Here is a 112,218-nt window from a genome sequence, read left to right on the forward strand (position 1 = left end):
CCCTGGCCGCGCTGCCCCGCCCCGCCCCGCTCGCAGGCATGCATTATTGCTGCGCTGGCTGGCTGCCCGGGCTGCCGGCTGCCCGTGGAGGGTGTCCGTGGAGGGGTGTCCATGAAGGGTGTCCGTGGAAGGTTCCCCGCTGTACCCGGGGACGGGGCGGTCCGGGCCGAGGCCACGATGAGGGACGGGGACGTGGCGGCTAAAAATGAGGCACCCGAGATATGAATAACAGACGGCGTGGCGTGGCGCCGGCGCCGCGCTGGAGGATTTGTAGGGCGCTCCGCTCGCCGCTCCTCAGCAGCCGGCAGAGGCGACAATGTGGACAGGGCGACACGGCCAGACACGGCCACCTGGGGGACCCGGAAAAAGGAAGCGAGTGTGGTGACGGCCACCACGCCGCCGTCACAATGGCACTATGCATCCGCCCGGCGGGTCGCTGTGGCGCGTGTTTGTGGGAGAGAGAGAGACAGAGAGAGCCACTCGGCATGTCTGCTAACAATGGTCCACGAAGCACGAGGCTGCACGAGGCGCCATGAAGGACTGGCTGGGCTGCGCGCTGCGCGCCGCATAGTTGCATATCAAAGGTTGAAGGCGGGCGGCGCGTTGCACGCCGCGCCATCCCGTTGTTGACGTGCATGCTGATGATGTTGTTGTTGTTGCAGGACGGCCTCAGCGCGGCGCGCCGACATGAAGCGGCTGCTGCTTGGCGTGCTGCTGTTCCACCTCGCCGTGCACGGTGAGTGTGAGTACCCCGACAGCACACCTTGCACTCGCACTACGCCGTCGCGCACCGCTCCCGACTGGGGCACCTGGGGCACCTGTTCCTTGGCCTCGTTCCAGTGGCGGAGGTGGGGTAGGTGGAGGGGGAATGCAAATAGGTCCCTCCCTGCGGTCATTACTCGGCCTGGCCACGATGCTCAGGCTGAGGCTGCCGTGCTGCGCCGTGCTGCGCCGTGCTGGCGGTCGCCCCGGGAGACAGAAACCAGGGCCAGAGGTCCGTCATTGTCGAGATTACAAGCGCCGCGCCTCAGGCCGGATTTACGCCGTTTTAGTGGCGACGCGCAAAGAACACACGGACGGACGGCCTGCAAAATGGCCCGTCGTGTACACTGCAGGCTGCGTCGCCGCGTCGCCACGCCCAAGGCGCGCTCCGTCCAATCGAGTGCCGAGTTCCTTGGATGCCGTACCGAGTGGGAGGGCTGGCGGGGTTGTGCGCCTCGCTGCCGCTCTTGTGTGCGTTTCGTCGAGCGCAGGCCAACGCCGCCCCGAGCCCCGCGCCCCGCGCCCCGCACCCCGCCCGCAACAGGTTTTTAAAGGCCGCCCCGCGCCGTGTACTATGAACTGCCGGACCAGCACCGCCGCCGCCCCCGCACCGAGGCACAGCCGCCCACCCACCCACTTCACCTCACAGCCGCCGACTCGAATCCACCGCGGTGATCCAATTCGTTGTGCTTGGCCGTCCCCCGCACGGGGTTGTGCAACCCTCCCCCTCCCCCCTGGAAGCCGGGACGCGCGGGTCGGCGGTCCAGGCGTCCCAAGTCCCAACTACAAGCACGGCGAGGCACGGCGAGGCTCGGCGAGGCAGAGCGCCGCTGGAGCGTGAAGCCGGCCCAAGCCCAGCCTACCTCGGACCCACAATATCGGCCGCAGCCGATAGAGGCAAAATCCCCGCCTCGAGTTTCTCGGGCACGTGAGCGCCTCTGCCTGCCTGCCTGCCCCTGGCAGTGGGCTTGGCAGTGGGGGCAGCAGCTGCCGCTGACGGGGCGAGCGCGGTCGGGCTTGACAGACGGGTGGGCTAAGGCGTCCGAACCCGTGCCCGGGGACCGCGGTTCGAATCCCCGGCGCTAATTGCCCCTCCGCCTTTTTGCCGGGCGTTTTGACGCGCGCTTCCATAAATTAGCGAGCCTGTGATTCGGCTTTAATTAGCGCCGCAGGGGCCCAGGGGGGCAGCTGCCTGCACCTACACCGTAAGGCAGGTGGCGCGGACGGGCAGCGAAACAAAGGGCCGGGAGGGGTGCACGGCCACCTCGACCCCCACCCTCAAACCTCGAACCTCAAACCTCGAGTCTCGAATCTCGAACCTCGAGTCTCGAATATCGAACCTTGAACCTTGAACCTCGAACCTTTAGTGTGAACGAAAGGGCGACGGGATACGCGTCGTCTGCTAGGTGCGGCCGCTCGCGGAACCAAACGCACACGTAGACGGGGAGGGAGCTTTTATCGAAGAGACACCTCAGTTTGTATTTGCCATTATTTCCCATTCCGCCTCCATGTTTTGCGCGTGCAAAGGAAAGAGAGAGGGGGAGGGAGGAGCGGCACTGATCCGGACCTTACCTACGGCCGCATCTTTTATGGATGCGGCTTTCTCGTGCAACATGTATGTACGCCATGGCCACGCCATGGCTGCAGCACTGCGTGGCACTGCGTGGCACTGCGTGCGACCGCGCGACCGCGTGTCAACGTGACACTCCGCGACGCGCGCACCTGGCCTCATCTTCACAGCCCGCGCACGCCCGACAGAGCAGTGTCCACTCCGGGATGCATCGAGTTTCGTTTCGTGCGTCCGGGAAAACGCGACATCCAGGGTCCCGTTATTCGGTTCCACCAGATTTTGTAAACACGCGCAGGGACTGTGGGAGCAGGGACACGGGGCCAGGGCACGTCCCCCGGGGTGGAAACAGTTTCGGCACTCGCACACTCACTCGCACCGAACGCCGCAGGCGTTGTGTCGCCGCACTAAACGAGTGAACGGGTCGGACAGAGTGGCATTCAATAATTGGAAGGCGGGGACGGCGGAGCGGACGGCAAAGCGGACAGCGTGGCGGCGAGCGAGGCGGAGCGTCAAAGCAGCGCGACAACACACACCGCGGCGCGGTGTCACCACCGGGAAGTAGCACGACAGCGTGACCCGGGAAATGGAAAAGGGACACGTGTGTGTGTGTGTGTGTGTGTGTGTGTGTGTGGTGTGGTGGTGGAAGGAAATGAGGCGCGATCAGCAGCGTGAGGGGGTTGTTGTTGTGTGCGCCCAGCAGAGCCCGGCCCTCCCGACCCTAGGCCGCCCTACGCGCGCGATAAGTGGAAAGGTGAGCGAGTCGCATGACCTAAGCCCCCCCCCCCCACCTTATGCACGCACACTCCAAACAGAAATTCTTTGGGACTGACTTGTGTGAGTTCATAAAGGCGTGCACACCCGAGAGACGAAAAACGGGGAAACTCTTCAATGTTTCTCTTCTCATTTTCTTTTTCAATTTTCCTCGTGTGCAATAAAAGTGTCGTGAGTGTTCCACTTTCGAACCACCACATCGTGCTGCTCGCGGTGTGCAGGCTAGTGGACCTGGAGAAGTTGCCCCTCCTACTTGCCCGCCCCGCCGCCTGCATCACAAACAGATTACGTCGGGCTGCGCACAGGCTGCGCAGGCTGCGTAATACAAGGGAGGCACTGCCTGTTGAGCCGCCAGCCACCCCGTGCCACCCCGCCCCCGGGACTCGGAACCCCGTGGGCGACGTGGGGCGACGCGGGGCGACGGCCAGCCCGCGGGGACGGACGGGCCAGGTCACCCAGGTCGTCCAGCTCGTCCAGGTCGTCCTCGTAATGATAATTCGGGCCGACCGGGCCGACGCTGCGCGATGCCCTCCATTCTTCCTCATGCCTTTGACGGGCTGCTTGCGCATGCTTGCGTTGGCGGAGGAGAAGCCGCCCTCAATGCACACGAAATGCTCGCCGAGGCGGACGCGGGACGGAGCGGCACAGCCATGGCACAGCCGAGTGCGTGAACCTGGTGAACCGCGGTCAACCCGTGTTCCAAAGGTTCCAGGTACACCAACCAATGCGGAGGCGAAGGAGGCAACCTTATTTTATTTCCTGCTTTTCATTTCCCTTACCTTCCGTTTCGAGTGGGGCTGCTACAGAGAAAGCCAATCCAATTACTTGCCGTTCACGGCGCCGCTCAGCGTGGGCTTGTTCCGTCGGCAGCACGAAGCCTGGCGAGGACGACGACAATGACGAGGACGACGACGAGGACGACGACGAGGACGACGACGAGGACGACGACGAGGACGACGACGAGGACGACTGCGACCACAACCACGACGACGAGGCCGGACTTTGTGTCCACGGCACTATAAAACTCGGCGGTGCTGTGCGCGGTCTCGACTCGCGCCTGATTGCTCCCCGGAGCCTGCAGCAGCAGACGCCAGGACGGCCTCGCCAACAAACAGCAAAAAGAAGCTTCCGGTCGCAGACTTGGTCGCAGACTTGGTCGCAGACTTGGTCGCAGACTTGGTCGCAGACTTGGTCGCAGACTTGGTCGCAGACTTGGTCGCAGACTTGGTCGCAGACTTGGTCGCAGACTTGGTCGCAGACTTGGTCGTAGACTTGGTCGCAGACTTGGTCGCAGACTTGGTCGCAGACGGGCACCACGGCGACGGCGCCCCTTTTATTGTTCATTCCCCACGCGAGAGGATTTTTTTTGGTTGCTGCGTTTCGATTGGTACGCGCACCAGCCCGTAAAATAATTTATACGCAGAAAAGCTGCCGCGCGCCGCGCCCCAGCCAGCCACTGCGCAGTGCACACAACGCGGGGAGCAGGGTAGGCGGGAAAATGAAATTCAGTCGGGCAAGTCATGGTGGGGTGGGGGCGCCGGGGAGCTAAGCGGATAAGAGACGCGGGAAGCGGCGCCAAAAGCCAAAAGCCACATATGGATGTCATTTCACGGCCCGTGGTGGGCTGGCTGCGCTGGCTGGTGCGGCCCGGCTGCAGCCAGAAAGAGACGGTGACAGTCGGTGGCGCATAGTGGGACAGGCGACCGGTGGAGGCGGTCAATGTTTTAAATCCGGAGTCGCTTAACAGAACTCAAACCGAACGGGTAACCCCACCAATGGATTGCTCTCCGAACGACGAATCCATTGGTGGGGTCACATGTTCGGATCGAGTCCTGTTTAGTGACTCTGAACGCGCCTGGAGTTTCGGCCGCCTGCGCCAGTCTACTGGCCCACTGTACGGGGCGGCGCGTGGCGTAGCTGGCCGCCAAGAAGGTCGGCAAGCAGCCCGACCCACCCGGACCTACCCCACCCCCCGGCTGCCCCGCATTGCGCCCCGCTGCGCCCCGCGCCCCGATCTAGAGACTCTCCCTGCCTGGCAGGCCTGGCCTCCCTCCGCCACTCCGCCCAGGAAGCGGAACCGGGCGATCCTTATGGCTGCGAGCAAAGCGTAGCAAGGAGTAGCAAGGCGGGCCAAAGCCCGGGCAGGTGCCTCCGAGGCACAAGGCAGCCAGCCCAGCCCAGCCCCAGCCCCAGCAGCAGGTAGCGGTACCCAATATGGCACGTTCGCACGCTATCCTGGTCTCACCCTTGCTTGCCTTGGTTGCCTTGCTTCTTGCCTCGCCCCCGGAGCCCCACCCGGAGGGCAAAGAGAAAAGAACGGGCGCTATTCGACTCCCCCGCCGGCCCTGATGCCGGTCCCGTTGGTCCTGCCGGTGTTGTCCGGGCGCTACACCGTCAGGGTTGGCGCGCCGGCCAAACTGCCTCGTTTGAGGCTGGCGCGCTTCGCTTCGCGCGCAGGTCGGCCAACGTGATTCACGGGGCGCCATCCATCTCTGCAGAGTCATTATGACGATGCCGGTTTTATCCCCGAGATGTTGGCCACGCCGACAGCGGGCAACGCAACAACGGGCGCGCCGTTTATTGCGCAGAGCAGCGATGCAGCCCCGGGGCTGTGTGCTGCATCGAAAGCGGGACAGGCAGAGCAGCGCAGAGCAGCGCAGAGCAGCGCAAAGCAGCCGAACTTGGATTTGTTTGGATTTATGGCCGGCCTGGTCGCTCCACGGCCGCCACCGCACCGCCGCCCCACCACCGCGATCTGCACCACCAGCAATTTGATTCGCGATAATCTCTTCCTGGAATCTGGCGGAGCGGCGTTTTCCCCCGCAAACACGGCAGGGGGGAGGGAGGGAGAGCCAAACGCCAAAAATGACGTCATTTATTGAAACGCAGCGCTGGTAATCAGCAAGCAGGTCTCTTCCAAAACAGTGAAGAGCAAACGGTAGCGAGCGGCGAAGCCGCCCACTGCAGCCTGCAGGCTGGAGGCAAGCCTCTCCATTCCGTTCCTTATTCTTCCACGCCGACGCATCCAACATCCACAATCCACATTGTGTTGCCCGCGGGCCGCCGCCTCTCTTCGCGTTGCTTCGCCTCCGCCGCCAAACTTCGCGACCCCGAGCCGTCTCTCTCTCTCTCTCTCTCTCTCTCTCTCTCTCTCTCTCTCTCTCTCTCTCTCTCTCTCTCTCTCTCCTCTCTCTCTCTCTCTCTTTCTTTCTTGCTCGTGGGGCGCGTCCCGCAGCCCGCACGGGCGCGAGAGAGACAGACGAAGGGCGAGGCGGCGAGGCCAACCCCATCACACCCTCTGACCGGCGGCGAGGCGAGGCGAGAAGAGGCAAAGCTACCACGCTCCGAATCGAATAAAGAAAGCCAAGCGGTTTTTCGTTTTAATCCGCCGACTTGGAGGCGCTCCCTGCGAGGCGCTCCTTGCCGTCCGTGCGCTCGCGAACCTCTGGGGAGGCGAAAGAGGGAGGGGAGGGGAGGGAGGGCGTGATGCGACTGAAGGGCGCTAGGGGAACCTCCGTCGGGATGCCTGCGTGTCATGAACTGCTGGCGTTAACGCGGGCCCGCCGCAGGAGCACACACCCCTCCCCTCACACGCGCAGTCTCTCTCGCACCCGGACGAGGGGCCGCTTCGCTGCGCTTCGCCCTCGAGTGCGAGAAGGACAGAGCGATAACGCGGCTGCTCGGCTGCTCTCCAGAGGCCGCTGTGGAGGGGCTGCGGTGGCAGCCGAGGCTCCCGCCAAATTTGAATGATCCGAGCAGACGACGGCATAGTGCGCAAAAACGGCGGGACGAGAGAACGCGTCCGCGCGTGATGCCGCCACTCACACGGGTCGACTAACTTTGCGACAATGCTCCCCACTCGGGTGATTAACGAGGTGCTAACAGGGGGAGGGGCACAGCACGCCTCGAGGAATCGCAGAAACCTGAAATCAGCCCTCGCTCCACGTGCACAAATTTGTCGACGTGTTGGCCTACAGCGCTGCCAAAACTGAGTTGATTAATGAGGTTGGCAGCGGGGCCGGGCCGGCTTGCGAGGAGAGGTAGGTGCACGCACCGCCTCCGCCCTTAGCCCTCGCGCGTTGGCCGCGGTGGTGCGTGCGCTGTGAGCGTAGCAGCGTAGCAGGGCGTGGCGGCCGAGGAGGGGCGGGCCCGGCCCAGGCGCAGCGCGTCAAAGGATCCAGATGAGATTCCGATATGAATCCCGCGGGGATCGGCAGCGCGTGCATCATGAATGGGGATTGTCGCCGGCCTCGCCATGGCCAAGCAGACCCTCGCGCCGCCGCCCTGAGCCCCGCGCCCCGAGCTCAGCCCTCAGACCGTCCAGCCGGGGGACGACAGAAGCCTGGCTTTTATTTCGCTGAATATTTGAGGCTCGGGCGCGCGGCGTAGCGCTGCCAGCTCGGGCTGGCCGGCTGGCAGTAGTGGCCGTTGGCAGCGGATGACGCAGGCGCCGCAATCAAGTGGCACGGCGTGGCTTTGTGGCCGCAGTCGTCACAGTGTGCCGGCCGCTGCTCTACTGCCCGGGGGGACGACGACAATGCAAGTTTATTTATTAAACCGGTGTGGCTCGCCTTGCTTGCCTTGCTTGCCTTGTCGTGGTGAAGGGCAACACGGCGTGCCGCGGCCCTGCAGCCTGCACTGCGAACACGGGGGCCTGGGGACGGTGCTTGGGACGGCGCCGGAACACGCGGCGGTGGTGTGTTGGCGCTGGTTCGCGTTCGCGGCGACAAGCGCCCCTACCCTAACTGCAGCGGCCTCCCTAAGTCTCGCTCTGTCTCGGTCGCACTCATGCGGCGCCCCGTAGGGATGTGTGAGTGAGAGAGAGAGAGACAAAGCGACGATTCTTGTGAGTCGCCCGGCAGGTAGGCAGCCCGCCAGTCGGAGTCGGCGCGTCTGCGCGCCGCGACATGCGGGTTCATTCACAGACCCAGAGCGACTCCACGCGAAGTCTCGTCGCTCTGCCTCTCTCGCACCCCTCGGGACTGCGGGGCGCCCTCTCAGAGCGAGAGAGACAGAGCGGCGGAAGCGCCTGTTCAGCATCAGCCCGCTGCGCGCAAGTTAAGTTGGCCTCGGCTTGTCGGCGGCGTCGCGCGGCATGGCACTCATCGCGTGGGTGAGAACAACAGCGAACCGATACGCCGTGGCGCGCCTCGCCCAGACTCTACCCGACAGTCTCGACAGTGTCGACTTGGCTCGCCTTCGACACGGCGCCGCCCTGCGCCGCCCTGCACCGCCCCAACTCGGCCGGCGGGTCGCGCGAGTTGGGCCACTCCCACGCAGTCCCCCGACGGGAGGGGGAGGGGATGGAGAAAAGTTGCTCCCCTAATTCCCCCGTGGCTGTGGCGGCTCCGCCAGACTGTGGTGGTGATCCACTGCGATCCACCCCATGCAGTCGGCGGAGCGCACAGCGCACGGCGCACCTCGATAGGAACCGCGACAGAGCCCGTCCCGCGCCACGCCACCAGCACCAGGCTCGGCGCGCCGGCAGAGTGACGCAGAGGTTCCGACTATAAATCGGCCCGGAGAAGGAGAAGGATGGCGCGCTATGCTATCACGCCTCGAGGAAGACATCACGTCCTCGATGGCGTCGCGGAGCGCGGAGCGAGAGGCGGAGCCCCGGCGGCGCAGTGCTTGGCAGCCGGAAGGCCCCAAGGCCGCCGAAGTGCCGGGCAGGCCGGGCAGGCAGACACGCGGACGTACGGGACAGATTGACAGACACCTAGACGGACGGACAAGGACGCGAAGGACTGACCGGCAATCCATTATGCACCGTTACAGCTCGGGGGGCATTTAGAAGCCAGCACGGCCCATGGAACGATTCGAGAAGCCTGCAGTCTGCCCCTCACGCCCCCCCCCCCCCCACGCCCGCAGGACTCGATCGCAGGGCGTGTGATCCTCGATCCCCGCGCACAAGAAGCGAGCCACCACGCTCAAGAGATATGGGGGTGCGGCGGCAAAAAGCAGGCAGCAGGCGCACGTCTCGGACATTCCCTTATCGGCACGAGCCTTCCTTCATGCACGCCGGGAACCGAGTCAATCGTCCGGGGGGGGGGAGGGGCGCGTTTGCCTGCGACCTCTCCGGTGTCTCAATCGAGTCCACGGGCTCGGCACGCTCGCCGCGCTAGGGAGGTGGACGTGCATCACAGTCAACAGACCCTCTCCACCAAACTACTCCAGACCACGAGGGCTGCGGCGGCGCGGCCCGTCCAGTACGGTCCCCACAGCGTGGTCCTCACAGCGTGGTCCTCACAGCGAGGTCCTCACAGCGTGGTCCTCACAGCGTGGCCCACATGCCGTGGCTCCCAACGGGTCCCCACAGCGTGGTCCTCACAGCGGGTCCTACAGCGGGTCTACAGGTGGTCCACAGGTGTCGTCACAGGCGCTGGTGCGCGGCCGCGGGCCGTGCCAGCGGCATCCACAGGCAGTCCAGCAGTGTCCACGCGGGCCAGCTGCCAGAGGCGACACGCGGCGCGCCCCCGAGCGTCGTTGGCGGGAATTACAAGTTCGGAACGGTGCGTAAGTGGAAGTGGAAGGACGGGCAGACGGACAGACAGACAGACAAACGGACAGATAGACGGACAGACGGAAAGGCGAGTCCACAAGTGGACAGCGGGGTGGAGGAAGTGTTGAGAATGTTCGGGCCGCGTGCTTACCTTTTTATAGCACCACGTCGCGTTCGAACGGCATCGCCACCGCGCCCTAGCCGCGCCCGACCCGCTCCTCGGAGGGCAGGGCGTAGTACTACAACGATCGAAAGGGAATGCCTAGAGAAGACCCGCCCGCTCTGGAACGAGAGTTCGGAAGCTTCGGGCTTCGGGCGCCCGGAGCGCCCGGAGCCAGGCCAAAACACAATTTTGAGGCCCACAAATATTTTTTTTTAAATTTTGATAATGTGGATTGCACTGATCACCAACTGGACGTACTTAGACTGATCACCTCGAGTTTGCTTCCCCAGGGTTTCCCCCAGCCTTGCCCACGCTCCCCAGGCACTGTTCGGCAGAGAATGAAGTGCCCTCTCTTTCTCTCTCCCCTGTTCCTCTGCAGCGGGAAGTCGGGGTGGTCTCGCCCTCTCGCCCTCTCTCCTGGCCGTCCCTGTCGGTTAGTGCTGCAGCCCTCTATAAATCAGAAGCACGGCCGCCACCTGCCCGGGCACTCCGCGACACTAGACTAGGCCCCGCTCCGCCTTACCCCGCCTGCCCTGCCTGTCGCCACAGGGCCCTCGCTGCCCTGCAGACCGATTCCGGGAGTCGCCTTGTCGCTCTGTCTCTCTCGCACCTGCACGAGGCGCCTCATGAGTGCGAGAGAGACAGACGACACTCAGATGAATCAGTCAGCTGCCCGACGACTCCTGGATGGCCCGATCAGGCAGCGCCGCAGTGCTGCGCGGTGCTGCGCGGTGCCCTCAGCTCGCACATGGGGCGGAAGGAGGAGAAAAATGCCTCCATTCGGGAACAAATTACCCGCTGCGGCAGAACTAGAGCGGCATTCGAGCGTTTGCAGAGCCGCGCGCCAAACTCACGTCGTTTTTTCTGGGCGCCGGTTTTTTGTTCGGCTTGATCCGGATGATGGGCGATCGGCATGCCGGGGCCGTGCAACCGCCGCCATTGGCTGCAGACTTGGCGCGCACGCTGGCCAGCGCCAAGGAGGCCGTGCTGCTGGCCACCACCAGGACCAGGATGGACGCCGCGACGGACGCCGTGGCCACCCTCGCCTCAGAGAGGTCCGCCCAGTGTGCCCACGGTATTTGGGCATAGTGCCGGACAAAGCCCGCGCCTGTCGGAATGCGCGGCCTTTACCTGCAGGCTGATTCCGAACCGTGCTTTCGTCGCTGTCTCCCTTCGGTCTCCCTTGCAGCCCGACGGGGCCCGTCGAGTGCGAGGGAGAGGTCGGCGCAAGCGCGCAAGCACGGCTCGCAATGAGAATCAGGCTGCCGGCAGCGTATCGGACGTCGCGCCGCATTCTTGCGGCGGGGTTCGGCCGGCTCGAGTCGAGTCCGCCACCCCGCCCTCCGCGCGCGCGTCACGTACTTCGTGGACTTGGCGGACGTCCGGCTGGTCTGGCACGCCGGGCCGTCACCAGCTAATCACGCGCAGGCCCTCGACGTGCTCCTCCAGACCATCCAGGCCATCCAGGCGCCCGGGCCTTTTGCCGCAAAAGCATTCCCCCCGCCCCCCTCCCGCCCTCTCTGACCCAACTCCTTCTGGGCATCAACGAATTTGCTTACGGTTTGGCGGCCAGGGCGGCCAGGGCGTGCGGGGCAGGCAGCGCGGAGATCCGTTGGAACAGACGGCGGCGTCCCGCCTCCGCCCTCTGCCTCCTCTACTTATTCCATTTCCCGTCTCGCCCGCGCGCTTTCCACCGCGTCGGCCAGACCTCACTTTTTCCTTTTTTCTTGCTCCAGCGCCGCTTGAAGCTTCAAGGAGGAGGTGGGGGGGATGGCGCGGTGCGGCGCGAGTGATGATGTGTCCAATCTTTGTGTGCGGCCGCGAGGTCCATTGCCACGACCCATCCAGCCTCACCTGTCGTTGCCCTGCCCCGCGTAGGGCGGCGCAGGGCTATTGATCGCGTGACACGCTGTCCGCGGCGTGCGGCGTGCGGGCCGTGCAGCAGGAGGGCTGGCCCGGCGGAGGGCTCACGAGGGCCCATCTTGACGCATTAGGGCCCGGGCCCGGCCCCGCCGCCGCCATGCAGGGCCCCGGAGAGCCCTTCCAGGCCAGGTGGAGGTCCGTGGCGGAGGCGGTGAAGGGCCGGCGAAAGCCCTTTCGAGAGCGCTTAGGGGGCAGGAAAAACGCGAGGGCTGGTCAGGGGTCGGAGCCCTTTCCGCGCCCTGCGCGGCGCCCCTCGGCACGGCGACTGGAGGGCCGCCGCGTTGTCAAAGCACTCGAGGACCGAGGACTGGGCTGCGATGGGGCCGTGCGGGGGCTGTGCTGGGGCCCGGACGATCCGGCGAGACAGTCGGCCACTTTGTTGGCTGCATTATTGCCCCGTCGGGAGGCTGCCTGCCCGGGCGGGGCGCGGGCCGCGGGCCGCGGAGCAGATATGAGTCTCAGCCCCGCCGGCCCCGCCAGGGCTGGCAGCCTCCTTCCGGGGCACAACGTAGCACAGCGGGGCTGCCGGCGAGGACGCGGCGGTGCGAGCGGCGCTGTCAAAATAAAGAGGGAACGACAAGAGCCACGCGCGCGTCCCCGCCCTGGCAGCCCCCCGCCAGGCCAGCGCAATTCTTATCATTTTGTTCGTTTTGGTGTTTTGGTGTGGGCCCGGTGCTTTGCCCCACGGCCAGAGAGGGCAAAGAGCGCAAAGAGCGTAGCCGAGGGGTGGGGTGGGGAGGGGAGCCGACGCCGCGGGGAAGTCCCTTTGATCTCTGGCTCCGCTGTTTGACTCTGCTCTCTCTCGCGGATCCGCGCGCCACGTGACCCGCAGCAGAGCGCGCAGTGAATGCACCCCGCCCACGCCGCGCAGCGCGGACCTGGACGCGTACACCAGCGCAGCGCAGCGAGCACGTTGGCCACGGGGCAACCGCGCGCACGCTCCACTAACATGCGCAAACACCTCTGCTGCATCCGCCCACTGTGTGCACATTCGCGCTCGCACACAGGGCCCCCACCGGGGCGCAGGCATGGGCTCACACCAAACAGGGGCATCGCCAGGCATCGCCGTCGTCGCGAAAGTGATAATTATTACCACGGCCGCCAGGATGAGGATGCGAGGAGAGCCTTCTGGTGAATGCATGATTACGGGGCCGAGGCGAGGGCGTCATTAATTTCTCAGCGTGGCGGGGCGGAGTGAGCCGGCGGGGCGGCAGAGCCAGCGGCAGAGGCTGTGACTGGGAACGCCTCCCAAACGAGCACTGGGACTTGGAAAGACAAAACGAAAACAAAACACTGAACTGGATCGCCTGGATTAGTGACCGTAGGCGACCAAACGGTTGCGCAGGCCCGACCGAGTTTGCAATGAAGGAATTTCTTTAGTTTAGGAAAGCTCAGTAAACTTTTTAAATTGTGCTCCGGCACGCCGCGTTGACGTCGACGTCGTCCTGGTGTGTTGCAGGGCTGGGCAGTCCGCAGGGCCAGCCTCAGGCCGGGTCGCCGTCCACGCCGGGCCCGGCCAGCAACGGCACCAACACCATCACCACCTCGGGCAAGCACCGCAACCGTGGCTGGAGAGACTGGCGCAAGGAGGACCCCACCCGGAGCAACTCGCTGTGGAAGAGCGTCACGCCGCTGGGTAAGCACGCCGTCAAGGGGTCGGGCCGTCAAGGAGCGGGCCGTGCGTATTGACGCCACCGCGCCAATGACTTTCCTCCCCTGCCGCAGGCAACGCCGAGCTGTACATCGTGTTCGCCCTGCTCATCGGCCTGGTGACGGTGGTGATCGGCTGCTGGCTGTCGGACAACTGCTGGTCGCCGGAGCCCGAGATCATTCTCCCCGCGTAGCAGAAGTCGCGGGCCGTGGCGCCCCTGCCCCTGTCCCTGCCCTGGACCACCCCGTGGACCACCCCGTGGACCACACCGTGGGCCGCCCCGTGGGCCCAGGCCTGGGGCCCGCACCACACCGCCGCGCACGGGGCCCTCGGCCCCCACGGCCCCCACGGCCCCGCACCACACGGCGCCGGCCTCAGCAATGGCACCCTGCCGCAGGGAGGCCCCCACGGCCCGCCCTGCAGCACCAGCAGCCCCGCGGCCAGGGCGGCCCGGGCGGCCAGGGCGGCCTGCTCGCGCGCCAGGACGGCCAGGACGCGGCCGAGGCCGCCGTGGCCGTGGCACAGGAGGAGGCGCGGACCGTCCTTGCTGGCCGCGCTGCTCAGGTAAGAGGGTCTGCGACGAGTCGGAGCGGGATGAAAACGAATCTTGATTGAGTTTTAAATTAGTCTGCTGGGCACTTTGTTTACGCGGGACTTGGTTAAGCAGGCCGAGCGCGCCTCAGTCACTGAAGCGGGCTAACGGCGTGGCGGGGCGGCCAACAAAATCCTAATGAGCTTGTTATGGTCCCGGCCCCGGCGTCGCGTCGCGTCCACTTGGTCGCGACTTCCCAAAGTTTGGTGCAGCGAGGAGGCGGGGGTCGCGGGCGGGCGCGGCCTGCATCGTGGTGATGGAGTGCGGGCGTGCCGAGTCCCGAGCGGCGTGGAGGCCATGGAGGCCACCATCCATCAGGCCGTTGAGTCCTTTCCGTTCGACGACTGTGACGGTGCTGTTTGCTTGCGTTGCTTGCAGGGGCCACCTGCACCCCAAGGGCGGCCCGCTGGGCCCGCGCCCCGGGACTTCCCCCTCGGCCGGCCACTTCCGCTCCCGCTGGCCGCGGTGGTCCCGCGCGCCCCGCGTCCTGTCGCAGCTCCTGTCGGTGGGCGCTGCCGCGGGCGCGGGCGCCGCGCTGGCGGACCTGCTGGCCGACCTCAAGGACGCCGTCAGGCTTGCCGTCAGGGGCATCGTCGCACACCTCTTCCTGAAGCCGCGGCCCGCCGCCCTGCCGCCACAGCCCGCCGCCGTCGGCGTGCCCGCGTGCAGCGTGGTGGCCGTCCCCGTCATGTCGCTGGCCGGCGTGCCGCCCAGCGTGCCGCGCGCCCTCAGCCGCCCCCGCGGCAAGGTGTGTCGCGCCGACCGGTCGTCCTGGGTGGTGCCGCGCCGCTGGAAGGCCAACCACGCCGTCGTCGCGTCCCTCCGCCCGCTGCACGTGCAATAGGGCCTCCAGTGCAGGCCCTCGAGGCACACCGCAAGGACATCGACACAGGCAGGCCCACCCCAGTCGGCCCCCACGGATGCGGCCGCCCAGCCTTTTGCATGCCAACCCCGCGCACGGTCCGCCACGACCCTTATGAGAAATTCCTCGGCGTCACCGCGTCACTGCGTCTACGTCCCGGACCATCACTCCTTCGCCCCTCGGCCCCTCGCTCCGGCACCACCTCTCAGCTGCGGGGCTCTGGTCCAAATAAGCCCAGCAGCGCTCCCTCACTTTAGTTCCAGTTCCCATCACACGGGCAATTTTCAATTCATTGATTCCTCACGGCTGGTAAACCACATTAAGCAGCTGGATCTTACAGTGGGGAAGCGTTCATAGTAGCTTATTGACTTAAGCCAGTTGCGTTTTATGTCCGTAGAGAGTACCATAAACTGTCGATGTAAGTACTAATTAACTTTTATGCCGCACACAAGTTGAAGAAAATAGGCCTAACATGATGTTCGCTTGTTGTTTAATTATTTAGGGGGTCATCCAGTTAGAGAGAAATCATAAATTTGACCGGGGCTTTTTATCTTCCAGATTCAACTCTCTATCGTCTACCTTTATTTTTTGATAACACTTCTCTCTTAAAACGCGTGTTAAATCTGATTTAGTTGAGCGTAAATAATTTATAAGATACATAGTTGTCTCTTCTTCTAGGACGTATCTATACCAAAACATAGGCCTTACCAAACTAAAATTTAAATGGACTGAAATCAAAATAGGACTACACGTCGAAAGCATGGCGAGCACTCTAAATTAGGAAAGTAGCGTACTTTAAGCACATCGATTGTCGACTTACTACTCTTAAAATTAGGCCCTTCTCAGATCTAACGAAGCCCTGCTCAAGTTTTTACTGTCTATGTGCGTGTGTTTGTCTTTGTAACTGTATCTTTTCCTGGTGGGGCCCTATTTGCCGCGTAGAAGTCAAGCCCCTGCGACTCCGAGCAAGGCGAGCGAATCGGGGGAGTGTGGCTGGAATGGGCCTGCCCCTTCCCCCTCCCCCCTCCCCCCGCGCTCGGCAGGTGCGTCGCGCGGAGTATCGCCGGGGCGCGTAACAGGTGTGCAGCGCGGGGTATATCCGCGGGCTGCGGCCGGAGTCGATTCTGAGGCAGCAGCTTGCCACGGTCCGCCTGGGTTCTATTTCCATTTCGTCAATTAAAGTAAATGTTAAGCCCCCGTCCGGGGATTTCAGTTCTGTTCAGTTTCCTGCTTCGCGTCGGGCGGCGTCGTCTGCTTGTCTATCTAGTTTCGGGGCCTTATTACTTCCTAGTCGTATTTCTAGTGTCGCTGCAATTCAAGTTTCTTGGCAGCTTTCTTTGTTTGCCTCTCGGAGCGTCGCTCTATGCAGTTTTGTGTTGAACAGTTTCTGAATGAATTCCACCGAAGGAAGGTAGAGATATAGGGGTCACGCTATCCTATTATAGTATAATCGTAGACAAGGAAGATTGAAATGTGTAAAACTGTTATTAGCATTGTGTCGCATGTACTACTAGGCACATCCTTGCCTCGCTAACAAAACAAACAAAACATTGCTGCCTTAAAGAATTTAAAAAATAAATATTATCTATAAATAACCTAACGAAACAACTAAGTAACATGTTTAACTCACAAACCTTTTAAAGGCCTACGTGTTATTCTCAAGGGATGGGAAAAGTCTGTTTGGTGTTATATCTTTATTTGGGATCAATAGAAATAAAAGTGCCCAACGACCTAAATGAGCTATTCCTCAAAATGCAACCAGAAACACTGTATATGTATATTTTCTTCTCGGTGTGGTGGGACCAGCAGGACAGGTCTGGACTTACGTGTTATGTTTTGTACATTTACAGATCAAAAACTAAAACATTATTATTTGGTTGACATAATTTTGTAAATAAATGACCCCACCATACTTCTTAAACGTCGTCTGTCGTCTATTCTTTGATAGTTTTCAGAATTAAATCGTCAAGTGAAGGAAGTGGTCTTCGAAACTGTGTCTCTTCTTCTATGTAAATCGGGAGGTGATGGCAAATGATACACTTTTCTTTAAAATTTCTTTAAAACAAAATGCAGCTATTGCAAATGACTGTAAAGTAAAAAATGTAGAAAACCGTGAGAAAAAGAAACCAAACCAATTTAATAAAGGATAAAACTGTACTTAAAGTGACGGTCTTTTGATTTTGCCCCGCCACCCCTGCCCACCCCCGCGACGAGATGGCGTTTCAGGTTGTTTGGTCAGCAGGCCAAAGTGCGGCGAGGCTCGCCAAGGCGTGGCGGCCGGACGGCCGGACACTCACCTGTGATCGCTGCTGAGTGAGTAATCTCGGCACTGATAACGAACAGTGGATGCATCGCGCACCTGTGGCACGGTGGCGCACAGCATTGCCAGTTGAGTCGCCAGCCTACCGAAGTCACGGCCATCATGGCCTCCGCCGGCGTCGTCTGCGTCGCGCTGCTCGCCCTGGCCGTCGCGGCGGCCGTCGCGCACATCGACGGCGGCGTCCGGTAAGCCTGAATTAAAAACAGCCTGCCTTCAAAGCCATGTTGAATGTTCTTGCGCCCCAACAACATGGTTTTGCTGTCAAGTACATTTGAGAAGCGGCGCGTTGACTTGCTGCCGGTGGACGTCGAGCCCCATGTGCCGCTGGACGCCAAGCCGCACGTGCCGCTGGTGCGCCTCTTCCAACTGAGTAAGGACGCCGTCGATGGGGCGGCCTCGGCCTGGCCTCGAACAGCGAGCCGCCTCCCGCAGCACCTCACGCCTCATGCTTCCAGTGAACCTCCGCGATGACGACGACGAGCACACCAAGCTGGAGAGGATGCTTATCAACAAGATCTTGTCCTTCCGGGACAAGCTGTCGAAGCCGCAGCCCGACCTGGGCCTGCCCGCCCTGGACCCCTTCGACTACACGCCGGACAAGCCCCTCGTGGTGAACAACCCGATGGCCAAGTAGGTCGTCTCTGTCTTGCGCCTCTAAAGGCACCGTGCCCCTCAACCTCGTGTGCACACTCTCTCTCTCTCCCTCCCGCAGCATCAACGCCAACCTGCACAGCGTGTCCTCGCAGGGCGTGTCCAAGTTCAAGGTGGACAACCTGAGCGTATACCTGGTGGAGCGGCTGGGCGTGCTGGACATCAAGCTGCCCAATTTCTCCATCGGGTTCAACCTGGCCGTGGCGGCAGGCAGCTGGCTCAGCCCGCTCAAGGTGCCGTTCAACGACGATATCACCGTCAAGTAAGCTCCAAACTCTAACTCAAATTCAAAATGCGGGCCGCTCGGGGCGGCTGCAGTCACATACAGCACGTGAATCTCCGTGTGTCCGTGCTTCAGGTTCAGCTCGCCCGAAATCACTCTCGGGCTGCGCGGCAAGGTCGCGGTGCAGGACAGCAGGCTCTCGATGGAGTCGACCAAGATCGCGCTGGACCTCGGAAAGTGGAGCGTGAGTACTTCGCGTTGCCCTCGCGCCGCGCCTTGAGCCTTGGGCTGCAGGCAGGCGCACCCACCAGGAGCCAGAAGTGCATCGCGCGATGGCTGTACCCCTAGGTGCCCTAGCCCTAGGTACACCGGCGGCCGGCGCGGTGGCTCTGCGCTGCACTGCGCCTACCAACCGGGGCGTAGGCAGCCCAACGGGCAACGCCGGCGACGGAGTGGTCCCTGACTGCCGCAGCGTATCGCAGCGCAGAGCGCCGTCCGGACGGCGGGTAGGCAGCCCGTCGCACTGCGGTGCGGCGCAGTGGCGGCCACTGCCTACCTCGCAGGCGCCAGGCGCTCCCGGCCAGTCCGCTGGTTCCTGACCGGAGGACGCCCCGTTTCCGTTGCAGCTGGAGATCCTGCCGGGGCGGTCGACGGGCACGTTCAATCAGAACACCGGCCTGGCGCTGGTGCTCGCCGACGTGGTCAAGTCCCTGGCGCCTCGCCTCATCGAGGACTGGACCCCCGTGCTGGAGAAGTACGTCAACGACAGCCTGGACGAGAAGCTGCAGGACCTTCAGATCAGCGACATCATCAACCAGCTGGACAGCTAGCTGGACCGCCAGTGTCGCGTCGTGGAATCAATAAAGCGCACGTGTTGACAGTGTCGAGGTCGAAATTTCATTTGATAACCCCATCCGTGTTGGTCCGATACGGTGGATCAGCCAGGCCGCTGCAGCCGCCGTGCCTCGGCCGTGCAGTGCCTACATTTCCGCTTCTGCAGCCGCCTTCCCACATTCGCGGAGCATGCGAGCCAGCTTGCAAAAGCAACCGAAAAAACAACAAGACGCGCAGCTTTGATAAAGGCTTGATCGCCGGCGTCTCTGGGCCGGGCGGGACCTCAGTGAGACAAACACGCAGTTTGTGGACGCGCAGCGCGCAGGCCGCAATCAAGTGCGGCGGTGTCCTGTCCCAGAGAGCGTGCCCCAGGATGCCGTTTTCACGCCCCGGCGCCACGGTGACCCTCCTCGCCGTGGCGGCCACCGCCGTCGCGCTGGCCACCGTCTCCGAAGCAGCGCCAGCGGCTGTCGGCTCGTTTGAAGGTCGGTGTAGGGTTAACCGCGAACCGCGAGTTACCAAACTTGCGGAATGATCGATGTCGTTTGCCAGGTCCTCGAGGGTGACTGATGACTTTTCCGTCCTCCATTGCGCAGGCCTGATCCGAAACCGCCCACCCCTGTGTAAGGACGCCGCTTTTCTGAGAGCATTCAAAAGGAACAATGTGCGGGCTCCCTGCTTTCTGAGCGAGTCCGACGAACTCCCTTTCGTTATGGTGCCCCTTGAACCTCTGGGAGGTAGGTCCAAAATTTAGAGTAAGCAATTTCCTGCGGCCCCTGAGCGACAAGTAAAGTAACGCCTTGCTCTCGTTAGCCGACCTGGACCGCCTGGACCTGATGACTTCGGTGGACGACGCGGAGTCCGAGGACGTCCTGACGCCCAGCACGCCCTGGGGTGCGGCGGAGCGCAGCGTGCCCGTGTACCGCGGCAGCAGCGTGGGCTCCAAGGCGTGGTATCGCGGCGTCGCCGCCCGGGACGAGGATGCCGACGACAACCCGTTGTCCTTCTCACTCTTCCACGAAGAGCAGGAGCCCGTCGTCGTCCCCGCCGAGGAGTACTTCCCGCGAAGCGTCGACCTGGGCGTCGCCAAGGACCGCGCCGAGGACTTCATCAAGGTGTCGTTCCTTGATGACCTCGCTGCCGAGGAGCCAGTCGAGGACGTCGCCAAGGACCTTTCCAGGGACGTGGCCAACGAGCTCCCCGCTGAAGAAACCACCGAGAACCTCGTCGAGAAGTCATCCGAGCTCGTCCGCGGCGTCCCCGACAAAACCTTTCCTTTTGCCGCGGAACAGATCGAAAATTTCGCCCCGCCCGCTGCGTACCTCAGCTTCAGAGAGATCGTCAAAGTACTAGGAGACGTGAAATCGCCCCTTCGCGGTGTTGCCCGTCTGGACCACCGCGAGGAGGAGGTCCCCGACGGCAGCCCCACCAGGATGTCCTGGCGCGTCCCCGCAGGACATGACCTTTTCCCCAGGGACGGCGCGAGTGAGGACCCTGCCCAGCGCGCCGCCGGGGACTTCGACGAGGACGCCGTCAAGGACCTCGACGAGGACGCCGCCAAGGACCTCACTGCGGAGAACCTCATCTGAGCGCAAGCAGCGCGTCATAGCAAAGTGGCATCGATTGCACTGATCCGACCACAACCTTAGTTTTGCTCTGTTATCCCTTCGAAAAATTAAAAATTCCAGTGCACGCTGTCTTTGTCCTTGACCTTTAAACAGGAGACACACAGGCGTGGAAATATCGGAAGAGGCACACACACACACACAAGGCGACGACGCGCCCACAACGGCCTTCGCGGGTCTAGCCTATCTCAGCAGCACCAGATGCCACGGTTTGTGTTGGTGTGTTAGTGCCCGCACGTGTGAGTGTGAGGGAGTGAGAGAGAATGTATCTGTGTGTGTTGGCAGGCATCCTCTCGATCAACGTGCGACGCGTCCAGTAGTGCCCTGGCGCCCACCCGCCCCGCCTGCAGTGCACTGGCTGGAGTGGCTGAGGGGCGCCCCCAGTCCCAGTGCGCCCAGTGCAGTGCAGTTCGCGGTAATGGTCCGCTCCGCCACGCTCCGCGCCACATGTCGTCTGCCCGCGAGCGACCCCCCCCCCCCCCCTTTCCTATCCGCCACGCTGCGAATGGCCATCCACGTCCGAGGGGCACACCTCATGGCTGCTCCTCCCGCGCTCTGGCATGGCATGGGCTCGGCTCTGCTCGGCACGGCTCGGCCCCGGCTCGCTTGCAGTGGCGCATGCATTTGGCTTTGCACGCTGATGACCTCAACGGGACCCACAGCGGCTTTGTGCAGTGCTGCGCCTTAGTGGCGGGCGGTGGCTAGGCGAGGCTGAGCCAGGCTGCGCTGGGCCGCGGACGGACACACCTGTTGGCCGCGTGGCCGAGTCGCGGAGTGGCAGGCACAGTCAGTGGGTCGGCGGCGGTCCCAAGGATCCAGGACCTTCCACGACCCAGGCTGCCGCCGTTGTGCGAATAAGCATGAACGCACGTACAGTCACAAGAAAACAGACCAGCTTAACGATCTTTATTTTTTTTCGCTTACCATTAACATAAATAATTTATATACAATACTCTATCTTACAACAAGCCCCGTGTGCGGCCTCTGCGGGTCTCACTGTCTCTGTCAGGTCTCGCAGCGCGCAGCGAGGGGCATTTCCGGACGGACTGCTCCGACTCGACCGGAGCCGGAGAGGGCCCGGTCGAAAGGGCGCGCGTTGAGGCGCGTGGGCCGAGGGCGTGGGGCGCACTGCAGGGAGTGCTTCGGCGGGGCGACGTCGCGACGACGCGGTCCTGGTGCACGCGGTCCTGGTGCACGCGGTCCTGGTGGACGCGGTCCTGGTGGACGCGGTCCTTGTGGACGCCGCCCCGACGTCGTTCCGGCGTTGGGCGCGCCTTTAGCCACGCCGTCACGCGCCCAACAACACCACCCTCCTCTTCCTCCTGCTGCCCGCGGCACTGCTCGTACTGCTGCCACTGCCCCCCACGACGGCACCTCCAGCCGGCGCCGCGGCGGGCTCCGCGATGGGGACCGCGGCGGTGACAGCCGCTGAGGACGGCGTCGAGCTGGGGACCGTGGCTTGGACCGCCCCGGCGGCGGGGGCGGGGGCGGCGGCCGGGGCGACCCCGGAGGCAGGGGCCCCGGCCGCAGGGACGGCGGCGGCAGGGGCGGCAGCACCAGGAACAGCGATCGCAGGGGCGGCTCCGGGACCGCCAGGACCCCCGGCGATGGTCGCAGCATGGGAGCCGGGAGCGCCCAGCGTCAGTGGCGGCGGCGGCTCGCAGGAGTTGGTGGTGCACGCCGCCCTGCCGTTGTCCAGGCACCAGCACGAGTTGCAGTCCTCCTCCCACGTCGACCCCGAGCGGCACGACCTGTCCTTCACCACTGCAAACAAGCAAACACACACGAACAATCCGTGAATTTGACTTCCGCGGACTCCCTGGAAGCTGATTATCAAGATGGTCTCAGCGCACTGCGACCGTACCTGTGTTCTGCGCCGTGGTGGTGGCGGGGGGCGCGACGGTGGACCGCGTCGCGTTGGCTGCCTCGGCCGCGGGCGTCACCGCGGCCTGCTCCGCGCCCTCCGCGCCCGCAGGTGCAACAGTCGACTCCGCGACCTCGGCGACCCCGGCCGCCGCGGTGGTGGCCGCAGCCGGCTCCGTGGCGACCCAGGCCGTGGACGTGGTGGACTCCGCCAGCGCGGCGGTGGGTTCGACGGCGGGCTCAGCGACGGGCGCGGCGGGTGGTGCCGGAGTGGCCGCCGCGGCCGAGGCGTCTTCTCGGCGTCGGCGGACGTACTCGGTCTGGGGCGGCATCAACTCGTTCGACACGGGCTGCGGAAAGGACATGAAATCAGTGAGGTGCGTCGCCGGTCACTTATCGCTTCCTTCCCGACAGCAAATGGGAATGAAACGGAAGCACCCACCTCGCCGTTGAGGCACATGCCCGAGTCCCGGCACTTGATCATCTTGTTGGCGCAGATGCAGCGCACACAGCCGCCCTCCTCCAGCCAGGAGGAGCCCATCTGGCAAGGCCACCCTGGAAGCAAAACAAGCAAAGGCAGTGGCAGTGTCATTCACTGATTGGCTCACAAGACCCGACGCGCCAGTGCCGCCAGGCGGCGGCCGCGACAAGCACCACCAAATTGGTGGCACGAGTCGGTCCGCTTTGTCAGCGTTTTGGCCAACTTCGCGGCAATACCGCTCCCAAACTTAGACGGGAAATCGCGCTCCGGATGTATGGCGTGGCCAGAGACCACCTAAAGGCCATACAGGTCTTTAAGACCACCCAACCGTTGGGGGAGTACCATTTCCCGCCTTGGATTGGACACAGTGGCTGCTTAAAGTCAGCCTTTACACATTTGTGATTCCGAACAGTGCTTCTGCCAGTGCGTGTCGCAGAGGTACCGGTACTCACCGCTAGGGTCCACCACCCTGCCGCGGCCAGGCTGGTAGGCGAACAGGCCTTCGCGCTGCGGCGGCCCGATGGTGGCGCGATGGGGGTCGATGCGGTAGGCGTCCTCCGGCAGGCTGAGGCAGGCCATGTTGGTGCAGCCCACCACGTAGTGGTCCCGGCAGTAGCACCAGTTGCAGCCGTCCCAGAAGCGGCCCTCGTGCCGGCACTTGGTCGCGCTGCACCCTGCGCAAGGACAAGAAGGCGCTGCACATCGTGACGTCATCGGCCCCCGCTGCCCCCGCTGCCTCTAGCGGCGGCGTGCCCGGCGTGCCGGCACTAGATACGTGGAGCACGTGCCGCCGAATTCCTCCACTGTGGAGCCGGGCGGGGCGGGGCGGGGCGGGGCGGCCCCGTCTGGCGGCGGTCCTGCGTCGTTTGTCGTTTCGCCTCGAGAGGATTTCCGTTGTTGGCGTCCTTCGCGCGGGGCGCGGGCCTTGCCGTTGGAGGCCGCGTGGATGCAGGGCCACCCACCGCTGTGCCTGTCGCGACGTCAGCGCCCGATTCCGCGGGAAGGCTGCTGCGCGCCACGCGCCGCGCGCCCGCTGCGGGACCCACGCCGGCCGCCTGCACGACAAGATGGGCACGGGGCAAAGGGAACGGGGTAAGGTCCGAGTCCCCGCGGGGAGGATGCACCGGCGTGCCGGTCGTGGCGCGTCGCCGTCGCCGTTGACGTTGACGCTGCGCTACGCTGCGCGGCAGCTCAAGATAAAGTCCGTTTCCGGCGCGCGGCGCGGGCGGGCCGGCGGGGCGAGGGTGTTTCCGGCCGGCTCGCCTGCATGGCGACGACGGCGACCTCAGCCCAGCAAAGGCCAAGGAATTTCAAGGCGCACCCGGCGCGGCGGGCCCACGCGGGCGACCCCCGGGAAGGAATCCCAGCCGACTAGAAGAAAGGGGCCGGAGGGGTCCGCCCCGCCCCACCCCGCCGATAGGGCCCAGGTGGACTGATACGGTGCAGACACGGAGGGCGACTGGGCGACCCGGGCCGGGCCCGGCCGGCGCGAAGGCTAGAGGTGCGCGACGGTGGCGTCTCCCGGCAAGAGCCACCGGCCTGCCGCCCTGCCGCTTCCTGCTCGAACTGTTTATTTTGGGGGCGAAAGCATTTCCTGCGCCGCGGCGCGCCGGGCAACGACATTTGCCGCGCGCCTTCCGTCGATGCGAGGAGGCCGCGCTGCTCCTCGCCGCGCTGCGCCACGCCGCGCCGTGCCTCATCACGCCACAATTAGGCTGCCGGCTGCAACCGCGGCATGGCAGCGCAGTGGCGTGGCAGTGCGCAGCATCGCAGCATCGCAGCGCCGGCCGCGCTTTAACAAGGCGGGACGATGGCAACCTTCAGCCTTCAACCCAGCGCCCCAGCGCCATCGGGCCATCTGATTCGGGCCGTCGCTTTGTCTCCATGAAGGAAAGAGGTGCCTGACTGCCTGGCCAGTCTAAATTTAGCATATCGGCATGATGGCGGCGACAGGCCGACAGACTGACAGACCGGCAGTACCCACTACTGCATGAGCGGCGGCGCGGCGGCGCGGCAGCGGCCCGGAGACCCGGCGAGGGTGCGGCTATTTCTATCCTGGATGCAGATGCAGCGACAGCAGTGACAGTGAACCGGCGCCGCGTCACTTGGTGGTGACCCCAACCCTGCCCCCTCCCACAAGGACGCCGTCGGGGAGGCAGCGCGGCACCGAGGCGAGGCGCGAAGACGCGCGAAGGCGAGGGGCCGCCCTCTCTGTTTACGACGTGTTGTGACGTCACTCACATTTACTGGTGCAGGGGCATTGGCGGCTGGCAAAATGTTTGCAGACGGAAGAAAGAGGCAAGGCGCGGATGGCAGCGGCCCGGCGGCCCGGCCGTTTCGGGGGAATCGCCCGGTTTTATCTTGGGGGCCGTGCCGGCGTGCCGCCGTGCCGCCGTGCCGCCCTGCCCGAGAGAGGCGATTGGAGGCGATGCGGCGAGGCCGGCCCCGACCCTTCGTTGGGCTGTCACTGCCGTGCCCACCCAGCTGTCACGGAGGAATAAACCCATCGATGAACCCACACATGTACTCGTTTGCACCGTTTCCTTGATCCCCATTAGCTACTTTGTTTAGCACAGACCAGAAGTGTAGTACCAGCAAATGTCTTTGTGAGTCTTGTGTGGCACAAAATAGAGAACTCTTGAGTGACAGTATCAAGCTCAAGATATGAATCAAGCTTGGATTTCCCTCCTCTTGCACGAGGAAGTAAAGGGAAAACAGAAACAAAAATGCTCGGCCACAGTGGAAGCACTTACCTGCAAGAGCGAGAACGAGGAGGGACAGTGCCCACGCCGTGTTCATCTTCGCTGTCATCGCCACGGCCGAGTCCTAGAGTCTCTTCGTCTTCCCCGCGTCTGCCCTTCACTGCCCACACACACCACAGTCCATAAAACTAGTTCATTTGCCTCCCTTGGAAGGCGCCGCGGCGTGTCACAGACGTCACGTCACAGACGTCACGGACGTCACGGCACAGCGGCACAGCACGGCACAGACGGCTACAAGACACGCTTGTCTCGTCTCGTCGTATCGCACGGTGCGGTGCGGCGTGCGGCTTGGCCGGGCCGAGCTGGCCCCTCCCAGGGCCCCTCCCGCCTTGGCCACGGCACGGCGGCACGGCGGACACGGCGGGCACGGCGACGTCGGGGAGGCACGAGGTCCGCGATGACGGAGCGAGGGGCGGCGGGGCGGGTAGCGGGGTACCCCTGCGATTGCCTCGGGTCGTGGTTTGGGCCGGCGGAGACGCGGAGACGTCGTCGTCGGCGAGGTCTTGGAGGCGCGCAGCACACCGGGACGGGCTGGGAGCGAATGGTCAGGATCGCGGCGGACACTGACTGGCGTGTACCGCCCCGCCGGACCCCGCCACCCCCCGCCCGCCCGCCCCGCCCCGGCCGCCCCCTCGCCCGCCCCGCTCGCCCTGCTCCATGACGATACAGTCCACATGACTCACAGCATGCTGCGCGGGCACGGGCCGGGCCGGCCGGGCCGCGATAGCGCGGCTTCTCGGAGAATTGAGAAAAATGAGAGAGACAGAGAGAGAGGAACGGCGGAGGAAAGGAAAGGGGGCACGAGAGAGGCTGCGACGCTGCGACGCTGCGACGCCTGGAGGAGCGGGAGGGGGAGGGGGAAGTCCCCGCGTTGGAACCTCGGAACGGCTGGCGCGGGTTGGCGGGGTCCTCCACGTTTTGACGTCCTCGACGGCCACCCCCGAGTGACACACCGGCAGACACGGCGACTATTTTCGGGCTTTCGCGCCTCTCCTCAGTGGGCGCCTCGAAGGCGCGACACCTCGGGGCTCCACCGCACTGGGCTGCACCGTCTTCTGGAGCGAGAAGGGGGACGCTCAGAGAAAGAGAAGGAAGATAAGCAGTGTTGACTCTGGCAGCCGAGCCGTGCCGCTGCCGCTGTGCTACGCTGTGCGCGCCAGGCCTGGCCAGACCGCGTTCTAACTAAACAGCGCACTACGGCATTCGCAGTACGTATGTCTGCGTCAAGCCCAAAGTCGGGCCCCTTCGGCCCCGCGCCCCACGGGATCAAGCAGGCCAGGCCAGCCTGCCAGCAGGCTGACCCACACCGCCAGGCCTTGGAGGGCCAGGCCTTGGAGGGCCAGGCCTTGGAGGGCCAGGCCTTGGAGGGCCAGGCCTTGGAGGGCCAGGCCTTGGAGGGCCAGGCCTTGGAGGGCCAGGCCTTGGAGGGCCAGGCCTTGGAGGGCCAGGCCTTGGAGGGCCAGGCCTTGGAGGGCCAGGCCTTGGAGGGCCAGGCCTTGGAGGGCCAGGCCTTGGAGGCAGGCCAGGGCAGGCCTGGAGGGCCAGGCCTTGGAGGGCCAGGCCTTGGAGGGCCAGGCCTTGGAGGGCCAGGCCTTGGAGGGCCAGGCCTTGGAGGGCCAGGCCGCCGGACCCCGCGCCCCATCCACACCACCGCACTATCGTCTCGGATGCGATTCCCATCCGATTCAATGGATAAGGCCTCTGCGTCCCCCCCCCCCTTTCCCCGCGTCACGTCTGCCTCGAGGAATGTCGGCAGCACGTCATCACGTCATCAAGTTCACTTGGTGTCGGTGTCGCCGAGGCGGGGCGGGGCGAGGCGGGGCACGGGTCAATCGGCTGACCGACTGCTCCGTGCCCCCGCCGCGGACGCCGCGGTGTCCAGGCCCTGGATTGGAGGTGGGGGCAAGAAGAGTCCCCCCCCCTTGTTTGTAGTTGCTGCTCTGGCGTACGGCGAAGTAGAAGAGATGATCCCTCCTCAGCAGCAGCCAAAACCCACTTCTTGTTTGGATTTTCTGTTGTTGTTATCGTATGACGCGGGATGCGATTCCCTCGCCCACGCCCATCCTCGCACTGTTTTGGCTCTCGCCAACCGGTACTGTATTATGTACCTCATCTTTCGACTCGTCCGGCGCGATCGAGAGAGACAGCCAGGGCGATACACCGCGCCCGAGTACCTCGAATACCACCAGACTCATGGGCTGCGAGATGTATTGATAGATGTTACTCTGGGCAACAAAAGAAATCCGTGCTCTGCCGCGGCAGTCGCCTGTGCAAGGAGTATCATCAAATTCGCAGGCGAATAAGAGGGAGGTGACGGTGTGGAGTGTCGGGCACGGCGGGGCGGGCACGGCGGGGCCTCCTCCAAGTCCCTCCTCATCCCATTATCGCCCGGCTGCAGCGGAATGCGATATCGATCGGTCACGGCGACTGCATTCGTTCGGATTCGCCTCGTTGGTGCGGCGCGGCAAGCGGCGCCGGGCAAAATAAAAAAAAGAAAAAGTGAAAAATGGAAAAAGGAAATAAAAGGCCGAGGCTTCCCTTCCCCGTCCGCATGACGAGGCGCCTTTCCTAATTGCATCCAGGTGAGGCGCGGCGAGCTCTCGAAAATCGGAAAGGGCGTGCCGCGCCGCGCGCCGCCGCGAAAATGAAAATGCTGACGGAATGGGACGGCCAATGCGAGTGGCGAGTGGCAAATGCCACGGTGTGCCACGGCCGGAATGGCAGGGGCTTGGGCTAGGTTGGCTTGGCTTGGGTTGGGCTTGCCGCTTCCGTTTAGGAGCTTCCCTCGCTTTGTGAGCGCGGCTGGCGCGGCGCAGCGCGGAGCGCGGCTAGGCTTCCTGCTTTCGGCCTCGCCTCGCCTCGCCTCGCCTCGCCTCGGTCCGCGAGGCTCCTCTCCTCTCTTCGGCGCCGCAGCTCAGCGCTCCGCTCCGCGTTGTTTGATCTCCTGGTTTGATTTGCATACACAAGGTAAGAGTTTGCCTAACTTCTCTTCGGCACATTTGGCGCCGACCTTGAACAGCCCACTCCTCTACTCCCCCACCCACCGCTCCTTTCGGCTGCCCCCTCCCCCTCCCCTCCCCCTCCCCCTTTCCGAGTTAGTCACAGAGGCGTCACAGGTGTGAGGGAGAGTGGGAGGGGAGCGGGGGACGGTGCAGTGCAGTGCAGAAAGGAAGCAGGCAGCAGCAGGACGTTTTCGCGTCGGAATGAGAGAAGGAAACATGTAAACATGTGTTGATTTTCCCTACGTCTCTCCAGTCGGAGGGAGTTTGGCGTATTTTCACCATGAGGTGGGTTGACATTGATGGTGCACATGGTTTTACAGCGACGCGTTGTGGGAACGGGGTTGGGGTTGCTGTCATTGGGCGTCTGCTGCGGCTGCATCTGCAGCCAATTTTGTCTCGTCTCGCGTTTTGACTTGCTCTAGACCGGAGCGACGGCCGCGGTCCTCGTTCCAAACGCACAAGTGTGCCTGTGACGTTTGCAGTCTTCGTGGACACCAGGATATGTTGACATTTTCCTGGTGGCTCTTATTCCCTTTATTTGTGAGTTGGGGCAGGTGATTTCTGGGTTCAGCAGGGTTGCAGACGTGTTGATTGTCTCACTGAAACCAAGAATCGAACTGTCATTTACAAAGCATCAAGGGTCCTTGCTTTCCTAGGCCTTTGATTCAATGGGATAGGTTAGGCTGTCCTGTTCTTTGGAAGCCTCTAAGTTGCGATGAAAAATAATTTACCTACAGCAGCCTTTCTCGGATCAAGTTCAAATTAGTTCAATTCTTTCCTAATAGTGATTGAAATTTTTAAAGAAAACTCTGCTTTTTATCTGCATCTGTTGTGACACCACTTTAAATCTTACACTTGTCCCAAAACGGTGTATGACTCATGTTTCACAACTCAGCATTGTTATTTTATGCTGCATAGCTAATAAATATTCCTCAAAATTAAGAAATTGGTGCATAACTGGGTATATTATAAGACTGACAATAGTTGCCTCACCTCATCTCTTAACATTTTCAGTGGTAATGAAGAACTGCAGCGCCTCAACATTGTTGAGGCACTGCCTCGCATTCTCTCAAATGGAGATGCGACCTGCATCGAGAAAATGGTCCCTAGATTACAGCAGGTATGCTACCATGAATTCAGAGTCTGTTTTTGTCATTGTTGAAGTTTAGGAGATAATATGGTACACTTTGTTGCTGTTTGTTGCAGGCTATTCCTGGCGATGCAGCAGAATTTCATATGATTGCATCAAATACGTTTCGAACAATTTTGGAACAGAAGCTGGTGCCTCCATCTACATTCACTGTAACATTTCTGAACAGCATTGTCGCCTGTGTTGACAGCCGAGACCCTTGTCAGTTTAAAAAAAATTTCATTCTATAGTGCACTGATTGTCTTCCTTACATATGCTAATTTCAGTTTGTCTGTTTCAGATACTTCAAAAGCATGGCTTGAAACACTTCTGGACATCATAGATTTGCTGCCTCAAAATGTTGTGAAAAGTGATGTGAGTACTTCAAGGAAAATATTTGCAACTTCTGTATCTTTTATCAAAGTTTTCAATTTTTTCCCCAATTTCGTCTCAATTGGTCTTCCTTTTTCAGATTCTCCCTGTGGCCATTTCTAGAGGACAGCTTTCACAGTCCATTCATTCCCGTGTCACTAGCTGTGAGCTGCTTGGCAGAATAGCAACAAAATTTGATTGTACTCAGTAAGTGTTCCATTTTATAGCCAATTCAAGGCATTCCCTGATTTACTAACCAGCTCTAACATTTTATTACTTGTTTGAAATTTCACAGGTTACAAAAAGAAATAGTGCCATTGGTGCACTCACTTTGTCAAGATGTCAGTGGAGAGGTCCGCGGAAGTATGTGCTATCAGCTTCCATTCATTGCCAGGGGCCTGTCTTCTGATGCAATCAAACCTACACTATTGCCCCTCCTTGTTGAGTTGGCTGTAGATGAGGAACAGCACGTTCGACTTGCCTCTATCCATACTATCAGTGACTTGGTTAATGTGCTGCCTGGAGGTAAGTGGGAATAGTGCTTTTTCGCTCTTTTTTTCTTTGAGTGGTCTTGCATAGCTCTAAATGACTTCAACAAAATTGCTTGTCTTGCCCGTCAGATGTCCTAAAAAACACAATAGTGCCTCTTCTAAAAAAGCTTTGTGACCAAGCAATAGTAGAAGAAGACAAAGTGCTATGTGCCTTAAGTGAAAAGTATGGTCAACTTTGCATCGGCCTCAAAGGTAAGTTTTGTATGTAGCCTTCGTATTCCTGAGTTTATTTTAAGCACCACTGTGTTTACAAGTTTTGCCTCTCTAATTAGGTGTTCTGTCAGAAAATGAAATGTCATGGTTTATATCTTTCTTCCGAGAAGTTGCAAATCTGGGCATTGGGAAACAGCCCTCATTCCATGAAATTAAAGTGTGTATTAATTATTTGCATCTATTATCAATCTTAAATAATGAAATTTTATATTTACTCGCACTTTTTCACCAATATGCTTGCATTCTAGAATGTGTCAGACTTGGTTCGAGAGAAAGAACATGCTGATCTTTTATTGCAATGCCGCCTAAACTGTGCTTATAATTTTCCTGGCATAGCTCATTTTGCTGGCCAGTCAATATTTGAAGAAATGCTGCACTCTACATATGCAAATCTGGCATGTGATCATTCATTTTATGTACGCAGAATGATAGCCGGAGGAATTCATGAGGTTTGAAAAAATATGCATTCACAATACATCAATTTCCTTTTATAATAATTTGTTTTAATCTTGAAAATTCTGATAACTCTTAATAATATCTCCACTTTTTATTCAGGTGTTTCGAGTTTTAGGAATGAGATGCTTGTTATTGAAGTCAGAGCTTTTTATGCTGTTGTCAGATGAATCTCGGGATGTCCTTTCATCCCTTGTTCCTAACTTATCTTCTATATTAGAACATTTAAATAAACATGGAATTATTAGTTCATCTCCCATGGTATGTTATATTTCTTACTTCCTTTTAACATTTCCACTCTGTTTAAATTATTTTTTTGACATTTTTTCTTTTTTCTCCACCCCCCGGGCATTTAGGATCCCTTTAATGTTGAGCTGTTACGAAATTTACTGAAATGTGAAGTTTCTTTAAGCCTTACAAATGATTGGAGACTCCATTCTTCAATGTTGAGTCAGTTGGAGAGTTGTGTCAAGACTCTACCTTCAGATCTCATCTTCAGTAATATGCCTGTTGTACTGTTTCATCGCATTCAGGACTCTGTAAGTCACAAGCCAGCCTTATCAAATTTTGAACTCAAATGACAGTCTTACACTATGTTGTTCTTTTTTCCCCCTTTGAATTATTTAGAGAGCATTACCATGCCGTCTGGCTGCGGCTCGACTTTTGTTGGTAGTTCTGCGGCATACATCAAAAATAGAGAATCAGAATGAGATTAGAAATAGAATCTTCACTGGTTAGTATCTCCTTTAAATTGTGATGCTAGATGGTTTTCATTTGCTTATATTTTAAACAAATTGAAATTATATTTTTCAGAGCTGTGCATTCATCATAGCTGCCACACACGTTTACTGTTTGTGAAAATGTGTGGTATGGCTCTTGACATTTTCTCAAGTTCTTACTTCAAGGACCATTTTTTCTTGCGCCTTTTATCTCTAGCTGGTAAGAAGTGGGGTGTCTTAAATGGTCATGAAAATATTTTAACTTTTGCCTTTTGTGTGTATATTAAATCATATTTCTCTTGTCAGGTGATCCTATTCCCAATGTGAGATTAGTTCTTTGTGGGCTACTCCCCAGACTTAAAGTATTATTGAAACTCCCTCATGATTCAAACTTACTCTCTGCTCTCCAAGAGGCAATTGAGAGGCTTCAAAGTTACCCTCGTCGTGACAAGGATGTTCTAGATAAACTGCATGCTGCTTGTAATGAGATGGAAACTGTGCTTAATGGTGGTGCCCATGAGTCAAATGATGCAGATGATCTTGCTCTGTATCAAGAGGAGCAACAAATTGAAATGAGGAATTTATCCCCAGAGCCAAGGCGATTAGTAACAGGTATGTAATGAATATTTTTGTAGCAAGGAACCAGTTTGTTAATTGCTCACTTTATCAAGTGTGTATGCAGTCACTGATGATAATGGCATATTTACAGTTAACATGAAAACTTTGGGGGAAGGAAAACGTGCCACACTTGTTTCTTTACGAGGCCCTGATCCCCTAAGGATTGAAATGAGGTTTGTCTGAAAAATATTGTATTGAAGTAAATTTTTATTATACTTTATCCTGTTCCCAGTGTGATGTCAAGGCTTCGACTGAAATATTTTTCTTTTCTTTTTAATTCTAGACAAGCAAACCACCTTCCCTCTGGCAACAATTCAAATATGTCAAGCAGTGTTGCTGTAAGCTCTGTAGGTCTGTTAGGTGGGCATATTGGAAACGAATCAAGAATAACTGCTAGTATTACCTCAACTACATCTGGTAACTATTTTGGAGGCTTATAGAGTTCTTGGACCATGTCAATATTATATTCAAGTGCCCTTATATTATTTAACTACAATTTCAGAATCTGCCCCAAGTTTTAATGGCTTCTCTCCATTAAAAAAAGAACCAGATTCTACTTTTAGTAGCATAACGACTCTTGTTGGGAATGATTCCCCTCCTAATTACCGGGCACTTACTCAAATTAAGAAGGACCCATGTTCCAATTTTAGTTCTTTCTCGTCAATGAACAAAAAGGTAGCCTCCACATCTTCTAGTAAAAGGTGCGTATTCATCTTTGAATGTAATTAAAAAGCTTCTTTCATCCCTCCCACCAATTGCTTTGGGTTATCCTTGCTTCATAAAACACACAATTTGTTGTAAAAAAAAATTAACTCTTTATCCTCTTTGTTTAATGTTCTAGCTGGGCTCAACCTCTAACCTATGGAAGCCGCTTGCCCCTTCCTGTGTCATCCAAAACTAACAAATCCCAACCTAAGACTTCTTTCAAGCAGCCTCTTCCTTCCTCTGATATTTCTGACTTGGATTTAACAGCAGTGTACATTCTTATCTCTCGCATTAATTCTGATTCCACAATGTTCTCCATCAGTCGGGCCAATAATGGTGGCACATCACCATCACAACAACCACCTGCTTCATCATCAGCCTCCTCACCAGCTCTTCTATCCAGCTCGTATCCTGCTTTGTTGGAGGAAGAATTCTACATTGATGCTGGAGTTCCATTGCCAGAAAAATTAACAGTATCAAAAATGAGTACTGAAAGTCTTGTCAGCTCTGACTCGGCATCCAAGATCCCTAGTTTAAGAGAGCTGCTCTTCCAGAATTCTACGTTGTTAGCTCAGGTTGCCAATAGAACTGCGGTGACAGAGAATGCTGCAAAGTCCTTGTCGTATGCAAAATCATTTAATGCAAGCAAAATAGAACAGACTGCTGGCAGTTCAACAAGCTCAGGAGTGAACAAACGTTTCTCAAGGATTTTTGAAGAAAATGCCTCTGATTTCCGATATTCAAGTTTGATCAGCAGACCGTCTACAGTCCCAAGAAAAGATGCTCCGGGAAGCTCTCTTTTGCCAAAACCCACAGCTGTAAGAGCGCCCACTGTTGACAGCGATAACCCATCTAATTCAAGCAAGGAGGGGACACAGTATACCTCCAAAGCACTTTCCTCTGTTTCCCCAAGAACCAACTCCAATAGAAAAGATTCCAAAATTGGGATGATGAACCGCCGCAGTATGATTTATTATCCGAATCAAACTAATGAAACAGATGGAAGCTCAGAAAAAGATCGAAATACTCTTGGACCCTTGAAAAATGGAAAGACTGATACTTCTATGCAAGTCAATCATCATCAATATCCATCTCATGACACTATACGATCACTGCTGATAAGATGGCCAGTAGTTCAAATGCCAAATTCTCAAGCAGACCTTCTGGAGTTTCAGTTGGACAAAGTGTCAGAGGCGGCAGTACTCGTAGTTCATTGCCCTCAACCAAACTGCTGATGTCTTCGAAGACACCGTCTATTGACGCGTCAAACCGTCAATATAGTTCTCTTGATGCGGGATACGGACTAAATAAGGAGAGAGAACATTTTAAAACAAATATTGGTCAACCTGCTACTAAACGGTACAGCCTTGGAGATAAAAGCCAGACCTCCAACGGACCACATGACAAAAAGGTGTCTCTTTCATCAATCGGGGTGAAAGGTGCACGCAGGTCTTACAACCCCGGCGGACAAAGGCCTCACTCCTGCCTTATTTTGCCCCAGCAAAATGAAAAGCCAAATGGCTCTAGTTCGCGTTCTATGTCTCAAGAATCTCTTGGCATGGAACAAAATCCGAATCGAAGTGGACCCAGGTTAGTGAAGAGGCCTTCTGCAGGATATGGTAGATCTGAAAATAGGCAAAGCCGAATACCTCGTGGTGGAACAAGTTGTCACTCAAGTCCAGGCAATAGCCGTCCTTCTAGTCCCGTTCACGGACCATCAGCATACGTTACTGTGTCTCACACTGCGCCAAGTAGTGCAAGAGTGTCGAGGTCATCAAGCCCCACGGATGGACTGCCGTCCAGAGTGTCATTAGCCTCCATCAAACTTCATGAGCCCAGTAGACTTCCCATCAGGTAAGGTCACAACTTTTTTCCTTATGCTACTTGTCAGCATATTGTACCACTCAGAATAATTTTTTTTCTTTTCAGAAAATATAATCATCACTTATGAGAGAGAAAGCAATGGAGCTTGGATCTCATTTCATAGATGTACTGTCCACAATGTGTTAACCACAAGCTTTTTCTAAAATGCTTTAATTTGTCTTAAACTTTATGTGATCACTTGTGCCTACTACCAATGATACAAACAAAGGATGTGCAGTTGCAGCCATGTACTACCATGGACGCACTCAATGTATTGCACAATTTTGTTCTGTATTCTTTATGATTCTACTTTATTGTTGTGCTTGTAAAGTTTTGAAACTAATTGTATTTTGTTACTATTTTTGTAACATATATTGTTTGTTATTAGTAAAGATTTTTATTAACCGGTACAGCTAATAAACAGAATATTTTCTAGATTATTTCTTGATTTTGTAGTTTCATGTTTCACTGTAAAATGTGCTTCTTCTTAATCAGATTGACTGTTAAAATATTCCGGCAAGATTGTAAATGATGTTCATTGTCTGTAAATGTATACGCTACTTAAAGTCTTGCCCTTATTAATGTGTCTGCCACTGTTAGATCTTGCCTACCATGTTTAGGCATTTTTTATATTCTAACAATTGTTAACTACATTCAAAGGTGTTTATATTTTGTAGAAAGTTTTCTCTGTAAATTTCTTGTTTAACTTTCTATTTTTAGCAAAGATTGACTATAAGGATATGTTGTGTGCTGTATTTTACTATGAATCCTTGTTTGTCACCGATTTACACAAACATAATATTTTTTGAATGCTTGTTGTTATGTGATAGTACTGAAGTATGTGTTGTCTGCTTCAAATGAAGCTGTCTCTGGTTTTTGGCATTGCCATTGAATACTGTATATTCTATACCTGTAAATCAGACGTGTTTTCACCTCCTAACAGCGTAGCCAAATTAGATTTTCTTTCAAAAATTACTTAATAATGTGCCAAAGATCCTTCTACCTTTGAAATGTGAAGGTGGAAGTGGCAGAATTTTATTCTCTGTTATCTGTAGATAAAGTAAAATTCAAAGGGCTGGATATTATTTTAAAGCATAAGTAAACATAATTTGGAAGGCAAAGTTGAGTAAGAGGTCCTCAGTATTATTGGCACATGGTGCCCCTCTTGGTATTTTTTAATACCATTTCTTTCATTCTCTGCATTTTATCTTGATTTGACCTCTTTCAAGTTTCCCTCTGAAAGATAGACCTTGAGTCTTACGGTCCATTTTTTTCCGGTTTTCCTTTCAAATAATTATGTTATTGTTGAGCAACTGTGATATTTCCAATAGGCTTTTAGTGACTAGCTTTAACATGTTTTTATAGAAGCATGCTGGATGTATGTTTGTGTAAACCAGAAACTTGACATGAGACCTACACTCCCAATTCCTTTTGTAGTTGTAAATAATGATCTGCAGGTTTCCTTTGGTGGCAGGAGTTTTCAGATGTCAGACTTCCTGCCAACCAGTCTGTGATAAGTGATTGTGTAACTGACAAGTTTTTAAATTTGTTTCCATTTTAAATTTTTCCATTACAAGTCAACCAACCAGCCTCAGGCACTTCATCTTTAATCCATGCTTGTTTTAAGCTTAATATGGAGAATCTCAGCACATTCTATGAATTCTAATCACCTGCATGCACTTGGACCAAAGCAATTCATTTGCATCATAGTAAAACTGTGTCATGCTGTTTCCTGATAATAAAGCCCTACTTCTCTTAATTAAAACTTTTACGTATCCTACTTAACTTTCAGCATGAATCACAACAATGCTTTTTAACAAAAGCACATTCCAATTTGTGTTAAGTTTGACAGCTGGTGCTTATTCAGTATCCGAATTGAGTTGTGGTCCCTGTCCTTCCATCTTCCCTTTGAAACCCTTGTAAATTAGGATCTTCAACGCATTGACTGTAAGACATCTTTCAAGATGTGATGAATTGAATAGCAAATGCTGATTCTTGGATTGGATGGTTGTACCTGTCAGTGTGCATCACAGTCAACCAGTTTAACATATTTGGGGGAAATTGGGTAGAGTGAAATGGGACTATGTAATGCTGTACCAAGTAGTTATTTTGTTACAAACTGTATGAATGAGGTAAGAATGTTATGACAATTATTTATCACATGTATGGTTTGTACAATGCAGCTTCATGTTGAATAAATCATGTTTGGTTTTCATTCTTAAAATTCTATGGCTTCAGCTTTGAGAAAAATGTTGTAAATAGCATAACAAGTGTTAAAGGACTTTGAAGTCATACCAGTAATAGAATGTCAAAAATAAAGAAAGTGTGTTTCAGACTAGAAACAGGAGTACAGAAAAATAAGAGACGCTTTTCACTATCACATTTATTTGGAAAGTGTTGAATAAGCCAGTACATAACACACCTATCACAAAACTACACTCTACAAAAAAATGTGTATAATCATGTATAGAGGTACTTCTCGCATTGAGGATCAACAGAAATATGAATAACCATATCCTTATAGGTGACCCTGATCAACTAGTTGGCCTAGTCCTAGTCAGTCCTTTAAAAATCCTCCTGCATAAAAAAGCAGTGCTGTACACTGCAGGAGGTGAGAAACTCAATCGACATAGATGTGATTTTTTTTAAAAAGACACTACACATCTTGGATTGGACACTCAAGAATAATTGCATACAGAATATATAATTATTTGATAATTATTAGCAAAACTGTGCAAATTCACATAAAAATAGGGCATATTCTGATTCAAATTGCATCTAGCAACACAAGAGGAGAATAGGACAGAAGGCAATCCTTGTGTATTATTGTTACCTAAAAATCAATTATATCTGCATCTATTACAAGCAAGGACAGACTGGATTAGGATTCACAGTTAACGCCTACCAAGTGGACCCTGGATTGATCTTGAAAGTTAAGCTTCACAATATGTACAAGAATTCTACATTTAATTTAGGAACTGAACAAAAATGACTTTGTCCATAAAAGAACCACAATACAGTATATGTTCCTTTCAAGAGATGGATTACAAATGAAACTACAATACATGGGCACACAATAAACGCAAGATACAAAGTTCGAAATAGATAAAATGAAGCATGGAAAACAAATTTCACAATAATTATGTACAGAAAACACACACAGTGTGCAAATTGCGGAAAATCCCCAAAGTACGTCAGTGGACTATTTCTCATGATATTGATCACAAAAGAAAAAACTTGCAGAGATAATTTGTAACTGAAGTAAGAGACAGCTGGAGTCAAAATGCCAGATTCTTTGAAAATTTTGCTTAACTGACACTTTAATGGATGATTTCCTTCCAGAGCATCTGCTTCAGATAATACCTCATAAAGGTACGCAGAATGCATGCACCCTGGGTTATACGTCATTCCTGAAATATTACAAGGAGAGCAATATGGCTCTTTTGAGTTGACATGAGACAAGAATGTTTAAAGCAAAGTACAACAATAATAAATGGAAAAGGTACTACCTGCCACCTCACTATTTAATACCGATTGATCAAATCAATCACATTTTAAACTAACACCCTCAAACACAAAACAAAAGTGAGATCTAAGAAAATATTAACAAAAGCATAAATTCTGCATAATTTGGCATCAAACGACTTAAGTACCATGACAATTGAGAACAAAGATGGGAAGACGACATGGTTCATTAATTTAGGATCAAAGAATCCCTTTTCACATACTATTAACCTTCTAGTTCATGACACAAGGTCTGATTCATACATAGGATAGCAGTGGCAATATTAGGAGAAAAATAGGGAAGGGAAAAGGGGAAAGGGGGGGGGGGTTAACACTTGAACAACTCCAAAACGCCTACTAGTGGGCAAACCCCGACGCTTGCCCCAAAAGCAGCGGAATCAGCCTCCCAGCCCTGAATCCTTGGGACCACCCTATTGTGAAAGGAATGGAGACATAGATTAACTCCAATAAAGAAGGGAAGGAAGAAGAGCCAGTTATGCATTTCTTCATATCAGCACCAAAGAGAAAACAATCTTGATAAAGTGCTGAGACTAGTGACACAAATTAAAACAACAATGTTTCAAACAATAATAACTAACAAAAGGGGGTATAGGGTATACTATTATATCCAAATCACTGACCTTCATTGGTAACAGAGTAAAATCCGCCATTTGTATCAAATGAAATTATACATGTTACAGATGCAGTCAAAAGAGCGGAAGTGATCACAGAAACTTAACACAGAACACAATTTCTCAGAAGTTAACATTCTGGGTCATTTTTTAAAAAATGGGACTTTTTGAGATTAGTAAACTAAAAACTAAAGAAGAAAAAGGAATGTCAAAAACTTCAAAGAAAAGATTTTCAACTAGACAGAATTTCCAACTGATCTCATCAAAAATTCTAAAACATTCATAATACACTTGAAAACTGGGCTATGATGTCTTACAAAGCGGGACAAAAATAAAAACAAACACAGCTACTGTAATCTAAATTAAAATGAAAGTAAACTCAGTAATAACGTCTGCATGAAAAAAAAAAAAAAAAAAAAACAATCAATAACAATTTTTGTTGTTGCAAAGATTCAAGTGGTAACAGGACAGTATAATTCGTTTTAACTCATCATCAAAACCAATTAAACGTTCATTGTAAATAAAGCTAAAATTAAAACAAGATGCTCAGAACTCTAAGAAAAAAAATTAGATAGGCTGCAGTAGCAGGTGAGTCAACAGCGCAGATCAGCGCAATGCCGGACTTGCCGGCCTTTCTAGAGTTTTCTGAGGCTCTGGCGTTTCTATATTCAGCACCATACATGAACTAACATGTATATAATGGAAACTACGAAAGTTGAAAGCTAATAACCACCATCTGAGGAAATTAATAGCAAATAAAGTACACAGAAAAAAGAAACAAAAAAAAGGGGGGCAAGACTTAGGTTGGTTATCATACAAGTACAAATTTGATTTGAACTGATTTGAACCACAAAGCTTCAGTGAGTGGCTGCGCTTCTGCAGCAACAAGAGAGGCAAAACAAATCATCCCTAGGATTAGAGATTGGCAAGTACAATAGAAAATAAAATATTCTCTCAAGGGTTTCTTCACTAATAAAACAACAGAATATGAACCAGATATTCCTAAAATTATAATAAATACTATCATGAACATAGGGCACATTTCATGAGTAGAGAATAAAAATACTGAAACCGAGTTTCACTATTATTTGAATATGTATGATGTTTAGATGAAGTATTCTAAAACTACATCACCACAGAAATGTCAGGTCACATTCAACTATACTATCATGCTTATGCAATCAAAACAGTCATGATACAAGAAAAACTTATAGCTCTATGGAGTGTTTTGTTCTTCATCATAGAAAGCTGCACCAGAGTTTCCAACATATTGAATAAACAAACTGGTACACAATTAATTTTAACAATCAACGCCCAATTTTATGAGATGAGTGAATTGATGAAAGTTCTTTATGAGATGCTTGAGCACCTGTGAGCTGAGCAATCTGTTGCTCAAGTTCTTGAATACGCCGATCACGAGCTAGTACTTGTTTACGTAGTAACTTCAAGTCTTCACACTGTTGACTGTAGGCCCTTTGGAGCTATGTAAACAGAGGGGATTTTTTGAAATTATAATAATGTTAGAATTAGAATATAAAGAAAATTTCAACAAATGATAACACAATACAGACCTGATATAAGTTTTTAGGACTATGATCAACTTCTCCATTAGCCTCTTTTTCCTTTTCTTTTTCTTTCTCTCTGTTTTCCCCATAAGGAGAATTTTTCTTGTAGTTCAAAGAATTTTCATTGGTGTGATTCACATTGTTTACCTTTTGAAAAGACAATTACATTCATTATGGTTCTATTAGCATCGAGTATAGTAACAAAACTTCAAGTTCCTGGCTTGCTAGGAAAAAACCCCTATACCTGTCCAGAAAACATCTGCTGAATTTGTTGAAATTTGGTAGTTTGGTTGTTTGTTGTTTTCTGACTCTTTTCGTCAACTGGAGAAAGCTGAAATTATGGCCAAGAAACTGCATTAACATCAAAAAATGCAAAAAGAGAACATAAAGGGAAATATTTTTAAAAGTTTCATTGTTTTCAAAGTTCAACAAAACAACACAAACAAGTCACCAATACAGTAAATAAATGACAACATACTAGTCCACCAAAATTTACTCTAACTAAATTGCACAACTCTTTTCAAGGACATGTTGAATTGACATTGTTTGTAGAGCATGCATGCAGTATTGCCTAATATCAACCAAACTTCAAGGTAAACTACAAACCATTTGAAGAAAATTGCGGCTTGATCCAGTCCCATTTTCCAACAGGTCAGGTACAGGAGGAACAGTAGCTTGATGAATATGGGATGGCGCATCCAAGCAATCCATACTACCAGCCTTTTGCTATGAAGCGACACAAGCACCAATTTCAATACAAAAGACAAACCATCTACTTTTCAGATAAAACATTCACTCAAGCAATAAACTCATTCCATAAATATTTACTTTGTCAAACTCATAAGATTTATGTTACAGCTACTGTAACCCAATTTCAGCATCTACTCGAAACTATTAAAGAAGAAAAGAAAAAACTTCGAATGAACTTACATCAACAGTTCTGTAATCCGGAACAGTTTCCCTTGATAAGAAAGCAAATTTCTTACGAATGTTGTTCTCTGCCATAATAGGGAGAACATTATCACCAGGTTTGTACACTTTAGGTTTATGAGTGCGAATGGTGACACCTGAAAATTTGATTATTTTTTTGTTTATCAACATCAGTGAACAAAGCTCACAAAAGTAAAATCTCACATCCCAAATTTCATATTTTAACTGAAATGCTCACCTGTCTTCATGGACATTAATACAGGCATAGAATTTTTGCCTGTCAACCATTCCTGTGCAGTCATTGCAGGAACAGGAGCAGCAGTGTCAGGAAATAGATCATCTTGGAATTGGTCACTCTAAAACATAACATTGACAGAAAAAGGTAAGGTATGCATTAATTAACAAAAGGTTAGTCTTCAGAATTCAACTCTTACCTTTCTAGGAACAATCATTGACACAGGCTCACACATGCCCTTAGTTGTGTGTAGTTTGAAAAACCTAAATATTTCACACAGTGAAACTTCACAGCCACGTTTAGGCATGAAACCAAGACCACGCTGGAATTAAGACATAAACTATACTTTCTTGAACACGTCATACGGCAGAAAGCAAAATGAGACAACTTTTAAAATATTTACCTGAGGAGATCCTGACAAAAATTGATTTAAGTAATGAAGCCAAGGAGCTTCATCTACTACCTCATAGTATCGAATGTTACCATCTCCCTGCAATTAAAGACAGGGATTGTTAGTTTTTTCAAAACCTAATTCACACACAAATTCATTATTAAACATAAGGTCGTAGTGACTATACATACCTTCCCCGCAAGAAAAACTATTCTTGTGTCATGGTCATAATATGGAAAGAGAACACCTGATGAAGAATCAACATTTTCAACAGTAAGAGGTTCAGACAAGTCTTCCTGAGACCAGACAGCCAGTTGACGGTCAGAATGACGAGAAAACCCTGTCGTTAGTAAACGGCCAGTGCTGCCAAGATATGTAACTTTGCTTGCTTTCATACCCGCATGACACATTCCTTCCTGTATTGTATAAAAGAAATGCATTAATGAGGATTCAAAAATCTTCCAAACGGATTACTTGATGAGGGAAGAGTAAACAACTTACCGCTTTAACAGCACCTGTGCGTGGATCAATAACTCTGACCTTTTTGTCTTTGCATGTTGTTGCAATCAAACTACCATCTCGGTTAAATGACATACTATAAATTACGTCTGGATGGCAGTCAATTACAGTCATGGCTTCTCCCCGCCCAATGTCCCACACAATCATCTAATAATAATAATTAAAAAAATGTTTGTAATTAGTTTATGAATTTTGATGGGCAGGAAACACCGGAATCACAAAACAATTGGTTTACAACGTTTCTCACCAGGTGATCAAATCCTGCACTGACAAGAACATTTTCTGCTGTGGGATGCCACTCAATGTACCCAACACGACGTTTATGGCCATGCAAATCGATAAGCCAGTCAGTTAAATGCATGGACAGACCAGTATCAGGAATATACCACAACTTGATCTGAAAAATAATATTATATGATCTTTCGGTTGTTCTAGAAAACACATTAAACATAAATTGATGCACTGGCAATAGATGAACTTACAGTACAGTCATCAGAACATGACGCAATTATATTATCATTAAAGGGATTCCATTTTATATCTAACACAGGACCTCTATGGCCTGTTACTCTGCTTGTATTAAAGTCAAGGCGACCAGTCTGTACAAAGATTAGAAAATGAAGATAAAATACATGAAAAGACATTGAATTGGAAAAGAATTCTTTGTCACTTACATGATCAATTGGTAAAACCAAAAATGCTCCACCCCCTGCTACTTCTGTTACAACCGCAACAAATTTAGGATTTACAGCACAAAACTGGGAGTCATGGGCATTTTTTGTAATCTTAATGTTTTCATAGCATCGATCTCTTTTGGCAGGAGCCCCGTACACATGTCTGAATTTGGAGCTGCGAATCCCTCGAAACCACAACTGCAGAAAAGAAGAAAAGCAAAGTAAAGAAAAAGTAGGGACATACAGTACAAAACACCACTAAGACATCATTCAATAAAATAGAAAGAAACAAAAGACATTGATAGATGATACTTCATAGCATCTACGGCATGGCAAGTCAAACTAAATTAACTACAGAATCTGCTGTACATACCGAAAACAATTTCTGTACCAATTTATTTATTAACTAAAATACTGATACTTTGACATACCTGGGAATTTGTCATGATGAATACTTGCAGTTCTAGTCATTCATACACCGATGAAAATCACAAATTCAAAACTGGAAATCAAATCAAATACCAAACAAAACAAAAGTTACAATCTCAAAAAGATAAATAATACTGAGCAGAAGAAGAAGCTAAATTACTAGCACAATCATGCTGCTAAATGGGTGCAGAGCACCAGCGTCTATCTAGGCCACAGCAACGTGTTGATGCAGCTTGACATTTCCTGATAAATTATGTACCACCCAGCATTCTACCCAGTATGAAACTAGAAATCCCATCCCTGGCATCAACTAATAAATCGGGGAGAAAGAACAGAGGTCCCAGATGAACAGAACTCCGTATGGGAAACAAAGCTCACTGGCAAACCACTCCAGTCATGGGGCAGTCACACACTGCACAATGGAAACAATGCTTGATACACACACTCACAGCACAGACACTACGAACCTAAAAAAAAAGATCCATCCAGGCTAGGTATAACTCTATGAAATGTTGCACCCAACAAGTGATAAAGGAGCTGACAGTAAGCCAGGTAAACTGGCTGCCTGGAGCAGGCTGGGCATCGCACCTGTTCCGGGCTACTGCTCAAGCAAGACTTCCCTCCTTCCCCTGCTCTGCCAGCTCTGCCTCTGCAACTCATCCTCACCTCAGCAGCAAGCTGTGTTATATAAGGAGGGGATGTGAGCAGAACAAGGAGAATGCCCCAGAAAAAGGAATTTTACAACACTTGTGATTGCCTAATAAAGGTCTCTTTTCTGTCTCTTTAAGTTAAAATTATGAAATAAATTCTAATTGTAGTGTGAATGTTCTGGAGTATTTTTTTTCCAAGGGTCTGATCAAAGTGATAACACTCGGGGTGCCCTACATGAGAACACGCACCTCCCCCTCTCGACACAGGATGACATTTAAAGGTTAATCCTGTCGCCTTCCTGTTCATCCTTCCCCTCCCCTCCCTCTCCCCTCCCCCCGCTTGTCAAGAGAGTAATTCCCCTCACCACTCCACCCACTTCCCAAACATCCTGACCCCACCCATCTCCCCCTCCCCTCAGTATACTGCGTTAAGTCACTTCCTATGAGCAAATTGCCAAAATAAATTCAACTCTTTTTTTATGGACTCAAACTGATATGAGAGATTAGTGTTCCAAAATTAAATTAATACATACAGGACAGGGAGAACCTCTTTCCTCAGAGAGTTATTGAGAAGAAAAAAAAACATGATAAGGGTACTAGTGAGCAGAGTGCCCAGTCAAGTGTGACTGTTTGCTCCGCTGCCCATTGGCTGATAAAGTAATCACACAGATACTCGGCTGCCACCACCTCCACCAGGTAGTGAAAAAAAAAAAAAGAGTCAGACAGCCACTGAAAGCGAAAGCCCCTGCACTGTTTTATCAGTCACTCGTTCAGTGACATGACACCACCAGGACCACCGTGTACATGAGCAGTCTCAGCACTCAGTTTGCCTGTACTGCTCCTCTTTCAAGAGGAATAGCAGCAGTCATGATTGTAGGGCAGGCCTTTAAAGGCTTCACGGCATGTGGCATGCAGTCATGAATAGGAGAGGCCAGCCAGTGCCAGGCTGGCCAGGCTGGGGCAAACTGCACAAGCCCACCACTGGGCTACTCATTAGTCACGCACTGTAGGCCCCAGGATGAGGATCAACGTGATGAATAAGATAATAACTGGCACATCCTCTGTGTGTAACATCATAACTTCTAGAGGCAGAGAGGTCTGGCCTCAGCAAGTGAGCCAGTTTTGGCAAAGGGAAGGGGGGCGGGACAGAACAGAAGGAAACTGTGGCACAGTTTAGAAAACTAGAAGCTGCAGAATATTTTGGAATTTCATAGCACGCCTACTTTCAAGATATGTGAAATTAGGTACCCACCCCTTAAACAAGAAAAACCATAAAGGTTTAAAAAAAATTGATAACACAAAAATTTTGAAAACTGGAAAACTATGTTTGCTATAAAATACTTGCATAATTTAAGTCAAAACATGCTACATGCATAGCTTCATGAAACAGCATTACAACACTACAGAGCTAAAGTGATGGTAAGATCTAAGTAATGAGTGAAATATGTACATTTCAAGGTACTAAAAGTAAGAATAATCAAGGACTAACAGTACTGAAACAATGACAGCAGAACAATCAGCCTCAACGACTCTCGTCTAATTTCAACAGAGAGAACGCACAAAGAAGTCACGCCTCTCCTTAGAGACGTCTCACAGGCTGCTACACTGATAACGATACGCAGTCATGAGCAAATACACTGCGGAATGCCATTATCGGAATCGCGAGTTGTTGTTTATCGGCCGGAACGTCAAGGAGTAGCCTAGGATCCTGAGTCATTAGTATACAAACTCACCCGCCCCTGCGGCTTGGCGCAAGCTCGGACATCGACCATGCTCAATGAATAAGATCAATATTCATTCAACGAAACACAATCAGTGATACAGTTTACGAATTACTTCGTAGATTCGGCGATCATAATAATCCGGCTGTGACAGACACAACCCAAGCTTCTCTCTCAAAACAACGCTCTAGTCCGATTTAGTAGAGATGGAACCGGATAACCCTCAGTAGGAGCGCAGCGCGCTCTGACGGCCACATCGCGGACTACCGCGCAACGTCCGGTCTAATCTCCACCTCACCTACCTGCCACCAGCCATTTCTCATACCTTCTTTCCATGTGTATGAAAAATATACCTGGAGTTTTCAGTCCATAACAACAAAAACATTGTAGTTGTTGCACAATTTCGTAGCTTTTCTAGCTCGTTTTTCAATAATGTCTTCCGATACTTTTGGCTTGGAATTAAGTTTTCAATTGGTCTCAGACGCAATCAAACGCAAAGATGATGTATTAGTAGTTCTCGTGCATTGGTTTCTCACAAAATTTGGGTTCCGGTGCATCGGTGTGGGTGACGATGTAAGTTCGTCCAACGACTTCTCTCTTGCTTTCAATAATAAATCTTTGTCATTTCTTCGTTTTGAGATGCTTTTTGTTCTTGCATCTTGGTTCTTTTTTAGTGTTGGCACTTTTGGGTTCAGTCCCCATTTCTAGTGTTACTTTGTTCATTGAGTCTTTACCGATCCTGTCTCTGTTGCAGAAATCGTTGTCAGGAAACGAAAATGGAAGTGAATTACTTCCATCTGGTTGGAGTAATTCAGAGACTTATTCTCTCCGCTATGTGTATGGCGGAGACCTTTACATTTTAAGAGGAGTTCGTGCTGATGACACCCTGATTTTTAATTTGTTGGTAAGATATATCTTGTAATTGTTATATGAGCCTGCTTTTTCACTGAGTTAGTATGAATGTCTGATCTCTTCTCTCAAACATTGTAGCGTACTTCAGATTTAAATGTTTCCAACCTTGCTGTTAATGTGGGCGAGGTGGTTTCTGCAACCACAGGCAATGTGGGAACAATGGTGCCATCTCATGTTAGCCTAGTTGAGCGCATTCGTAAAGAGCTCGTTGAGCCAGTCACCAAGAAAGTGTCATCTGAGGCTATGACACAAACACCCACTGAAAACCCTAGTCAGGGACATCCCTCAGCACTGGAGCATGACCGCTATGACCCACTGAGAGTACCAGGTTCAGGAGGTTCAGGAATTCGTGGACCTAGTGGTTTTCCTCATTCTGTTGAGTGAGTCATTACCACTTGATGCATTTTATGGTCTAAATATTTTTTTTCAACAATCTTATACTTTGGGTCTTTTGTTGTTTCAGCCCGTTCAACTATGGCCGTTCTGATCTGGATCCTCTTGGAATTGGTGGACCTGGCCGGGGAGGAGCGGGTGGAATGCTCTTTGATCCATTCCATGGTCCAAGAGGAATGCTACCACCGGGAGGATTACCCAGGTTTGTTGTACCAAACATAGTAATTTATTCTACTAGAGGTGATAAGTAATCTACTTTTGTCATTTATGTATATTTTTCTGCACAATCTACAGGGGTCGGGTACCTGGTGCACGATTTGATCCTGTTTTCCCACCCGGAGCTGGACGTGGTGGAAGAGGAGGCTTCAATCCTGATCCGGACCATCTGCCCCCTCCTGGTTATGATGATATGTTTATGTGAAAGGACAGGTGTTTTTCCTCACATATTTTTTTGTCCCTCAAGATTTGTTTCTTTCAGTATTCAAGTTTCTTGCTATACTTTGATGTTGTATCTCATAAATTTGATATATTTGAACAAAGGTCTTGAACTGAATTGTATTATCGACCAATTGTGATACGACCATACTATTCCACTTTGTACTTCTTGTATTAAATTGGTAATAAAAATAATTTTGTGGAGACTTGTTTTTTTTTATTTCGGTGTTCCCAAACAATCTAATGCATTGTTGAAGGGAAGGGGAAGTACCACTCTGATCAGGCTCCCACGACTAATACCTGGAACTGTCAGTCCATTTCTTTGCTTCTTTGTTCCCGCCCTTTCACCCTGGGGTTTAAGTCTCGAGTCTCGCCGACCGCCTCTCTTCTATGAGAAATGAGACGAACGAATTGAAAGAGGGAAGGATTACTGGAAGGGGGAGGGAGCCCTGGGACTCCTCTCTCTCGTTCGATGCAACTGTGTCGCGGCTGCGCGTTGGGGCCGCAGGCGCAGGGCCAGGGTTCAGCTCCGGCTCCGTTGCTCCGTCCTTGTCGCCGGGCTGCTGCTGGTCCCGGCTCGCCCTGCGCGTGGGAGCGAGAGAGAGAGAGAGAGCGAGGCAAGCAGGCGGCTGTCTCTGGAGCGCGAGGCGAAGAGCGAGGTGCCGTGCCGTGTATTGACCGTCGCTGGCAGAGCAGTGGCAGGCTCCGGCTCTAGACTCGGGGGTGGCGGGGTGGCTCGCGCACCGAGTACGCCCCTGCCCCGACAGAGGGCGGCGCGCTGCGCGTCCGAGGCGGTCCGAAGGCGCCGCGACGCCGCGGCCGCCGCCATGGTGGCGCTGCAGCGCTGCGTGGTTGGTGGGGTTGGTGGCGTCGCCGGTGGCGCTTCTGGCTGGCCGTCCGTCTCGCTCGCACCCGCTGCGCGCGCGGAGGAGCGAGGGAGACGGTGCGCGCTGCGTGGCGCCGCGGAACGCACCCCGCGCTTTAGTCACACCCATCCAGGGCGGAGGCCTCCGAAGCGCGCGGCCGGCCAACCTCTCCGGGGCGCGGCGAAGCTGGGCGAAGCAGGCTAAGGCCTTCATGCAGCACAGGGAAGGCCCGGCCGGCAGCGACGGCGCCCAGAAACCCGAGTCCCGGTGCACCCCGGTGGGGCTGTAGGACGGGGAGCTTGCACGAAGCCGAGGCTGGGGTACTTTTGGGGGCGATCGCGGACGCAGCCCCTGGAGAGGGTGAGTGCCGCAGCGGGGCGGGGCGCGGCGGGGCTGGAGGCACGAGGGGGTGGTTGCGCCGCCATCGCCTCCGCCACTGCCGCTGCCTCGACAGTCAGTTGTTTCGGAGTTACGACGCTGGCAGGTCGACGGGAGAACATCGCCTGCGCTGTTCCGTCTCGCATCGGGCTTTGTGGGCTTTGGCCAGGGCGAAAAGGATTGTGTGCGGACCCTGCCTCTGCGCGCTGCCGTGGACGCTGCCGTGGACGCGGGCAGACCGACGGACAGCCCCTGCGGACTCTGCACGGTGAGGCACTAGCGCCCCGACAAGGCCGAACGGGCGAACACGGTGTGGGCCGTGGGCCGTGTTGTGTAGCCACCATTTTGTATCCCCGTCGGCCCTTCCGTCCTTGTCCTTCTCGCGCGGCGTGCGGCCCGCGCGCGCGGCACGGCCGAGTGGCCAGGACAAGCTGCTGCTGGCGACGTGCTCGTCGTGTGACGTCACGCCGTGTCCGAGTCCCAGTGTCGCGGTATGCCGCGGTCCATATCCCACCTGACTGGCCTGACCCGACCTCCGCGCCAGCATGGTGACCCGTGCGCGGCACGGTGGCACGGCGGCACGGCCACCTCGGGCGTGCGAGTGCGGAGCGCGCAGCGCAGGCAGGCCGTCGCCGTCACCGAAGCCGTCACCGAGGCCGTCGGCCAGGTGCAGCGGACCGAGGGACACACGTGTGTGTGTGTGTGTGTTCCGGAATCGGGTCGCCGTGCCGTGGGTCAGTCGGCCGAACCGCAGATTGGGGCACATCGGGGCCGGCTGGAGAGCCGGAGGGGAGGGCGTTCTAACGGCCAGCAAGGCCAGCATGGCCAGTGACATCAACGAGGCCCTGCTACTCGCAAGCACGCTACCCGCGAATATTAAATATTTTCTGGTTATTCGCTGGTACAAACAAAATAGGGCCAGGCTACGGGTGCAGTAGTGCGCCAGCACATCGTCCCATTGGAGCTGAGTGTGACGTTAAAATTCCTATTGTCGCGTCGCAATAAGCACTTTTTTGGGGTTGCCGTCACAGTGACATTTTCAAATTTAACGCGGTCGTGCGGCGCCCGAGATGAGGTTCGGATTAGCCACGTGGGCATGCCAAGCCGCGACTCCGCGACGCAGCGCGCATCAGCAGTCGACTAAATTAGTTGAACCATGTTCAGCGGCAGAGCCGCGCGCGCGTGTGCGTGCGTGTGTGTGCGTGTGTGTGTGAGCAAAGAAGCCCCTTTTGCTTACTTACAAGGGTAAAGTGTTGGTATTTTTTCTATGTAGTACCTTTCAGGTGGCTATCTAGGAGTCCGGGGAAAAGGGGGGGGGGGCAATTGTCATTCCCTTTGGATCCGCGCTCGTTTGCCAGGCAAAGTTCGCTGCACCGGTTTTGGGTTTGAATCGCAGACGGCTTCTTGAATATCTCTCTCGTTTTCCAGGATACCTGAACCGGACGCCCTCTTGGATACCTTGGATACCCCCGCCCCTCAAGCCTCGCGCCTCGCGCCCTCACTGGTCACCAGGACCTCGCCGCGTGATAGTGCACGCGTTCGTGTGTGTTGGTGCGCGTGCGTGTGCGTGCGCGCGTGCGTTCGCCAGTCCGTCGTGTGTCGTGCTTCCTGTCATCTTCGAGGCTGCAGCGCCTCCGACTAGCTGGTGAGTCTTGCATTTGTTTCATTTATTTTGGCCTTTGTGTTTCGGTGTTCCGTGTGCGACGCGGCGGAACGGGACTGCCGGGCCTGCCGGTTCCCGCGCTATCATTAGGCTAGGGGGGCCTTGCTGCGCCGCGCCGCTCCGTCCGACTGAACGCTCGCAGCGGTTGGCTAAAATGGCCATGCCAGCAATGCCTTAATTTGGCCACAAAGAGCGTGCTCCACCCCATTTACAATTAGTACAGCCAGCGGGCGGGGCGGGGCGGGGCGGGTTGACGGCCGCGCACTTTGTCAAGCGCTGTCCTCTACCGACTGTCGTGTGTCGTCTGTGTCGTTGGCTCGGGGGTCGAAGGGGTGGGGGAGGTTGGGGGAGTTGCGGTTAAGGCGTCTGTTGAGAGGTCGCACGCGCGCTCGTTCGCTTGTGTGTATGTTAGTGTGTGCGCACACGCGTGCGCCTGACTGCGTATACGCTTTCAATCATAGTATCGAACTCACCACCTCGAGGTAGGCAACCCTCCGGACGGCTCTCCCTTCCACTCGATGGGTTGCCTGGGTTGCCTACCCCCGCCCCCTCGGGCGGCGCTACTGAGGCACTTCCCGGTGTCCGCGGCAGGGCTGGGCACGGCCAGGCACGGCCAGGCACGGGCCGGTCGCTGTATCTCCTGGGGGGAAGTCGTCAAGTGCAGGCGGTGGGTGGTGGCGGGCGGAGGGCGGGGCCCCCTTCCCTGGAGCCGCTGCCGGGATTGGGCGCCGTAGGGCGCTGCAGGGCTGCGCAGGGCTGCCCGAAGGCCGAAGGGAAGGGCCCCGAGAGCGAAGGGCTGGCCAGGGCAGCCAGAGCGCGCACCTACACAGGGCAGATCATCGGCGTGGTGTGGTGTGGTGGTGGTGCAGTCTCACTTGTAGCGGCGGTGCGTGGCCGCGCGGTGGCGTGCCGTGCGGTCATTTGTTGCTGGCAGTGGCGGGGCGGGGCGGGGAGTGGCTCGGCCATGTCCGCCCCACTTCGTCAAATATCCATTTGGTCTGCGCGATGTGCGATGCGCGATTCCGGGCCGGGGTTGGGGAGGCCCCGCGGGTCTCCGCGGCCTAGATATGCCGTTTCCAGCAATTTTTGCAGCCCGGCGAGACTCCGTGGCCAGCGCCTCCCACGCCTTTGCGAGCCTCCGCGGCAGCAGTGGCCGTGTAGACACGACGTGATGTCGTCGAGCTCGGGTAGTACAAGCTGCAACGTGCCTTGTTGTTGCTTTTTGCGTTTCGTCCTTTTTCGGGCGGGCCGCGAGCCTTGCCGCGAGCCTTGCCGCGAGAGCGTCGCAAGCGCAAGGCGAGGCGCGGAGCGAGGCGGGCCGCACTCATAAAGTAAATTGTTTTACTTTCCATACATTTAGCGGCCGCGCGGCACGACTCGGCCCGGCACGGCACGGCACGGCACGGCACGGCGTGGAGGTCCATTCTCATAACATGCCCTTCACGCAGGCCCTGCCCCGCCCTGCCGCCGAGAGTCGCGACGTGGCGGGGCGTGGCGTGGCGGGGCGGGGTGGAGCGAGCTGGGGGTTTCCCCCTGCCCCACCTGTCGCGATGACACGCGGTAAAAGCCCCCCGTCCATTCGGCCCCTTCAAGTCCCTTGTGCCTTGTGCCCCCCGCGGGGCTGCTCTGCCGCTCTGCCAATCAGGCACTGCCTGGCCGTGCTGGATCGGCTCAAACCCGTGCCTCTCGTCGCAAGAACGCCACACGCGCACACACAGTCCTCTCTCTCTCACACACACACTCACACGCACGCACGTACACACTCACACTTCCGAGCCGCCTGACGTCGCCGTCCTCTCTCCCGCTGCTGCAATGTGTGCAATATTCACACTCGATACAGAGCGGCGACGCCACTACCTCTCATGAAAAATTCATCTTGTTGATCCTGTAGCCCCCCATCCCTCCGAGCCCCGGCCGGGGCGTGTCCCGGTGAGAGGGAGAAAGCGAAACGGCGTGGGACAGGGATGACGCGCCCGTTTTACTCCCGCGGATGGCTTTCCTGTTGGGAGAGGCGCGGCGACGCGGAGAGGCCGCGGAGAGGCCGCGGCGCGGGGAGCGCGTCACTGGAGTCACTTTCGCCGCCGAAACAATTTGCGCCCCGCGGCCGCGGAGAAGGAGAGTGAGAGAGAGAGGGCCGCACATCATGATGGCCAAAAATAGCGATCGAGTGCCGATTTCATTCCGCACAACGACGGGCTCTGCGGAGAAACACACATCGTCAGGAGGCAGCGGCAGCTGACTGATTTAGAACGCAGTGCCTTTCGTCGCTCCGTCCCTCTCGCGCTCACGGGGCGTCCCGTAAGGGTGCGAGAGAGGGAGAGAGAGCGCGACGAAGCGTGTCGTTCGGAATGCCGGCCGTGACGAGCACGCGTGATGCGTGTCGCGCAACCGGTTGGTCGGTTGGTTGGTTTGATTCCGCCGCCAGGCCCCGCAGCCCCGCAGCCCCCAAACACGTACAGGCAAACCAAGGGCGCGGGGCGGGGCGACCGGCCGGCCTACCCTGTGCAGTTTAGGTAAAGGCGTGCAAGGCGGTATTTGAACCCGAGAGCGGGAATTGAGTTTTTGTAGCCCCGCCCTCCCCTCCTCCCCTCACTCGCACGCACACCGCACCGTAAACCCTCGGCCATCCCCCGACCCCTTGCCGCCTTGCCACTCCCCTGCGTTTCATCGTACACGGCACGGCGATAAAACAGCGGGACAAAGCAGGCGGGGGAAAGGGGGGGGGGGGGCTCGAAAATGGTGCTTTTGGCCCGACGTGGCGCCGGCGCCGCGTAGCCGCGGCGCGCGCGAGAGAGAAGCAAGCGGCAACTTTTCTATTCCACCTCCCGAGTCTTGTTCGCGGCTTCGCGGTTGGTAGTATTACGGCGATCCTCGCGCCGGCGAGTTAACCCGCGACAAGTACTGCCACTACACTACATACAGCGCCCCCCGCGCGCCCCGCTCGCGGCTCGTTGGCGATGGCGCGCCGGGCTGCTATCTCGAGTACGAGCAGGAGGGAAGCACACCGTCAAAGAAAGGCGGCAGCCAGGCAGCCAGGCAGAGGGAAAAACGACAACATCGGGAGGGAAAATAACCCTGAAAAACGGACGGGACACATTCCAGGCGAGTTGGCACTTTGTCTTTGAGCGTCCTCCCCTGCCGCCCCGCCGCCCTGCCGCGGTGCACGGGCCGGCAAGGCACGGGCCGGCATAGTGTAGTAGCGCCGTGGCCGCTCCTCGGTATTTCAATATTTGCCCTGCCGTCCGGGGGACTGGAATTCTGTACACACTAGCGACATCTCTCGGTATCGGTAAGTTATCGAGGCACATCGGTTGCGTTACCGACCACTATCGAATCTGCCATAGAGATCCTCCATTGGTCACGTGACACTCACGCCGCCTTCCTCGGCCAAAAACCAATCCCACTTTAATTTTCGCTATTTCGTTGGAAATTCATTTAAAGAGCGTTGTTTGATGTTCAAAATTCCTTAAGAGGAATTCTACGAACAGTGGTAGAAGAGTTGTCGTCGGATTTAAAACATAGAGGCGATACCGGGCCATCCTCACTTTCCTCACTGAGTGGCAGGGAGCGCGCGAGTTTGAATCTGGAGTCGGCGCCGGGGCCGGTGTTTGACAATGTCTTAAGAAATGGACGCATAAATCGCAGACTTTGGTTACAGAAAATATATTTTGAGTCGTGATAATGAGTCTTGAAACTCAGTCAGCCACCTACGTGTTCGCATACCCGAATAAATCCTGACCCACCGCCGTCTTCGCATTCGAATTCTCGCGCGGTTTTGCCACTCAGTGAGCTTCGTGACGTCAGCATTGGAGGACCTCTATTCTGTACTCGTGCTTTACCGAGGATCGATACTGCAACCGAGAGATCCGTGACGTCAGCTCGTCGGTAGCGACTGCGTGCCTCCCCGCGTGAGGCTATGACGGCTGGGCCAATCAGCAAACGAGACATGCGGGAGTGATCAGGAATGGTGATGACGAATGCGGTTGGGCAGGTTTGAACTTGTTGAGGCGTCTGCTCTGTTTGTGTTGGAGAGAAGTCGTTGTTCGTGAGAAGTGCCCGTAGAGAAGTGTGTTAGGTTTATTGTCTTTATTTTTCTTTGGTGTATTTTGAAGTGAAAAATGTCTGCTGAATCATCTAAAAAGTAAGTAGCTCCTATATTTTGTCAGCAGCTACACACTAAATGCCCACAATTTTGTAGGTTGTGTGCACATGTGAATTCAAAGACAATTTGGCTCCTGTCTCTGTAAATACTATTTTTCTCTGTTAAGATACAATTTTGTCTTTGGATTTTGATGTGCACAAAACTGCATCTAGCAGGTACAAAAATTGTCCGCTTAGTGAGTAGAAATATTGTTTTTGAACAGAGTGCAAAGTGCACCAATTGTATCAGTTTGGATTATGATATTAACTATCTCTCCATTAAAAAATGATGCTGTAAAGTAGGAATCTATTAAAAATATGAGAAAAAGGGAAAGTGCGTCATTGTTTCTTAGAATCTAATGAATATCTCTGTAAATCAACAGGACTCGCTGCAGCAGAATCAATGCTGTTCAAACCAAGGAAATGGTGCGATACATGTGTGAGCACCCAAAGTTTGCCCGGGGAGCCCAAATGGGCTATGATGGGACCCGGACAAGGGAGGAGATGTGGGAGGAGCTTGCTGGGATCCTAAATAAGTTGGGCGGGAGGAAAGAGGTAGAGCAGTGGCAAGTGGTAAGTGTTTTTATATTAGTGTACCTTACAATATATGACCCTTAGTCGGTTTGTATTAAGAATTCATAAGTGTTTGTAACTGCACAGAGCTGGCGAGATATCAAGTCGAAGGCTACAGCAAAAGCTGCTGGGAACCGGAAGGATCGGGCAGCAACAGGGAATAAGGAGATCACCACCACACCTCTCACCGAGCTGGAGCAAAAGGTGGTGGCAATCTATGGAAAAGAGTATTCAGAGGGCAGTGCGGTGCTCGACACCCTAGTGGAAGAAAATGTAGGTTCATGAAGTATTGAAAAAATAACATTCCACAACCACAATTTCTCTTCCGTCCTAATTCTTTCTTTTAACGTTGCCAGGAGCTGCAGCAGAGACTAGTCAATGGAGAGGTCATACTTGTAGAGTTGGATAGTGAACAATTGGAAAATATGGATGACCAATCCACAATTTGTAAGTATGAAAATATTACAGCTTTGATCTGAAGATTAGGATTCACCAAGTACAACCAAAATTGGCTCAAACTTTTTGTTTTTTCAGGTACCTTGGACAATCAGATTGAGGGTGCTGACTGGGTTGATCAGGATCAGGATCAGGAGGAGCCTAAGCCAACCACAAGTGGGACTTCAACATTTTTGAGAAGACAACAGCAACAGACTGCATCCCAAACCAGTATGTGAATTAACAGCAGCTGCAAGTGGAGTAAAGTCTTTATTCTTCCTTTCGTTTTATTACAACTACTTTACTTTTCTTACAGAAACTCAAAGAAAGCCAAAGAACCCCAAAAATCCAAGCAAGGAGCGGATCGGGGTGCAACTAGAGGTTGCGAGGAAGAATTTTCAAGAGCTGTGTGGTAACCAGACCGCAGCGATGCAGGTAAATTTACTTTTCATGAGTGACATGGAATTTACCATCAAAGTTCGACCAAAAGTTTCTTAATTTGTGTCTTATATTTTTGCAGCTTCTTGCAGAGGCAGCAATGAAACAAGCTGAGGCTGCACAAATGCAGGCGGAGGCAGCACAAAAGCAAGGGGACGCAGCACTTTTGCAGGCTGCCAATGAGCAGCGGCGGATTGAGCTGCAAGCTCAAAACGATGAGAGATTAATGACTGCGTATGGGAAAATGACGGATGTTATGACTCTGTTATTAGATAAATTAAATCAACTCTAGTAGAAAATAGAATAAATAAATAAATAAAATACAAAAAATATTGTCACTTTCTTTCTTTATTCAATCATACATTATATATGAACACCAAAATAATTCGGAAAGTGGAGTACAGGGCCAGTATAAAAAAAGACACTCTAGAAGTCTTACAATGGCAGGTCTCCATATTATGATGGTGCAGCTTACTTCATAATGTTCCTCTCAAAATTCATTGTACCTGATAGATATTTTGTCGAATTTTGTTTGTATTGTGGAGAAAATCTCCACCATAATATGTTGGTGCAGCCTTTCACCATAAGACATTTAGAGTGCGCTCACATGGTGCTCCAAGAGGGCACTAAAAACATATCACAAAACTTGGGCTCCTTCCATTTTCATTTCATGAATATTGAAAGGGGTCAGACATAGATGATCACAGTCAGCCTTGAGTCAATACGAGGCTAGTTAGGGAGCAGCAACTCCTAAAACACGTATCAACCCCTTTTGTTGTAAATACAGTAAAAAACAGAAAGACGGGCATATTTTGTTCTCCTTCCCAAAAGCTGCAGACACATTCCACAAGGAGCGCCATACACTTTTAAGAGTAGTGCCTGGCTATTAGACGCTCTTGAACCCTTATCCCTTGAGCCCTCATAGTCAGAGGCTGATCATTGTCATCTCTCTCATCTCTTGGGTTGGGTCGATGAGCTCGACGATGAAGTTCTACTTCTTCTGGATCAACTTCCACATCATGCAAATTATTTTCCAATCTCATGTTGTGTAATACAGCACATGCATTAACTATTTTGCCCGCCATTTCTGGATCATACATCAATTTCCTCTGAGCAGATAAACACCTGAACTGTGCTTTGAAGACACCAAAGCACCGCTCAATAACACATCTGGCTTTGCACAAGGCTTCATTATAACGAAACCTTGGAGTGCCAACCCTTTCATGCTTCAAAGGTGTCATTAACCAAGGTTCTACAAAATAGCCATCATCTCCTATAAGCCAGGTTTCTCGTTCACCATTTTGATACAGGCGCCTCATGGCTCGCTGAGCTGCTGAGTTGCTCCAAATGAAATAATCATTTCTGGCACCAGGATAGCGAGCATTCACATTCAACAGCTTAAAGTCAGGGTCACAAATCTGAAAAACCAAACAATTATCACAGGGGAGGTGTCGTGGTGCTGAGGTTTATCTGACCGACAAAGAAATTGACTCACAGCTTGGACGTTGAGGGTGTGATCACCATGGTGGTTTACAAAGGCTTCTTCATTTTGACTCGGACCCAAAATATGAATGTAAGTGCAATCCATGGCACCAATTGCTCCCGGAAAAGGCTGAGGTGCATTCTGGAATTTCAACTTGGCTGCATAACGATCATTAGGAGTCATAGGAAACTTCACCCATCTTCGGAGAAGTCGCTGATTAATGGCGTTTGTTACATCCCTCACACAACGGCTAATAGAGGGCTGGCTGAGTGCAAGATCATATGACTCTCCAACAGCTTCTTGATATGATCCTGTGGCATAGAACCTTAACGCAGCCAACACCTGCAATACAAGGCACGCACACATCTGAGGATGCTGACAAAAATGCAAGCAAAGTTAACAGAGTAGAGTTTCCAAAAATTTTACCTGATGCTCTACAGAAATTCCATAGGGCCGCTGACGTTCCAGTGCAGGACGCAGTTCTTCCACCAGTTCTGTAGCCAAGTCTGGGCTCAGACGAAACAATTTAATGAACCGATCATCATGAAGTTCAAAAGGATCATGAGTGTCCCTCCACGCTCTTGTCTCGACTTTACGTTCCAATCGTTGAACACGATGTTCTAGGTACATCAAGTCGAACGCGGCGTATCCCAAAGCCATTCCTAAGAGATGGAAATACACAAATTAGTAAACAACAAACGACCATAACCTCGCAAAACGAAAACAAAACAAGCAGCGGCGTAAGACGTAGTTCAAATTCAAACAGGAATGCATAACAGAAGCTTGCCTAGCAACCACTCGTACCTGGTGACTTTCTTGGTTCAAAAACTCTTCAATTCACTCAACTAAGAACGAATGTTTGAGAATGGTTTGACAGCCTAGCTGTCACAACGACCCGTCGGTAACACTTATCGGGCGGTCTTGGGAGCCCGATAATTATCGAGTCGACTAGCGACAGACGACCGACTCGATAGTCGGTAACGCAGTGTACAGAATGGCGGTTTCGATAACTTTTGGCGGGAGTCGGTAAATGCCGACTTACCGATACCGAGAGATGTCGCTAGTGTGTACAGAATTCCAGTCCAGGCCCTCCGATCCCTGCAGCCCCGGACTGCTATCCGGGATGCGCCGGAACCGGCCGGGAGGGGGGGGGGGGCAGCGCATGCAGCGCCAATCAATGCGGACCGCTCCGGATAGTCGTCCCGCACAAAAGAGAGATGAATTTTGCATGGATTTTGTGAGAGGGCTCGGTACGGCTGGCCAGGGCAGGGCACGCCACGGCGTGGCAGGTGCGGCCCGCGCCAATGGGATGGCGGCACGGCCTCGGGCACGGCGGCACTGCCAAGTCGCACACGACTCCACTTTGCAAATGAATAGCCATTGCCGGACCCGGTCGCTGCCGCCGTACCCGAGCGCAGCGCTTTACAGTGCAGCAGCGAGGCAGCGGGGCCGGCCATCGGTTATGCCGTGACCCCTTTCCAGTCTTCCGTGTCGTCCTCCAGTCCGGCCCCTCTGGCGGGGCAGATATGGACCTGTCCGGCGTCCGCCCCCTGCCCTGCCCCGCGCCTGGAGTGGACGTGCACGGGGCAGGGCCGGGCAGGGCCGGGCAGGGCGGCCTGTTGCCGGGCACGTCAAGGTTGCTGCCGTCGTCGTCTTGCCCCCAATTATCTTTTTTCCCAGGCGGAAGTATATAGGGGAAGTCGTAGAGGGGGCCGCGGCGAGGAATGTTGTCATCGCCGATCAATGCGATCGATGTCTCGTTGGCGGGGCGGGGCGTTCGAGCTGAGCATATTCAAAGAGGAGCGCGGCGTGGAAACAGATCGACCTTTGCCGTCAGGTGCCGTCCTTTACCCAGTGGCCCGCCCCGCCCCGCCGCGCCCCGCCAAGCTGTACACGGCGGTGCGACGCGGTGCGTGGAGTGGAGGGGGCGCTGAATAATTCGCCGGCTCCACAGCCAGCCGCCATGAGGCCGCCCCCGGGCCGCCCGCCCCCGTACCCCCGTCCGACGGCGAGGCCGGCGGGGCCGGCGGGGCGGCTGACGTGACGCAGGCCTCGTTACATCGTTAGCGCGAGAGCGGGACAGCGCGACAGTGCCTCGCTTTGCGTCGTTCTGACTCTGTCGCACCCCTGCAGGCTGCCGTTGGGCCACCCCGTGAGTGCGAGGGAGACAGGCTGCAAATAATGCCGTGCCATCAGACCGACCGGGCGCGGCCCGCGGCCTCATCGGCCTCATTGGGCTCCGCGGTGTTTATTCTGGAATGACGGCCAAAGTCCGGGAAGCGCGGAACTCCGCGTCGCCGGCACGCACCCCCTCCCCCACCCCCACCCCCTCGTTGCCCGCGGGGATGGCGCACGGGACGCGGGGGGCGCGGGGGCCTCGGACCCATTCCGCGGCCTCTTTCAAAGCCACTTTCGCTTTTTCCCTCGCCACCGCCATGGCGCCGCATGGCGCGCCATCCCGGGGATCGTCCCTCATTATCAATTCATTGGTAATTTGTTCTCCCCGCGAGGCTAGGCCGCCATAGGCCGCCATAGGCCCGGGCAAACAGGCGAGTGGCAGCGGCGGGTCGGTGCGCCCTTCCGAACGGCCGAAGCGAACAGCCGAAGTGCCGAACGGCCGAACGGCACAGAGGCCCGAGTGTTCAATGAACCGCCCTCTCATTGTGCGGTGCCGCACACGCGACGCACGCACAGACACACAGACGGGCACTTTCGATTTTAAAACGTTTTCGTTGGGGACATGTCTGCAGAGAGACGCGCGCACATTCACAGTGTAGCAGACGCGCGCACACTCACAGTGTAGCAGACAGACGCGCGCACATTCACAGTGTAGCAGACAGAGACGCGCGCACACTCACAGTGTAGCAGGCAGACGCGCGCACATTCACAGTGTAGCAGACAGACGCGCGCACACTCACAGTGTAGCAGACAGACGCGCGCACATTCACAGTGTAGCAGATAGACGCGCGCACACTCACAGTTTAGCAGGCAGACGCGCGCACACTCACAGTGTAGCAGATAGACGCGCGCACATTCACAGTGTAGCAGACAGACGCGCGCACACTCACAGTTTAGCAGGCAGACGCGCGCACACTCACAGTGTAGCAGACAGACGCGCGCACATTCACAGTGTAGCAGACAGACGCGCGCACATTCACAGTGTAGCAGACAGACGCGCGCACACGCACAGTGTAGTGTAGCGGATTTGCCGCCCTGTGTCAGCAGCAGCGCCTTTTGGGAGCATGGCCTGTGCGGATAGCCAAACCCTCACAACACTAGCCTGTGGCGTCTTGTGACTGACACAGCCGACCCGGTTTAGACACACACACACACACACACACACACACACACACACACACACATCTTGTCTCCAGCCGGGCTGTGCTGTGCAGCGTGCCCACGGCTCTCTGGCTCTGCCGGCCTTCCTCACTAGACGAGGCACGAAGCGAGGGGTGGGGGTAGGGCCCTCCCCGGCCCTCCCTGGCAGGCAGGCAGCCAGCTGAGCGGCCCGCAATCGATCCGAAGGGATGCGGGGCAGGGGGGGGTGGCGGGGAGGGGAAGCGGGAGGGGGAGTCGAGGCGGGTCGGCAACAGCCATGCTCGCTCAGCCAGCGGCAGCGCATGCAGCCCCACAGTGGCCATACAGTGGCGTGCCGTGGTGCCACAGAGAGGCGGACGGCGACGGACGGACGGACGGACCGTGTGTGTTTTCAATTATTTTCCAAACGAGGCGCGCGAGCAAATAGGCATTGATAGGCAGGAGGGACTACACTGCCGAATGATTCCGAGAGTGGTTTCGTAACCGGTCGTGCCATAGTCTGTCTCTCTATCGCGCACGCTGGTGAGATGTTTCGTAGAGGCAGGAGAGACAGGCGACGAAACATTCTGTGCGGGATCGGCCTGCGAGGCGCCACGGCAGGGGAGGGGAGGGGCTAGTCAGTCCCATGGCGACGCCCGCCCGGTCCATGCCCGGAGTGGAAAGCCTTGGTTCGCCGCTTCGCCGTCCTTGAGAGAGAATTCTTCCAGTCAAGGACCTTGCCCCCTGGCTGGCTCGCGCGCCCTCGCCCCGCCTCGGGGTTGTGGTGCAGCGGACAGCCCAGGGGGCCGTACCAGGCAGCTAGGGCCGCCAGGGCCGCCAGGGCCAGGCGCCACGCCACGACGGCGTCCGTGGGCGGGAGCAGGCGGGAGCACCTGGGCCGCCGGCAGCCGCAGCCTGCCATCCTCCTGTCTCTTCCCTCGGGAACTCTTTTCTCGACAGAGCACTCCTCTCCCGGCAAAAACACCGCCTGAGAACTTGTCGCCGAAATAATTCAAGTGGAGCAGCCGGTGCCGACCGAGCGATTCCGGCGAGCCGTGTCGCCGCTCTGTCTCTCTCGCACGCCGACGACACGCGGCATGCTCTCGGGCTGAGCGCGACAGAGACAGCGCGACGAAAGGCGAGCAGTGTAGCAGACACGCGCCTCAGTTTTCCTGCTCTCCAATATTACTCACAGCTCCTTGCGTGAGGCCCGCTCCCTTTCTGTGCTTTGGGGTGCGTGGTGAGGGGGGTCGCGGCGGCGGTGGCGGTGGTGGCCGGGGGCAACTGCGTCGAGCTCGGTGGGGCCCCACCGCGCGGACCCCAAGGGCCCAAGGGACATGGACGTCGTGCGGTTTAGTGTGTGACCCCAGGTCTTCCTGTGGCGGGGTGAGGCGGGGCGTGGTGGCCGGGCGGGGCGGGGCGGGGCGTGCGGGGCGTGGTGGCCGGGCGGGCTGCTCCACCTGGCCTCTCTTCCAGGACCCTTTCCGTAGAGGAAAAGCGGTCTGCGTGGCGCGGCGCGGCGCCCGGGAGATGACAAACAATGTCACTCCTTGTGACATTCCCTTTTTTCCCGGATGATCGATGCGAGACGTGGGAGAGGGCGGCGGATTCCCCCTTCCCCCTCCCCCTCCCTCCCCTCGCGAGGACGGCCGGGGAAAGGGGCTCTACGCGCTGCGGCAGGTGCGGCGTGCGGCCGCAATATTTTAACGCCAGGGCCGCCGGGTGGCGGGGCGCCGGCGGGGCGGGGCGGGGTCGTTGTATCGGTGCGGTGCGGTGGACTGCCTCCGGAGTGATCGGCCATCAGCATCGCCCTTCGGTTGCCTTCGGCCGTGCGGCCGTTCAGTGGCGCGCGGCGGCAGAACAAAGCACAGCGCAGCACAGGGGCAGCCAGGCAGCCATGCAACCCGCGGGGATAGCGCGGCAGAGCGCGGAGCGGCGGAGCGGCGGAGCGGCGGAGCGGCGGAGCGGCGGAGCGCGCGGAGCGGCGGAGCGGCGGAGCGGCGGAGCGGCGGAGCGGCGGAGCGGCGGAGCGGCGGAGCGGCGGAGCGGCGGAGCGGCGGAGCGGCGGAGCGGCGGAGCGGCGGAGCGGCGGAGCGGCGGCGAGCGGCGGAGCGGCGGGCGGCGGAGCGGCGGAGCGGCGGAGCGGCGGACGCGGGCCGGAGCGGCGGAGCGGCGGAGCGGCGGAGCGGCGGAGCGGCGGAGCGGCGGAGCGGCGGAGCGGCGGAGCGGCGGAGCGGCGGAGCGGCGGAGCGGCGGAGCGGCGGAGCGGCGGAGCGGCGGAGCGGCGGAGCGGCGGAGCGGCGGAGCGGCGGAGCGGCGGAGCGGCGGAGCGCGCGGAGCGGCGGAGCGGCGCGAGCGGCGGAGCGGCGGAGCGGCGGAGCGGCGGAGCGGCGGAGCGGCGGAGCGGCGGACGGCGGGCGGAGCGGCGGAGCGGCGGAGCGGCGGAGCGGCGGGAGCGGCGGAGCGGCGGAGCGGCGGAGCGGCGGAGCGGCGGAGCGGCGGAGCGGCGGAGCGGCGGAGCGGCGGAGCGGCGGAGCGGCGGAGCGGCGGAGCGGCGGAGCGGCGGAGCGGCGGAGCGGCGGAGCGGCGGAGCGGCGGAGCGGCGGAGCGGCGGAGCGGCGGAGCGGCGGAGCGGCGGAGCGGCGGAGCGGCGGAGCGGCGGAGCGGCGGAGCGGCGGAGCGGCGGAGCGGCGGAGCGGCGGAGCGGCGGAGCGGCGGAGCGGCGGAGCGGCGGAGCGGCGGAGCGGCGGAGCGGCGGAGCGGCGGAGCGGCGGAGCGGCGGAGCGGCGGAGCGGCGGAGCGGCGGAGCGGCGGAGCGGCGGAGCGGCGGAGCGGCGGAGCGGCGGAGCGGCGGAGCGGCGGAGCGGCGGAGCGGCGGAGCGGCGGAGCGGCGGAGCGGCGGAGCGGCGGAGCGGCGGAGCGGCGGAGCGGCGGAGCGGCGGAGCGGCGGAGCGGCGGAGCGGCGGAGCGGCGGAGCGGCGGAGCGGCGGACGGCGGAGCGGCGGAGCGGCGGAGCGGCGGAGCGGCGGAGCGGCGGAGCGGCGGAGCGGCGGAGCGGCGGAGCGGCGGAGCGGCGGAGCGGCGGAGCGGCGGAGCGGCGGAGCGGCGGAGCGGCGGAGCGGCGGAGCGGCGGAGCGGCGGAGCGGCGGAGCGCGGAGCGGCGGAGCGGCGGAGCGGCGGAGCGGCGGAGCGGCGGAGCGGCGGAGCGGCGGAGCGGCGGAGCGGCGGAGCGGCGGAGCGGCGGAGCGGCGGAGCGGCGGAGCGGCGGAGCGGCGGAGCGGCGCGTGTTCTCTGTCCGGCCGGGCCGCTACAGCGAGGCAGCGAAGCGGCGAAGCCGAGGGGGTATGCACTCGCGTAATAGTCGGTTCACTCTATCTGTAATAGCACGCGTAATAATACGCGTAATAGTCGCGTATTAGTCGCGTAATAGCCGAAATTGTCAAAATTTTATCAATTTTGGTGTGTTTTAGGCCGTTTTTAGCTAAATTCCGATTAATTTGTGGCGTAATAGAGCGTAATATCGTAATAGTCGGTACACAGGTTCAGAGAGCGCATACCCCCTCGGGCGAAGCAGTGAGGCGTCCCCGCCCGCCCTTCCCGCGCTCTTTCAGCCACGCCAAGCCACGCCGTAAAGCGTGCGCCGGACGGACTGGCTGGCTGGGCCTTGCCGGCCTTGCCCTCGTCGTCCACTGCACTGTGCGGCCGGGCCCGAGCACGCGCCACGCCACGCCACCGTGGGTCGCCCTCAAAGTCCGGTGTGCTATGCCGGATGCGCGCACACAGCCCCTCCGGCCCCCTCTAGTGGCCTCTGTGTGGATTGAGGAGCCGTGGAGCGCTCCGAGGAGTCTTTGCGTCGCTCTCCTCTGTTGCGTTCATGGAGTATCCCGTCGCTAAGGGGTGCGCGTAGCGGTGCGCCCGGCAGTGCGTCGCCCTTTGGTCGCCGTCGGTTGGCGGTGCGGGTTGTTTGACTTGAGGCAGCCATGCATTTGTCAGTTCGCGGCGCTCATCTCCCCCCCCCCTTTTTCCCCCGCGCGGCGTTCGACCAGCGTGAGATAAGAACCGTGTCGCCGTGGGGAAGATACCCGCACCGCCACCGACCGCCCCCTGGCGCGAGGCTACCCCTTTTTATCGCCCAGTCCGTTCCACCCGTTCGTCTCTCTCCCTCACTTCCCCTCTTTTTTCCCCGTCTCCGCCGCGCGACCTGCTTCTCTCTTTCTCTCTCCGTCCGCCAATCTCACTCCACAAAAGGGGCCGCTTGAAACCAATTTGAGTCGGCGCAGTGGCGCGTGCTTGACCGGCGCGGCCTCTGCCTGCTCTGCCTGCTCTGCGCGCCCCGGCCTCGGCGCCCCGGCCACGGCCCTCTTCCTGCCTGCCGCTACACTTTGAAGCGGCCCTGCCGAGCCCCGCCGGGTAATTGCAGGTGCTGCGCCGCGCTGCGTCGCGCTGCAGGCCGTGTAGTGTGTGTTGGGGATTACAAGGCAGCGCGCCCTCTGCAGCAGAAACAGCAGCAGGGCGGTCCGGCCGAGGCCGTGCCTTGGAAATGTGCAGTCAGGGCGAGTCAGGGCGAGTCAGGGCGAGTCAGGGCGAGTCAGGGCGAGTCAGGGCGAGTCAGGGCGAGTCAGGGCGAGTCAGGGCGAGTCAGGGCGAGTCAGGGCGAGTCAGGGCGAGTCAGGGCGAGTCAGGGCGAGTCAGGGCCGGCCCGCAAAGGAATTCGTTACCATGACAACGGCCTGGACAAGCAATTACCATGGCCCGTCAAGGGCCAGGGCTGGGAGGGCTGCGAGGCTGCGAGGCTGGCAGGGCGTCGCTGGACAAAGGGCCGAGGGCCGCCGAGGGCCGCCGAGGGCCGCCGAGGGCTCCAGCCGCAGAGGGCTCTCGTCCACGTCGAGCTCGAAAGGGAAACGCGCTGAATTTTTGTTGAATGGAAAAAGACTTTGAAGTAGCAAGAGTGTCTAATCTCCACTGTGTTCTGTTCCAGGGCCGCGACTGCCATGCTGACTGCGTCGACTGCGTGCCGACCCGCCGCCGAGGCCCGCCCCCTACGCCCCCTGCGCCCCCTACGCCCCCTAGGCCGCTGCCGCCGCTGCCGTCGCTGTCCGGGGCACCGCGCTGGCCTGGCTGGCCTGGCTCGCGCTGGCATGGCGTAGGGCCCGCAGGGCGTCGGCAGGGGGGCTGGGGGCCGCGCGGGGGCGGGGCCGGCGGGGCGCGCCTCGTAGGGGGCGCTGCAGGGGCTGGAGCACGCCCCCACCACGCCCGGCCACAGCATCAGATACAGGTAAGCGCAGCATGCGTAGCCGAGGGTACCGCACCCCTACCAGACACGTGGCTGCTTGGCACCGAAGGCCGCCGGGCCGCCAAGGGACACCCCGTACAGTGTCGCCACACAAGTAGGCAAAAGGGTTGCCAACCTCCGCCTGCCAGTCTATGCGCAATATCGGCTTTGCTCTCGAGAAGTTGCCCAGTGAGCACGCCGAGGACGACAACCCTTTGGAAGCGGGAATGTTCGCCTGTTTGCCTACTTACTTGCGACACTGCCCTCGGACTGGTCCGGGTGGTCCGGGTGGTCCGACGGGGCGGGAGGCGACGGAGGACGCCGCGGCGCGCGGCCCGCCCCGCGGAAACTTTTTCAATTTCCTTATGAGCGTTACGATGGGACCGCAAACACAGCAGGCAGTCGGGACGCTCGCCGGGACTGTGCCGGGACCCGACCGACCAGGGGACGGGACTGGGGCCGCGGGGCGGTACACTGGTACAGGCGGTACACTGGCACAGGCCGCACAGGCTGCAGAGGAATGAGTCGCCAGATTGTTGTTGATTTGAATCCCAGAGCGTGTCCCTGTCCCTCCGAGTTGTCAAACCCTAAGTGCGCGTCGCGTTAGCGAGTCATTATTCAAAGAGGGAGCTCCCGCGCACCGCCTTCGCTCTCTCTCCTCCTCTCTCTCTCTCTATCTCGCGCTCTCTCTTCTCATCATTCCGTCCCCCATCCAATCCGCCACCGCGCCTACGTGTTAATTGAAAACAAAGTGTACTGGCGCGCTTTTGTTTTCTGTTTCCGTCCTTTATAGCTATTGCTTCTGTTCCGTCTTTGTCCCTCCACGTTTTGTTTTTGTTTCTGTTTTTGTTTTCTTCCCGCCTGGAAAATGGAACGGCATTAGGCACGCGCGCAGGGCGGCGGGGCGGCAGGGCGCAGGTGGCGCCGCCGTGTTGTCTTTCCGAAGCTCGGCGCGTGGCGCGCGCAGGGCGCAGCGCGCTGCCGCTCCGGCGAATCGTTTTTAAAAACAAAAACAAATCTGGGCGCCGCCGCTGCGCTGCTTCGCTGCTTGCTCGCCGGGAGGAGGGAGTGGCGGCGGACTAAATGGAGTCGGCGGTGGTGGAGTTACTCCACTGGAGTTGGCTGCATGAACAAAGTCCAAAGTAAATGGGGAGTGCTGCGCGGCGAGGCGCTGCTGCTCGCTGCTGCTTGCTGCTGCTGGGAGCGACAGGGAGGGGCCGCGTATATTGGAGTGCTGGTGGTGCTGGTGCTGGTGGTGCTCGCGGTGGTCGGGGCCGCCAGCCCGCCAGCCCGTCTGGGCGCGGCAGTGCATTGCCGGTCAGCGCCAAAAAACCACCGCCGCCGCCTTCATCGGCCTGGTGCAGCAGAGGCCTCGGACACCGCCCGCTGATGCTGTCCCAGGGTACCAGGCTCTCGTTTGTGGGCGGGCCGCCTGGCTGCGTGTTGCCTACCTGCGGGTGGTGGCGACGGTGCAGCAGCGCCCCAACTTGGCCCACTTGTCGCCCCAAACGACTGCGTGCGCGCTGCGCGCTGCGCGTCTCAGGGCTCCGGACCGCTGCGGCTTTCTCCCAACTTGGGAATTAATCGATTCCAACACCGGTTCGACGGGCCGCCACTTTGGGCCGGCAGGTGGGGCGTGGTGGGGCGGCGGGGCGCTAAGGGCAGTTTGGGCGGCGGGGGCGGCGGGCGAGAAAGGAGGCCTCCTCGAAGTTGGTGCGGGCGGCGGGGCGGCGGGGCGGCGCAAGGGGCGGCGCAGGCGGAAGGCGCGAGTGAGATGTTTACCAGTCATTAGACGGGGCGTGCGCGGCAGGCCGCCGCCGAACTGCGCCCCGCCGCCCCGTCTCTCTCGCACCCCCACGGGGCGCGTCGTGAGTGCGAGGGAGACAGAGCGGCGAGGGCCCCGTTGGGAAGCAGCCTGCGGAGCGGCGCGGCGAGGAGCGGAGCGAGCGGAGCCCCCTTATTACGCCCGCCAGTAATTTGTTTGACATGATCCGCGGCACGCCGGCACGCCCCCGCCACCAACACCTCCCCTCCCCCTCCCCTACACTCTTTCTGATTTTTCTCCGCGTCGCGCCCTCGACGGCGCCCCCTTCGGCGTGGTAACTGGCACCCCGGTCCAGCCATATCTCTCTCTCACACTCCCTGAGGTCGCGTGTCCTGCTCGCGGCACTACTTGCTGTGCCGGGGGATGCAGGACGCGCGCGCGCCAACGTTTTCGCGGCGCCCATTCGGCGTCGTCGAACCACACGGCGAGGGTTTTAGAGAGGGAGGGAGAGATAGAGAGAAGGAGGGACAGCCCCCGCCCAGGGTAGTGGTGGCGGCGCGGGTTCTATCCTCTTCTGTATTTCCCTGCGAGCCTTCCTTTGAAGCCGGCCGCGGGCCGCGGGCCGCACGGCAGCGTTCCTTTTAAGCATTTTCCCATCGGTGTGTGTGTATGTGTGTGAGAGTGAGGGGGTGGGGGGCTGTCTGCAGGGATGTTTATTCATTGGTGTTCGTGGCGGTCTAGCAATCAGGCCCCAAGTGCAGCAGGCCGAGCAGGCCCAGGGGGTGCCGCTCGCCGCCCGCTGCGTGCTCGCCGTAAGGGCGGCATGGCTCTGACATTTGAAAAAATAAAATAAAATGAGAGTTTTCCCCGCCACCGCTGCCGCCGCCGCTACCGCCCTCTGGGGGCCGCACGCCGTGCCCGGCGTTGGATCGTTTCCCAATGGGGCTCGCGGCTCGCGCCAAAATCCGCCCGAAGCCGCGCCGGCTCTGCAAGGCTCTGCCTCTGCTGGGAGCGGCCACAGCGGTCGGCTGCCTGGCTGCCTGCTGCAGGTGCCACCGCCTTGTCTCCGCCTTCTGCTGCTCCTCCTCTGGTGCTGGCCTCGGCTCGCCTCGAGGCGCGGGGCTGCGGGGGCGCGGCGCGTCGGAGATTACACCGCCACACCGCGGGGCTGGCGGCTCTGGTCTCTGTTATTGTTGCGCGAGGTGACGAGACGAGGCCGCCGGTAAAGTAAACGCTTAGCGAGTTTTTTGGCGCGATAGTGGACTCCCCCCCCCTCCCCTGCGCCCTGGCGGACTTTTGCCTGCCGCTGCTGCCGATGGCTTCGGCCTATGGCTGCGTTTGGCGCGTCATGGCCGCGCTGATGTAGGAGGCCTCTGGACTGGGCGCGGCCTCGGCGGGCGCCCTGCCAGCACTGCCAGCGGCCAGGAGAGCCAGGACGACCTCGCGTCACACCAATCACCGAGGCCGTCAACGCGGCCGTGTGTGTGGGGACGCGTCTCTGTCGCGCCGCCGCGCCGCCGCCTGCCCGCCCGGAGTGTGATTTACAATTTAATCAGGCGAAAGAAGCGCAGTGCCAAGGGCAGCCATCATGTTGGCGCGGCTGGCGTCCGCTGCTCCCTCGATCTTCTCGTCGCCGTTTCGCTTTTCCCTTCTTCTTGGCGTGTTTCGTTGCGATGCATGCGCGCGTCGGTCTTTGCCACGGCGTCCGTTGATCCGTTGCCGGCGGGCCGTGCCGGGCTGGGCTGGCCTCGGCGCTGCCATCGGGCTGGCCGACCTGCCGGTGTGGCCCAAGACGGATCGTGTAGTCGCTGGCCTTTGCTCCATTCACATTCAAATCCTGCCCCACTCCCCGCCTCGCCCCGCCCTGTCCGCGCTAGCTCGGCTAGTCCGCGCGCCCTGGATCCCGGGCCGGATCTCCATTTTTCCTATATTTTCACCCTCGATGACTCCACAAAAGCCGCGGTGATATTGCGCCCCGCTGCTGGCAAGCCAATTTATGGGGAGAAAAATAACGGGGCCGAAAGGGACCCAGTCAATATCTTTGTGGTTTCTCTGTAGTACTTGTGAAAAGAAAAGAGCACCGAAATCCATAAATAGAGATGCGAATCTTGGCGGGTCCTTGGCAAGGTGTGTGCCGGCCGGGCCGAGGGCCGGGCCGAGTCCAGAGGCCGTGGCGGTCACCGCGCTCGTGCTCGCGCCCCTCCCGTCCACTTCTTTATCTCCCCGCCACTTGATGCCTGCCTCCCTAACCCCCTGGGCCGTCCGCTCCACCTCCCTGCCCCCCGCCCTGCCCCTCCATTCCGCGTCGCGCAGGAAAATCTCAGCTCCGGCCGAATCCGCCCGCCTTTTTCCCTGCTTTTCTCCACCCGCCGTGTCGGGCCACGCCGTGCCGTGCCGTGCCCTGCCGGGCCGTGCCGTGCCGTGCCGGGCCGGGCCGGGCGTGGAGAGCCAGGCTTCCCTACTCCGCTGCTTCGGCCCCTGCCCCACCGCCGCCTCCTCGACCTGGCTGTACTACAGCTCCCATGTTTTTGTTCATAACCGGGATCTTGTTGGGCTGCGAAGGAGCACCCCGCGCGCCCGAGCGCCAGTGGGGCGGCGGCCGTGCTGGCGAAGGCATGGCGAAGGGTGAGGAGAGGAAGGGGGAGGGGGGGGGGACTCGCCGTGAGGTTCCCAGCAACGACTCCCCGGGAAATATCCCTCCAACGGCCCGGGCGCGCTCCTTCCCGAACGCAATGACGGGGGCACTCTCAGTTTCCGGTCGTGGCGGGAAAAAGGGGTCGCCATCTGGAGGCAGCGGTATTCGAACCCTGGGCCGGCGAGGGTAGTGGTCTCCGTGGCAAGCGCCGCTCGGCGCCGCTCCTTCCACGGCGCGGTTTTCCCTATTTCGGTCGCGCCCCCCGGTGCGCCTCGCCTCGCTCTTTTTCGGCCCCTGGCTTGATCTCGCGGGGCGAAGAAAATAAAAAGTAAAAATGGCGGAACGGAATGGGATGCGGGCTTGGCGGGGTGGGCCTGATACGGCCTTGTCACCACGAGGCAGCGAGGCAGCGCTCGGCCGGCCTAGCCAGCCGCCCCGCAGAGCCCCGGCCTGCCCCGGCCGTGCCGCCAAGCCGCGATGGATCGGCCGGCAAACACTCTGCGCGAATAATCCGAGCGGGAAACGGGAAACGCGGTGGATGAGGCGCGGGCGGCGCGCAGTGTCAACACGGCGTGGCCCTGCCTCGGCCCTGCCTTGGCCCTGCCGCCTCGCCGCTCCGTCTCTCTCGCTCCCACACGGGGCGCCGCACGAGTGCGAGAGGGACAGAGCGACGAGACCCCTGTTCGCGATCATCCTGTCGGCGAGCAGGCTTGAGCCCGGATTTTTCGGCTGCCCTACCCCCTTCCCGCTTGACAACAAGACCGCGGCCTGCTTCGAGACGCGTCGACGCGTTCCGGCATCGCGGGCCGATCCGATCGACAAACACTCGGCCGTGAGGGCCTTGAGGAGGCGGTCGCGGTGCTGCACCTGCAGCAGGCCGTGCTTGTCCTGCTCGGGCACCGCCTGCCTCCAAAGGACGCGCCTGTGTGGCGCACTGCGCCATGCCGTACGGGTCCTATTCTGGTGGCGTCCCGCCCCGCCCCGCCAAAAGGTAACGGGACAACGGTCCTGGCCGCCCCGCCCCAGCTAGCCCGACCTCGCCATGAAGAAAATGACTTTTTCCTCGTGGCTCTTGCTGCCCTTGCCGGGCTGCTCGAGTCGGGACGGCGTCGTAAACCGGTGTGTCATCAGGCTGTTTGCCCCCCCCCTCCCCTTGCGACCCGCATTACGCGCTTACTTAACGTTATTACGCTAATAGTTTTCTCGTAAAAGGAAAACGCACCGCCAGAATTTCCGCGTCCGCGTCCACAGGGTTTCGGTCTTTCGGATTGCTGTGGCCTGCCATTGCTGCTTTTGAAATGAAAACTCTGTCTCTTTTGTTGACTGTTTTACACCCGCGGCGTTTTCCTTTTGTTCATGTTGACTTTCATTCCGCATTTCCCGCGCGTGTTTTTGTCGTTTTTTTGTTGTTTTTGTCTCCCCCGTTGACTTTGTCTCTTTTCTTCCCCCCATTCTCTGCTCGCTCTTTCTCTTTTTTGTCGAGTTATTCCGGCGCCACCCCATTAGGGCCGGGCATTGATGCATGCCGACCGGGCCGACGGGCCGAACTGCCGACGGGATGCGGCCATTTGAATAGCGAGCGAGAGAGACAGAGAGAGCGACGCGCCGGCCGAGCGGGCCGAGCGCGAGGCGGCACGCGGCACAAAGAGACCGGATTAATGTATGGACGCGGAATTTAATTGAAAAGCCACCCCTCCCCCCATCGGGCCCATCGGGTTTGCGGAAACGACTAGACGCGGCCGACTTGGCGCGCGCGGCCACGCCACCGCCACACCGCCGCGCTTTTACTCTTTGCTGTCGGCATGTCGGTCAGCGGGCCCACGAGGAAAGAAACAAAGTGAACGGAGCTGGAAAACTGCGGGGCGGGGGCGGGGGCGGGGCGCTGCTGCCACCCTTCTTGTCCCAGTGGGTGGCGCTGCCGCGCTGCCACCCGCTCCTATTTCTGAACTGGAAGGGCTTTGGCTTGTCGGGCGGCGAGTAGCGCGACCGTGCCGCCAGCCCGGGCACCCCGGACACCCCGGACAGCCCGGACACCGCGGGCACGGCGGCGGTGGCGCGGAAGTCTGCGCGAAGAAAGGGGTCAGGGCCGCCGTGGCTGAGGCCGGACTCACTAACGGCATGCCCAGTGTTGCTGTTGCTCGCCGACGTGCGTGCCTGGCTGGCTGGCTGTTTTATTGTTTCCAAATTAAATTGTTTCCGCCAGTCACTGCATCCTCATTCTCATCGCGCGGCACTAATGACTGCAGCGGACTCGGCGGGCGGAGATACAGCCCCCTCCCCCAACCCCACCCCTCCTACTCGCCAAACAAGTAGCGTGGCGGTGGCGGAGGCGCTGCCAGCAGTCCTGTAGTATACGCCTTGGCAACTTTTTGAGTTATCGGCAAACTTCCGTTGAGAGGAGCGGGCGGGCCGGGCGGGCCGGGGCGGGCCGGGGCGGGCGCGGCGGAAATTTCAGGGAGGTTGTTGAATACTGGCGTCATAGAGCCCGAGCCCCTCATCATGAAGTCATCATGGACTCACAACTGCCAGTCGGGCGAGGCTGGGCGGGGCAGGCTGCTGTGTCTTGGCCGCCTTGGCCGCTGCTGCCGCGAGGGGGAGGGGGCGGGGGCGTCGAGTGCTGGCAGTGCTGGCTGTGGCGGAGGGAAGCACGCCGCATCCAAGGACGTCAAGGACGTCAAGGACGTCGAGGACGCCGAGGACGCCGCGAAGCCTGGGGCGGTTACGCGGCACGCGGCCAGCTTGACCTCGTTCTTGGCGGACTGCAGGTCTCTCGCTCCCTCTCCGCGCTGCTCGCGCTGCCAGCCCGTCCCGGCCAATCCCCCGCAGCCCGCGCTTGACAATCCCCCGCTCCCCTCCCCCTGCCGGCGTTACTTTCATCAAACTTGGCTCTCACTGGGCGCGCGCGACGCGCCGCGACGCGCCGCTAAGTCCTTAGAAAAACACGACCGTCGCCCCGAACGCCTTAATGAAGTCAGGTTGAAATAAAAGATGGACCGTTTTACGCAGTCTTGGCGCCGCCGCCTTTCTCTGTCCGCGTCCCTCGTCGTCGTCCCCCGGCGCTCATCATCAAGTCGGCAGTAAGCCGCTCCCCCCTCTCTCTCTCTCTCTCTCTCTCTCTCTCTCTCTCTCTCTCTCTCTCTCTCTCTCTCTCTCTCTCTCCCCCTCTCCTTTTCTCATCTCCAGTCTCCAAGAAATGGAGGTCGGCGAGACTGGCAGCCCTGTAATGACCAGGACATGCCCTCGGGGGGCACGGCCAGGCACGGCCTTCGCGGTGTAGCGGCGCACTGGCGCACTGGCGTACACACTCGCTCGGCGCCTCACCTCGCAGACCGCCTCGCAGACCGCCTGCCACCTGCTCGGCGCCTCGAGGCTCGCCGTCGGCCGCCAGTGGAAGCGGAGCCAAGCGAAGCCAAGCGAAGCAAAGAGAGGAATAAAGCAAGGCGGTAATGCCCCTCCCCGCGGCCAGGAGCGGCGAGCCTGGCCCGCAACGCAGGCGGGTGCGGCGGGCTTGCCTGCCCGGCACTCCGCAGGCGGCGGGATCGCCTGTGGCGTAGCCCGTCCCGCAACGCAGGCGGGTTCGGCGGGCTTGCCTACCCAGCGCTCCGCGGGCGCCTGTGGCGTAGCCCGTCCCGCAACGCAGGCGGGTTCGGCGGGCTTGCCTACCCAGCGCTCCGCGGGCGCCTGTGGCGTAGACCGTCCCGCAACGCAGGCGGGTTCGGCGGACTTGCCTACCCAGCGCTCCGCGGGCGCCTGTGGCGTAGCCCGTCCCGCAACGCAGGCGGGTTCGGCGGGCTTGCCTACCCGTCTTTCCGCAGGCGGGAAAGGCGCTCGGAATGATGTAGGGATGTAGGAGGAAGCAGGTCGTTGGTGGCTTCCTCCTCGGCGACGGACTGCGGCGACTCGGCGAGATCGTCATCCACGCGCCCCGCCGTCGCCTTGGCGTCGCTGCGTCGCCGCGCCGCTGCGACGAGCGAAAGGGGCATGGGGAGGGCAGGGAGGGCGCCGCGCGGGACGGGAGCGGAGTGGCTTGGACCGGGGGAGTTTCAAGTGTTTGCTGTGGACCCCACCCACTACAGTAGCTGTTTCGGTTTATTTCCTGCTAGGGTGCGTTTTTTCCGGGTCCACTACCAATATTCTAGCCCACTAACGCTATGAAAAGGCGTTGATATTCGGTTTCAACGAAAGAAAAATGAAAAACCTCCTTCATTTTTCTTCTTTTTTTTGTAACTTTTGGTGAGTCAGTGTGAGCCAGCGCGAAGCGAGCGACCTTCGGGAATGGGAAAAGCGGGGCGTTTCAATATAAATGAGCAAGCGGCAGCGAATCAAGAATGAGCAACGTAGCGGGGCGGGCAGGGCAGGGCAGGGCAGGGCAGGGCAGGGCAGGGCAGGGCTGGAGCGATGGAGAGCCGCCCGCCGTGGCGCCGTGGCGGTGGCGTGGCTCGGCGGGCCGTTTTGGCGCCGCGGCAGCAGCAGCAGGGGGGAGTTCGAGTAGGCTGGGGCGTGGCGAATCTTGTTTCAGGGCTGGGGGCGCAGGGCGCAGGGAACAGCGGCCGCCGGGCCCCAAGGTTCGCTGCGTGCGCGGCCCCCTGCCCTTTGCTGCTCCCTGCCCTGACGGCCCTGCCCTGCTGCTTGAGGAAGGCAGGTCAAAGGGACGGCCCTAAGGACAAGGCTGTACGCCAGCCATGATAATGCGCGCGCCTCTGAGTGAATGTGTGTGTGTGTGTGTGTGTGTGTGTGTGTGTGTGTGTGTGCGTGTGTGTGAGGGCGTGCGGCCCCGGGGGCACGGTCGGATTCCTGTACGCTGACCCCATTCCCCATTCGGGCTTCGGGCCTTCGGGCCTTCGGGCCTTCGGGTGGGCCGGCCGGCGGTGGTTAAAGTTTGCCGATCACGCAAAAAGTTTTGCCGAATTTCGGGGATACTTTAGCCAACAGTGCTAACACAGCACTGCAAACTCTGTCCGCTGCCACAGCGACACTGTAACGCCCGTGCAAACACGTTCGCTACGGCCGCGGCCCATTTAGGGCCCGGCCGACGCGCAGGAGAGCAGCTCCGTGTTCCAGCAACCTTTTTCGTGTTTCGCCTCGCAGGATCACATCAGCTTCTTTTTAAAAAAAATTTTCAAGTGTACTCTGCTAGGTAAACGAGGCCTTCAGTTTGCAGTACGTCCATTTTTTTCCGGGGGATGTGGGGCGTGCCTGGCAACCTAGGGTGCCCATTCGCACATGACGCTCATGTCCCGCGCCCACATGGCCCACATGGCGGCAATATCGCGCTCAACTTGCAATAAGAAGCTGGCCGAGAGGGGAGAGGGCGGGGGGTTGACGCGGCAACGCGGCGCGCCTGTTGTGTGCCAGATTCGGCCGGGCGAGGCGAGGCGAGGCGGGCGGTGCGAGAGGCGTTGCGGGAGAGGCGGTGCGCCGACGAGGTTGACGTCGAGGTCCCGGCCACCTCCGCCTGCTCCGCCCTGGCTCCGCCCGGCCGGCCGAGACGCGAAGCGCGAAGGCTGCTCTTAATCATTGGCCCGCGGCAAACGAAGCCGAAATTGACGGCTAATTAAATATCGACCGGTCGGTCGGAAGTTGGTCGGGGCTGGGGGAGAGACATCGGTGGCGACCCGCGCCCCGCCCTCCTCATTTTTCCCTGGCTATTTATTTTTGGCGCGCGACGGTGGCGACGCCGACGTCCGCGCGCCGACGTCTCTCTTTCCCTCTCTCTCTCTCTCTCTCTCTCTCTCTCTCTCTCTTTCTCTCTCTCTCGCTGGTCCGGTCACCCGGGCGCGCGCTGCCCCGGAAAGTAATCAGCGCTGCTTCCCGGTCGAATAACTGGATGCAACTTCCTGCTGCCCTTAAATAAATTAGACGGAGCGAGTTGACAGAGGGACAGGGCTACGGCAGGCCGACGGCAAGAGGGGGTCGCGTTTGTCGTCACCTCGGTGCCTCGGCCTCGCGTTCCTCATCAAAATGGCCTCCGGGCGGCGCGGGGGGGGGGGGGGGGGGGGGGGGGGGAGCACGGCGTCTCCAAGTTTTGTGTGCCCCCTCCCCCTTTCCAGGACCTCGCCCTGCCGGGTCCGCCGGCCACGTCGCCCGAACCCGAAAAGGAATAACCGTAAAAAGGCTGCGCGGCGCGGCACGTTTCCGACCGGGCCTGCTTCAGCTTGCTTCACTTCGGCTCCGCCCGGCCCGGCCCGCCGGCTTGGCCTGGCCCGAGTCGGACAATAGGGAATGGGGCGCGCCGTGGTTTGTCGCACCAGCTTTCCGAAAGATAAGGCCCAGGAGAAAGGGGAGGGGGAGGGGGAAGGATTGGCCCGGCCGACGGGGAGGAGCCAGAGAACTGGGCCGCCCGGAATCTCATGATAGGCTTAGCTTAGCCTATACGTTCCGTATCCGCTGCCGCTCCTCCAAGGTTAAACCAACCAACTTCCCCGCCGCACCCCGCCCCGCCCCGCCTCGCCCCGGCCGGCAACTTTGTGTTTTATTTCGTGGAAACAAAGTGAGGCCAAGTTATTCCCGGCGGCCCGGCCTCGGCCTCCCCCGCGGCCCCACGGGGCCCCAGTTGACTGGACTCGATGTTCTGGCAGACTTACGCACACAAGCTGAACTGTACAGCCAGTGGGTTGTGCGCGCCTGTGCCGGTACAGCGGCGCGCCGGGCCGCCGGCCGACAGCCCCATGTGGCTGTGCTGGCTGTGCTGCCTGGCGCTGCACTGTTCCGCTTCGCTCTTCGCTCGCAAAACAGGCGCATGAGTGCTGGACTGCTGGCTCATGCATTATGTGTGCGGACGGCACCACGGGCACCACGGCGCGGAGGGGCGCCATTTTGTATATTGCATCGCAGTAGGCAGCGTCGGCAGCGAGCGGAGCCGTGGCCTGCCGACTCGTGTCGACTCGGGGAGCAGAGCGTTGGCGTTTTTCGGGATTAGAGCTCGCAGTGTCGGCCATAGCGCGCTGGGCGGCGCTGGCGCAGCAGAAGGCATCTCGGATGGGGTCAAGCAACGCAGCAGCGCAGACGCGGGCAGGCGGGCAGCTTTCACGAGATTGCCTGGGGGTTCCGAGTCCCGAGCACGGCCAGTGCGCTGCCTGCTCCGTCCGACCCGAGTGCCGTGCCGCCGTGCCGCCGTGCGACGGGCGGGTAGGCACCTCGCGTCACGCGCCTTGTTGAGTTGTTGCTGACGGCGGCCTTCTCCTTGTTGCAGATGTCCTGACGGCGGCGCGCGGGGCCCCGTGCAGGGCCCTGGGCTGGGCGGCATGACCGCGGAGGACGAGTACCGCACGCTCCGCATCACGCCGGGCCTGACGGCCGGCCTGGGCGGCGTGGGGTCGCCGCTGCCTCCGCCGCCCGCGCCGCTGGGGCCCTCGGAGCGCTACCACCACCACGGCCACAGCCACGGCCACGGTCAGCAGCAGCAGCAGCAACAACAGCAGCAGCAACAACAACAGCAGCACTGGCAGCACCACTCGCACACGCTGCCGCACCTGCACCACTATGAGCGCGAGCAGCGAGACCGCTACGCGGCACCGCCGTCGCCGGCCTCCTCGGCGCACAGCGACCGCGAGCGCGACCGCGAGCGCTACCTGCCGCCACCCGCCCCCGCGCCGCTCGCCCCCATGGACCGGTACTTGCTGTCGCCGTCACCCGTGCCGCCGCCAGGGTCCCAGCCCATCGAGCGTTACGTGCCGCCCCCCGCCCCCAGCGGGTCCGCCCCCAACGCGGACAGGTACGCCGGCGGCGACGTGTACAACCGCTTCCACCATCACTACCGGTCCGCGACGGGCGGCGGCGGCGGCGCCACGGGGGCGGCCCCGCAGACCACGAGCGGCTACCAGCAGCAGTACCACCAGTACCACACGCTGCGGGCGCACGGCGCGCACGGCCACCAGCAGCACCGCTACAACCACCAGCACGTGGTGACGCCGTCGCACGGCTCCAGGGGACTCCACCACATACGATGCTGCCAGACGCCGTCGCCCGGACCCGCGCCCGGAGGCCTGGCCACGATGGTGCCCGCCAACGGGGCGGCGCCCTACAGCCTGCCGTCGCCATCGGGCCGGCCGTCGTCGCACGGGCCGTCGTCGCACGGCCTCTCGGCGCGCTTGCTGCCCACGTCGTCATCCTCGTCGTCGTCCGCGTCCTCCACGGCGTCCGCCAACTGCGGGCGCCACTCGTCGACGCCGCCGCCACTCGCGTCGCTGCCGCTAGGAAGATGCTCGTCGGAGGAGCTGGGCCCTGGGCTGTCGGACGGACTGCAGGGGCTGCAGCAGGGCATGCAGCAGGGCATGCAGCAGGGCATGGGCACGGCGCGGTCGCGAAGGTGCACGCCGCAGCGGTACGGCGTGGCCGCCCTGGGCACGCTGACCACCCTGCCGCCGCAGCAGGCGGCGCAGACCCAGACCACGGGCACTCTTCCTGCCGGCCTCAACGGCGGCCTAAACGGTGGCCTCAACAGCGGTCTCAACGGCGGACTCAACGGCGGCCTCAGCGCGGCGTCCGCCGCAGGACCTGCAGTGAGAGGCGGGGAGAGGAGGGAGAGTAGAGACTCTAGGGACTCGAGGGAGTCCATCCGGGAGTTGACGGCGAGGGACCGCGACGCCAGAGACGGAGACCTCCACGCCGTAGCATGGTGAGTACACGACCTGGCCCCAGGCCCACTGCAATAGGCGTAGCGCGTAGCGAGCCAAACTCCGTGATACATATGCCATCCTTCCAGCGGCCAGTGCCTAATGGCGGCAAGTTGTCCACCCCCTCCCCCAGTCCGGCGCGTTGTTCCCACTGTGGCGGGCGTGGCGCGGCGCGGCGCCGGGGTTTCGGGCCGTTTCCGCTTCACGCGCTTGAATTTATTGCCTCGCGGTGACCTTGGTAACTCAACACCTCCCCGAGAACCATTATCGGACGGCCCGCTGGGCGGGGCGGGGCAGGCGGGGCGGGGCGGGGCGGGGCGGGCGGGGCGGGGCGGGGCGGGCCCACCACGATGACTAGGGACTAAGGCCGTCCGGCCTGGCCTAGCCTGCCTAGCCGTGTTGCAAAGTCGCAGCAGCGGTGCGGCGCCCAGCGCGCCCAGCGCCCCGCCCTGGCCTGGCCTGGCCACGATGTAGGGGTAGAGGGGCCGACCGGACCAAGTTGGCGGCGCCTCCCGTCGCCCCGTCGCCCCGTCGGCACGGACACTGCCTGGGAGATTAGGGCGAGCGACCGGGAACGGCCACGGGCCCTTGGATCCCCAGTGCGGAATTTATTCGGCGAGTTTGTGAAGTTTATCCCCGGACCGGCGGTGCGGCGTGGCGTGGCGTCAAGTACGAAGTACGAGCCGAATCCTGTTTTATGAATCGCCATGATGCCGTCGGCCGCCCCGGGCCGCCCCCACCCCCGTCATCTGCATGCCCCTGTCCGGGCCACCGCGGCAGCGCAGCGTATTGGCCAAAAGTTCCGACAAGAACAAACACCATTTCTTCATCATTATCTCCGCTCCGACTCGGCCGCAGGGCAGGGCTGGCAGCGCTGGCGGGCACCGCGGGGTTGTGCAAGTGTTGCTAATGGCGGTGGTGGTGCAGCTCGGGGATCTCGTTGAGCTGCTCGCGAGGCGCGAGAGGGTGGGGGGCGTCACGCGAAGCGTGCGATGCTTGCGAAGGCCCGCAGTGGGCGCGGGGCTCGGCGGCGGCACAGGTGCATGCGGGCGCGGTGGCAGCACGGCGCGGTGCTGCCTAGTGTCTGTTTGGCAGGACTCTGGAGGGGCTTTGGCCGCCGCGCAGCGCTTCGCCTCGCTCCGCCTCGCTTGGCCCGGCCGGGCAGACTCAGGATAAAAGCGGGTCGGAGTTCCGAGGAATTACGCAACCAAACTATTCGATTCGAAAGCGGCACGAAGTTGTTGCGTTGGCAGCGCTGCGCCGCCCGGCCGAGGCCCCCGTCGAGGCCCCGGCCCGGCCCAACTCCGAGTATTACGCGGCGACCCGCCCCGCCGCGCCCCGCCGCGCGTAAACGGAGCGTTTCCTAGTTTTGCGGCGAGGATTACGTGCCGTGCTGGCATTGGCTGCCCTGGCTGCCCTGGCTGCCCTGCGACGACCCGGGGGCCCCCACCCCCGCACTGCTGCTGGCCGCTGGCCGGCGCCTGAGCGCCCCCTTCCCTACCCCCAGCCGGGTTTGGACCTGGTCCCGCCTCCAGAGCCCAGGGCCGTTGCGACCTATCGGCTGGTCAGCCTGCAGGCGGCTCCAGGTTGTCTCATCTCCATCTCCGTCTCGCCTAACGAGCGGTAGGCTCGGCCCGGGCTCGCGGTTCCCGGTTATGGCCGAGCCAGGCGAGCCAGGCGAGCCCTCCGACCGGGCGAGCTTTCTTGGAGCCTCGGAGCCTTGGAGCCTCTACACTGCATTATTTAGGCGCGGCGTGCGAGTTGGACTCGGGGGAAGTTACTTTGCATTAGTCCTGGCCAACGGGCCGACCCGGCGCGGCCTGCCGGACGGGACGGCCACCTCGTGACCCCTCCCCGCCACGCGCCGCCACGCGCCCAGCGCTCGGGGCGGGGAGCCCCGGGACCAAGTTTGAATGGTGGCCGGCCCGGACAGAGCTTTCGTCGCTCTTCCTCTCTCGCACTCCCGGGCGTCACGTAGGGGTGCGCGAGGGACGACTCGCCTTTCGGAATCAGACTACAGTCCGCCAGGCCCGCAATGGGCCCGGTTGAATCCCCGCCACCGTCATATCTAAGTGGCTGAGGCGGAGAGATACCCCAGGGCGTCGCCGGCAGGCCGACGGCAGGCACACTCGTGCTGCTGCGATACGCGTCCGTCGGAAGCACGGCGTCAGGGTGGGTCTGGCGGCGCCCAGGAAGGGCAGGCCGTGTGGACGCGCGGCAGGCAAATGGCCCTGCTGCCAACGCCAACGGGGGGAAAGAAAAAAGGAACGGGTAAGCCGGAGGGGTGGCTCTCCAGAGTTCGGTATCAGTCGGCAGCGTGGAGAAAGTGTAAGTTACTGTCTGGATAAGTTGGAGGGGGAAGGGGGGAGGCACTGCAACATATCACACTCTCTCCGGGGCCCTGCTGGGCGGGGCCGCGGGGCCGGACCGGGCCGGGTCTGGCCCCCACCTGAAGGATGGATCGCTTTTGACGGCAAGTTTTGGCAGCGCGAGGCTAGCCTGGCCCTGGCCGGCCTGTAGGCATGAGGTCCGAGAGGTCCGCGGGCCGCCGCCGCCCTCGTCGCCGTCCTCGTCGCCGACGTCCTCGACAAGGACACGAGTCGGACGTTAATGCGCGCTCGGTCCCCATGGCGGTCCGTTTCTGAACGGGGGGCTGTCGCTTGTCTCTCTCGCTCGTCCCCACCTAAATAGGCCGAGCACGAGAGAGAGTGAGAGAGCGGCGAGAGCACTGTTGGGGATGAGCCTGCTGCCCTGCTGTCCTTGCTGGCCCGAGCTAGCCCAGGCCGGCCCAGGCCGGCCACCCTCATCCCCAGCCACAGTCAGAATAATTGGGGGCGAGTCCTGAGTCCCTGCCTCTGACTGGCGCGCTGCCCCCGCCTGCGTCCGCCCCTCCCCCGCTGTCGTGGCCGGCGTCATTTCGGCGAAGGCGCCTCCCCCGCCCCGCCCCGCGCCGCGCCCTCACTCCGGATGATTGTTAAACTGTTGGGGCGGGTGCGTCTGTCTCTGTTGTTAGTGCCATTGGCTGGGGACGGCGGCGGCCAGAGTGGCGGTCGGTCCGGCCCCGTCCGGCACGTCCAGGGCAGTGTCCTGGTTATATCCTTTGACGGGGCTGGGCGCCCAGCGCTGCCGCCAGCAACGCCGGCCGACGCTGCTCTCCTCGCTACAGCGTTACAGCGTAGCGTTACAACGTTACAGCGCAGCGCGGCCCTCCCTTCGAACCGAACCTTGTTTATTGGGTCGTGCGACGGCACGGCGGTGACTCCACGGTCCAGTCCTCGACCGTCACCGCGCCCGCGCGGACTCGCTGGATTAGACAAGTGCCACTTTATCGACGTGTTGTTTATTCCGGTCCGAACTTCATAGTACAGTGCCAGTGCCCCGGTTTTCCAACCGCCAGGTCGCTCGTCGGCCGAGGAGTGACGTTCCGTCCGAAACCCAATCATTGATAGTGTGAGTGGCTGCCGCTTGAAAAATTGTTAGTGTCTGCGACAAAAAAAGAAATGTTTTTTTTTCGTGGCACGTACTGCACCGCACACTCGGGGCAAAAGGTCGAAAAATGGCTGCGGAATCTCGATGTTGGACGCGGGCCCCGTCATCCTGCCCCTGTGCGAGGTAAAACATTCCCCCGCTATGCTTGTCGTGTGTCGAGCTATGCGGGAGATTTTTCGGCGGGAAAAAAAGAGAGTTCACAATAATTGGTGCACGCCCTTTGTGCGAATTCCAAATTCCCCGACAAGCGTTCGGGAGAAATTCCTGTGGACACTACGACACGCACGCCCACACCCACGTGACCAGTGCAAAAAATGTGGATGAGCATAAAAAGAGAGAAAATGACGGCGCTTGTCCGCGGGATGCAGGGAGTCCACTTTCCTGGAGTCGCGAGAAAACTGGGGCGCGATCGCCATCGGATAGTTTTCGCAGCGGTCGGCGCTTCTCCCCCGCGGCTTTTCGCTCTCCCTCCTCTCACCGCCTGTCTCTCTCGCTCTGCAAAGCCAGCGGAATTATCTAAATCACAAATTGCCGGCCGCAGAGGCCGCGCTGGAGGCGAGGGGGAAATGGAGGGGGAGGGGAGGCAGTTCGCTTCCATCGCTCGCGCGCTTTGTTAATTTTGATTCCATGTTGAGCAGTCCGGCCAGGCCAGGCAAGCCAGCCAGCCAGGCCTCGCTGTGCTGCCATTCAATCGCGGACTGTCCCTCCCCCTCTGTATCCGCCCCGAACCCATTTTGATTCCCCTGCCGCCTCCACACCGAACCCCCCGCCCCCTCCTTCACCGCCATCGCCACTCGCTTGTTTATTATTCTCAGTCCAAGTCGATCAAACGCGAAGCCGGTGCGGGCGCCCCCGCGCCGTCGGGGGAAAAAAAGAGTAGGGAGTGAAAAAAAAATAGAAAAAAGGGTGAAGGAAAGAAAAAGTGGTTCACGCCCTGCTATACGCAGCCCGGAGGAAAAAGATGGGTGAGTGTGTGTTTTTGTTTCGCTCGGCGTGGCGTTTGTTTCGCGTGGCGTGACGGCGCAGAGCAGCACTTCCTCGTCGATAGTAATAACTCTGACCCACGGCGCCGCGGCACTCGCACGCACGCACACACTCGCCGCCATCGGCGATACAAAAAATTTAACGCGATCGCAGCGCAGCGAGCGCAGCACACCGGAAATTGAAGAGACTTTCCGCCCTCTTTTGGCCCCCCCTGCGTCTGTGGGGTCCGCGAGGCACTGCACTGCACACCAGCCGAAGTAACTCGTCATAATCATTGCGCTCCGCGTTGCTTCGCGTTGATCGAGCGCCGTCGACGACGTCCCGGTGCTCGGCGGCTCGGCGGCCTCGGCGGCTCCCCCCTCCAGGGCTGCAAAAAGTCCGGGCTCGGCCCCGTCAGCGCAATCAGAGTCAGTATCCACTCGGCATGGCAGTTGATTATCGGGCTTCGGGCTGATCTCATTTGGGGAGCAGGGGAGGAGGGGGGGGGACAATAGTCAGGAAGGAGCGACCTCTTCGAAAACAAGTTCGGCGCGCACGTTTTTCCCGCTTCTTCTCGTCCAGGGTAGCCACGGCGGCCACGGCGGCCACGGCGGCCAGGGACGGTATCGCTAACGGAGCGGAACCCCTTTGGCGGGTAAACAACCAAAGCGCCATCAAGGCCCACTCGGGACTCATCCAAGTCAAGTTTCCGGCGCGGCCAGGGCGGCCAGGGCGAGGACGCGGCCGGCGGCGGGGCGGTCTTGCACAGCGGGGCGAGCAGGGCGAGCAGGGCCTGCATCGGGGAGGCGGCGGCGGCGCGAGGAACGAGCACCGCACAGCAGCTGTTGAAATAATTGTGATTCGCAGGGCGTGCGCTAACGATGGCCCCCGCGCGACCCGCCGCCGCGCTGCCACGCCGCCAGCTCGACAGCGACACTGGAAAAAACAGGAGGGGGCGGCGAGGACCGCAGGAGGCACTCGCACGCGTGTGTGGGTGTGGCGACCACGCGGAGGTACTCCGACGAGGAGCAGGAGCCCAAGACTACCCAAGACGCGCCACGGTCGCGTTGCCGCGTTGCCATGGCGACGGGTACGCGCGCTAATTGCGGTGGTGGAGGGTGGAGCACTCGTTCGAGACCTCGAACGAGACCTCGAACGAGGAGACGCGGACACGCCGGGAATGGCTTTCCCTCTGCGTTTCCCGCGCAAAAAGCGGCGCCTCCACTGCAAGGGACCTACTTCCCGGGCATAGTTTGCTCAGCCGGTCGGGGGAGGGTGGGAGGGAGGGAGCGAAGGGCGGCCGCGTCTTTTCCCTTCAGACAAAAACGAGGCTGCAGTATCTCCCCCACCCCCCGCCCCACCCCCACACTGCGCACCGCCGCACCGCGTCACTCGTGGAAATACCAAGTGGCGGCCAAAGTTCTGACGAGGGCCCGGCCGCCCGGCCGCCCGCCCCCCCGGCACGCCGACAACCCGACAGGCATTGGCTGCCGTGTGCATATCCCCCCCCTCCCCCGCGTGTACTCGCAAATTGTCATCGCACTGACTGGCTCCAACTTTGTCGTTGTTCTGGATGGGACGTGGCGGTGGGAGCGCACGTGAGACGGAAACCATAAGTGCCCCCCTTCCCTCCCCCTCCCCTTCCCCCTCCCTGTCTCCGACTGGGATGAGTCCGCGCGGAAACTCGGCGCTGACTTACGCCGTACGTTTATCGCGGCCTGATTTGGGTCACGGGGGCTGCGGGGGCTGCGGGCTGCGCGGGGAAGGTGCGGTGGGGAGGAAAGGGGTGCCCTCCTCGGCCGAGCACTCGAACATCTCGTCCCAGGCATCCAAGCCTTAGCCTGCCGGCCTGGCGGCAGGCCGCGGCCTAGTGGAGGGAGGGAGAGCCTCCGAATCTTATTTCGAATTCTCCCGGCTCGTCACATTCCATTCCGACGGGCGCGGAGGCCGCGGCGGCGGGCCGAGCGCCGAGCCGCGAGCGAGGGCGCGGCGGGGCGGGCGGGGCGGGGCGCGGGGGGGGCGGGGCGCGGGGGCGGGGCGGGGCCGAGACTGCAGGCGGGGCTGTCGTGCAATCGGCATGATTAAGTCCACTGTACCGAAGTACACACAGTGGTTGCCAGCGCCACGATGAAGCGTCCGCCCCGCCCCGCCCCGCCTTGCCAATCCGGCTTGTTTTTGGGGCTCCCCGTGACCTTGGCGGCCTTGGCGGCCTTGGCGGGTAATTGCGCGGGCCGCACTGAGGCGGCAGCGGCGGCAGCGCGCTGGAAAGGCTGGAAATAACCAGCCAGTGTTGGGAAGGGCTGCCGTGCCGCTCGGCTCGGCTGCCCGCGGAGCTCTCGTTACACATCTTCTTTCGTTTGTCGGAGCGGCGATGCGCCGAAAGAAAACAAGATGAAATTAGAAAACAGCGACGGTATACTGACACGCTGTGGTAAATAACAACTGGGGGCGGCGTGCCGTCCAGGACGTGAGGCTCTTGGCCCGGGGGGGCCGCGATGCTGGTGGCGCAAAAAGGAGCAGAAAACGGATCACGCACACGTGGAAGGCGGTCTCGGTGACCTCGGCGGACCGCGGGCCTCGTCTGGACCAATTTGAAGGACGCAGGAGTCTTGCCCTCGCCAGTGGCGAGCGCAGAAATTTAGAAAGGGGGGAGGGGTCAGGCCACGCTTTTTGCCTACTTACAGGGGGAAAGTGACGCAATTTGCCTACCTTCCAGGCGGCTGTCTAGTGGCCAAAGGGGGGGGGGGGTCATGACCCCCCTGATTTCCTCCCCCCCCCTGATTTCCTCCCCCCCCCCCCCTTGCGCGCGCACGCCACTGGCCCTCGCGCGCCGCGCCGCCGCGCCCTCGCCGTCGGCCGTTTGATTGGCGCCGCCGATCGGGACGTCGTCGAGCACACCCAGAGAGTAGCCGAGCGGCCTCCACCGCGGCCTCGCCTTTTCCGACGAAGCGGATCGGGGCGGTTCGGCTGGTCCCGACGACGCGGTGGCCTCGCCGATGTTTACTTGAAGCAGTGATGCTGTCGAGGCTCTGACGTCAGAGTCAGGTTGGCTGAGTTGGTTAAGGCGTCGGACTTAAGTTCCGATACTCTCTGAGTGCGTGGGTTCGAATCCCACACCTGACGTACGACGGTGTCGTCACTTTTTGTGCTATTCTTCTGTAGCAATAGCATGCCGAGGCGCGCGTTCTCCGGGTTGGCGTTGTCCGAGCGCACGGCCTCGGCGATGATTTTGCACCCGCCTGTCGGCGCTGCCGGCCCGGCCCCTTGAACCTCGGCCTCCACCGCCTCGCCCAGGCCTGGCCGCCCCGCCCGGCCCCGCCCGGCCCTGCCCCGTCAGGCGTGCTGATGTCTTTAACGGGGCCGAAAGGCGCCCAAAGGTTGGCAAAGGAGGTGGAGGACCTTTAATAAACGAGGCAAAAGGCATTAGAGCGTTCATTTGTTTTCCTTTTGCCGTGGAAAAAGGCGGGGCGCTGCGCGCGTTGCAGAGTGGCTCCGTGGAGGGCGGGAGGGAGGGAGGGAGGGAGGAAGGGGGCGAGCACCCCCTCCCGAGCCTGCCCCACCGTGGCACCCCCCGCTGGCTGGCTCCGATTCCAAGTGATAATCCCATCACTCTTCCCTCTCTCTTTGCTCCCTTCATTTCCACGGCCCGTCCTCGTCCCTCTCCTCGTCCTCCTCGCTCCCTCCGGCCTGCGCGGCCAGCGCGGCCTGCGCCGACCTCTGCTGGGTAAACATAGGCATGAAAAGGGGACAAACGGCACGAGTGGCGAGCGGGGCGAGTGGAACGACACGCGCCAGTTTGGCGAATAAACAAGGAGGAGGGCAGGGCGGCCGGGGGCAGGGCGGCCGGGGGCAGGCGGCCGGGGGCAGGGCGGGGCCGAGGGCAGGGCGGCCACCGCCACGGGCCGTGCACGTGCACTGTGACGGGCTTTGAGTGGAGGCCCTTGGAATTCGCCGACACTGTCACGTTGGTGTTCTGTGTGGGTGTGTGCGAGCGCCGCGCTCGGTGTTATACTTACCCACTGTACAGAGCGTTCCAGAAGCTGCCTGTCTGGCACGACGGTGGCGCTGCCGCTGCGCTGCCGCTGCCGCCGCTGCGCGCACAGGTAGACCGCGGAGCTGTTTGAGGAGCAGCGCTCCGTCCAATTTCCTCCTGCCGCACACACACTCCCACTCTCTGTCGCAGACAACGCGCACCCACTCTCACTCACACCCCTGCGCACGCCCACACACTGCGGCCTTTAAACACACATTCTCCATATTGCCAGCACCGGCGCGCGGCCTCGGCTGTAGCAAGCTGACGATTCCGAGCAGTGCATTCGTCGCTCCGTTTCTCTGTCGCACTCTTGGGGGGGTTAGGTTGCGAGAGAGACGGAGCGCGGCCAGTGACCCGCGCCGAGTCCTTGCGCTGCTTGCGCTGCTTGCGCGGCGATGTTTGCGGCCCCCGTTAGTCGCCTGGAAGTAGTGGGCAAACAGACAGGCCGGGATGGATCGGGTGGATCGGCCAGTCATATTGGGTGGGCGGGGCGGGGTGGGGCCGCGACGCAGCGTGTTGGCTTTGGCGACCGCCGCCCCCGCCTCTCTGCCCCGGCCGCCGCGATGCCCTGGTACACTACACTGGCTGCGCCGCCAACCGCCACACACTGTAGGAGTTTTTCAGTTCAACTACGTACCTACCTCTCAGTGGCCCCACCATCAGTATTTTCTAGAGCTTTTGATGGAAATATTTCAGAGAGAAGGAATATTGAATAGAGAAGCAGTGGACTGGCGAAGCGGCCCGCCGCGGACACTCGGACCGCATTCTCCAGGACACTCCGCTAAGCCACACTAAGCTAACCGGCCCCGACAAGTAGTAGAACTGGACCAACTCTCACTCAGGTGTAGGGGATGCGCAAACAGGCAAACAGACGGACTGCGGGCCCGGCGGGGAGCGCGAGGCGCGGTGCGTGCTGCGCATGGCCAAGCGGGGCGGCAAAGCTTTGGCAGGCCGTGGGCGGGGCGAAGCCGGTGCACAACTCTGTTCCAAGGGCGCGGCGGTGGCGCGGCCTCGTGTTATTACGTTCTGTTGATGAGGCGGCGCTGGGCTCGCCCCGCCCCGCCCCGCCCCGCCCCCGCCCCGCCGCCCGCCCCGCCCAGCCCAGCCGAAGCCGAGATCCGCGCGCAGCGTGCGCGGTGGGGCCCGCTGAAGCCCACCGCGCTCGGAGATTTGGAGTTACTTCATCACGGGCTGCCCAGGCTTACCCCACCCGACCCGCCCCGCCCCGCCCCACGCAGGCCATATTGCCGCATTGCCGCGCTTACAATTGAAGCCCCGCGGGCAGTGCGACCAGGGCGACGACCGTGGTGGTGACCGTGGTGGTGACCGTGGTGACCGAGGTGGCGGCGGCCAGGAACAAACAAAGCTTGTGATGGATTCGGATGGCCGACGGCCACGCCACCAGCCCTAATTCTTGTTTTTACGGTTTAGCGCGGATTTGTTTTTACGTATTTAATAACCGCGCCGGCCTTGGCAGGCCTTGGCCTTGGCTGCCTCGGCCGGGCCTCGGGCCTCGCCTCGGCGCACCGGCCGCGGCCAGCGACCGCCTTTTTCATCTTTCATCCTTATCTCCGGGATAATATTCCAGTCCGAGCGGCGCTCCTCGGGGGAGGCGGTCTGCCCGCCCCGCCCCGCCCCGCCCCGCCCGTGGATAAAGAAGTGGCCGCGCTGATGGCGATGCGCGCGACCGGGGCGATCGGAGTGGGAGCGACCTGAGAGACTGAAATGGCGAATCTCGAAGTCCGTCCCGCCGGGGAGGGAAGGGGAGGGGGAGGGTGGCTGCATTTAATCAGGATAGTGACGCGAAAGCGGTTGCCAAATGGCTGATTCCGAGCAGCGCTCTGTCTCTCTCGCACTCTTGAGTGTGCCGTACGGGTGCGAGAGAGACAGCAACGAAAGTACCCCTGACGGCCGCGAGGTGGAGGGCGGGGCGGCACGCGGCCAGGCTTACCCCTCCGGCCCGGCCGGCTGATCTCTGCCCCGCCTGACAGGCGACAGGCACGGCCTTGGCCAGGCCTTGGCCAGGCATTGGCCAGGGTCATGAACGATGCATCGCGGCGACATGGCTCCCCCACGACTCCATTCAAGCCCTCTGTAACGCCGGCGCCTTCAGCAACCAGTCCATCCCGCGCTACATTAGCGGCCCGTTTCTCGGGGCTCCTTTTTCGACGTGTATTATGACGGCCAGCGGAGTGGAGTAGACGTCGGCCTTCTTCAAGTTTGCCCGGAACTTTCTTCGCCAGGCCAGGCCAAGCCAGGGAGGGGAGTCGCTGAGATACGGGGAAAACAGCCCTTCCGATCAGCAGTGGAGAATTAGGGGCCGGGAAGGGGAGGGGAGGGGGCAATGGGAGAGAAAAGCAAGTAGCAGGACGGTCGGGCTGCCCATGCCCAGGGCTGCCGTCGGGCAAATGGCTATAAACAGCGGATGTGGGGGAGGGGGGGGGGGGGGGCGCGGCAGGGGGTCAGCGGGCACATGAGCAGTCAATCGATAGTGGAGCAGGACGAGGTGATGGGGCGGCCAGGGCGGCCAGGGCGTGGAAGGGTTGCCGGAGGTAAATATTGCTGTTCGCAGAACTCGCCGCACCCAGACCTCATCCACGCCTACACCTACACACACAAACTCGCGCCACACACAGGCGCATGCGAGAGACCTGGCGGGAGAGGTAAAACCATTCCATCCGGCAGGGGACTCCCGATCCTGGAGAGAGAGAGGCGAAGGTAAAACCGCCGAGCACGCCCAAAGGGGAGGCCAGAGAGGCCCAGCCAGCGCGGTCCCCAAAGGGGTCCCGAGGGGGGGGGGGGGGGGGGCCCATACCTTGCTACGCCTTCCCCAACTATGCCAATATGCCGGGCGTGCTGACCCGCCCCGTTCCCACGGCCCGTCCTGGCCGCGGCAGCGCACCCAGCGCAGCCAGCGGCCCACATCCACGTGCACAGCGTGCTGTGCTGCCGACTTTCGGGAATGGGGAAGCTCGCGCCAGCTGCTTTTGCCGCGTTTGCGATGCCGCCGTACGCCGTACAACGGGTACCGCGGACCGCGACTAGCTTGGGGCGAGCTGCGCTGACGCTGGCAGGGCCGGGGAAGGCGCTGCATTGCTGCATTAACAGCTCAACTGGTTTCAAATTTCGGCCGCGGTCGCCGATAAAGCTGCATGCTGTCGAGAATTATCTGGTGTGGTGGTCGGAAGGCTGGCCTGGCCTCAGACTGCAGCAGCAGCAGCGTTGGAGAATCCGCTCCGTCTCTGTCGCACGCATTCCGCCGGGGAGGCAGAGCGGCGAAGTACAGTTTGGGATCAGCCGGCTGTCTGGGGCCAGGAGTCAAGACTCGAGTCAGAACCAGGACTTGGTGGTGAGTCACGGAGAGCGAGCGAGAAGGCGCCGAGGCGGCGCGGGCCCGGACAAAGAGTGCACTGGGCTGCGTCGCGCCCCCGCGCCGCGGGGCCTCGAGGAGCTGCGGTGGGAGGGGAGGGGAAGGGGGGCGAGGCAAGAGAGAGGCAGCGCCGCCGCCTGGCCGCCGAGCGCCGAGGCCCTGGGCGTAGCGGGTGAAAAGTGCGCGACGCGTCGGTCTCGTCCCGAGCCCCGTCCTGAACGCCAGTTCGGCCACGGCTTCGATAACGCGCCGCGAGATAGGGAAGGCCTCTCTCTGTCTCTCTCTCTCTCGCTCTGCCCGCGGCGGACGCGCGGTTTGGCCGCCGTACTGTGCGGAGAGGTTAGGGTCGGCGCGGCGCGCGGCGGCCAGTCGGGGCTGGCAGGCAGCGTACGGGCGCGCCGCGCCGTGTCGAGCCGCGCCGAGCCTACCGGCGGGCCGTGCCGCTCACAACACCTTGCCCCACGGGGCCGCTGCGTCCGTCGCCCCGTCGCTCGCGTTCGTTCGTTGTTCGTTGTCAGCGAACCCTAGCGGCTCTAGCGGCTAGCGAAGCGAGGTTAGTGTTCGCGGAGTACTCGGTACTCGGTGGACGTGCGGTGCCGGCTGCGTCGCGCTGCGTCGCGCTGCGTGCGTTCGCGTGTCGTGAGTGTGACGGTGTGACGTCACGGCCGGCTGTCAGTCGGCAGCAGACGACGCGAGAGTGACGTCATCGGCGGATTAACCACCACCAGCAGCAGCAACATGTCGGAGCGAGCCAAGTCGCGGTGGGACATGCTGAGGTGAGCGAGAGGCTTAAATTCCTCAGGGGCGCGGTGTGTCACCGCGTTGTCACGCAACCAAACAAAGGAACTCTGAAAATGAGGCAAACACGAGCCTAGTTCCGTTTGCTGAATAACTTAGAGTGATTGCGGCACGTGAGCTGAGCCAAAGTGAGAGGCAGAGGCAGTGCCAGGCCCCGCGCTAGAAAGAGACAGAGTCTCGGCGTCCGGCCGGCCAAACTTCGACCGAGAAGTGGCCCAGATAATGGCGTGCCTGTCCACGCCCACGGCGATGACGACGGCCCGCACGGCCCGTCGACGCACGTGGTTCGGCCACCACCTGGCCAGCCGACCGCGCTGCAACGGCGGCACCGCGGCGGCACCGCGGCACGAGGCCCAAGGGATCGCCGAAATGGGCATCTAGCCCAACGCGGGAATCGCAAGGGGCCTGCCTCTAGGCCTTCGCCTTATCGCAGCGGAAGGATCGATACGGGACGGGACTGTCACTTCGCCTACCGAATTGTGTCCTCGCCGTCGCCGCGACCTGCAGGCGTTTCGTCCTCTGTCTCTCTCGCACTCATGGCGCGGCCCGCTGGGGTGCGAGAGAGACAGAGCGCCGAAAGCACCGCCGCCGCACGGCGGGTTGTTTAGATTGGCGCACGTGCGTGTTAATTTTATTGGTGGCCTTGCGCCTTGCCGGCGGCGCGCGATAGCTATCTGGCCGCGGTCCCCGCGGTCCCCGATCGGGGCGTGATCTCCGTGCTCGCCGTTCCGTGGCCGCGCTGCCGTGCTGTCGTAGGCTCGGGGGTCGATCGGGGTGCCCACGGCACGGGCAAGCACCAGAGGTACGGGCCGGGGCGCGAACCGGCGGCAGCCTAGGCTGATTCCGAGCCGCTGTCTCCCTCGCACCTCCTCTGGCCGACCCACGAGTGCGAGAGCGACGTAGCACGGTGCGGCGGCTGCGTGCTGCGCAGTGCTGCGTCGCCGGGGGTGGCGATGGCCGCGATAACCGCGGTGGTGGGGGCAGCCAACGGCAGCAAAGAGGATACTTTCCCCCGGAAGCGGAGAAGTGGAAGTGGCACCAAGTTGTGATCTGCCATCGCCGCGCCGCACCGCGCCAAGCCTGCCGAGCCGAGTCCCAGCGACGGATTTGATTTTGAGAAAGGGGCGCGGCGCGCCGGAAGCCAGCACTCCTCGTTCGCGGTCCATCGCGAGATGGCGCGCCGGCCGCGCCCCGGACTCGCGACTCCAACTAGTGGCACTTCTCGGCGTTCCCTGGCGCCCGGGAACGGCAGCGCGAGGACGACGAGGACGACGGCGGTGGATTGATACTGATATCGCGGCGGTCCTGATCTTGACCTGACCCTGCCGGGCCGGCAGGGCACGCCGACGGCACGCTGCTCAAAGAAGCTCCCCGGAGATCGATGGCCTAGCTGCTGGTGTGCCGCCACGCCCGCCACGCCGCGGCCTGGGCCCTGCCTCGCCCTGCCTCGCCCTGCCTTGCCCTGCCCTGCGCTGGAGTGGAGCAGAGTGGGGCCGGTGTTTTATTGGCTTTCTTGCCCTTGTGGAGAGATTGGCCCCGGGGGAGGGAAGGGAAGGGCGGCTCCATCGTGCCACCCCGCCCCGCCCCCCCCCGCCCGATGGAGTGAGCAGATGGTGGAACATCCACTGGCGTGCCTGCCACGCCACTGCCACGCCACTGCAACGCCGATGCCCGCGTCAAATCGGACCGTCGTCCCAGCGTCAGTTGGGCCCCGGAAGAAAGAGTGAGAGAGGAGGGCCGGGAGCGCTGGAAGCGGGACAGGGATCGAAAGGCGTCCGAGCGAGCGAGCGAGCGAAGCGCGACCCGCGGCGAGGCTAGCCTAGGCGAGCCGTCGCGGTGGTCGTGGCCTTGCAGTGCCTTGCAGTGCCGCAGTCCGTGCAGGCAGCTGCACCGCGAGTAGCCGAGCGGTACCGTCCGCGCCGCGCCGTGCCGTGCCGCGCTCGAACGTCCTTGCGTCTTTGTTTAGTCCGCGGGGCGCGGGGCGCGGGGCGCGGGGCGCGGGGCGCGGGCGCGGGGCGCGGGGCGGGGCGCGGGCGCGGGCGCGGGCGCGGGCGCGGGGCCCACACTAGTTCCTTATACGGCCGCGGAGCGCCACGCGTTATCTGTAACGTCCCCGAGCACTTCGGTGCGATATGGGTCAGCGCCGAGTTGGACCAGCACGTTTATCCCGAACTGTGCTTTCGTCGCTCTGTCTCTCTCCGTCTCCCACGAGCGCAAGAGAGACGGGGCGACGGAGCATTCGCTGTCCGTTCTCGTCGTCGTTCCCGCCCGACAACATGCAGTTATTGCGGGGCAGCGCGCAGCCCTGTCAGCCCGCCAGCGCGCAAGATGTCCGAAATCCCGCTCAAAATTACCGCGGGCAGCCCTGGCAGGCCGCAGCCAGGTCGGTGTGTATATCCGGCTGGCAGCTGTCTGCCGCGCTGACAGTGCCGACAGTGCTGACACGCCACGCCGCGGATGGCGGTGGGCCGCGGTGGCCGCGGTGGGCGGTGCGGCGCAGGCAGACAACTGACGGGCAGCCCCGCCGCAGCGCCGCGGTAAGACTCCGAGTGACCACGCTCGGTGTTTTTGGCGGGAAATTGGAGGCGGCGGCCGGAAAGTGGTCTGAACGGCGTTGCTCCGAGTACGGACAGACAGCCTCTCGCTCTCGAACGGAGGACGAGGACGGCGCCCTGAAGGGCTGAGGGGCTGAAGCGGCTGAAGGGCCCGCAGGGTTTACACGGGCCAGAGGCGCCAGAGGCGGCAAGCCGGCCGGATAACAAATTGAGCCTCGAGGCCTAGCAGCTCTGGCAGCCTTGCCGCGGTGGCGCACCCCCCCCCCCCTTTTCCACCCCCCGAACGGCGCCGTCCTTTTGATCCCGCAGCCGCCCCGGTACAGCGCTGCGCCGCGCCGGCGTCCTCCGCCAACCTGGCCTACTCGTTGTGCTCCGCGCCGCCGCGCCGTGACGCCGTGACAAATGGGCCGGTACCGCGGCGCCATGGAGGCGCGGTGGAGCGGCAGCCTGCCGGCAGGGCGAGCACTGCTCGAGCAGGGCCTTTAGGGCGATGAGCGCGATGAGGAGGCCGAGGGCGCTCTCGCACTGTATCAAAGCCAGAGAAGGGGTTTGGCGGTTCTCGCCGATTCTTGTTTGGGCCTTGCGGCCTTTGGGCGCGCCAATTGGCGCGGAGGTTGCTGGAAAGGCTTCAGCCTGGCCGAGGCCTGGCGCTGCAGGCTGCCTGTCTCTCTCGCACTCCCGCGGCGCCCCGTAGAGGTGCGACAGAGACAGGGCGGCGAAGTGCGGTGTCAATGGCGCGGCCAATTGGAATCTGAATAAGACCCCTTTCCTTTCGGTTTATTATTGTGCTCTTGGATGTGGCTTCTCTTTCTGTTCTGTTGCCCTCAGGCGCCCTCGGGCATTCACTTTGCTTGCGCGCAGAGGTCAAGCTTTCTTTTCCCTTTTTGCTTCTTGCTTCTTTCTCATTTTCCGATAGAAAAACATTCTTTTTTTTCGGCTCTTTGTCTTGCCACAGTGGCTGGTGTGTGAACTCACAGCTACCAACTTTTTTCCCCCTCCAATTAGGATAATGGAAGTAAAATGCCAAAAGTTGCGTCATCTCGCGAGCGGGGGGCTCTCCATCACAATCTATCAAAATGTAATTATGTTTGAAAATGAAACTTTTCTCCCCGGAAGCCATGCCCGGTCCGCTGTGAGTCAAAGACAGAAAGTGATCCGGACGGCGTGGCGGCACCGCGGCCGGTGCAGGCCGGTGCCCATGGCGGTGCCGCTTGCGCCGGTCGCGCTGGACGCCAAGCAGTGCGCGCCGGACGTCGTTGGCGACACCCTGGCAAGCCTGCCCCGCAGACCGATTCCGAGAGTCGTTTTCGTCGCTCTGTCTCTCTCGGGAGTGGCTGGGCCTGCTATCGACTCGCTGCAGCACGTTGTCCGCTGCCCCATTCAGGCACTGCCTCGGGCAGTGCAGAGCTTCCGTCGCTCTCTGTCTCTCTTGCGACTGTGAGCGGCCCGCGAATGCGAGAGAGAGACAAAGCGATGTGCGGAATGCGCATGCCGCATCCGAAAATGTCGTTTCTCGAACCAAAAGACGGTTGACTTGATGCAAGTGAGTTGCGTGGCGCTGTCCAAAGTCACGGCCGTGTCCGCGTGCGCTATCTCATCCGGCTTAGCCTCGCCGGCCGGGCGGGCAGGCGGACAGCCAGCCGCCGAGATTAGGGCAGAGAGCTGCGGCGCCACGCCAGGCCACGCCAGGCCGCGGTAGATACTCGATTCGTTCATTCGTTCCGCCGCCTGTCCATATTTCTATAGTGCCGTCAATCCAGCGACCCCACCCATCCGTACCCATCCGTCCGATCCGGGATTCGGGCGAGAGGGACTCGGATGCGCGAAGCGCGATGCGGGGCTGGGGCTGCACGCCGGGACGGACGGATGAGTGTAGTACTGCAGACTCGGTGGCCCGCCCCGCCCCGCCCCGCCCCGCCCCAGATATGGATGTGAGTCACGTGCGGCCCGTCTAGGCCGTCTAGGGCAGGATGTCGGCAGGACGGCCGGTCCTCGGCGAGGAATCGCTGCTGATAAGCAGGACCGGCCCGAGTCCATGTTCCGTCTCTGTCGCTCCGCCCCGCCCCGCCCCGCTCCGCCATCGCAGCCGAGAGTGCGACGGAGGCAGAAGCTGCAGGCGAACGCGGAGCTTGTCGTCCGGGCCGAGAGGGCTTACAGTGGGCGCATCAGTCAGGTATTGGCCTGTCCTCCGGGATTGGACAATCGGACGCGCGCTTTGAAGAAGCCGGAAAAAGCTAAAAGCGGCTAGAAGCGTTGTTCGTGGAGCAACAAGCGAGCCGTGGTCGTGCAGCCTGCAGGGCCTGCAGCCCCGCAGGCCGCGACCTGATTGGTCGAGTGCTGTGTGCACGGCCCCACACTGCGAGCAAAGGCCCAGAGAGCTCCGATCACCTGCCACCCGGCCGGAGTCCGGACTGAAGGGGCCTCTCAATTTTGCATGTGGGCGGGCATGGCGCGGTGGACGAACCCCCAACCTCTAGTGGCGCTGCCCCCCCCCCCCTCCACTCCCAAGCTGGGATAATACCCACCCCTCCGCGTCTAACCTATGCACACAAACACAAAGGCCTACAAACACGCGCAGACACACACAGACGCTGGCGCACAGAGATGCGTTTCAGCAACCGCGTCCTTGTGTGTGAGTGTGTGTTCAGGGAGGGGCTGGCCGGATTTAGGTCGGTGCAGTGGTTGGGGCCGCTGGGGCCGCCGGGGCGACACCAGCCACCGCGTCCCTCCGTCCAAGTCTCCAAGTTTTGAGGCGCTTGTTAGAGGGTTTTACTTGCCCTGTTTGTCTATCTAACTGGCCCCCTTTTTTCCCGCCGTGTTTTTGCGTCCCCGTTCGTTCGTAATGCCCCTTCTTGCACCGCGCGTCCACGCAGCGGGCCCGCAGTCTGTCTCTCTCGCACTCGAAGAGCGCCCCGCATGGCGCGAGAGAGACGGAGCGGCCTTGCTGTGTGTCCTTTATTAAGGCGGTCCAAGGTCCTTCGTTGTTGTTGCCTTTTGCATTTCTGACGCCGTGGGACCCTGTCCGCGCCCTTCTCGCGTCAAACTACTCCAGTTCATTACCCAGCCGTCCGTTTGGTTGCCTGCCGGGCACTGCCGACAGGCTTCCGCTCCCGTTTTAACCCTTGTCCGTCATTTTGTCTGTTGCAGGTACGTACCGCTGTGACTAGCTGCCCGGCGGTTAACGGACACCGCAGCCAGCTGCCAACTGCCCTGGCGCGCTCACTGATGGCGAATATGCGGTGTGCGATTTCAGCGAAGCGAGCGAAGCGAGGCGGACAAAGCTAATATAGAGTTTCAAACTTCAAACGCGTGCCTTTCCTGTCCGCGGAACCGACTGCTTTTCGCGGGGAGCGAAAAAAGAAAAAGGGTCGGACTGGCGGTGGGGGGTAGGAAGGGAAGGGAAGCGTGCTCTGCGCTCGGCCCGACGGCGCGCCCGGCGGTGTGTCAGTCCAGTCAGTCAAGGCGCCACTAGCAGCTCTAGCAGAGAGCAATGCTCGTTTTCCCGCCTTTACCTTCGCCATTTCGGGCGGTTGGCGGACTGCAGGCATTGCGCCGACCAACGCGCCAACCTGTCAAAAATTTCATAACTTTCTAGTCCGCATTTTGCCAGCGCAGTGAGCCTCTGAGCGAGTACGGGGCGAATAATTTCCAACACTTGATTTACATTTCTTTCGGTTGAAACACCTCGGATTGAAAAAAAAAGAGAGACTTTTTTTTTGTTTTTTAATTATTTTTTTTTAAGTTGGCACTCTGTTGCGGTTGGCCGGCCCGTCTGGCCACGGAAACAATTACCGCGCTGGAATGGCGCTGGCGAGCTGGGCACCGCGGCGGCGAGGAAGGCGAGGCCGAGGAGGCCGTTAACGATGTGGGTCTCGCCTTCGTTTAGGGCGGCAGCGCGGCGGAGCGGCGGAGCGGCGCCGTCCACTGCCGCCGCCAGCACGCGCTGTCCCTCTCGCACCTACGCGGAACAGCCCCAGGGTGCGAGAGAGACACACACGGAGGCGAAAGCGGTTTTCCGAATGGCTCAGGGGCGGCCGGGCGAAGGGTATCGTATTCCGGTTCGGAGATACCCCTTGCCGCTTCATCAGGGGCGGGCCCTCCGCGGGGCCGACAGGGCCGGGCAGGGCTAGCAGTGGGGTGGTCGGAATGAATGCGACGCGACACTGCGCAGTGGCGGGGCTGGCGGGGCTGGCAGCCGCGGGACATGTCCTGCGGCCTGCCTGGTACTTTGTAGCTGGTTGTGATGACCTTGTGCGCGTTGCGCGCTGCGCGTGCCGCCCTGATGGACGACGGCGTCCTGGGGGCTGCTTCCGAACAGCGCTCTCGTCGCCCTGCCTCACTCGTTGGCCGCGCGGCCCGTGGGGTGAGGGCGCGAGAGAGACAGAGCGACCGGCGGCCCGCCACGCGATTTCCATCGGCCGTGGGCGGCGGTGGCTACTGGCTGCGCTTACGCTGTAGGTGCGAATAACATCGGATGGCTCCGCAGCGCGGCGTTCCCGGCTTTCCCGGCCCCCTTCCGCCGCCCCGCCCGGCCATCCGTTATCCGCAGGGCAGTTATCTCTTCCTGCCGGACCCGCTGGTGTTCCGCGCTGCCCCGCCTCGCCTCCCCGCCACGGCACTGCGTACGCGCGCTCAAAGTTTGGATTTGGGAAGCTGGGTTGCTGGGTAGTAGTGGATTTGGCCTCTGCATGACCGCTTCCCAATTTCCTCCCCGCCGGGCTCGCCCCCTCTGGACCCAATCTCCTTCCCCCCCCCCACCCCGGTCACCTCCCGCGGTCATCCCCTTTGTTTGGCCCCCTTGTGGCGACCCTTCCCATTTCCACCCTGATTACCACTCCACTTACAGTGCCCCATTCCTCAATACAGGCCCTGCCTGTCTGCCTGTCCGTCTGTCCGCTCGTCCGACGCTGTCCTCCCCGAGACATTTGGGGCAAGGTGCCGCCGGCACACACATCCAGACTGGCCTTGTTTGCGCCGTGGGCTTCAAGTGTGTGAAACGCAGTGAAACGCCGTCTGTCTCCCCGTCCGTTCGTCTGTCCGTCTGTCTGTCTTTCGGTCCGTCTGTCCGTCTGCCCAACCTCCCGTGCTCCAGCTATCTGTCTTGGTCTGTCTGTCGCGAGCCTCAGTGGGAGCGACGCGAGGCGCACGCGCTCCCAAGTTTTGAATGCCGTTTATGTACGTGGCCCTTCACTCGCACGAACACACACACACACACGCGCACACACACACGCAGACGCCATGCGGGTGTCGCCTGCTCGTGACACGCGGCTAGGTGACACGGAGCGCGTGCTGCTCTCGCTCTTCGTGCACAAGGTGAAGTCTCTCATTTACACGCCCCCCCCCCCTTCCACCCCGCGCCGAACTTGGCAGATGAGCAGGGCCCGGCAGCGGGGCAGCGGGGCGGCGGGGCGGCGGGGCGGGCCTGAGGGGCCGCGTCCTCGTCGTCCTCTCTCTCAGTGTAGGAGCGCGCTCTCGCCTTTTACGGCGGCCCCACGACGGCACGCCGAGCGGCACGCCGCCTGCTGATGCTTTCGCCCAAAATTAGCAAAAAGAGAGGACAGGAAAGTTAAATGAAAACACAAGGAAAAGCGCCGTCAAAGGCGTGGCGCGCACGGCACGCATGCCGGGGGAGTGTGGGGTGGGTGCGAGTGCCGCGTCAGACCCGCCCCGCCCCGCCCCGCCCCGCCCCGCCTCGCCTCGCCTCGCCTCGCCACGGCGGCGGGATTACTATTAAACGGGCAGATGGAGGGCGACGTGATCCGATAAACAGGTGCGAGGCGGGCGCAAGTTACAAGGTTGCGGGGCCAGTGGCGGCGGCGGCGGTTCGTGGAGGCGAAGGAGGCCGTGCGCGCGGCCGTGCGGCGTCCCCGCGTCTGGGGGTGTGCAACATAGCACGTAACACCGCTCGAAGAGCGTCACGCTGTGGTCGTAGGTCAGGTCGCGGTCTCGGACGTTACACTGTTGGGCCGCCGAAGTGCTCCCAAATCCACACGTCAACGGACTTGGTTCCTGACAGTGCTTTCGTCACTCTATCTCTGTCACACTCACGGAGATTCCTGTCGGGGTGCGGGAGAGACAGCAAGCACTTTTCTAAACCGGACTGGCGGCGTGCCTTTCGTTTGCGTCGTCCCATTTGTTTTGTTTTCCTTTCCCTCCGCGCAGTGCCGCGCAGTCACATAGTCACGGAGACACCAACTCCGGTCTTGTCTCGTCCTCGGCGGGGCGCGGGGCCGCGCGGTGCGGCGCGGTGTCACTCCGACAGCCCTGTTGTGGTTGAGGCCGCCTTGTTTCGGCGCGAGGCCTACGTGCTCCATGTCCTTGGCCTGCCTGGGGGCCTTGGGGCAGGAGTCCTGAGCGTCCGCCTCCAGGAGGGGAGCGGTGGCCCAGTTGGGTAGCCCCGTGGTGCCCTGAAGGGCCCGAAGGTCAGCCCGCCCTGCATGCAGTGTACAGGCACACACGTGGGCGGCGGGGCCCTTCGGAGGGAGAGGCAGGGCGAGGGCAGGGCCGAGGGCAGGGCGAGGGCAGGCCGGGGGCAGGGCGGTCCGCTTGCGGCTAGTTACGTAATTGGAGCAAATGGAGATGGACCTTCCGCTGCCCTGGCTGGCCGGGCGGCTCTGCTTAGGCTGGGGTTCGAATCCCAGCGGCGGCGCAACGCGGCCGGGTTAGTTTTCCCTCTTTCTCGCTATGCGCGGCTATGCGAGCTCCGCCGGCGCGTTTTGCGTGGGCCCCGTCCGCCCACGCTGCGGCTTTGGAACCGCCGCTCGGTTTCTCGGTTTCGCAAATGAGGTCCGAGTGTTACGTGGTTTGCGGACCATCCATTACTGCAGGGCTGGCCGGGCAGGCCGGGCCAAGCATGCGGGGCGACAGGGCGACGCACCGCAAGAGAGGGCCAGCCCAAAGCCCCAGGCCTCGCCCAGGGCCCCGCCCAGGGCCCAAGGAAGCCGGACCAGATCCTCACTCGGATGCCTGATCGGTGTGTAGCGGGCGGTAGCGGGTAACCCTCGGGGCTCCACTCCGGGTACCGAACCCCGCCCGCACACCGAGAGAGAGACAGAGGGGAAGGGGCGGGGCATGATTTATGCAGATGTCAGCCGGGCCGGAGTTTGGGCGTAAACACTCGTACACATGGCGGAGGCCCGGCCCGGCCGCCACGGCCGCGTTGACGGCGTAATCCCGTTAGTGTGCACGCGCTGTATTAACAGTGTCGAGGCACAACGGCGAGCTCAAGGGGCTGCCGCCGCTGCCGGCCTGCAGGGCGTCCTGGCCTGGGCCCTGGTAATGGTGTCCGAGGCCGGCTGCCTTTGCAAACACAGAGACCCCGGCGTGCCCGCACCTTTTCCATCATCTTGGCGCGGCTGCTGCGGAACGCTTTTTCCCATTCCCAGCGAAAGAAAGGCCGAATAATGCGTTGTACGCGGCGCCGCCTCGTCTTAGTGTCACCCCGACGGTTACTGCCTCTCTGCATTCTCTGTCGAGATTGATGCTCTTTGCCTAACGTCCCCTGGACGGCCAAATTAAAGCGCGCCCCTCGCCGCGCTGTGTCCGCTCGCCGTGTCCGTCGGGGCCGAGGACGGCGCGGTTTGCCCCGACCAGTAGACCCGTGGGCCGAGCCGAGCCGAGGCCGTGGGCGGGCCGGGCCGGTATGGACGGGGTCGACTTTAACAAGCTTCCTTCACCCGCAGTCCGCAGTTCGCGCACAATAACAGGCGACCCTGCCGGCTGGGAGGCAGGCTTGGGTCGCTCCAGTCTGGTCCAGCCCAACGAGGCCTCCGCCCCGCCCCGCCCCGCGGCCGGCCTCGTCCCCTACATGAACAAGTTGCCCTTGGTCTGGCCGTGGTCCGCTGGGATTGGCCACCTGGGGCGGCGTGGGCGTTTGCGGCATTGACGCGGATGGACGGGGCGTACCGCTGTACCGCTGCGCTCCAGTCCTCACCGCTGCCATCCAGTCCTCACCGCTGCCCTCCAGTCCTCACCGAGGGGTTACCCACTCGGTACTTGGGCGTACACACGATTCCGGATTCCCGCGATTCCTGAACAAATCATGCATAAAAGGAGAGGTTTTTGAAGATTTTTCTTAGCTTTTGAGTGTTTTGTGTCTTTTACATATCCCTCTCCGTTGAAATTTTTAAGATTTTCGATAAAATTTTGAGCAAATTACGAACGATTCCCGGACTGAGTGTACACACGATTCCCGGAGTGGGTAACCCCTCGGTCCTCACCGCTGCCCTCCAGTCCTCACCGCTGCCCTCTAGTCCTCACCGCTGCCCTCCAGTCCTCACGGCTGCCCTCCAGTCCTCACCGCTGCCCTCCAGTCCTCACCGCCGTACTGCCGTGCTGCGTGCTTCCGCCCTGCGGTCCGAGAGCAAGCAGGCTGGCGTTCTGCGCCGCCGTAAACGTGATGGCGTCATCAAGCCCCACCGGATCGGGCGAGGCATCCGTCGAGGGAGGCAGCGGCGTGGCACGGCACGGCACGGTGTGGCACGGCGTGGTGACGCAGGCCGGCAGGCCACACATATACACCCCGAGGCGCCCAGAGGCGAGACAGGGACGAACGGAGCGCCCCGACGTGATCCTTTCTATTCCTTTGTGACAGCCCTGCCTGCCTGCCCGCCTGCCATGTCTGCCCCGTCTGCACCGAACGTTCTCAAACCTTCCATGTGACGCCCCCACAGAGCCCCCTTGTGCCACACACACCCAACACTCACCTAAAAAGAATTGAGGTCCCGCGAAGTTATAGCGCCTGCACCTCTTCTTCTCCAGGTGCAATCCAAATTTCCAGTTCAGCAAACACAATTTTTTTTTTACTTTTCAAAATGATTTTCGCGCGCGTACTTACCGCGAGGCCGACCTGCAGTTTGAAGGGTCGTCTGCTGTTTGCAAAGAGGTCCAGTTTCCCCCGCGTGTTCGTTTTCCTTTTTCGCCTTTTCCCCCTCCGTTTTGGACAAAGCACGGCGAGCTCGTGTCTCGTGCCCTGCAGCCGTGCAGCCGTCGGCAGCCGTGCACTGGCCTGCCTGCTCATCCCTTCTTTGAGCTGGCCCCTTTACTCTGGCCCCACACTCGCGCGCGCGCGCGCGCACACACACACACTCACACACCACACACACACACACACACACACACACACACACACACACACACACACACGAGAGTCGCCTTTCACCCGGTTCATGGCTAAGCGGGCTCGGGTCCCACTGGCCGGACAGCGTTGTACGAAATGGACTTGTTATTTCCGGTCCCAGGCCCCCGGAGCCCTCGAGCCTTCCAAGCCCTGCAGCGCCCTGCAGCCCTCCAGGGTCCGGAGGCTCCACTCCGCCATTTCCGGTCGCCGGTCCGGAAGCGTGGCAGTGTGTCGGGATGCAGGCTGCTGCAGGCCTGCAGTGGGCCACTGCGCCGCGGGGCACACCGGCCGGCCCTTTGAAAGATCGTCCGTCCCCGGGCCGGCAAAGAGGATTGGAGTGCGGTGGGTCATGGCCAAGGCTGTGGCTTCCGCGTCCGATGGAGGGCTGCTGCCGCCGTGCCGAGCGGCGAACGTGTTCGTCGTGGAGCAGGCACTCGACGAGCTGCGGCCCGGGGCGGTGCGCGGTGCGCGGCACAAGCATGCCTGTCATGGAACGCCTCTGTGTGCGTGCTGCTGCAGTGCAAACAGGGCGGGAACGTCTTTGGCGCGCCGCGTGCCTTCGGAGGGCGTCGGCGCCGCGCTGGCGCACCGCAGCGTGCACGAGGCACGCCGCTCGGCGGCGACGTCGAGGAGTGTCACTCCGCTCCACTCCGTTGGCCTCTCCCCGCAATTTCCGCCTCGTTTTCCACCTCCATCCGGGGGAATGATCCCCCGCTGGTGCTGACGGTCGTCATCTCGGTCGTCATGACGGACCCCGTCTTGTACAGAGGACCGCGCCGTGATGAAGCCGCCCGCCAGGTCGCCGGGGCCACCGAGTGCGGAGCAGCGCAGCAGCGCAGCCGTGCTCACGATGACCTAGTTCTCGGCCTCGGACGCCGAGTCGCGCCTCATCGGCATCTCTCCTGCTGCTGCTGCTGCTCTCTCTCAATCTCTCTTTCTCTCTCTCGGGGCGTCGAAGCGCCCATCTGGCCTCGCGGTGGGTCGCAGTGGGTGACTCACTTCTATACCCCGCTCCGCTCCACGCTCCACCGCCATCGCGACGCGGTCCAATCTCTGTCCCCTTGTCGGTCCCTGTGTCTGTCTCTGTCTCGCAGTGGACTGCCCAGCGCGCCAGCAGACGGGGAGCGCCTGGCGGGTAGGCATGCCGCGACGCAGGGCCGTGCGGCGGCACGGTGGACGGCCGAGGTGCCGGGCGCTCTGCGCTTTGCGCTTTACCTTCCCGCATTCCCTCTCCCGTCTGGCGGGCTGGCGGCCTGGCGTGCAGACGAGGCTGGCAGCAGCGCTGTCTCTGGCTGGGGAAGTGGGGAAACAAAGACGTCGGACGGGCAGACGGGCTGGCAGGTAGGCGCCGAGGTGACAGGCCGAGGGGAAGGCGAGGACACTTTTGACGGCCACTGCGTCCAATCTAGGCCGGCAAATCGTACTCCCCCGACGAGGCCGTATTCTTTGGGGGCTTCTTTTAGCACGCTCTTTTTTACGGAGTGCGGTTTTCCGCCTTGCTTTAAGAGCAGTTTCACCGCTAAGTTGGCCGAAACGTAAATCGGAGGTTTGGGCTGTTTTTTTTTTCGGCGTACAGTGCGTCTATCCAGCGTGGTAGTCCGGGCGGCACAGCACAAGACTCGCGCAGTGAGTGGGGCACCGGCCAGAGGGCCTCCTAGGGGCAGGGCAGGGCTTTAGGCGGGGCGGGCCGGCGCTTATTGTCCCCCAGACCTACATGCATGCATGCCAGAGGGGAGTACGGAGCAGCGAGGTCTTGTGCGCCACTCCTGAAGTTTGAGTGGAAAGAATGGATTGAGAGCAAAGGGTGGGGGGGGGGCCGGCCCAAGCCAGCCAGCCGAAGCCAGCCAGCCCGCCAGCCCCTAGCAACGGCCCGTCCGCCCGGCGGGGCTGGCGCGGGGCTTTGCCCGTCTCCACCCGTCTCCGCTCCTTCGAGGCGGGCGGCGAGGTCGGGGCGGACGGCGCTGTATGCATGAGCTCCACGCCGCTCCGCGTCGAGGGCATGACAGCGTGGCGCGGCGTGCCCGGCGTACCGCCGGCAGTGCTCCGTCGCTCTAACTAAGCTGGGGTTCGTTGTCGTCGTACAAGTGCGCGGTCGCGGCGACCAGCTTCTGGTTGTATGCATCGAATTTTCGATTGCATTTAGCGAATTGAGCCTGAGTCTAGCGCGGCCCAATGCAGAACACCGGTCGGGCTAGGGCGACGTTACGTCGTTTTGTGGACGCCGAACGAACAGGTGGGGAAGTTAATGACTGCGCGGGCCGGGCGGGGCGGAACGGAACGGAACGGAACGGCGCTCCAAGTCTGTGTCGGACAGTCCTCATCAAGCGAAATGGCGGGTTTGTTTTGTTTTAATCGCAGCTTTGTTGTTCTTTTGCCTTTATTTTCGTCCTCTCGTGATGGATCCGTCGGACGGGGTGAGGCTTTGATTTGGCTTATTTTTGTTGCGTTTGTGTGTGTCTGCGTGTGTGTGTGTCTGTGTGTGTTTTTAGCAGAAGCCTGCCCGCGTGACGCTCGCCAGCGCTCGCCAGGGCTCTTAATTGCGGTACGAGTCACGGCAGAGTGCGTTGTCCCACCCCCATCTCTTTCTCGTTCCCAGTAGCAGGAGGAAATTAGCATACACTGTCGTGTGAGTGTGTGTGCGTGCGTGCGTATGTCGGACCGACGGGTGGCGTGCCACAAGCCGATGCCCGCGAACGCGGTGGTCCATGCGCTGCAATACACACCCCTGCCACAACAATAACAGCTTGGGGCCAGCCCCGCCCCGCCCCGCCACGCCCCGCTGGAGCGGACAAACCCGCTCTGACTGTTTGGCGGGGGGCCGCGGGCGAGGGGGTGGGCGCATTCTCGTATCGACCGGGCTCCGCTGCCGCCCCCGCCTCCGCCTGCCTCCGCCTGCCCCCGCCCCCGGCCCGGTTGAGCCGCACTCCGCGAAGCACTAGGTCACAGACCACGGTTTCCTCTACCCCCTCCACCCGCCCCGCCCCGCTCGGTTCCTTTCACCCCGCGCGCTCACTGCACCTGGAATTGCTGTGAGCACCTCCGGCGCGGCCCCCGGGGGGGCGGAGGGGAAGGGGAGGGGAAGGGGAGACAATGGACATTAGCAGATACCTCTTAGGCACGCCGCCCGGCGCTGCCGCGCTGCCCGACCCGAACAGCGTCTGTTGGCGGCGAGCTAAGAAGTTTCAGCTCCTTTCCAGCGAGCCGTAAATCTACTTCTGGTCCTGACTAAACTGCTGCTGTGGAGGCCACGGGCACGCCCCGCCCCGCCGCGCCGCGCCCGCAGCTGTCTGCATCGGCTAGGTGCGCGCACCGCCGCACCGCCACACAACCACGCCGCGCATCCGGGTGCCGGGGCGGCGGGGCGCGCACTTTCGCTCTCGGCGTTGTTGCGGGGCGCGGGGCGTCGCTGCGGCGTGATGCTGCGGCCGGCCGGGCCGGGGCCGCGGGGCCGGGGCCTGGCTTTGCGGTCGAGGCTGTGACCGTGGTTTGACCGGCGTGACCTCCGCCACCCTGGCCGCCCCTGGCCGCCCCTGGCGCCTGGTCCTCACAGGCCGCTGTCCCGGCGGCTCGGGGCGGCCGTTTTTTGTCCCGAAAAACTGTGGCCGGGGGAGTACAGCGGCGTCGCCCGCCACCCCATCCCACCCCCGCGTCCGGCCGAGGGCCGAGGCTTGGGCCGAGCACGCACCGCTTCTGAGGCTGCCGGACCTCCTTGAGAGGGGCGCTCAGGTGGTGGCGCTGGCAGCGCGGCGAGCGGGCACAAATCACAGGGAGGCGCGCCACGCCGCGCCACGCCGCGCCACGCCACGCGAAAGGCTGGGAGAGATTTGTGGCACGGCGCTAAGTGCCCGCGTGGCGTGGCGTGGCGTGGCGTTTATACACGGCCAGGCCCACGGCAGGCCCACGGCAGGCCTGCTAAACAAAGGGGCTTAAAACGACGCGTTCAACATGGTCTTCCCCGCCACCCTCCTCGCGCCTGTCAACGCGGACGCCCTGCCCTGCAAGGACCCCGCCGCGCCGCGCGTCATGCAAGCGCCCCGGTGCCCCCCCCCCCCCTTGCCCCCGGCCGTTGCCAAGTTTACACCCGCCGCCCTCCCCGCCCCTGTCGCCCGGCGTGCTTGTCGAAGATAAATGCGCCGCGCGTTACGTGGTTAAGTGCACGTCGCTGCGCCTCCAAGTAATAATAAAAAAATATGAAAGGATTAACTAGAAGGAAAGCTTTTCATCATGCCACCGAAAAGGGGTGCGCGCCTTTTTAGGAAGGGCTGTAATTTACGGCTGTGGAGCTCGCCGATTTCATTTTTTTTACAAGTGAGTTTTTTTTTGTGTGCGGTTTTTTTTTAATAATATATAAACGGTGTTGGCGGCGTTGCATGCGGCAGGCGCGGCGGTGCTAAACCGCATGAATCAGTTGCCGCGCGACGGCCTCGGGCTGATTCCGAACAGAGCCCGTCTCGCTCGCACTCGCTCGCACTCGCGGGCCGCCCGGCTCGGCCCGGTCGCGGTGCGAGAGAGACAGAGCGACGACGCAGTGTTGGGAGCCAGCGCGCTGCATGAGGTGGAGTCCACTCTGTGGCGGTGGCGGCAGTGGCGGTGGACAAAACACGTTAATGAGGTCGCCGGCGTCGTGGCCTCGCGCCTCCCCGTCCCCGTCGTCGTCGTCCTCCTCGTCGTCCTCCTCGGGCCTTGGGCGGCGCCACGGTCACCCGGTCCGAGTCTTGAGCGCCCCGCCCCGCCGCGCCTCGCCGCGCCGGGAACGCAATTATGTTAATGCGGGTGAAACACTAAAATCATTATCGCGGCAGCAAAGGCGGCCGGGGCGGCGCGGGGTGGCGCGGAGTGGCGGGGCCGCGAAGGACAACGCGACGGTCTTCATCTGCTTCGAGACCGCGCGGCCACGTCGCCATGCCCCGCCGTGCCGCCGTGCCCCGGCCGGGAACAAAGGCACGTGACGGATTTTATCCCCGCCTTTTGACGGCGTCCTATTCAGCCCCGAACCCCCTCCCCTCCCCCTCGCCCATAAATAGGTCACGTGCAACATAAACGGCGCCTCAAGTGCCCTCGCCGCCTCGCCATTGTGGCCGGTAGCGAGGTGACGTCGGCGACGTCGGCCTTCGCCTTCGCCGCAGTGGCAGCGCCGAGGCAGAGGGAGCGGCCCCAAATTCGACAGGTGCGGCCAGCCGGGCAGGCAGCCCGCCAGCCCGCGGGTAGGCCGGCCGCCGGCCGCTGTGCCGCGCGGCTGGCCTATGCTGCGCTTGACGGGCGCCTTGGTGCGGCCGCGGCGGCCGAGCCGTGATGAACGCGGCGATGATATCCGTTCCGGGACTCCCGGCGTGGCAAGGCGGCGCGGCCGAAGCGGAGCGCCAAGCGGAGCGCGAAGCGGAGCGCCAAGCACGGACGTGGCCCGGACGCCGAGGGACGTGCCGCGGCCGCGCTAATGTTGCCTCAGTCCGCGGACCGACGCCAAAGGGAGACCCCCACGCCGTGGTCCCCGAACGCAGCCAGTCGGCGTGGAGCCGCCTCGCACTGACCGCCGGCCTGGCTCTAATCAACCCCTATTTTTATCACCGTTCTTTTCTTTCCTCTTTTGCTTATGCTTTTCCCTCCCCTCCTGGCCCTGGCGGCCCTGGCGGCCTCGAACGCTCGCGAAACGCGTTGCGCCCCGAGGCCCATCGTGGTGTTCCCCCACCCCTTTCTCCCTCTTTCTGATTGCTTTCCCCAAATGACATCGTTCCCAGCAGTCTGAGTGTGTATGGGCCACGCCGCTACGCCGCCGGGGCCCGCGCCGTTTCTTGCTTCCCCACAGGTGCTACTCTCCTTTCCAATTTATTTCCCGGCCGCCTTGTTCCCCGACGAGCCTTGCCGTGTCGAGCCGGGCCGGGCCTTGCCGCGTGGAACGGGGCCACTCCGCCGTTGCGGGGTGCCCGCCATGCCCGGCCCGGCGCGTTGCGCGTCGGATATTCCCATATCGCGCACGCCCGGAATACACAACTAGCCGTAAATCTCTTCCGCACCAGAAACAAATTAAGGCTTCGTGGCGCGCAGCGCATGCACCGGCCGGGCCCCGCCGAGCCCCGCCGCCGCGCCTTCGGTGTCCTTGTCGAGCACCGCCGCCCGCTCGAGGACACCCCCTTCCTCCAACACACCGCCCCGCCGCCTCGATGATCAGTTTGCCCAGTGCTCCGAGTGCTCCGTCAATACCCTGGCCGCTTGGCGCTTGGCGCTTGGCGCTTCATCGATACTGCGCCCTGCCGACTGCGGACTGTGGACTCCATTCAAAGCGCGCCGCGCCTCGCCTCTCATTCTGCGTAACAGCGTTCTGCCCTTCTGCCGCCCCGAGCGAGGCTAGGCGAGGCGAGGCCGCGCTTTTTTCATCCAGCGCTGCCGGCGACAGCTGAAGGACGTCCCTGCAGATAGTGTCACTTCTCGGAAATAAGAGGTCCTTGGCGGTGCCTGGCGGTGCCTGGCCGCGCGGCCGCGGCCCTGGAGCTGGACGTGAATGCCGTAATCGCGGTGCTCGGCGTGGCGCGGCGCGGCGCGCGGGGACGGCCGGACTACGCCGTGCCGCCGCCGCGCCCCGGAAATGGAGGCCCGAGTTTTGACGGGGGCGTTTTTGTGCGGGCAGGAGCAGAAGCAGGAGCTCCCAGGGCGGCGGTTGTATCCTTTCGGACAGCCGCCCCTCCCACTGCCCCTACCCCTTCCCCCCGCAGCTCCTCGAGTCCACGCCCTTGGAACTCTCGCCGAAGGGCCGAAGGGCCGAACGGATGGCCTGGATGGCCTGGACTCTGGACTCCATACCCGACACAGGTCGCGATCGGACCAGCCGGCTGTTCCAATATGCGCCAGCCGCGCCAGCAGGCGCCCCTTCCCCTCCTCGTCCCCCAGGGTCCCAGGGTTTCTCATCTCTGCCGCCAGAAGGCCGCCCACGCCCAGGCCCAGGCCGCCGTGCCGCCGTGCCGCCGTCCTCTGCAGGCGCAGGCTTAGCCGCGCGGCTCTTAGAGGGAGGGAGGGGTGACGAGAGTCGGCGAGTCACATCCCATCAGCAGCAGAGCGGGCAGGGAGGTCCCGGCGTCGTCCGGCCAGGGCGTGCGGGGCGTGCCTCGCAAGGCGTGCCTCGCAAGGCGGCCCCGTGGCCCACTGACCCAGGACACAGCGGCGTAGTGGCCGGCCTCGGGCCCCGCGCCGCCCCGGGCTTTGGCGCAAGCCACGCGGTTAGTCCGGGTGGTTACAACGTTACTGCCCCGGCGGCGCAGCCTCGGCTAGCCTCGGCGCAGCCAGCAGCCGGCTCTGGAGCTTGGCGCGGCGCTGGGCGGGGGGCTTAAAGAATTGTGTTATCCTTGCCCTCGTTGCTGGGCTTGCTGGCTGGGTGCGCGGAGCGCGGAGCAGGGCGCCTCGTGGCTTCGCCAAGGCCTAGCTCCATCTACTCGCCCCGCCCCGCCCGGCCGTCAAGGGCACGAGACGAGATGAGCTGGGGCGACATTCCTCGATTGGGTCTCCAATTGGGGACGACGCGGCGGGGCGGCGTGGGGTGGGGCGGAGTGGAGCGGCGCGCCGGCAGCACGATACCACGGCCATCATCAGCATCAGCTTCCCGGCCGGATGGCTGGCTGCCTGTCCGCCCGGCTGGCTGGCTGGCTGGCTGATCGAATAGGTGCACTGCAAAACCAAATTTTGGCGCGTCGCCTTCCCTTTCTTCGCGCAACTGTTGCTACCCCGCCTCGCCCCGCCTCGCCCCGCCCGCGACCTACTTAACCACCGCGCGGCTCCCCTGTCGCCGTTTCCAGGGCCGCGCGGGGCGCCCCTCCCTCCTCCCCCCTCTCCAATAAAACGGGCGGCATTTCCTCGCGGCCCGGGATTTATAGGCTATTATCGAGTGAGCGATAACAGTATACACACTGGACCCCAATGCCCGATGGGCCTGCCCGATGGGCCGGTGCTGGGAGTGCTCTTAATGCGACCGAGCGCCCTCCAGCAGCGCCTACTACTCCGGGCCGTCCTTGAAGGCGAGGGGGAGGCGGGGCGTCCCCAGCCCCACCCGGCGTGGGTGCTTGCTGCCGGTCGTGCCGGTCTCGATGTCTGCTCTAATTATGCCGCCGAGACGAGCCGAGCCGGAGCCAGCTGATTCGATACTCTCACTGGTGTCTCTGATTACTCGCCCCGGCAAT

The 112,218-nt window shown here is 59.8% G+C and overlaps 9 protein-coding genes, 1 long non-coding RNA gene and 1 other non-coding gene across 15 annotated transcripts; 8 read left to right on the plus strand and 3 right to left on the minus strand.

The window, feature by feature from the left end:
• The first annotated feature begins 687 nt into the window (after positions 1-687).
• Positions 688-13,617, plus strand: LOC117649593. Its single transcript, XM_034392484.1, has 3 exons — positions 688-742; positions 13,151-13,327; positions 13,417-13,617. Exons 1-3 carry the CDS (start codon positions 688-690, stop codon positions 13,533-13,535), a joined length of 351 nt encoding a protein of 116 aa, XP_034248375.1. The 3' UTR covers positions 13,536-13,617.
• A 3,536-nt stretch (positions 13,618-17,153) lies between these two features.
• On the plus strand, positions 17,154-18,875 carry LOC117649651. Its single transcript, XM_034392589.1, has 6 exons — positions 17,154-17,301; positions 17,383-17,486; positions 17,572-17,746; positions 17,829-18,029; positions 18,126-18,234; positions 18,617-18,875. The coding sequence occupies exons 1-6, from the start codon at positions 17,219-17,221 to the stop codon at positions 18,818-18,820; spliced, it is 876 nt and encodes a 291-aa protein (XP_034248480.1). The 5' UTR covers positions 17,154-17,218; the 3' UTR covers positions 18,821-18,875.
• A 214-nt stretch (positions 18,876-19,089) lies between these two features.
• Positions 19,090-20,516, plus strand: LOC117649650. Its single transcript, XM_034392588.1, has 3 exons — positions 19,090-19,309; positions 19,421-19,561; positions 19,638-20,516. The coding sequence occupies exons 1-3, from the start codon at positions 19,198-19,200 to the stop codon at positions 20,411-20,413; spliced, it is 1,029 nt and encodes a 342-aa protein (XP_034248479.1). The 5' UTR covers positions 19,090-19,197; the 3' UTR covers positions 20,414-20,516.
• Positions 20,517-21,737: 1,221 nt separating this feature from the next.
• Positions 21,738-26,106, minus strand: LOC117649594 (ice-structuring glycoprotein-like). The gene is made up of 6 exons (XM_034392485.1): positions 25,547-26,106; positions 23,246-23,467; positions 22,755-22,867; positions 22,417-22,662; positions 22,314-22,386; positions 21,738-22,213 (listed from the first exon to the last, which is right to left on the minus strand). The coding sequence occupies exons 1-6, from the start codon at positions 25,602-25,604 to the stop codon at positions 21,738-21,740; spliced, it is 1,188 nt and encodes a 395-aa protein (XP_034248376.1). The 5' UTR covers positions 25,605-26,106.
• A 2,567-nt stretch (positions 26,107-28,673) lies between these two features.
• On the plus strand, positions 28,674-37,396 carry LOC117649028. The gene is given in 20 exon segments (XM_034391390.1): positions 28,674-28,842; positions 29,572-29,677; positions 29,764-29,908; positions 29,988-30,061; positions 30,159-30,265; positions 30,354-30,583; positions 30,679-30,801; positions 30,882-30,979; positions 31,071-31,271; positions 31,378-31,536; positions 31,632-31,814; positions 31,903-32,008; positions 32,089-32,214; positions 32,301-32,606; positions 32,704-32,785; positions 32,896-33,029; positions 33,115-33,313; positions 33,454-34,415; positions 34,418-35,171; positions 35,247-37,396. Coding segments are annotated over 20 exon segments (4,122 nt in total). The 5' UTR covers positions 28,674-28,837; the 3' UTR covers positions 35,269-37,396.
• A 1,290-nt stretch (positions 37,397-38,686) lies between these two features.
• LOC117649029 (coronin-2B-like) lies at positions 38,687-46,720 on the minus strand. Of its 5 annotated transcripts, none has more exons than XM_034391394.1 (15): positions 46,443-46,718; positions 44,062-44,132; positions 43,631-43,828; positions 43,439-43,555; positions 43,204-43,353; positions 42,939-43,103; positions 42,629-42,853; positions 42,450-42,536; positions 42,246-42,368; positions 42,050-42,167; positions 41,812-41,948; positions 41,488-41,607; positions 41,126-41,212; positions 40,888-41,028; positions 38,687-40,797 (listed from the first exon to the last, which is right to left on the minus strand). In XM_034391394.1, exons 2-15 carry the CDS (start codon positions 44,074-44,076, stop codon positions 40,624-40,626), a joined length of 1,857 nt encoding a protein of 618 aa, XP_034247285.1. In that variant the 5' UTR covers positions 44,077-44,132; positions 46,443-46,718; the 3' UTR covers positions 38,687-40,623. The 5 variants fall into 5 exon arrangements, with proteins under 5 accessions (XP_034247285.1, XP_034247287.1, XP_034247286.1 ...); XM_034391395.1 differs by lacking the exon at positions 46,443-46,718 and adding an exon at positions 46,270-46,398 and having other exon boundaries at positions 40,624-40,797; XM_034391391.1 differs by lacking the exon at positions 46,443-46,718 and adding an exon at positions 46,199-46,398 and having other exon boundaries at positions 40,624-40,797.
• A 42-nt stretch (positions 46,721-46,762) lies between these two features.
• Positions 46,763-48,376, plus strand: LOC117649030 (proteasome inhibitor PI31 subunit). Its single transcript, XM_034391397.1, has 5 exons — positions 46,763-47,003; positions 47,185-47,334; positions 47,421-47,722; positions 47,806-47,937; positions 48,030-48,376. The coding sequence occupies exons 1-5, from the start codon at positions 46,863-46,865 to the stop codon at positions 48,154-48,156; spliced, it is 852 nt and encodes a 283-aa protein (XP_034247288.1). The 5' UTR covers positions 46,763-46,862; the 3' UTR covers positions 48,157-48,376.
• Positions 48,377-49,504: 1,128 nt separating this feature from the next.
• LOC117649699 lies at positions 49,505-66,510 on the plus strand. Its single transcript, XR_004587989.1, has 3 exons — positions 49,505-49,682; positions 50,843-51,059; positions 66,422-66,510. It is a non-coding gene; the product is annotated as an uncharacterized LOC117649699 (long non-coding RNA).
• LOC117649698 lies at positions 55,067-56,972 on the plus strand. Its single transcript, XM_034392667.1, has 7 exons — positions 55,067-55,218; positions 55,601-55,790; positions 55,878-56,063; positions 56,147-56,237; positions 56,325-56,456; positions 56,542-56,660; positions 56,746-56,972. Exons 1-7 carry the CDS (start codon positions 55,196-55,198, stop codon positions 56,953-56,955), a joined length of 951 nt encoding a protein of 316 aa, XP_034248558.1. The 5' UTR covers positions 55,067-55,195; the 3' UTR covers positions 56,956-56,972.
• LOC117649697 (putative nuclease HARBI1) lies at positions 57,052-59,185 on the minus strand. The gene is made up of 4 exons (XM_034392665.1): positions 58,951-59,185; positions 58,573-58,808; positions 58,159-58,488; positions 57,052-58,081 (listed from the first exon to the last, which is right to left on the minus strand). The coding sequence occupies exons 2-4, from the start codon at positions 58,804-58,806 to the stop codon at positions 57,530-57,532; spliced, it is 1,116 nt and encodes a 371-aa protein (XP_034248556.1). The 5' UTR covers positions 58,807-58,808; positions 58,951-59,185; the 3' UTR covers positions 57,052-57,529.
• Positions 66,511-87,222: 20,712 nt separating the features above from the next.
• Positions 87,223-87,305, plus strand: Trnal-uaa. The gene has a single exon. It is a non-coding gene; the product is annotated as a tRNA-Leu (tRNA).
• Positions 87,306-112,218: the final 24,913 nt, after the last annotated feature.

This window comes from Thrips palmi, unplaced genomic scaffold (assembly GCF_012932325.1).
Source record: "Thrips palmi isolate BJ-2018 unplaced genomic scaffold, TpBJ-2018v1 HiC_scaffold_4, whole genome shotgun sequence".
In the NCBI taxonomy this organism is placed as follows: domain Eukaryota; kingdom Metazoa; phylum Arthropoda; class Insecta; order Thysanoptera; family Thripidae; genus Thrips; species Thrips palmi.

Coding starts and splice junctions, on each gene's coding strand:
- LOC117649593 (XM_034392484.1), top strand. CDS start 688: ATGAAGCGGCTGCTGCTTGGCGTGCTGCTGTTCCACCTCGCCGTGCAC. Junction 743..13,150: donor CCTCGCCGTGCACGGTGAGT/GTGAGTACCCCG, acceptor GGTGTGTTGCAG/GGCTGGGCAGTCCGCAGGGC. Junction 13,328..13,416: donor GAAGAGCGTCACGCCGCTGG/GTAAGCACGCCG, acceptor CCCCTGCCGCAG/GCAACGCCGAGCTGTACATC.
- LOC117649651 (XM_034392589.1), top strand. CDS start 17,219: ATGGCCTCCGCCGGCGTCGTCTGCGTCGCGCTGCTCGCCCTGGCCGTC. Junction 17,487..17,571: donor GGTGCGCCTCTTCCAACTGA/GTAAGGACGCCG, acceptor TCATGCTTCCAG/TGAACCTCCGCGATGACGAC. Junction 17,747..17,828: donor GTGAACAACCCGATGGCCAA/GTAGGTCGTCTC, acceptor TCCCTCCCGCAG/CATCAACGCCAACCTGCACA.
- LOC117649650 (XM_034392588.1), top strand. CDS start 19,198: ATGCCGTTTTCACGCCCCGGCGCCACGGTGACCCTCCTCGCCGTGGCG. Junction 19,310..19,420: donor GGCTGTCGGCTCGTTTGAAG/GTCGGTGTAGGG, acceptor TCCATTGCGCAG/GCCTGATCCGAAACCGCCCA. Junction 19,562..19,637: donor GCCCCTTGAACCTCTGGGAG/GTAGGTCCAAAA, acceptor TGCTCTCGTTAG/CCGACCTGGACCGCCTGGAC.
- LOC117649594 (XM_034392485.1), bottom strand. CDS start 25,604: ATGACAGCGAAGATGAACACGGCGTGGGCACTGTCCCTCCTCGTTCTC. Junction 22,868..23,245: donor CAGGGTGGTGGACCCTAGCG/GTGAGTACCGGT, acceptor TTTTGCTTCCAG/GGTGGCCTTGCCAGATGGGC. Junction 22,387..22,416: donor CGACTGTTGCACCTGCGGGC/GCGGAGGGCGCG, acceptor GCCGCGGTGACG/CCCGCGGCCGAGGCAGCCAA.
- LOC117649029 (XM_034391394.1), bottom strand. Junction 42,854..42,938: donor GCACAGGTGCTGTTAAAGCG/GTAAGTTGTTTA, acceptor TATACAATACAG/GAAGGAATGTGTCATGCGGG. Junction 40,798..40,887: donor GTCCTAAAAACTTATATCAG/GTCTGTATTGTG, acceptor CTGTTTACATAG/CTCCAAAGGGCCTACAGTCA.
- LOC117649030 (XM_034391397.1), top strand. CDS start 46,863: ATGTCTTCCGATACTTTTGGCTTGGAATTAAGTTTTCAATTGGTCTCA. Junction 47,004..47,184: donor GCATCGGTGTGGGTGACGAT/GTAAGTTCGTCC, acceptor TCTCTGTTGCAG/AAATCGTTGTCAGGAAACGA. Junction 47,938..48,029: donor CCACCGGGAGGATTACCCAG/GTTTGTTGTACC, acceptor CACAATCTACAG/GGGTCGGGTACCTGGTGCAC.
- LOC117649698 (XM_034392667.1), top strand. CDS start 55,196: ATGTCTGCTGAATCATCTAAAAA. Junction 55,791..55,877: donor AGGTAGAGCAGTGGCAAGTG/GTAAGTGTTTTT, acceptor GTAACTGCACAG/AGCTGGCGAGATATCAAGTC. Junction 56,064..56,146: donor ACACCCTAGTGGAAGAAAAT/GTAGGTTCATGA, acceptor TAACGTTGCCAG/GAGCTGCAGCAGAGACTAGT.
- LOC117649697 (XM_034392665.1), bottom strand. CDS start 58,806: ATGGCTTTGGGATACGCCGCGTTCGACTTGATGTACCTAGAACATCGT. Junction 58,489..58,572: donor GAATTTCTGTAGAGCATCAG/GTAAAATTTTTG, acceptor CTTGTATTGCAG/GTGTTGGCTGCGTTAAGGTT. Junction 58,082..58,158: donor ACACCCTCAACGTCCAAGCT/GTGAGTCAATTT, acceptor TTGGTTTTTCAG/ATTTGTGACCCTGACTTTAA.